Source organism: Eptesicus fuscus, chromosome 13 (genome assembly GCF_027574615.1).
Source record: "Eptesicus fuscus isolate TK198812 chromosome 13, DD_ASM_mEF_20220401, whole genome shotgun sequence".
Lineage (NCBI taxonomy): Eukaryota > Metazoa > Chordata > Mammalia > Chiroptera > Vespertilionidae > Eptesicus > Eptesicus fuscus.
The window spans coordinates 4053204-4196772 of NC_072485.1; the positions used below are offsets into that span (position 1 = coordinate 4053204).

At 51.2% G+C, this 143569-nt stretch overlaps 1 non-coding gene across 1 annotated transcript; it reads right to left on the reverse strand.

Moving 5' to 3' along the window:
- Positions 1 to 7171: 7171 nt before the first annotated feature.
- On the reverse strand, positions 7172 to 7301 carry LOC114234639 (small nucleolar RNA SNORA65). The gene has a single exon (XR_003620839.2). It is a non-coding gene; the product is annotated as a small nucleolar RNA SNORA65 (small nucleolar RNA).
- Between the last annotated feature and the right edge of the window lie 136268 nt (positions 7302 to 143569).

Here is a 143569-nt window from a genome sequence, read left to right on the forward strand (position 1 = left end):
TCACAAATTAGTTTTTAAAAAATATTTTTATAACTGCACTTCAGTGTAATTTATTTCCTGTGTAATCCTATGTATTTTATTTTACGCACTTGCAGACATTATTCTGGGAAGGAATCCAGGCTTCACCACAAGGGTGAAGGGTCCATGGCACGTGAGGAAGGCAGGGACCCCTGTCTCCAGGCCTTTCACGGGCAGTCCCTGCTCTGCCCTTGGTTTCATCTCTGGCCGCTCCAACCCCTGGCCCTGTTGCCCCGTGACTCCGTACTTCATCCATTCTGAACCAGGGGCAGTTTCTTCAAGCACCCCCTCTTCATTGCCCGCGGGCTTCTGTAGTGCTGCTCTTCTGCTTTGACGGCTCTTGCCTTTTGCCAAGTTCGTTTTATCCTTCAGGTCTTGGTGTTGCTGTCACCTTCTCCAGGAAGCCCTCCCTGATGCCCGTGCTGCCTGGTGGGAGTGTCAGTGCAATCAGCAGACTATGTGCTGGCTGTTCCCCACCAGCCCACCCACTCCATAAGGACAGGCACTCTGCATGGTCCCCACTCCATGAGGACAGGCACGCCGCATGGTCCCCACTCCATGAGGACAGGCACTCCGCATGGTCCCCACTCCATGAGGACAGGCACTCCGCAGTGCCTGGCGTAGAGCAGGCGCTCAACACACTCAGGGCATCTATGGACTCCAAGAATGAGTCATCTCATTGGATCCCGAGATGCTCTTGTGAGGTAGTTGGTGTTAGTTGCATTTCACAAATAAAGAGAGAGGAGGAGGGGTTAGCCAGTGAAGGAGAGGAGATGGAGAAAGGGTGTGGAGACTTGGGGGACAGTGAGAACTTTGAAGCAGGGCATTGTGGGAGCTGAGAAGATGAGGCTGGGAGAGAGGGTAAAGCAAGTGGGTGTGAAGACTCTGAAGGCCAGGCCACGGAGGAGGGGCAGTTAGGGAAGGTTGGGCCTGGACAGTTTCAACATCTCCTCCCCTCCCGTCCCCTGGGGAAGAGGGAAAAAGGGAGTATTTGGTCACTGGCTTTTGTAACAGTTTTTATCATCTCACCCTCAGCCCCTTTGCTGAACTTCCATGGCTAGTTCCTTTTGCCCTTTCCATCTGATTGCTATGTCGTTTCTACAGGGAGTGTAAGGGTTGAGTAAAATAGTCAAAGAGTTATATTTCAACTTCTCTCTCTCTCTCACACTCACTAGCTGTGTGACCTTGAGCACGATTCTTAGACCCCAGAAGGCTGGCAGGTGTAGGTTCCCGCAGACACGTGTTCTCTGGGAGCCCCAGTCCTGAGTGACTCCGATTTGTTTTCACGGCCCTGTCTTTGCTCATCTTATGTCCCCGCCCTTGTCATGGCCCTGATGGGAGGGCAGGCTCCTCTCACCAGCTCAGCTCTCTGTCCCTAGAGACCATACCCATCTTTCAAGGCTCAACTCAAAACGCCACCTTCTTTTTTGAAGTTTGTGTTGCTCTGTGGCTCTAGGCAAGTTATGCAGCCTCTCTGGCCTCAGTTTCTTCACCTGCTTACATATAGGGAATTGTTGTGAGTCAAATGAGCCAATGTATGCAAGAGGCCACCACGAGTTTGTTTCCGCCCGCTCCCGGGTGTTCCAGGCAGCTGGCTGGTCAGTGTGCACGTAGGACGGGTCAGTCACCACTGCTCTCAGATGCTCCGTCCCCAGGCATGCGCACTACTTGCTCTTCAGCTTGCCTTCCTCTTGCTCTGTCCCGCCTGGATCTCCTCTGTAAACCTCTCAGCACTGTCTTCATACGCAACGAGACTGCAGACCGGGGCCATGTCCACACCACGGGCTCCTCTGGGAGCTGGCAATGAAGCTGTCTTCAGAGGCAGCTTGGAGGCCTCCCTGCGTGTCTGTGCCTTTGGGGACAAGGCTTGGGGCACCTGTTTTACGTGAGTTGGCGCTCTGGGCAGTTCTCTAAACCCTGGTCTGGAGGAGTGGAGAGGAAAGAGGCCTGGCACTTATAGAGGGCCCTCTGGCGTAGGCATTTAGTCACCGTGTGTGGACCCTTGCACGTCTCTGTTCTGTGTGGTAGGGTTATTATTTGCCCCCATTTTACAGACGAGGACACTAAGGCCCGCAGAGATTAAGGGGTTTTTCTCCAGTTCCCACCTCTTGTGAGTGGCACAGCTAGGAATCAAATCTTTGCTGGTCTGCCTCCCAAGATGAAGTTCTTCCCATTATGCCCCTTTGTCTGTGTACCCTTGTTACAGGATTCCAGGGCAGGAGGAATAGGGAAACTGAGGCAGGAAAGTTAAAACAAGACCAAGCAGTGTGGGCGATTTGCAGTCAGCTCGTAACTAACAAACCATTATCTTGCCCAGCCAAGGACAAGGAGCAAATGGTTAGAGACCTCCCTAAGGAGAGGATGCAGAGAGGGCGGGGGAGGGGCAGGGGAAGGGGCAGTTTCACGCCCTAAGCAGAGAAGCCAGCAGTCAGTCTCAGGCTGGGCAAGATAACGTTGCAGGTGCTTCTCATGAATTCTGGGAAGGCCACACCAAAGTAAAATAAGGGGCCTTGAGAATCACTCCGCACCAAAACAGTCAGCAGGGGGATTCCGAAGCCTGCAGGCAGGAGGGTGCATAGCGCCTCAGACCCCACCCAACACGCTCTTCAGATCCGATAAGAGCCCGTCTGCGCCTCATAAGCCGGACGTATAGGTTTGCTCACTTTTTTGCTTTTTCAATAAAGCGGCGTGCTTTGATTGCTTTAGTAAATTGGCTTTTCATAATGCAGTAGAGGTCCCTGGTATAAATTCATTTATATGAGAAGACCAGGACTGAGGTTGGGGACACCCTCTCCACGGACTCAGGGGGCGGTCCTGTCCGGGGACACCTCTCTGGTGTCGATGAGAGGTGCCTGTACCACCCTCACCCCAGCCATGGAGAAGGCCAGGTTGCTTCCTCCTCTTGGGAGAAAGGCCCTGGCCCGCCCTAGGCAAGATGCCAGAGTAGCCACAGGGCTGCCCCTGCTCCCATCGGCAAGGCAGAGGCGAACCGGAGTCCATGGAGGCCCTTTGTCAGTGTCAGAGCGAGTGGCAGGGACACCTGTGGCTCAGGGTCGCTGAGGGCGGGTGCTGATAGGTCTGCCTGAGCTGCTCCTGTGGCCGGATGCCGCCAGAGTGCACTGGGCGGGGACTGGACCTGAAGGCCAGAGGAGTCCTCCAAAACATTTAGCTGGACCTCTGATTTCTAGTTCTTATCAATGGGCCCATTCACCTGCGTCTCAATTCCTTCAACCCCTCAGCTCCTCCTCCTTCATCGTCTCCTCCCAGAAAGTGGCCAGGTCTCTGGGGGACCGCAGTTCACTTCCTTCCCATAGCCACAGTCTGGGCTTGCCTGGCTAAGGGCATGGGCTTCGGAGCTGGACACCTGGCTGACTGCAATTCTGCTTCCTTAATGTGTGATTTCTATAACTGCCCCATGCCTCAGTTTCTCCATCTGTCAAGTGGGAAGAATAATTATGCCAGCTTCGTAGCCTCTCTCCTATGCCCTCCAGTGAGCACACTGTGGCCCAGCGACCCTGGACTCTGCTGCTGGTTTCTTTGCCGATATTTGGCTGCATACCCTCCCTCCACCAACATTTTCTCATTCTCTTCTTGCAAGCTCAGAGCAACTGCCTTTCCAGGAACTTCTGCCTCCACCTTGAACCTGATCTGTGAGCCCCATCACAGCCTATAGGACATTGCATTCATTTTTTGGACTCATTTTTGAATTTGAATATTTGTCTTCATTATACCAGGAACTCAATAATCATGTGTTAAATTAAACCAAGGTCCCTTACAACTTAATTTATTTCTTCTCAGCAAGTGCCCCTTAATGAAAATCCCTTTTAATGATCACATTATGTGGAGAAAGCTCGCTTTCACAGGCGGTATCTAACCTCCCCCTGAGGAGCACCTCTGAGCAGGCGGTCATGTTAGCCCATTTTCCAGATGGGAAAGTGAGTATTGGGGCTGTTTCACTTGTTGCTCAAGGTCACTAAGGCAATGGTGGTGGCCCAGGACTTCTGACCCTGACTCCCAGTTTCTTTCCACCTCCAACTTAATGCAGAGAAGATGTGCACCAACCCCCGTCCCCCCCCCCCCCCCCAGTTTGTTACAAAAGTTTTCAGGACCCTGAACTCTTCCCTAGATGCTGGTTGGGAAGCCTAGGCTCACGGGTCTCCCCTGCCCCACTCCTGAGGGCTCTCTCCGGAGCTACGGGGGGAACGGCAAGGGAAGATGCTGCCCCGGAGGCAGGCGGAGCACCTGGGATGCCAGCCCTCACGGGCAGCGCAGCTGACTGGTTCAGAGTCACGCCGACCTGGGATGAAATCCTACTCCGCCTGCGTAAACCGGGGATAACACCACACACGGTCCAGTTCCCAGTGCACCAGGGATGCCCCAAAATAGTAGCTAAAAACAAGAGCTAGCAACGATTGAGGATTTCCTTTGCACCAGACCCCATATTCTCTCCACGTATCCCATGTAGTCCTCCCCACAAGCCCTGGCAGTAAGATTACTATTTTTTTTCACAGACGAGGAAGCTGAGACTCAACATGTCACATCTTGGCCAAGCGTCACGTCGAGGGCGAGACAGTTTGCTCTGGTGCCTCTCCAGCCCTGTGTGCCTGACACAAGGCCCTCGACGGGCAGAGCCAGAATGGAAACTATTATTATTACTGTGCTGCCAACATCCAAGTCCAACAGGCTGTCTTGATATGCTTGGTGGCCAACGGGGGTCGGGAGTTGGAGCTTGGGGATCTGTTGCTAGGGGTGGGCTGTGGGCAGGTGAGGAGGCAGGAGCACAGGGCAGGGGAAGATGCCACCTTCCTCCCTTGGCACTGGGGCTGGAGGCAGGGCCCCGGGCCACTGGTGCCTGCAGTTTCCCTCCACGCCTGACGGATGGCATCTGACAGAGTGCCCTCGCTGCTCCCAGCACCGGGAAGCCACAGCCAGCCAGCTGGGCGTGGAGTCCAGGCAAGCTGCAGGCCTCAGGCCATGCCAATCACCGCGCAGGGGTGCCGCTCCCTGGGGCTTTCCTCTCCGGGTGCACTTCTGACAGAAGGAGAGTGGGGCAGAGAGCGAGCCAGACCGGCCCACAGAGGCTGTGTGCCCAGGCTGCCCTGCCTGCAACAGCCTGGTCCTCATGCCCAGATCGTCGGCCCCTCCCAAAGCCCTCCCCTGGCAAGCCTGGGAGGGGGCGGAACTCTTGGAGGTGAGGCTGCCTGGTGGGCAGCTAGCACACTAGGGGCCAGGAAGGCGTCGAGCCCCAGGCCCATTTCCTCACCACCCACTGCAGTCCCGTTACCGCTCCTACCCCTGGAGGGGCAGAGACGTCTGGTCTAACCTTCGCAGCAGGTGCCTGTGTGTGAACTAGGACTGGCGCTCTCTCCTGTGGGCATGGGTCTGTGGGCTTGGCCAGCAGGTACCGCTTTTGTGAAACTGGCAAAGACGCCTTCTCTTGGGGGCACGCCCTGTGCCAGGATGCGAGGCTGTGGCGTGGGGAGTGGCTGGGCGGGACCGCAGCCCCACCGCCCCCTCGGAAAGTCCATATTCTCAGCGTGGTTGCAAGCGATGTGACGGCCGCCAGCTCTCAGCAGCCAGCGGCCTCCCCGCAGCCCGCCTGCAGCCACACTGGGTCCTCCGGGCTCCCTCCTGCCCCAGCGCCTGTGCACTGGGCTCTCTCCCCGGGACCTGCCTCCTGCTCTTTCTGGGCACACTGCCACTCATGCTATTGGTCTCAGTCCTTCCCCGACATCCGCCATTGGAAAGGACCCCGCCACCCACTCCTCTGACAGAGGCAGGCTATGTGGTGTCCTGTGCGCCCGCCCTTACAAGGCCCGTGCTGCCTCCGAGCTCCACGAGGGCGGGGACTCCTGTTTGCCAGCGGATCGCCAGCATCCGGAGCAGCGTCTGGCAACGGGCGACACTCAGCAGGTAAGGATTTGCTGCCTGACCGAAGGCCTGCAGAGTTCCAGCCGCGGGAGGCCCGGGACAAGCTCAGGCAGCAGGACTGGCCATGGGGCACGTGCTCCTCTGGGCATCCGGCATCGGATGCCGCTCTTCGCCCCGTCCCCTGCCCCAAAGGGCCCACTGACTCCCTCTCCAAGCCCCGGCCTGCCATTCCCTCATCTTTCCCAGGGTTCTTTGCTACTGCTCACTCACGTGTCCTGGGGAAGAAGGTTCGGCTGCCCATGCACGGGGCTCAGGAAAACAGCGTTAGTACCACCTCCACTTCTATTTTAACCAACAACTGATCTTGCTTCCAGCAGAGTTCTCCCAGCGCAGGGCCGGGGGCCAGTGCCCATCGCACACCTGACTCCACCCTTGGACGCCGGCCGTCTTAGGTGCCTGTCCTGAGAGGCAGGGACCCTCCTGCCTCTTCATGCTTCCCTCTCCCAAGGCAGAGCCTGAGCGGAGGTGCGGACTGAGGAAAAGCAGGTCCTAGGAGGAGCCGACGAACCTCAACCAGCGGGTGGGGAAGGGATGGGTGGCCTGTCCAGCCTGGGCCTGTGCCTGCAGCTCCAGCGACCGTGCTTGCAGTCTGAACTTGGCCGAGGGGCTGTGTACAGCTCTAGCTCCTTCTTCTAAATACACCACAGACGCAGCTTGTGCTGAGTTTGTACTTTATTCTTCCAGTGAACCATCAGCGAGCACTTGTTCGGGTGAGTGTGTGGCGCCAGAGCTGGGATTGGGGGCATGACAAACGGGATTCTGAGACATTAGCCAGCCTTCGCCATGCCTCCAAGTCACAGTCTGGGGCATGTATAACTCACTAGAGGCCCAGGGCATGAACATTTGTGTACTGAGGCGGGGGGTCCCCCTCAGCCTGGCCTGCACCCTCTTGCAGTCCAGGAGCCCTCAGGGGATGTCTGACTCTGCAGGAGGCGACCAGGCGGGCCCCATCAGGGGACGGAGCCAGCAGGTGAGTGGCCAGCCCTGCCCCCTCCCCATCGCCTCTCAGCCGCCACTGGTCACTGTCGCCCCAGATCGCCATTCCCTCCCTCTGCCCCCGGGCACAAACCTTGGCTGGCCTGGCACCACCTGCTTGCTGGCTCCACCCCCTGCCTACTGGTCGTTCTACTGTTTGATCGATTTGCATATTACACTTTTTCTTTTTCTTTTTTTTTCCTTTTTTCCCTTTTTTTTCTTCTTTTTTTTTCTCCTTTTTTTTCCTCGTTGTTCCCATGCTTTTGGCACAGAGTCATCCACATGAAGAATAACCCTGTTTTCTAAGCTGGGGTTTAGTTTTAGCTCACCACTGGAATGCACCAGCCAACAGGGAAGTGGTCAGGTGCAGTGGCGGGTGGCTAACATATTACACTTTTTTTATAAAGGATGCGCTAAGTCCAAAGTAAGAGTGTTGCCCACAGTCCCACAGGGAGAGGAGCGTGTGGAAATCTGCCCGCGCTGGGCAGGAAGGCTTCAGGGAGGACCTGCCACCTGCATGATGTCTCTGGAGGCCGGGACCTGGTAGGGATGGAGGCGGTCCAGGGAGCGGGACAGCACATGCAGATATGGAGGCCAGATGTGGACGGTGAACTTGAGACAGGGCCTCTTTAACGAGGCTGGCATAGAGAACACCTAACAGCAAGTGGTGAAAGACGAAGGGGAAAGGAAGGCGGTGTTGCTTTGAGAGGTTCCTGGTCACCTCTGACCCTTTCCGTGCTGCCTACTTCTCCAAACAGACTGGGGGCCTGGAGGGCAGCCTCACAGCTCCTGGCCGGGTCCTGTGCCTGCCCAGCTGCCCAGGGAGGAGCCCAGGCTGGGCAGGGCCACCTGGGGCCAGAAAGGGTCCCCGCACAGGAAGCTGGGAAGGAGGTATGTGGAGTTCCCTCTGATCACAGGGTGAGCGAGGGGCCTCCCTAGCCGTTAACTTGATGCACGCCCTCTTCGCCAGCAGGAGACGGATCCCGGAGCGCAGTCCCTGCAGGCCTGCCATAGTGTCTTGTGACTTCATGGGCGCTTCATGGCCCCCGCTGGGAAGGGCTTTCATTTTTCTTCTTTTAGTTCTCCATTTTTTAGTTGTTAAATAACCAACTTTCTGGGAACAAGAGAAAGTCAAGTTCACGACTAGGTGAAGCAAACCAACAACCTAGGCCAGGAGCATTAGAACAGAGGCTGGGTCCAAGGCCGAGGACAGGGGGAGTGGCCCGAGGAGATCCACTCAAGGGCACATGGAGTGAATAATCCCCAGCAGTGATTAATATATACATCATCAAATTTAAAAATGAATAAATGTTTCTTTTCAGCAGATTTACTCTCTCAATGATGCTTGTCTTAGATTAATGATAATGCGAGTTCATGTTTCCAAAGTACACGCAGCCTGCTCTGCATGGAGGGCTGAGGGGAGGAGGTGGGTGGGTGGGGGAGGAAACTGTGGTGACTCCGAGGTGCTGTGGGGAGGGTTACCACAACGCATTGAATTAACATTTAGCTCTACCTGTGCAGGATGGGAGGCTGTCAGGCATTTGTTTACATAGAAGAGAATAGAAGGTATTGCATTTCAGTTGCTCTCTGAGGCTGTCTCACACTGGCTTGGGAAAACTAATTGTTAAACTTTCAGGAATTGTGTGAACTGTTTTACATCATGTTGATAGCTTAAAGCCAGCCGCAGTGGGATTATTTACACAGAGGTAATTGGCAAACCCTGCAATGCAAAGCCCCACTCCATCCTACGCCCTGCTGGTGTGAACCAGTTACCAGTACACTAAAATTATGTACCCAGAAGGCTGAGACTTAGAGATGATTAACCTGTGTGCCATCCCTTGTTTTACAGAGGCAGACACTGACAGCAAAGAGGGGGGATGGCTGGGCTAAGGTCAGCAGCCTGGTGATGGGGCTGCTGACTCCCAGCCGGTGTCTGTTCTCTTGTTCCTATTCTTCTGCCATGCCATGCGGTAGCCCTGCCCGAATCCAGGCAAGAACTGAACTCCAAGGCTAGGAGCTGACCAAGGAGGCACCCCCGCCGGAGTCCATGGCCCGAGCCCTGTGGCCTGTTCGTGCTGTTCCCGCTGCCTCGGCGGCTTGGTTGGGGTTTGACTGCTCCCTGGCGCCCGGCCCCATCCAGAGCTGCCTTCCTTCCACTCTGCCGTTGCTGAGGGTCCCGCTGGAAGCAATTCAGACTTCAATCTTTCAGCAACAACCATCTGGAATAACAAGACAAAATAAATAAAAATAAGAAGCCACACCGGAGCTCTGCCTGTTAGCTCAGAGTCCTTAGCTGAGGGGATCGGGGAAGGAGATAGATGGGCCGAGATTTTCAAATGACCAGCCTGGAGAATTCACTGTTAACTGCAGAGGGGCTCAAGGTAAGCGCGGTATGGGCTGGGTGGCCCTGCGGCTTGCTTCCGTGGCCGCTTTTGTAGAGAAAAAGGTGGTCTGAGTCCAGGAAAAGAGACTCAAGAGGAAAAGGCCCTCAATTCTTAAATATATAGGTCTATTCTAATGTGGACTGCATTCTAGTAGCAAACATTCCAATGTAGGCGATAGGATCAGGATGAACCAGAGCTGCAGGGACCTTCTAGAACGTGCTCCCTGCCTTCAAGCAGGGAAACCCCTGTCTCATGGGAAGAATGGGTATTGGAGCAGCACCTTCCCAGGCAGGGACCATGGAATGCTTTTCCACATCAGGGTGCTGCTGGCAGCAGGGTGCCATAGGCGAAAGATGGGTGCCCACCCCCCCTTGCACAAAGCAATGCACCTCTTTGAGGCTCAGTTTCCCCATCAGCATATCCTAAGCACAAGGGAACAGCATTTCAAAGATTAAACACGACACACACACAAATTGACAAACAGGGAAAGCTTTCAAAAATCTTATTCAAATTATTGCTGGATTTGTCTATTAGTAAGATTTGTTTCTTTGCATGTGCTAATTGGTCTTGGCATTAATTAATCTGATTTTATTATATTCTCTAATTTGTCAGTATATCATTTTGTTATTGGGTGACAAAGCGCTTTGGAGGATTGTTAGATTTGGAATGTATTCCTCCCCCCCTTTAAAGTTACTGAAGAAAAGTCATTATCAATTAAGTTAATTTGCATACACATTAGGTTAATTGGTTTAGTTTAGCCAAATTTGTGAAAATTTACATAGCAAATTGACCCTCTACATTTCACTTAAACATATGTAGCATAAAGAGTGGTGCATTTTGAGTTGCTAATGAAACTGAGGTTACTTTACACGCTTCTTTTAGTAAAAGAGGTCTAATTAGACCAAGTAATTTTTTATTTCATCCGTAATTGCAAAACAAATAAGCTTCTTGGCATTTTTTTTAGCGGAGGCATCATGGACAGGGACGCTAATGGGAGTCATGTTTTCCTAATTAGGCCCATCCGACTCCTTCTCACTGTTCCCGCGGAGGTCCTCCAGCCCTCTCCAGCCTCCTCCTAGGTGCTCTTCTGCCTGAGTCGCTAAGCCTCCTGCTATACCTATTAATAGAAGACTCCCCCACACGGAGCCAACGGAATTGAAAAATGTAACTGGGAAGGCAGGGTGGGAATTTTGACAGATTTGTTTTTTAATTTTTTTTTTTTATGCCAGAGGAGAGAAAGTTGAATTCAAAAAAGGGTCTTGGTTTTCTCCATCAAGGGAAAAAAAGAGAAAAATAGCTTTTGTTCTCCCCCAAAAAGAGGTTGGCACAACACATTGGTAGTGTTTCAAAAGGGACTCCAGGGGCCAGCTGGCTCCGTGCTGGAAAATTGGCTGCCGTCTCCCCTCCAGTGCTCTGGGGGAGAGCTCACAGAATGCAGGGTAGCTGCACTGAATGGGACTGGGAGCTGAGGCTTTGCTGAGAGTGGAGGGAGGGGGCTTTGGCTCTGTCCTGGAGGAGGGGGGTAGAAAGGAGGAACATGCTGGCAGGTATTGGTATAGCGAGACAGAAGCTGGGGGATTGGTATGGTGAGACAGAAGCTGGGGGATTGGTGTGGTGATAGAGGCTGGGGGGTTGATGTGGTGATAGAGGGGCTGGGAGGTTGGTGTGGTGATAGAGGGGCTGGGAGGTTGGTGTGGTGATAGAGAGGCTGGGGGGTTGGTGTGGTGATAGAGGGGCTGGGGGTTGTTGTGGTGATAGAGAGGCTGGGGGGTTGGTGTGGTGATAGAGAGGCTGGGGGGTTGGTGGTGATAGAGAGGCTGGGGGTTGGTGTGGTGATAGAGAGGCTTGGGGATTGGTGTGGTGATAGAGAGGCTGGGGGGTTGGTGTGGTGATAGAGGAGCTGGGGGGTTGGTGTGGTGATAGAGGAACTGGAGGGTTGGTGTGGTGATAGAGAGGCTGGGGGGTTGGTGTGGTGATAGAGGAACTGGGGGGTTGGTGAGGTGATAGAGAGGCTGGGCGTTGGTGTGGTGAGACAGAGGCTGTGTGCCACTGCTTCTCCTCATTCCACACCAAGGACACAGAAAGGCCTGACCCAGTGTCCTATTTGGAATCATTGAGGAGGAGACTGGGATGGACAGTCAGTGAGAGTGGGCAGGTTGGGTCAGAACGGGGAGCTGTGCCTTCAGCATGGAGACTGGTTCCAGTTGCAGCTCAAGGGTGCAGGAAGTGCCCCAATTCTTCACTCCTCCCAGAGTGTCGGTCCTCTGCAGCCTGACATTGCAGCTCTCCTCCTTGAGAAGTGGGGTCTGTTTCTTCCCTCCTGGAATCTGGTGTCCTATGACTTCTTAGGCCAACAGCATGTGGCAGGATGATGCCATGCCAGTTCCAAGCCTGGTCCTCAGAGGGCTCGCCTGGCTCTGTTCACGCTGTTGAGACTCTGCTGCCACACAGACCAGCCAGCTGGATGATCAGCTGAGGGGCCTGTGACCCGGTTGTCGCCATCGCCCCGTTGACAGTCCCCAGAAGCAGAGCTGTGTAGGGACCTGCACGTGATCCCAGATTGCATGAGGGGTCCCAGTTGAATCCAGCCTAAGTTTCCAGAACTGTGAGCTAAATAAATGGCTGCTGCTTTTAGGCACTAGTTTTTGGGGTGACTTGTTAAGCAGCAATAACTGGTCAATAATTAACCAGCTGTGTGTCCTTGGGAAAATCGCTCCTCCAGTCTGAGTCTGTAAAGCCAGTGGGACCCAAGGATCTCTCAAGTTCCTTTCAGCTTTATAAAGCCCCCAAACATCATTGCTGTATCTAAGACAGCCTAACATTTCACCAGAAAGGACTCAGTGACCGCATTCTAGGCTGTGATCTGGCACTAGCACATGAGCTCCTCTCTGGATGAGAAGAGAATCTATATATATAAAGAACCAGGGTCCGTAATATCCAAAACGACCGAACGGATGACCTAACACCGAAAGTCAGTCCTACAGTCAGTGATGGGTTGCCGTGGTGACCCAGCACTGACTGTCGAGGGGGCTGTGGATCAGGCCCGGAGAGAGGCCCGGAGAGAGAATCAGGGTCTGATCCACAGCCTCCATGGCAGCTGTTGATCAGCCCTTGCCTCTTTCTTTCTCTCTGGCCTTGCCAGCAGCCGTGGGGGCTGCTAATCAGCCCCGCCTCTCTGATCAGACCTGGAGACAGGCCCGGAGACACTGACTGGCATAGAAACTGACCAATCAGAACCAATGGGTGAAATGGGAAGGCATAACCTAAGGTGGGGGCTGAGGAGGGGTTTTAAGGGCAACAGCTGTTTGGTGTAAGATGTAAGAAAGCGGTTCAATTTTTTAATGACCGGTTTGGCAGTATAGTGCATATGGCTGGCTATCAGTCCAGATATAGGGATTATGTATTTTTGTCTGCCAAGAGCATCTCCTCCTGCTGAAAAAGGTTCCCCCCCACCACCATTTAAGCAATCCTATCCTATATAATCTATCTATACTAATAAAAGGGTTATATGCTAATTAGACTGGCTCGACCAGCCATCTTCCAGATGTCTGACTCTCTTCTGGACAAAGCCATGGTGGTGGGGTCCGAGGTAGAGGCAGTTAGGGGCAATCAGGCTGTCAGGGGAGAGAAGTTGGGGGTGAGATCAGGCTGGCAGGGGGTTAGAAGCAATCAGGCTGGCAAGGGAAGGAAGTTGGGGGCAACCAGGCCAGCAGGAGAGGGCAGTTAGGGGCAAGATCAGGCCTGCAGGGGAGGGCAGTTGGAGGCAAGATCAGGCTGGCAGGGGAGAGCAGTTAGGGGTGAGATCAGGCTGGCAGGCAGAGGGGTTAGGGGCAATCAGGCAGGCAGGCAGAGGCAGTTAGGGGCGATCAGGCAGGCAGGCAGGTGAGTGGTTAGGAGCCAGCAGTCCCAGATTGTGAGAGGGATGTCCTATTGGAGAGGGTGCAGGCTGGGCTGAGGGACCCCCTCCCATGCATGAATTTTCTGTACTGGGCCAGTAGTATACATATAAGTAGGAAAAACAGCATTGTTGGGGCTCTGGAATATGATATGGTGACAAGGGGGTGTATGTGTATGTGAAGTTTTTGAGGATGAAGCACTGAACCTCCAGAGGTCAGTATGCTTTGAATAACCATGAGTTTGTGGATACCAGTGATACAGCCAGTTCTGGGCGTGGCACTTCATTAAGGTAGGGCACCCAACCTGTGCCTATCAGTCTAACCATAGACCCCAGAGGACCACAGCGTAGGGGCAGTGTGGGCTGGTGAGGAGGGCCCAGCTGCCCTTTAGAATTGCGTTTCTCAACTTTTTTCACTGTCACAGATACCGGTGCAAGGTGTGCACAAGACACTTGAGTGGCTTGCCGAGTTACCCCCGATCCCTGGGTGGTCTGTATCTTTTCCTTTCTGTTCAAGAATACACTCATAGTGCAATAATGAAGGATGGAGGTTCAGTGCTTAGCTCAGCTAGTCAGAGCTTAGCATTTGTGAAATGAACAAATGGCCAACGAGTGAACAAATAAACAGTGTTCTATGGATAAACTTGACTCCACTCTGATTTAACCATATACTGTATCTACAGATTTTAATTTTTTATTATTTAGAATCTATCACTTCTGAAATATCTCTCAACTGACAGAGCTCTGTGGGCTGAGATGCTGGAACATCCCATCATAGGAGATCCCTCCTGCTGAGCTGGAGCCTGGGTAGTGTGCAGGCTCCAGGCAGGCCTGAGTGCTCTCTCTCTCTCTCTCTCTCTCTCTCTCTCATTACTGAGAACCAATCCAACCCCTGAGTTTCCATTGCCCTGGCCACACCCAGGAGCAGGCTCTTACTCTTTTCCTGCCAGCCCTTGTGGTCTACGTCCCAGCATTCATTGTGGTCAAGCAGGACTGACTGAGGGTGGGGCGAGGCCCGAGCCTGCGAGGGGCAGTGCTGAATCTCGCATCAGAAGCCCAGGCATATCCGAATGGGGAGTGGCAGGAGCAGGTCCTGGGCCAGTCAGAGTCCTGGGTGGCTGAGACCGGGATGCAGGGGAGGAAGTCAGGGGTGGTGAGTGCCTCTCACCGTCCCTTTCAGCCCGCCCACCTGCTGGATGGTCCTCCCACCTCTCCTCCTCACTCCCCTAGGCTGCGTGGTTGCATGGCATTTTTTGCACCTACTACTGCCATTGTGTCTGTTTCCTGTAAGTGACGCCATTGTGGGAGGGAAGGGCCACACTTCCTCATCTTTGTGTCCACCCAGCACCCAGCAGACACCTTGTACATGGAATTATGTGTTTAAAAAGGGAGCGAGCCGTTTCTGAGCTTAGGGGGCTGACTAAGGTCCCAGAGGTCACACTCCACGGGCGCCCCCTTCTCTGTAAATGCAGTCCTGTCTTAGGGCAGAAACTTCATGTGAAGGGCAAATCATAGAGCCAGGCGGGAAATGTGCACGCGTGACGGGTCAGTGGCACACAGCGGGGTCAGGGCGACGTGGACAGCTGGCCCCCACTCCCTAAGACCTCCAGGTCCACTTCTTTCGAACACTCTGGTGGACGCAGCATGCCTGAGGCCTGCCAGGTGAGACAGTTTCCCAGCAGCTGCAGGTCCAGGTGGAACCGCATGGATGTGGAGTCAGAAGACAAGAGGGTTAGTCTTGACTATCGTTATTGGCTGAAAGATATCCAGGCCAAAATAATGTAGGTGGATGCACTTTATAAAATGTAAAAATTATTACACAAAGGCAAGGTATTGCTGTGTGGCTTCTTCTCTGAGGAATTGCCTGGGCCCCGATTTTATCACCAGTCAAGGACCAGTCAGGGTTGGGTATGCCATGTCCCACCCTGTGGGCCCAGCCCCCTGTCCCCTTGATGATCCAGGAACAAAGTAGAAAATGGCATTTCTGAATGAGGCTGACAGTTCACCAGGCAGGAAAACCCACCCAGTGTGACTCAGAGTTTTGGAGGCGCAGATAGGATGAAGGAAATGTTAATGTATTCACATCGCTTTGCCTCCTGCCTACACAGGCATAAGCGGGAAGGAGGGAGGACATGGTGGGAGAGGGGACAGGGGAGGGGGCGATTTTGCTGATGGGCTCTGTGGGTGGGGGCGGGGGACTGCAGGGTCCCAAGGCTGCCTGGCTGTGCATCTGAGCCCGAGATCCCCAGGGACAGGGAGGGTGTGCTGGCATCTGGTCTCTGCCAAGTGAGTCTGCCTCCTAGAATGCAGGTCCAGCGTGGGCACAGGGATAGAGCAGAGGTCCCTGGGGGGCATGTGTGCCCGCGCAGGAGGTGGGGGTGTCGAGGGATGCACGCGGGATAACCCACACTGTCTGCTGTCTGCCTTGGTGCTGGGGCTTGTCAATGGCAAACAGCCGTTTAGAATCGATGTCTTCCAAACGAGGCCCCTGAATGCTGTACACTTAATAAGATCTATGTGTCTGCATTTATGCAGGGAGCTGGCTCCCCAGGGCACAGCCGGCACGCACTGCCGCGTGGAGCAATCCCCCGGGACATTGCCTCTTTTCCTCCCCTCCTGCGGGGGCTCCAGGGCCGAGCCCCGAGGGGCTGGGATGAGCAGCTGCCAAGTTGATGGGTGTATGTGGTGGTACCTGGTATCAGCAGTTCTGCTACTTCACTTCCCATTCCTGAGTGCAAGCATCTGCTGCAGCATTTGCCAAGCGCCCACTGGGTGCCACTTAGGGTGGCAGACAGGTAGAGGCCACCCAGCCCCCTCTCCCAGGCTCACAGGCTACAGCCATCTCGGCCCGCGACCCCCTCGCTGCCTAGCAGCTGGCTGTGGAGGTGCCCAACAGATGTGATTATGGGGAAAGATTCTCCCCTTAATGTCCAGCCAGACTCAGGCCTGCTCTCTGTTTAGTTCAATTATGGGGCCAGTAGGGGGGCCCCTAAGCGCCGCTAGGAGTCTGGTGCTGGTCCTTCGGGGTTCTAAGAAGGAAGGTGCTCTAGAATGAAGGTGCTCTGCAGGGTGGCCCTCGCAGAGGAGAGGCATCAGGAAATGACAGGGCACGCTTGTCCTTCCTGCTGACTGACAACTCAGCATCGTCCACGTGAAGCCCCACTGGGGGACCCAAGAAGAGGGAGGCCTGTGAGGAGCTCGGAAGTGCAGGGAAAGGAGGCCCCACCAGGAGCGTCAGTCACGAGGGCTCTGAGCAGCCCCAGGAGGCACCCCTTGCTGGTGGCTGGCCCACCTGCAGCCCTCACTCGGAAGGAAGCGCCGACTCCCCTTTTTCTGCCCTCTCCTTCTTCTCGGGCCTCGAATGTGTTAAATGCCGGTTTCCACGGTCTGATGGAGAATTTTCCACTAATGCAGAGTATTACCTAGTTAATATGACTAGAATAGACAGTGATTTTACACGGTGAGGCTGTTGCCTTCTGAGCTCACAGTTCCATTGCCGTGGGCCGGGCGCTGCGCCCCTGGAATCTGATGAGCCCAGGCCCTTGGAAAATGGGCTTCCCGGCTCCCTCTCGGAGGCGGAGACAGGAGGCCAGCGGGCTGGGCGTGGCCACTCAGCCCTGCACTCACTCTCTCCTTCCTTCCTTTACTCAGCGACGGACTCGTTCAGGCTTCTATTTACGTTAATTCATTTCATTCATCCTTCAGCAAGCTCTTAGTGTGGGCCTGTGAGAGCCTGACCCTGCGGGAGGCCCGGGGGCACAGAGGTGCCGAAGCCCAGTCCCTGTCCCTGAGTACCACAGGCATGCCAAGGAAATGTTGCAAGCTGCCAAGGACACCACGATGGGCCACGGGGTAATCTACAGTCCATCTTGTCCTCCCCTCTGCCGGGCCTGTGGGGGCCCCGGGCAGAGCCTGGCAGCTCGGGGCTATGGCACACTCTGCAGGGCCTGAGCCTCGCTGCCCCTCAAGGCCTTCCATCAGGCGAGTTATTAGGAGGTTGAAGTGGCAAAGGGATCAAGAGCTGGGTACACAGAAACCACATCCTAGAGACAGAGCCGACAGCAGGCTTCCGTAGGGCTTATCAAAAGACACACCTGACCCTCTCACACCCACCTCCCCACACCCAGTGTCCAGCGCCCCCGCCTGTGGAAGAAGAGGGCCCGCTGGCTTAGTGTACTGCTGTGCCACCTCTCCCTCCCACAGCCGCTCAGGGAGGTGCCCAGGTTGCCGCTCTGGAGACTGGCAGTGCTGGCAGGCAGAGAGGGTGCAGCCATCGCCTAAGGAGATGCTCGGGCTGGGGCGGTGGGTTCTGGTGTCCTCTGCGGTGTCTCTCCTGGAGGCTTCCGAGGGGGAAGGCAGGAAGGGAATAAGGAGCAGAGTGCGTGTTGGAGCAGCTGGGCCAAGGCCAGACACACTGGTGCAATGGGTCTGGGAAGAAGAGGGGAGCGTCTGCCTCCATCCTAATTCTCTCCACTCTCTCACGGATGTGACAGAGGAGGGTGTGGAGGAGAGCATGGCTGGCAGGCCATCTACTGTGGGGGACAGACCCTGGGAGGGCCCTGGGTAGCCAGGGCTGTCCCTTCCTGACATGAGTCTCTCCATGAGGGCAACAGTCTAGGGCAGCCACGTACACTGCTCATGGGCGGTGCTCCCGGTGGGAGATGGGACCAGGCTGAGCCATTAGAGGCGGGCACCTTCCATGGTGAGGCTGCCAGTCACCCAGAATGGCCCCAGCTGCCTCTCCTAAGCCCATGCCTGTTCCCAGCACCAGAGGGCCCAGACCCAGGAGGGTGACCGGATGTTAGGGGATCTGGTCCTGAGAAATTCCAGGGAACATGTGGAAGGTGGGGTAGGAGAAACATATGTCACAGACATACCCCACGAGTACAAATGGTTTAATAAGCCAGCTCAACAGAAATGGAGGAAGGCATTCTGAGCAGAAGGAAGTCAGGAGGGGTGCCAGTGCATGCCTGGCAGGCGGTGGGTAAGTGATGGGCACGGAGGGGGCCACCACGTGCTCTCGGAAAGCACCTGGAAGTGATCTGGGAGGGTCTCGCCCCTGGACAGTCTCATCCCTTTCAGCGCAGTTGCCACCACAGCCTTCCCTGGGCCAGGGGAGGACGCTACCTGCCCAGCACGTCGGAAGGCCCCACTTGCCCCCTTACAGCGCCCACACTAACAACGCAGTGAAGAACCCACGGAGCCCCGTTCCTGGGCTCCGGGCTCAGTGCTCCGTGGAGTGACTGGAATCAAACACTACCCTCCCAGGAGGAGCCCAGGCCCCAGGGCTCCGGCCGGGCTCCCGGGGCAGAGGCAGCTGAGGGAGAACATGCAGGTTTGTGGGCTGAGCTGCCACCCACGTCAAGGAGGCAGTGCTGGGGGGAGGGGGTGGGTCCTGGAGACGGGGTTGGGATTTAGGCAGTGGAAGTGCTTAGATATAAGACCAATTAATTAACTTGTCAAATCCTTCCTCTCAGCTCCGTGCAATAGATTGCTTCATAATGAAGTATCCACGGGGCTGAGCATCCATGTTCTTGTTTTCTTTGTGTTCAAAATCAAATTCGGGAGCTATTCACTAATTAGCGTGGCATTTGCAATAGTTGCACGTAAAAACTCAGCCACATTTTGCAACATTAAACTTGCAGCTCTCTTCAGTGCGTCCACACGCAGGTCTGACAGAACCTGCGCAAAGCGTGGCCCAGATCCCCCGCGTCCCTGTGCGGGTCTCGTGATGCTGTGAGAAGCGGTGATGAAAATGAACTTTTATAACTTTCAGAACAGTATTTGTCATATGTGCCCATATTATGTTTGAAAATAAGTAAAATTCAATGCTCATTTTCGAACACACAGAAGTGGGGCTTTCAGAATTTTATTGTCATTTCCAATATCTCCTGCCTTAGCAGAGAATTTTCTCCAAATTGAAATGAATTAGAACACTATCTAAGAACTAAAATGACTCAAGAAATGTCTCAGTTGGCATTGATCTCAATAGAACACAAAGTATGTAAACATCTCGACTAAAACAACATAATTAGGGATTCTGTTTAAATAAAAGCAAGAAAAATAATTTTGGAGTAAATATACAATGGCTTTTGAGTTATTTTATCTTGTTTTGTTGCTCATCCAAACATTGTCAGCCCCAAACATGTGCAATAATAACTAAACTCATCCATCTTTGATATTTGCCAACTTCCAGTCAGATGAGAAGGAATCATGGAAACACTAACTGGAAAAGCTATGTGCACCCCATGCTCACAGCAGCACGATCACCGCCGCCGAGAGAGGAAGCACCCAGTGTCTATCGGTGACGAAAGGCTAAAGAAAATGAGGTGTTTACATCTATACACACACAATGGAATGTTGTTTGACCATAAAAAAGAAGGAAATCTTGCCATTTACGACAACATGGATGGATCTTGAGGGGATTATGCTAAGTGAAATAATCAGACAGAGAAAGCAATACAACATTATCTCACTTATATGTGAGATTAAGAAAAAATCATCCAACACAAAGATACCGAGAACGTGTTGTCGATAGAGCTGGGTGGGGCGGGGCAGGGTGGGGTGGGCAAAATGGGCGAAGGAGGTCAAAGGGTGTGAACTTCCAGTTACAAAATGAATAAGTCATGGGTGTGGTATGCAGCACCGCATGGAGGCTGTAGGTAATAATTGTTTATCTGAAAGCTGCTAAGAGAGTAGATCTTAAAAGTTCTCAGCACAGGAAAAATGCATAACTATGTGTGGCAATGGATGTTAACTAGGCTTACTTTGGTGGTCATTTCACAATACAGACAAATACCAATCATTATGTTATACACCTGAAACTATGTTTTATATTTTATTTTATATGTTTTATATTTTATTTTATTTTATTTTTTGAGAGAGGGAGGAAAGGAGAGAGAAACATCAATGCGAGAGACACATCCATTGGTTACCTCCTGCTTACATCCTGACCAGAAATAATTGAACCCACAACCTTCCGGTGCCCAGGATGATGCTCCCACCCACCGAGCTGCCTGGCCAGGGCTGTTACCTTTTAGCTCTATTTTGGTTTTCAAAAGCCCATGGCCTCACTTAGAGTTTCCCTTTGTCATCATGACGATGCCGTCATCAAGGGAGGAGGGTGAGCATTTCTATCACACAGTCTGTTACCTTCATTTGTGCCTTTTAAATATTTAGCCCTCTGGTTTGCAGGCTCCTGTTGCCCTGGAGCACCCCTCCCCTCAATGTTAGAAGGAGGTCTGCTCATTCCTTGTGAGTATGTTATGGACTGGCATTGCAGCCTTTGTAGGCACAGAGAAGGTTGGGAAATGGTCTAACACAGTGGTCGGCAAACCGGGGCTCACGAGCCACATGCGGCTCTTTGGCCCCTTGAGTGTTCTAAGGCCACTTCTTCAAAATAGACTCGCCCAGGCCGAAAACCGACTTCTGCGCATGGGACACGAGTTTCAATCGCACTGAACGTGCGCACCCGCACGTGGTATTTTGTGGAAGAGCCACACTCAAGGGGCCAAAGAGCCGCATGTGGCTCGCGAGCCGCGGTTTGCCGACCACTGGTCTAACAGCTCAACAGGAAAGCTTAGGGGCTGGAAGGCTTTCCTGCCCTGCTCCTTCGTTTTGCAGGTGAGGAAATGGAGTTACAGGGAGGCCCCGTGCCCTGGCGAGGTCCTGCAGCTGATGAAGCACCGGGGGCCCTGGACCGGGGCTTTCTGCGGGGGAGTGGGCACGGTGGGGGGCGGGGAGAAGGTGGCCTTCCCCGGCCTGCCACCCACAGCACGTCTCCGTCTGGGTGATGACAGAGGGGAATCTGGAATGTGGTCCTGGCGCTTCCACTCACCTCCTCTTTCCCTCCCTTAGATGAGCCTGGACAGCAGGAGCCCTCAGATGGCATCCAACCCCCACTTCCGATGTCTGAGTGACTCCCCAAGGGCTGCAGGTTGTGGAACCCGATCCGTGTTTCTCCTTCATTTCTGAAACCACGCGCACTTGCTGGAACGCTGACTCCATCTGGTCTTGATTCGCTTCCACCTGATTCCACTCCCTGCTGGGACGCACGGCATCGCCCCAGACACCTTGGGGAGCTGCTCTCGCCAGCTCCCTGGCTGTCCTCCCCTGAGGCTGAGCAGCTCCAGTGCCGCCCAGAGCTCTCTTCGGGCCCGCAGGGAGGAGCAGCATCCTCTGCTGAGCAGGCCTCGCCCTCCTCCCCCGGGGCAGGCTGGGCTGGGGTCCCCAGGCTCCCTCCCGGGGCCTCCTGGCCTGGGCTCTCCCTCCAGGAAGGCCGGCCTTGGAAGCTTTGCTCTCCCTTTACAACTGCATCTCCTGCGTGTGTGCCCGCCTCCGTCTGTCCTCTTGCTCTTCTTCCACCCCTTTCTATCAGGGAGGGGGGCGCCGTGGTTAGAACATGGCTGAGTGTGAATCCAGCTCCCCTGTTGATGGGCTGTGAGACTTTCTCTGAGGTGATGCTCTTACGTGTGGACCGGGCGTAGCAATTCCTACCCCCTGGGCTGGTGCGGCGGCGCCTGGGGCGGAGCAGTAAGCACCCTTTTCACCTCCTGAGCACCGGGCAGCACTTTGTTAGTTGCCCTGGGTTTCCTCCCGATTTGATTAACAGCCTCCACCTTGTGCTTCATTTCCAAGTAAAATAATCCGAGCCTGCACCCCACACACCTTCCAGAGTCGCTCTCCCCCTCAGCCCTATGTCCTCTTGACGCAGTTCTGGAGTCCCCGCTGAGGCCTCGCTCTCTGCCACGCATTGCTGCCTGCCAGGCTTGTCCACAGAGAGTCCAGCCTGCTCCCGCCCTCAGATGCCACTCGTGCAAGGTGTGCCTTAATGGCAGTTTGTACGGGGCCTGTGAGAATGGAGGGCGTCGTGTGTGCAAGGAGAGAAAACACTGACGCTGAGTGGTACACGCCATGGGTCATAGGTCATGGAGTTTGCTGCAGGGACGAGGGGAAGTGGGCCAGATGAGGCATCAAGCAGGGGGGACACGTGGGCAAATATTCTCAGGCCCCTGGCAACAGGCTGCCGGCTCTCCTCCAGTCCATGGCCTCCTGGCCCTCCCCTCCCTGGGAGCCGGGCGTGGCATGTGGCCCAGGTCCCTGATGAGAACAGGAGTGCAAGTGATGTGGACTGGTGACGCCAAGCCGGCCATGGAAAGCTCCCAGTAACACCCCCCCTCCCCCACCCCTCTCCCCTGTGACTGTGGTGGTGCCCCCGGCCTCCGCGGAGGAAGTGGAGGTGGAGGGAGAGCTGTTCTCACCCGCCAGGAGCGCTCTGTGTCCTGCATGTGAGTGAGGAAGAAACTTCTAGAGTCTGAGCCATTTTACCTTTGGGGTCTATTTGTTTTAGCAGTGTGCAGTACCCTATGAATATACACCCCGAACTGTTCTTCTTTAGGCTTGCCCCACGTGCACTGCGTGAGTAATGTCAGCCTTCCTTGGCAGACTGAGCTACACAGGGCAGGGACCATGCTTTCCCATCATCCTGACCCCTGCCTGGGGGTGGCAGGTGCTTCAGGAGGAGGTGCCCATCGGGTGAGTGGAATGGAAGGTCGGAAACACTGTGGTGCCCCTGGAAGGCCGCGGAGCAGCACTGCCCCACCCCGTGAGCTCCGCCCGGCTCTGCCTGCGCCCTGGCCTGCGCTGCAGCCTCATTGTCGCTCTGACATTGCGCGCACCTGAGTCCCGCTGCTCTCAGGGCTGGAGCCCGGCACTCGTCTCAGCCACCAGTTCCTGCGATGCCGCGTGGTGCACGGACCTGCTTCCTCTGCTCTGCGGAGCCGCGGGCCCTGGGAACGGCTCACGGCGCCGTCACCGGAAACCCTGCACAGCTGGTCAGTTCACAGCTCCTGGGCTCCGGGGCTGGGTTAAGGCACGTGAAGAGAGGAGCCCAACAACATGTATGCACAGCCACATGGACACAGACGACAGCGCTGGAGCCAGGGCAGGGGCGGGGGCTGGGTGGAGGCGGGCAAAGGGGCAGGGGAACATCTGCACTAGTGTCAACAAATAAACAACAAAACCCCCAACAAACAAACAGGCGAACGCATGCCAGGGTTTGAATTCTGGCTGCACCCCTGACTAGCTGTGCTGCCTTTGGAACCGAATAATCTCTCTGTGCCTGTCTCCTCATCTGAGTGGTCAGGACACTGACAGGAAACTGGCCCTGAGTGCTGAGTGCCAGCCACGCACACCACTGAGAACAGTGCCGGGCGCCGCGGACCCTGGGAAAGGGTGCTGTTAGTACCTCCTGTGCTTTCCAGCTCACAAATGTCACTTAGCACTCCTCCTGCACCCTAGGAGAAATCGGGTGCAAGGAAAATGGACACTCAACACAGTCCGATTCAAATGCTACTGTTGATAAGTTCAAGACATCTCCACCAGATTTTCACAGGCGGAACCAGAAGCCCGGTCCAGAAAGGGTACAGAAATTGCTAGTGAGCGGTAGAATGGGGCTCAAACCCAGTCCCCGGCCCTGAATCTCTGTAAGGAGCGTACTTGCTATTCTGCTGCTCCTGAGGACAGAGCCCAGGCAGAGCAGGGAGGGCCTTTTATGCCCAGGCCCAGGCTCCTCGATGCCACCCGCCACGCACACAGCCCAGCAGCACCTCCGCATCCAGTGGACAGGTGGCCTCAGTGGTCCCTTCTGAACCGGACCAGTGTCCAGCTCGTGTCCTGTCAGGACTCTGCCAACCTGCAGGCTGTCTTCTCCTGCAAGTCCCCTGCCATGGCTGCAGGCTTTGGCCCTTACACCTAGCACCTCCCACTGCTCTCTGTTGTCTGCCTTCCCCAGTTCAAGCCCCAAGCCCTGAACTTTCCTGACTTCTCTTCCCCCAGAGAGGAGGCCCCAGTTCCCCCTCTCACAGACCCTGCTAGGTGACAGCTCAATGGACAACGGGCTCCTGCAATTTGCCAGGATGAGTGAAGGGGGCAGTAGTGAGTTATCCTACTAGTCTTACTGGTATTTTGCACAGGGGAGAGTCTCAGGCATAGTTCTGGGTAGCAGGCCAGGCGAGGTGACCTTAGCAGAAGGCTTTCAAAGAGCTTCCTCGGCCCACACACTTGCAGACCCGGCCTGGCCCTGCTGTCACTCAGCCCCTCACTCATGTCGCACCTCTCCCATGGGGGTGCCACGGAGCAGTCATCTCCCAGCTAAAGATTTAGCTCTTTCCACAGCCTCTCACCTGAGCTCCCAGACGCCTGCCAGCGCCCTGGGCTGGCCTGTGGGGCCGGCTTTTGCAAAGGCTTCTGGGAGGTGCAGCTCCAGCAGCAAACAGCTGCCAAGGCCCATCCGTTTTCTTCTGTGCATTTGCAAGGTGCACAATGAAGAGCTCTGCTGGGGGAATAAAGCACCATTAGCTTTGTTTAGCATATGATGCCTGGCCTAGCGCACGCCAGGGTCCCACGCCGCAGAAGACATTAAGGTAAGATTCTAGAAATGGCTTCACGGTTGCTTGATGGGATATGCTCTGTGTTAATTCCAAATGAATATTTGCCATTCAGGCTTTTACATGCTTCAGCACCAGCAGGGATTCTGAAAGGTGGGCTCCCCCACCAAACACGTTTTATTTAATTATCAGATCGCTTACACAGTCCTTAAGGCTCTCCCACTCACCCTTCTGTTTTCTTCCATCTCTTTCCTCTCCTGATCCTGCCTTCCTTCTCGTCCTTCTTCTCCTCTCTCCTGCCCTCATCTGTATCCTCGGCCTGCAGAGCCAAAGTTCTGTCTCTGGTGGGATGGAATGAACAGGATGCGGCACCAAGAATCCTGGAGTGAAAGTGAAGCAGAGCTTGACTAGCTCCTCTAGACACCACCCTGCTGACCCCACCTGAGGGGCCGGAAAGGAGAGAGGCTGGAAACCCCAAAGGAGGGATGGAAGAGCCTGGAACTGGGGAGGAGAGCGACGTGGGAGAAGACGGAGGTCCACTGTGAGAAAGGAGGTTCTCACGGCCTCCCAGAACCAGTGGGTGTGGAGCCTTACTCTCAGGGCAAATGGAGTGAACATAGGAACTCATGAAGACCGGAGGAGTGGTGGGCACCCCCACAGCACCCGGGGAAGGGCTGTTCGTGGCCCGCCCAAGAGACAGGCCAGAAGAGGTAGTCCCTTACCTTGGCCTCACTGGGGGAGTAGAGGATGCTGGAAGGAGGGAGGGAACGTTGGCAAAACTTAGCCAGCACCATCTTGAGAAGCTGTGGTGAGCCTCACACTTGGCTCAGAGGTTATGTAAGCCAACCCCTCCCACCAAGCCCCTCTATCCATCCCTAACACGGCTGTTCCTTCCCCAACAACATGGAATGACACAGAGCTCATTGCAGGCCATGCTGAGGGTTACACACGAGAAAGACTTCCTGTAACTTCTGGGCTGTCAGTGTCCAGGTGCCACGTGGGGGAATCCAGGGAGACTGTCGGCCCCTCCACCACGTCATGTCCTCACATAATTTGCCTTCACCTGCCAGAGTTCTTCTAAGTGTCTTTTATGGCTTTAACAATCCTCATCATAGCCCTTCTTGATATTTACCACAGTTCTCGCTATTGCTGTGGTGCAGCGGGTCCCAACGGGCCGTGCACCGCGGAGGGCAGGAGCGGGTTCCCCCACCGCTGTCACCCGGCGCCCAGCGGGGTGCTGGCAAATCGGAGGCATCGATGAAACTTGTGGGATGAAGTAAAATATGGTTTGGATTTCCTTTTTTCCCTTTTTTGTGTGTCTTCTTCTCCTGAGCACCTGCAATTTCTCCACTGACCTCTTAACGTGTGTGTGTCCTGTGGATTTGACCAGAGGAGACCAGGTAGGACCGGCACCACTGACATGCTTTGGGGTGGATCGGCAAGCTTTTTCTCTAAAGGTCCAAATAGCAAAGGTTTCAGGTTCAGCTGGCACTATTGAACTTCGTCGTTAGAGGATGAAACAGCCATAGGAAATGCTTAAACAAATGGGTGTAACTGTGTTATAATAACACCATATTTACAAAAGCAGGTGGGGCCAGATTTGGCCCAAAAGGCAGTGTCTTCTAGACACTGAGATTCTAAGAATTTAGACCGGAACTGAATTAGCTTTTCAAAATAATCCCATCGGAGAACTACTAGTGCCAGCCACCCACGCCAGGAACAGTGAGCATCAGAGTCCCGATCTTCGTGGCAGGGCAGCCTCTGGGAGTGGGAAGCAGAGAGGGAGAGGCCAACTGCAAGGCCCCGCTGGTCTGCGGTCAGGCTGAGCACAAAGTGGGACGCCTGCTGGGGAGACTCCTGCCGCTGGACCAGGTACTCTGTGCGCAGCTCCGGAGGGGAGATCGGGCTGAGCATCGGGCCCTGCAGCCCTGCAGCAGCCCCAGCACAGGCAGGAGCCTGCGGGGGCACTTGAAGCGACGTGCCTCATCAAAGCGGCTGATCACGGTTAAAGTTGTGGGGTTTAGGCACATAGTAGGACCTGTGGGAATGTGAATTAGGCTCCACATTCGTGCATCTGAGATGTGCATGAAGAATACTCCTATAATTCGGACCTAGTGAGAGCGTGTGCTTGCAGGTGCATATAGTTCTGTAATAGACTAACCACCCTTCGCCATAACTGTCTATGTTCTTGTCCATTTCTCTTCCTAGACAGGGAGCTTCCTGAGGGTAAGGGCTGCAGTTCTTTATCACCTGCATATTCCAGCACTGAGCACAGAGTCTGCTATGGGATCAATAGTTTAGTTTAATATATATATATATATATATTTCATGGAGGAAGGAGTGGGAGTAAGAGATAGAAACATCAATGATTAGAGAGAATCATCGGTCGGCTGCCTCCTGCAAGCCCCACACTGGGGATCGAGCCTGCAACTTGGGCATGTGCCCTGAACGGGAATCGAACTGTGACCTCCTGGTTCATAGGTTGATGCTTAACCACTAAGCCATACTGGCTGGGTTAGTTTTAATTGAATTGAATTGATGGTGGGCGTTTGGTACAACCATGGGGTGTTAGAGGGAATTGGAAATGTCTGCCTTTGCACGTGGTGATGGCAGGCTTGGGAACATGTCCATACACTAGGTTGTGTATAAACAGATGTGGGATTATTTCAGGACAGACATGAATGCCCATTTAGAAGAGGGCATCCGGAGGGATACTTTTAAAATATGCATGCATACAGGAACATATTGGAGTATAAGCATGGGCAAAATTGGGGTCTTATATGGGCACATATGCTATAGAATGTGTCACAGACAACAGACTATTGTGGAATGCTTACATGGAACATACATAAAAATAGAGTGAAGAGTGTGTGTGTATGTGTGTGCATGAAATATTAGCATGTATAATGGGGCTATATTATGTATTCTACATGAGGTGCCTACAAATATATCTGAAATATAATTAAATATCTACTTGCAGATAGTTTGTTGGTTCACATGAGTATTCAACTGACATGGGGAATTAGGATATAACCAGGGGGTGTGTACATGCAGAAACAAGCAATGTATAGTGTCCGAGTATGCAGGCATGTGCATTGTAAGCATAGGCTGTTGAGATGGAGTGTACCTGGGGTTTGGGTTTGTGCATGCAGTGAAGGCCTGCTAGAGGTGCATGTACATTGGAAGTGTGCAAGCAGGCTGCAGCTATTGGTAATGTATGTAAAAGATGGGTAGCATGCAGAAATGGGCAGTGGGAGGGTACCCACAGGACAGTGATGGCGAACATCGTTACTGAGGTGTATTTACCTGGAAATGTATGGGAATACAGTGGTCCCCATTTACTAGTATCCACAGGGGATATGTTCCAAGACACCCCAGTGGATGCCTTATACCGAGGATAATAGCAAACCCTACATATGTTATGTTTTTTCCTATGTACACTTACCTATGATAAAGTTTAGTTTATAGCCGGGACCGGTTTGGCTCAGTGGATAGAGCGTCGGCCTGCGGACTGAAAGGTCCCGGGTTCGATTCTGGTCAGGGGCATGTACCTTGGTTGCGGGCACATCCCCAGTGGGGGTTGTGCAGGAGGCAGCTGATCGATGTTTCTCTCTCATCGATGTTTCTAACTCTCTGTCCCTCTCTCTTCCCCTCTGTGAAAAATCAATAAAATATATTTAAAAACAAACAAACACACACACAAAAAAAGTTTAGTTTATAAATTAGGCACAGCAAGAGATTAACAACAATCCTATCTAATAAAAGAGTAATATGCAAATTGACTGTACCTCCGCTACACCCACAAGACATGCCCACCAGCCAATCAGGAGTGAATATGCAAATAAACCCAACCAAGATGGCTGCGGCCACGGAGAGCAGGAGGGAGGCTTGGGCTTCCCCGGCAATGGAGGAGGCCAAGCTTTCCACCTGCCCTTGCCGGCCTAGGCCTCCACTCAATGCTACAAAGTTTCAATGATAGAAGATAAATAAATCCCAACAAAAATGGTGGCAGCCACGTAGCTGGAGAGAGCAGGAGGCTAGGATTGCCCCCGGCAATGGAGGAAGCCAAGCTTCTGCAGCCTTGGCCAGCCTAGGCCTCCACTCCAGGCTACAAAGTTTAAATTATAGAAGATAAATAAATCCCAACAGAAATGGCTGCTGCCACAGAGCGAGCAGAAGGCTTGGCTCCACTCCAGGCTACAAAGTTTCAATTGTAGAAGATAAATAAATCCCAGACACCAGGGCCTCCACTTGGGTCACCGGGGGTCATGACCGGCCTGCAAACCACCACAGGCCCCTCGCCCAGGCCACCCCACACCCCAAGGGAACCCCCACCTTCATCCAGGACACCCTTCAGGGCAAACCAGCTGGCCCCCACCCATGCACCAGGCCTCTAGCCTATCTAATAAAAGAGTAATATGCAGATTGACCATCACTCCAACACACAATATGGCTGCCCCCATGTGGTCAAAGATCCTGCCCCCATGTGGACACAAGATGGCCACCACAAGATGGCCAGCAGGGGAGGGCAGTTGGGAGGGACCAGGCCTGCAAGGGAGAGCAGTTGGGGGGGAACCAGGCCTGCAGGGGAGGGCAGTTAGGGGTGACCAGGCCTTCAGGGAAGGGCAGTTAGGGGCAAACAGGCTGGCAGGGGAGCTGTTAGGCATCAATCAGGCTGGCAGGGGAGTGGTTAGGAGGTGATCAGGCTGGCAGACAGAAGCGGTTAGGGGCAATCAGGAAGGCAGGCAGGCGAGCAGTTTGGAGACAGCAGTCCTGGATTGTGAGAGGGATGTCCGACTGCTCGTTTAGGCCCGATCCCACTGGGGTCTCAGATTGGAGAGGGTGCAGGCTGGGCTGAAGGACACCCCCCTCGGGCACGAATTTCATGCACCAGGCCTCTAGTACTAACAATAAAATTGAGCAATTGTAACAATATGCTGTAACAAAAGTTATGTGAACGTGATTTCACTCCCTTCCCCCTCAAAATATCTGGTGGCTTATCTGATAAGCAGACGGCTACTAAGTGGCAAGTGGGTGGGGAGCATAGGGAGTGTGGTGCTGCTGGACAAGGGATGGTTCGCATCCCAGGCAGGACCGAGTGGGATGGGACGAGATTTCATCGAGCTACTCAGAATGGCGTGCACTTTAAAGCTTTATTTCTGCGATTTTCCATGTAACATTTCCAGACCATGGTGACCACAGGTAACAGAAACCCTGGAAAGTGAAGCCACGCGTGGATCAGGAGGGACCACGGGGACGGTCTTTCGATGGTGTGGTGTCTGCAGGGAGTGAATGCAGAGGGGAGGTTCAGGGCGAGGCGCAGACTGTGCCCTTGGGAGTGTGTATGAGGCGTGTGTGCAGGCTCGGGAACGCACCTTTTGGAGATTCATGGGGCGGGTGCTTAGCAGGGCGCATGTGCAGCCGTGGGCTCTTTCACGTGTAAGCGCTGGGAGCAGCCATTTAGATGCACAGTTCTGAGGGTCCGTGCATGCAGGTGTGGGCGCTGCGTGTGTGCACGCTGCATGGGGTTTGGGTGTGGACAGGGGGGTCTGAGCAATCCCAGGGAGCCAAGGTGGCACTGGCAGTGTGCCTGCCAACCAGGGAGGGAGCCCCGGTGCACAGCTGGAGGTGTGTCCACCGGGCATCGGTGTCGGCACCGGGCAAGTGCCTCCAGCTCCCCTGGCTGCAGCTCACCTGGGAACCCGCGGTCGGTGTCCTGGGCAGGGACTGAGGACAAGACATTAAGTGGGCGGAAGCAGCTGACACTTCCAGGTGAAGTCACCTTTGGAATCGGCTTCCCAAGAAATTGATTACAAATAAATAATAAAAAGGTTTCCAGGCCCCTTAGCTGTTCAGGGCAGGAGGGGCATGTAGGTTGGGGAGAGAGATTTTGAGAAAAACAACAAAAACAAAAACACACCCACATAAAAACAGGGGAGGGCGAGGGAGGCAGATAGCATCCCGTGAGCCATGGAGTTTAGCCTGAGGCAGGAGCTCCGTGGTGGTGGCAGCAGCTAACGACTAACGAGTTGTGTGTTTACATGCCCATTAACTCTTTGAAAATGCCTAGTTACCGCAACCAGACATGGCCACTGCTGGGGCCGACTGCCAGGCCTCCGTCTGTGTCACAAGGACAGCCTAGAGCCGCGGAGAGCAGTCCCACCAGTGAGCAGAGAGGAAGCAGGCATCCCCTCAGCGCTGACTCAGCCTCCTGGGTTCAAGGTCAGCTTCTCAGGGGCACTGGCCTGGCTGGGGAACGGGCTGTGTTCTTGCTGGGGCGGGGGAGAAAGAAAGGTGGGAGGGCTTGGCGGGGCGGCCCAGGGGTTGTGACCGGCTATCGGAGACTTGGCCTTCCAGAATCGGATGCTGAGCCGGCTCTTCTGCATAATCTTGTTTCCATTCACGCAGGCAAGATCCACAACAGGTTACCAGGCTAAGGCGGGTCCACGTTTCAGGGACGGCTGCTAATTCAGCACACTGGCAGCGGTTTGCTGCCAGGGATTGAGTGAGCGCCCACTGTGTGCCAGGCCTGCTAGGTGCTGCGCAGGGACAACCTGAGAAGTGGGGGGCTCGGCCTCTGGCCCCAGCCAAGTGCCCTCTGGAAGGAGACAGAAGATGAGCAGGATTTATTAGAAAATACTCGGTGCTGGGAGTCTGGGCTCTGGGGCTGCATGGCCTACCTTTTCAGTTTCTTCCCCTCATTTGTCTTTTTTTAATGTTACAGGTGAGAGATGCACCCAGCTTACAGGGCAGAACAAACGCGTTACTCATCTGCATTCGAGGTCACAATGCATCAGCTTCCCCAGAAGCAGAGATGTTGGAACTGAAGGCCCCGTGAAGTGCATGCAGGCCGTGGGTGGGCGTGTCTTCATGGGAGAATCGTGGCCTGGTGTCACAGGCAGCAGGCATCATCCTGGCAGATGGCTCACTCCCTCTGAGCCACGGTTTCACCTGGAAAATGGAGATGATGACAATTCCTGCCTCTCAGTCTTGTTGGGAGGTTCAGTGAGATAATAGGTGTCCTTTTAGCAGGGAGCGTCACATGCTGTAAGTGCTAAATACAAAGGATCTGCAGTCATGAGTTACTGGAGGAGCTCTAGGGTGTTGGTTTGTGTTTTCCCCCCGAGGAAGTTCAGATAGTCTGATAGTGTAACACCGAAGTGTTAGGGCTCTATGAGGCCAGGCAGCTGGTCTATTGGAGTGTTGGGACCCTGGGCTGCGGAGGGGGAGCAATGGCTGGGCTGGGCTCCGTACAAAAGCGTGAGGTGCTGGATGAATGACCCCCACAGAGCAAGGAGGAAAAGAGCAGCGGCTTGCCCCTTTAGCGCCCGCTCAGAGCCACACAGGCGATGAGTGCGCCCTTGAGGGCGGTAGCCATGCCCTTCCCTCTTCACTCTGCAGAGGCCTGGATTGGTGATGCTTGGCTTTCTGTCCTCCCAGAGTGACATCCTCTCTCTTGGGCACTGTCCTGCTCACTTGTTGCCCAACTGGGTGCTTAGACTTCCCCCAGGGAAGCCACAGCTGCTGGGGGTGGGGGTCATGGTGGGGGTAATGGACAGGACTGGTTCCTACTCCCCACTCTTACAGGGAAGACAGGGCAAATGATGATGACAACGATGATGATAATGTTATCAATGATACAGCCACCACATTTATTTCATGTGTACTGTACACTAGGCACTATTCTAAGCGCTTTGCATGTATAAGAGCATCTGATCCGTATGAGGCCAGTACTGTTATGGTCTCTTTCTGTCACCGAGGCATGGAGGCACAGTTAAAGAAGGAGCCCAGCACCCAGCAAATCATGACCTAAGCCCCTCCTCCCACACGCCAGGGCTCTGGGCCTGTGCAGGTCTGGTGAAGTCAGAGGGCAAACCCTAAAGGCTCGGAAGGCGGCATCTTTAAACATTAGCAGTGGCTGATAGAGGTTAGGGCTGCCCCTTCTATTCTTTGGTGAAGCAGTTCAGGTGTCTGTCTGCAGGTTCAGAGCCCTCTCGCTCAGAGCCGCAGGGGCTGTCACCAGCAGGGGCCCCGGCCTGCTGGGCGGCGCAGGCCGCAGTGGACATCCCGGGCCGGTTTGGGTTGTTTTCTGAAGTCAGAGGCTTCACTCCGGGCTCTGGCTCCCTGTCCTGGGAAGTCCAGGCCGAAGGTGCTGGGCAGCTTACACTGTAGCTTCCTGAATAGGCTGTCATAGGCGAGGAGCACCCGGGCCACTCCGTGCCGGGCCGGGCCTGCCCAGCCTCTGAGACTCAGAGGTGGATGTAGACGTAGGAGGACTCAGGCTCAGGCTCTATCCATCCACGTGTTTCCTACTCCAGGGCCCAGACCCCAGGCCCTGCACCGCCTGTCTGTCCTCTCCCTTCCCCAACCTGCCTTTATTCTCCTGTCTGTCCTCTCCCCTCCCACACCTGCCTTTATTCTCCGGACTCTCTCTGATCCCAGGCCCACCCCTGTCTGGGGCCTCTAGGGGCTTGGAGGGACCAGGACATGGTTAGGGGTAGGGAAAGAGGCGTATGGAGAAGAGGGGGAGGTGCAGGTCTGGCAAGCTGGGTCTGAGGTGCTAGGAGGGCCAGGCATTGAGGCCAAACCCCAGGCCCCGCTGCTCCTTCTTCTGGCTGTGAGGGCCCTCCACCCGGATCCTAGGCCCAGGGGCCCACCTGCACCCCCTCCCCGCCTGAGCCAGCTGAGTGCCTCTGGGGCTGCCCTCCTCCACTGCCCATCCAGAGGGCTGGCTGCAGGGCCGCCTTTGTTCCCCTGGACCATCCCAGGGGTAGCTGTGAGGGCGGGCTCTCTGCTTGGATGTGCGGTGTTTACTCTGCCTGGTTAAAGTTCATCAGAGCCTCTAGTGGGGCGCTGACTGCCAAGGAGACCGGATTAACACCGGACACCCTGTCACCGCTGGGGAAAGGGGATTGATTGTACAGGGAGTTTAGTCAGAGCTGCGTGGCAACCCCCTGGGGCTGCTTGGGAGCGGAGTCTCCTCCATTAGGAGGACCCGTGGGAATACTCAGCTGCAGCGTGTATTACAGCCAAGGCCGCATATCACACATGCAGTGTTAGCTGCTTTACTCAGCTTGCCTGCTGTCCACGGCCTGGCTCCTGGTGGCTCGGTCCTCTGCAGGCAGTTGCCTGGTCAAAGGATAGTCATGGCTGGAGCAGGACTGTGCACATGTATGTGCACGTGCATGTGTTCGTGCACATGTGTGCATGCATCTGTGCCCATATGCAGGCTGGGCGGCAGTGGGGCAGCTCCAGGGCGCCCTCCCTGAGGGGCGGGGCTAAGAACCTTCTTGGTGCTGTGGAACTGTCCAGCAGGGCTCATAGTGCTCCTCTCACCCAGCCGGGCTGCGGAGAACTGAGCCAAGAAGGTAGGTCTGTCCTCTTTCCACAAAACATAGATAGGAACTTAGAAAACTTGCATTCCCAAGAGAACGTTCGCCCAAGAATCAGTGGGAGCCCCTTTGAGAAGCCGGAGCGGAGAGTGGTTTAGACTGAGTGCCGTCAAGAGTCAGCTCTGTGCCATGGGCAGTTGCCCTTGGGCAGGTCAGCTCTGTGCCATGGGCAGTTGCCCTTGGGCAGGTCAGCCAGCTTCCCTGGGAGTGGTTTCTTCATTAGTTACGTGGCTATAAGGAGGCGCCCCACCTTACAGAGGTGCTCTAAGAATTAAATGGACATCACGAACAAGGTAACTAGCACATAGGAAGCACTTAATGCCAGATAATGCTGTGTGTATTAGCTGATTATTCTAATACTAGAGGCCTGGTGCACAAATTCGTGCACAGGTGGGGTCCCTCTGGGTGGCCTGCAGGGATCAGGCTGAAACCCGCAGTCCAATGCCACTTGCAGCTCCTACCTACCACTCCCGCTCATCCTGGCCCCACAGTGTCTGCCACGGGCTCGCACCCAATCAGTCCCGATAGGAAGAGGCTTGCACTACCACAACAGCGCTCACCAACCATGAGCCCTGCATCTAGTGCCCTCCCAAGCGGAGTGGCCTGTGGAATTGGGCTGAAACCAGCTCTCTGACATCCCCTGATGGGTCCCAATTATGAGAGGATGCAGGCCAGGCTGAGGGACCCCACTAGTGCACAATTGGGTTGGGGAGGGATCGCGAGAGGGCTCCAGGGTGTGTCCAGCCCATCTCGCTCAGTCCCGATCTGCCAGACCTCAGCAGCAAGCTAGCCTACCAGTCAGAGCATCTGCCCCATGGTGGTCAGTGCACATCATAGCGATTGGTCAACTGGTCTACTGTCTACCCCCTAGTGGCCTTAGCATATCATCAGCATATTACGCTTTGATTGGTTGTTCGGTTGTTCTGCCATTCGGTCTATTTGCATATTACCCTTTTATTATATAGGATAGTCTAAATGGGATTCACGCTACAAACATTTGGTTTAAACAAAGCTTTTCTGAAAAATCTTTATTGTAGGAAACATGGCCACCCTGTGGAAGCCGGAGGGCCGAGGAGGGATGCTCTCAGCCCTCCCCGGTTGGAGAGCTCATAAGGCTTGGAGAGAAGCCCACATTGAAGTGCCAGAGTCTGGGACCAGCCATCTCTGCACGGGCACTGTGCCTGCTGGGCCTGGCACCCTCTGAGCAGGGTGTGAGCCTGCAAGCCCCACTCAAGTGGACACAGGGCTGGAGGCCAGCCCAGCAGATGCTGGTCAGGCAGAGCGGATGCTGAGTCTGTTACAGATGACACGGCCCAGCCCCGAGGTCACACCAGGGTGGAGAGACGGCAGGAGGCTGACTAGGTGGGCAGCAAATAGGCAGCTGGGGCTCAGGCCAGCCGGGAGGCTGACAGCCGAAAGAGCTCCTGACTGACTCCCACGGAGCCCGAGTTCTCTCTGTACCTGTCCATCACCGTGCTCGGCAGGTGGCCTCACTTCCCCTGAGCCTGGTGTTTAGGACTGGTGCCTCTGGACAGATTGCCGAGGTTCAAATCCCTGCCTGCCCCTCAGTTACCTGACCTTGGGGAAGGTGTTCTCGGCCTCGTGCCCTCCTCTTTAAGCTGGATCTGGTACTAGGACCTGCTCCCCGGGGCTCTTGTGAGGGTTGGGCGAGATGTGCACCCACAGCGTTAGCACAGTGTCTGGCAGTGCAGTTACCACCACGGTAGCATTCCCTCGGCTGCCAGGAGGCCCGGAGGCCCCGGGAGGAGAGGCCTGGACTCCACGTTTCTGTGTCCACAGAACTAGCCAGGGGCCAAGCTCATGGCGCTGTGAACTGTGTCATCAAGTGGGGCAGAGCATTGTCACAGCTGGTGTTCAGGGGCGACTCAGAACTGCCGGGAGCAGCCAAGTTAGAGAGGAAAGACAGAACGAGGTCAGGTGCCAGGTTGGATGTTATCAGAATAAGAAGAGCTGACGTTGGGAGCAGAGCAGGTGGGATTTCTGTGGTCGGATCAGAATCCAAGGGACAAATCGGAGACAATGGTGACAGAGGAAGGTGAGGGGCAAAGATCAAAACGTGGAAGTGCCCTGCCGGCCCGGACGCAGTGACTGGTCCCCATCTTCCTGCCGGTGGCAAGGAGGCAGGCTTGGGGAGGGTGATGCGGGTGGACTCTGAGCGTGCCTGTGGGCGAGGAGCTACCCTGGCGAGGGGGACTGAAGTTCTCAGAGGCGGGGACAGCAGGGTGCAGGTTGTTAATCCAGCTGCAGATGTTGGCAGGCAGGACAGACACACAGCTCTCTGGGCACTGAAAAATAAAGCAGTAAACCAGCGCCTGGGAGCCTTTCCTAACAGCAAATATCACTAAATACTTTTGTGACATGCCTAAATAATACTAAAGATTCAAAGAAGACACGGAAACATCCCAAGTCCCACCTCCAAAAGATGGCCAGTATTGATATTTGGGTCAATACCTGTCAGCAGATGGAGATGCTCATAATCTTCATCTGTGTCCCTCCCTGCCGTCCCCAGGAGCAACAAAACACACACACACACACACACACACACACACACACACACACACACCACGAAGGTTGGTTAGCAAATGCTGCTTTGGAAGTGGATCCCCAATCCTCTTTCCACACCCCCTCGCCTTCCAACCAGAGTGCAGCCTTTAAGTCTCTCCGATCTGAACCAGCAATGCTCCCGGCATAGAGTTATCTAAATGCACATACAGATCCGTGCATATAACTTACACGAAGGGGCTCAGACTCTGCATGCTGCTCTGTTGTCTTTTTCACTCCACAAAATGTCAAAGACATCTTCCCAGTCAATAAGTACAGAGCGTCGTTGTCATTTTTAAGGACTGTGTACTATTTGCTGTTTTGTAAGTCTCGTACTTATCTTAACCATTCCCATATTGATTGACATTTAGGTAGTCGCTAAGTTTGCTGTTATAAATAATGCTTCAACAAACATCCTTGCACGTATAAAGAAGTAAGGTGACATTCTGTGAGCCACTGACGGAGAAGATGAAAGACACCCCATCCTCTCTGGGGTCCTGCCTCGGGGAAGCCAGGACGGTTTAAAGGCAGCAGGATAAGGGCGTTAGACTTTAGGTGGGGTCCTGGGATTGGTGCTAGGATGGGTCACAGAGCTTGGAGGCCTGAGACTTCAGAGACGAAGAGGTGAGGGTCCAGGCCAGGTTGAAGTCAGTCCTGAGACAAGAGGAATGACGAGTGATTTCCGAAGCCCAGGGATCTAAGGTGCAAAGTCCAGCCACCAAAGGCCCCCCGGCTCCAGGGTCAGGCTGCCACCCTTCCGCAGAAAGCCGGGCCGGGCCCGAGAACCAAGCCCTGGAGGATGAGCCCGAGCTGGGCCCCAGAAGCCACAGCTCAGCATGCTCTGCAGGGACTCCAGCCCCGCAGCCCCCTTCCCGCCCCTCCCTGGGAGACCTCAGAGTCAGGGTTTTGTTTTGCAATTTGTTTCAGCCCCCGCCCCTACTTTTCTCTCAGAAGCCAGTCTGGGCTCCTGCTGCCCATGGAGGCGGAGGAGGGAGGGGCCGGAGAGCAGAGCCGGAGTCTCACTTCCCGCCACATGGCATCAGCGGGTCATATTGCAGCTTTCCACATGGCTGCCCAGACACAGGCAGTCGTGTTTATGAAAATCCTCCTGATCCCGGCTCGGAGCCTCCCTGGCACTCAAGGTTCCTGCTCAGACTGCGGTGTGTTCTGCTTAGAGGAGCAGCTGACACGGGTGCTAGGAAGGCCAGGTGCTGGGTGCGGGCAGGGTGGGCACGGCCCCCCTCCATCCTGAGCAGCAGCATCCGTGCTCAGCTCCAAGAGGCTTCCATGCATATGATCAGGGATTTCCTAACGTGGGGTCCAGTTGGAGTCGGGGGTTGGGGGAGAGCAGCAATCACTTGGGGAGAGGCTGGGGCAGAGTCCCTGGCTTCAGTAGGTCTGTTGCTGATCTGTGCTGTGGCTTTGCATGAACCATTCACCAATCTGGTCTCAGCTCTTCCTATCACTTCCCTAAAACTGGAAGAATGATTTCCATTCCTCCTTACCAATGGGGGCATAGGGACAGTGACGGGCAATAAAGGGACACTTTTGGGAGAGAAGCTTGGTAGACTTAGGAAGTCATTTCAACTCTCCAAATTTCAGTTTTTCCTATTATCCTACCTAATAAAATGGTAATATGTAAATTACCATCACTCCGCTACGCCCACGATTGGGCCAGCGGGAGGTGCAGGGGGCGGGACTCAGGGTGGCTGGGGTAGCCGATTGGGCCAGGGTCTGCGCCATGGCTGTGCTGTGGAACAGAAGGGGCCTCTGGGGCAGCGAGCTTACGTCCCGCCTCGGACCATCAAAAGTGGGGGAGCTGGGTGCCTGGTGCACCAGCAGACAGGCACCCAGCTCCCCCGCGATCGAAAGTGAAAGCGTGTAGGGGACCCTCCACGTGCATGATTCAATCATGCACTGGGCCTCTAGTATATAATAAAAGCCTAATATGCTAAGTGCCCGGTAGTCTGGTCATCTGTTCAACCAAACAAAGCATAATATGTTAATGATGATATGCTAAGGATGCTCAACCACTTGCTATGATGTGCACTGACCACCAGGGGGCAGATAGTTGACCGGTCGCTATGACATGCACTTACCACCGGGGGGCAGATGCTCCAACGAGTAGGTTAGCTTGCTGCTGGGGTCCAGCCAATCGGGACTGAGTGAGCTGGGCTGGACACACCCTGGTGTCCTCCTTAGGTCCCTCCCCCACTGGCCAACCTCCTGCCTCTCTCCCCGGCCCGGATCCTGCACCGGTGGGGTACCTTGGCCTGGCCTGTGCCCTCTCGCAACCCCCCCCCCTCCAGTGCACGAATGTCATGCACCAGGCCTCTAGTATAAAATAATGGGGTAAACCTAATTGATTTCTAAAGTCCTTTGGTCAATACTCAGGAACCAAAGTCATCTCAGGAATCTTAACTATGAGTCAAAGCTTGGGACAGTTAATTTAGGGTAAATGCAGTGAACTGTGGTACTTTACTCCTTTGCATTAGCAACCCCTTGGACTTCAGGCCTGTCAGTGCTCCCCACAGTGCTGTGATGTTTGGGGTGTCAGGGCTCTCCCTCTGCTACTCCCTCTCAGAGGTCGCTGCCCGGGATCCAGCCTTTCAGTCCCGGCCCAAGAGGATATAAACTCTGTGGTACAAGGGCCATGCCTTGGGGGTCTTTGCATCATCCACACTCACATGCTCAATGGCAGCCATTCATTCCCTCACTCATTCATTCACTCACCATCCATCCATCCATCCATGCATCCATCCATCCATCCATCCATCCATCCATCCATCCATCCATCACCCCTAAGCCTTGGAAACATACAGAAGATAAGGTCAGGTGGAATGTGAACCTTCAGCAAACTTCCTGAGTCCCTTCGCTCCCACACGCCTGCCCCAGAAAACATTAACAAACAATGAGAGTAGCAGCTAACAGTTAGTAAGCTGCTACATGGACCAGGGGCTGGGCAGGGAGCATATGTGGATCATCCCCACAGGGGTCCCAAGAAGCATGCAGTCCCATTGGCCCATACTTTCTGTTAAGGAAGGAAACGATGGCACAGGGAGGCTAGATGACTGCCTAGGGCCACGGAAGAAGCGGCAGAACCTAGATAGACCTGGAGAGTCTAATGGCTGAGCTCCGGCCCTCAGCCACCGCGGGAGACTGCCCTTTGACCCAGATTCTAAGAGAAAAGAGAGGAGGGGGAACTGATTTTGACAGAGGAGGGCGTTCGGTAAAGAATGAGAGAGGCCCTGGAGTAGGACGGCATCCTGCACCTGCAAGATTGACGTGGGCTCTGGGCTCCAGCCACCAGCGGAACGGACCGAGCTGTGAGACAGCGCCCAGCAGGAACTGGCTCCTCCCTCTCCCCTCAGGGAGCCCCTCCGAGAAAAGGGTGCAGCATCCACGAGACCCTTACTCACTCTCATGAAGACTTGGCCCTGGTCACCATGGGGTTCCCACCCCCCACAATGCATTACCCTTTGGGCACCAGTTTCGTGAAGTCCTGCAAGTGGAGGAAAGAACTGCTGGACAAGACCGAGAAGGAGTGTCCAGGGCGCAGCAGCCACTCAAAGGTCCAGGAAGAATGCCCGAGGCCTGAGTGTGAAGGCAATCCAGGCCCGGCCCAGGGAGGCCAACTCCGCCCTCCCGCCACCCTCTCTGCCGCCAGCTGAGGGACAGCCTCCTCGTGTGATTTACAAGGGGCTGTGCTGAGCTGTCATCCCTTCCTAATGAGCCAGGGTCATAGTTCTCAGCAACCATCCTCTCCCCGCCTGCCACCCGCTCCCTGTGGCCACTGCTCTGAGGCAGTTGGGGCAGTTTTAAAATCAAAGTCAAACCAGATTCACCAAACAAGGTGTCAGGCCAGGAGGGAGGGCTGGGGTTTCAGAGTGACAGCCAGGAGGCCGGGCAGTTTCTTGGACTATGAAGTGAGTGTGTTTTATGGCCAGACACAACGCTGGGAAAACTGTCAATCACAGGAAGCTTGCCACCTGTCTGGGGGAATGCTCAGATGGCCGGGGTGAGGCATAACCCTACATTTGTACCATCAGGCCCTCCTGAGGGCCCTGCCTGCTGGAGGCACCCCGGCTGGCCCCATCCCGATGAGCCAGGTGGCCTTGGGGAGGATTCTTTCCCAGGAAGGCTCTGCAAGCCTGCTCTGCATTTAGAAGCAGAGAATTCTTGAGATGAACTGGGCCCTTCTCCCAGGGGAGAGACGGGAGGTCAGAGAGCAGAGGAGTCCTTGCCCACAGTCACAGAGCTCCTGGGAACAGAAAAGGGGTCCTGGACTCCTTCAGGCCACCAGGGGCTCTCCCCCCCCCCCATCCTGTGGGAAAGCAGGGAGCAGATTTCCTCCCAGGTCCGGCCGCCACACAGACTTGGAAGTACTTCTCAGGAACCTTGCAGACCTCAAAGCCAGTTAGGTCCCGGTGGGGGTCTCAGCCTTCCTCCCAGGCTCACATTTCCGGAGATAAGCCCTTCCCTGGAACCCCTCATGCCTCGCTGCAAGGCCTGGACCGTGGGTCGGAAGCCGGCCCATCCTCCCTGCTAGGTTGCTGCCTGTCTGAACTGTACTTCCTCGTCTTTGTATCACGTACCACGGTGCCCGGCAGGTGTGATGGGGGCCATGCACACAGGCTAAATAAACGAGGGCATCCAGACCACCTCCATCACCATCCTGTCCAGAGATGACGCTGACGTGGCAGAGGTGGGTACTGGCCAGGGTCACCCAGTGAGAGCGACGGTAGCTGGGCCCAGGCCAGGTCTCCGGCTCTCAGGCCCTGTGCTCCGCCTCCGCAACGCGTTGCTTCCCTCAGGTTCAGACTCTGGGGCGGAACTAACTGGTCTGGAATGGATCCCCACTCCCTCCCAGTGGGAAAATCCTGGGGTGCCGCCCATGCAGCTGGGGTCCCACTTTACAGTGGGTGGTGCTCAGAGGATGGGATTTCCTCTTTGAAGCCCTGGGGGTCCATGGCCCCTCCCTCCTTGGTATCCCCACTTTCTACAGACCTCCTGCTTTCTCCAGTGCCTCCACCCCCACCCTCCCCGCAGTCAGCTGAGCTCTGCTGGGCAGCTCTGAGGACCTGGAGAGGCGCAGGGGGAGCAACCCCTGGGGACCCCGCTGCTGGCCTGTCACCCAGCTGCCCTGAGCACGTACAGCCTGACAGTGGCATTGGCATGAACACCTCCACAGTGGCAGCGCCAGCTCTGTGCCAGGGCCCTGGTCCCAGCTCCATGCCACTCACTGTCACAGGAGCGGGCACCTGCCAGCCAGAGGGCAGGCTGTCTCTCCCGCCAGGCTGCCAGACCCTGGGCCTGTCCCGATCTCTGGGCTCCTGTGGACGCTCTCAGCCCCTGCAGCCGCCCATTGTGAGCCCTTTCCCGGGGTGTTCGTACCCAGCTTTTCCTTGTCCTGTGAGGGCTTCCCGGGTCCCCTCCACTTTCCTCAGCAGGAACCCTGCTCTTCCCCGGAGAGTCAGGCCTTGTCTCCCGGGGCCTGCCCCTCTCCTTTCTGCCTCTCCCTCTGCCCAGGGTGCCCTGTCCCCTCCCCCCCCCTCTCTGTCCAGATGAAGGGGAACTGTGAGGTGAGGCTGTGGGTGAGGACCGGGTCTCGCTCAGAGTGCGGGGACACACTTCCCTGGTTCCTGCCAATGCCCCCGGAAGGTGAATCTTGGCCATGTGGGCGGAGATACCTATAGCAACCAAGCACAGGACCTCGGAGGAGAAAGGCGGGGAGACCTGAGGCCAGGCTGTGCAGATGCGGGAGGTGGGGGCCAGATCCACTCCCCGGGGCCCCTCGCCCAAGTTCCACCACCCAGGTCTCACCCGCCTCCAGCCCTCGTACCTGGGACACACAGAGACTGGTCTGAAACCTTCCCTGGGTTTCTAAGGCCCAGACATTATGAAAACAGAGCAAGACAGGTGGAAGACAAAGGAGCAGCAATTGCAACACCCAAACCACTTCTGAGCCCTCTTTGTCCTGGTCCTGCTGGTCACTGGGGCTTTCTGCCTGGAGCGTGGACATGTGGAGGCCGCCATTCTCCTCCTCCTCCCCTCACTCTCCCTTCTCCTTCATCTCTCTCCTCCTCTTTCTCCTCCCCTCACTCTCCCTTCTCCCTCATCCCTCTCCTCCTCCTCCCCTCATTCTCCCTTCTCCCTCATCCCTCTCCTCCTCTTCCTCCTCCCCTCATTCTCCCTTCTCCCTCATCCTTCTCCTCCTCCTCCTCTCACTCCTCCCTTCTCCCTCATCCCTCTCCTCCTCTTACTCCCCTTCTTTTCCCCCTTTCTTCCTCACCCCTTTCCTTCTGCCTTTCATCCCTATCCTCCCTCTCCCCTCCCTTCTCTCTCCCCCTCCCCCTCTTTACAGGGACCTCTCAGTTCCTGCCTTGGGCCTTGGTGAGCTTCTTCCCTTTGCCCGGAACCCCACCTCCTTCTACTCAGAGAGGCCTTGCCCAGTACAGCCTGGTGGAGCCTCCCTCTCATTGCCTGGCCCCTCTTAAATGAGGAAATTATATACTGTTGTGCAAATATTTTTCATGTCTTAAAATACTTAATAAATATGCCTCTCTTGTCATTTCAAAATTACTTTTTAACTAAAGTAATCTATACACAGACTTTAAAAATCAAATAATGTGCAGAGATGATTCATGCGAGGCATCAGGCTGAAATCGCCTCTCTTCCTGCCCTCCAGAGATAACCACTCTCACCTCTTGGCTGTTTCTCCTCGTGTTTAGGTCCATTCACCTAAATAACATACTTCTGCATTGCCCCCAACATTTTATTACAAAATATGTCAAATATTAAAAAACTGAAAAAATGTATAGTGAATACCCATAAACCCACCATCTAAACTGTACCATCAACATGTTGTTATACTGCTGTCACACACTTTCTGATTTTCCATCCTTCTATCTACCCAGCATCCTATCTTACCCTTCGGGGCATTTCAAAGAAAGTCACAGCGGGGAGTGCACTCATCCCTGAGCACTTCAGCAAGCATGCATTAGAGCTCAGCATTTGCATGAGGGTCTTTTGTCCCACTTTGAGATAAATTTACACGCAGCAAAATGCACAGACCTGAAGTGTACCAGTCCATGCGTCCAGACCTTGCATACAACCATGTAACCAAACTACCACCAAAGTTCAGAGTTTCATCAGTCCCAGGGGGCTCCCTTACCCCCCCTCTCAGTACATACTGACTGCTACCCACATAAGGCGGGCAGCCCCTGTTCTTTCTCTCTCCTTTTTAAAAACTCATCTATTGACAAGGCAATTTTTGACCTCGTCTATTGACTCTATTATGTCACACGTCTTAGCTTATAGCTTTGCCTTCCCATAATGTACTTATACCAGACTTTAAAAAATTAAAACAATATTCTCTGCTTACACAACAATAAGTAAAAACTGCTCCTGAGACAGAACTGCACAATGATTATGCTGTCTTTCTTGTGCAACTTTATGCTTTTCCTCATTTTACTTATACATATATATAATTATATATATAATATATATATACACTAGAGGCCTGGTGCACTAAATTCATGCACGAGTAGGGTCCCTAGGCCTGGCCAGCAATCAGTGCTGATCTGCGGGGCGACCGGTGGGGCAATCAGTGGGGGGGGGTTCTTGCACCCACCTTGGCTGGCCTGGGGCCTGTGGGCTGGGAGCAGCTCCTGCGTTGAGCATCTGCCCCTGGTGGTCATTGTACAGCATAGCGACTGGTCGTTCCGCCTATCATTCCGCCATTCGACCGATTTGCATATTAGGCTTTTATTATATAGGATATAAAGATTCAACAGAATCAGAAAACCTCTATTGGAATTACTTGTCCCATGAGCAAGTGTATTAACTAATCTGTAACCTACTTCTTTTTTTCAGGGAAACTGCCCTCCTATTCTTTGGGTTGGCTCACCTGCTGCTCCTTTTCTGAAAGCTTCTAGGAGCCTCTCATCTCTGGTGTCTGAAATGTCACAATCATAGGCCTTGTAACTTTAATGGCCCTCAATCTGGAAGCCAACATCTCTCAGTTCTGGGAAATTTTCTTCTATTATGTCTTTGATAATTATGTCCTCCATTTTCTCTGAACTTTTCTAGAAGTCTAAATGTTCAAATGCTGAACCTCCTGAGCTGATTATTTAGTGTTATCTTCTTTCCCATCTTTCTGTTATTTCACTCTCTTTTTGTTACACTTTTGGGGAAATTTCCTCAATTTTATCTTTCAGAACTTTTATTGAATTTTGAATTTTTGCTATCATTTTTAATGGCCAAGAGCTCTTTCTTGTGCTTTGGTTTTATATATAGCATTCTATATTTATATCTCTATCTATGTCTATAGCTAGCTAGCATCTATCTATCTTTCTACTACTCTTGTTTCAGGTGAAATATCTGCTTTTATCTCTCTGAGGATATTGATACTATATATTTTGAAGTTTTTTTTTCTTCTATTCTGACCTTTCCTCTGTTCCTTCCAAGTTCCTTTCCGCTTCCTATTTGCTAGTCTAGTCGTAATGGTGGAGGTTTTTCTAGATCCCAGTGACCTTAGCTATCTGTATCTCAGGGTGGTGGCTCTAGGAGCATGGGTGGGTCCTGATCACTGTAGTGTGAATGGACAGGGAGTGGCTTTCTTCTTGGAGGATACCCAAAGTTCAGTATTGCCCCTGCCCCCCAAGTCATTGAGTTTCTGAGAGAAGAATTCTCTTGCCTCTAGTCCATGGATGGGAAGGATGAGAGTGGAGTGACATCCGGGCTGTTACCACTATGAAAGCTCAATTGGGGAAGGAGGTTAATGATCTCCCTCTTTGGTATGTTGAGTTTAACCCAATCTTCTTTGTTTTATGCTAATACTTTATCCCCATCTGTTGAAGCACATGGTGTCCCTGAGACCAGCACTTTCTGGTTGAGTTTCTCAAGGGAAAGCTCCTCATTACCTGCCCTCTCCCTTTGCCAGTGTGGGAGAAGGGCACTGGCTGACTGCACCGCTGGGCAAGGGAGCCTGGTGGTGTAACCAGTACCCCTGCTTGGCCCCATGCTCATCCTACCTTCTTCCATGCCTAATGCCCTGATCCTCAGGTCTTCCGGGGACCCAAAGGGGCCATGTCTCCCTTTTCAGTGATACAGCTCTCTGCAGGCTGGGCCACTGAAGCTGTCTCCATCTGTTAAGTCATCTGTCACTCTTCCATTTGCTTTAAGTTTTCCCACAATTAATGACATTTGTCCTGTGCTGTTATCCTCTATTTCACTTTCTTTTTTCTGGTGGGATATTTAGTGACTTGAATCTCACTTTAGTGTGATGCCAGGAGGAATCAGTGATTAATGATGATGATCAATCAGTGATTAATGATGATGATCAATCCATGTTTAGCCTGAAATGTGTTTATCTGCCCCACCTCAGTTGTAAGAGCCCCATGTCAGGATTCACCTGTTTTAATCAGCACTGTTTCCCCAGCACCTAGCAGAGCTCCTAACTCATACTAGGTTCTCAGGAAACAGATCCTGGCTCAGTTAAAAGTATGGAGGCTGTGACATGTTTCTCATATCTAGCAATGTCTTCTAAACTAGGTGGGGCAGCGGGGGGGGGGGGGAGGGCGGGGAGGAATGGTCCTCACTCTTCTATGGAAAATAAGCAGCTGGATGGGATGAGGGGGTTACCAGGTGTGGCTGGGAGAGGGGCAGGGCTGTGATGGCAGAGAATACAATCATAGGTGGGCGATCTCTTGGTTCCACAACTCGAACGTTTGAGCATTACAAAGACGGGCTGGACGTCCTCTGAGGGGGCGTGGGCTGGGGTCCCCAGTGCCCGGCAGCAAGGAAAAGGGCCTGGCCCAGCCCCAGTGGCGGTCCCACTTGCCCCCACCACACCCCTCCCAGAGCAGGCTTTCTGTCCTAGGTGGAGGGCGGGGACATCCATGGGGACTGGAAACATCTTTTCTGCCCTAGAAGCCAGGAAGGGCCGAGACTTCAGCCTGAGCTCAGATGCTGGCTGACGTGCTAAAGATACAGCCATGGGGATCCCCCCTCCCTCCCTGGACTTAATGTGGTTTTAAATGAGGCAGCCTCTTTCTAGTTCTCCCTTTCCACTGTCATTTATTTCAGTTTTTATCTCCACAACAAAAATTCCTTCCAACTTTTCCCCTCTCTCTCTCTAATGCTCTTCACTTTCAAATGCTAATAATCTCTGGCTGTAAAAGGCTTAGAAGTGGCTCTAGATTGTTTGATCTTTGGCCTGTGATCTGCTTTCATCTCTCTGCTTTCAAATGTTACTTTAGATTTACTTTAACCTATTAACATGCTTGGCATTCATAGACTCACACTCTCCAAATCAGCTTTCTAGCCTGCTCCCGTACAGCTAGACAAGGAAGGTGGAACTCAGCACAAGGACGGCAACTTTGGCCGGTGGAGAAGGGGCCTGGGAAGAGAGGGGCCTGGGAAGAGAGCGGACAGAGGAGGGGGAGTCTCCATTGCTGCCTGCTGGGTGGTGAGACTCCTGGATCTGCTCGGGGAGCCGGAGCCGGGATGGGGTGTGGAGAGACTGGATTAGTGCTCAGGTTCTTGCTCCCACCGCCACTAGGAAGTCGGGTGTTCCCTCCACAGGAAACACGAGGCATGAATATGGATGCAGTTCCTCACTGAGACCACAAGGGTACGGCTCAGTTATTTGCCATATAAAGTAGTACAGGGGGTTTCTTTGCGCTTGATCATTTCCTCTCTCTGTGTGTGTGTGTCTCTCTCTCCCACCCCCTCTCTCTTTCTCTCCCTCTCTCTCGTGAGTGCATGAGCATTGGGGTGCATGTGTGAGCAGCTTAGGGAAGGATCTCTAAGCCCCATCAGGGGTCCCTTTGAAAGGCACCTTTCAGACCCTTGCTGAAGCTGTAGTTGACTTGAGGTGGTTTGGGAAGAGGATCCCTCCACTTCCCACCTCCCTCACCCCAACACTCACACTCAACACACACTCACACTCAAACGCACTCTCACGCACATTCTCACACACTCACACTCACACTCACACACTCTCACACACACAACACACACTCACACACACAACACACTCACACACACTCACACAAAGTCACACACACACTCACACTCAAACACATTCACATACTCACACTCACACACTCACACTCATACACTCTCTCACTCACAACATACACACAACACACACTCACACACACACAACATTCACACACACACTTACACTCACATACATTCTCACACTCAGTCACACACACACTCACACTCACACACACACACAGAACACACTCACACACTCACATACACTCACACACTCACAGTCACACACAACACACACACTAACACTCACACACAACACACTCACACTCACACACAACACACACACAACCACACACACACAACCCACTCACATAGACTCTCACACACACAACACACTCACATAGACTCTCACACACACAACACACTCACACTCACATACAACACACACTCATACACACAACACACACACTCACACACACTACTCACACTCTCACACACACACAACACACACACACATTCACACTCTAATACACACAACACACACACACACACACACCAACACACACACACACACACACATGTGTGCGGAGTAACCGCTGTGACTCCACAGCCTCTGAATCAGGCAATGGACAGCAATCAGAGGACTGCGATGCCAGAAGTTCTGTAACCTGAAAGTTCAAATCTGGCCCAGGGACTTCGCCCCTCTGACCTCAGTTTCCCATCCATGAAGTAGGCTAATGCTCCTTCCTTCAAAGGGGAGTTGTGACGCATGATTGTCCTAGTCAGGGTCACAGTTGTACCTCCCTGAGCACTTACGGTGTGGCAGGGGCTGTTTGATATGCTGGGACATTAACTCATGGAGTCTCTAAGGTGGACACATTGTTAGCCCCATTAGCAGACAAGGAAACGGAGGGTTGAAGTAATTGCACCAGGTCACACAGTGAGGGCTAGTTAGGCTTCTGGGCCTGTGAACGTATCCGTTACCTCACTTCACCCCACAGCACGCCTCTGGGCTGGGTGTCAATGCACCTGCTTTACCCAGAAACGCGCGGCTGGCCAGGTCCCTGCCGCCCGCCCACGCTCCTGGCATCTCGCCGTGCTGTAGAGATGCTTTGCAATGGCCCAGGGCTTGAAACTGTCAGTTGTCATTACCCACAAACGTTGGGGATTTCCGGCAAAGGGAAAACTCATGTTTGGTGCATTAGAGGCCCAGGTGCTCAGGAACAGGAGGGCTTTCTAGGCTGTTCTCGCCCTAATATCTTCTCTAGGGCAACCAGAAGCTGCTGTCGCCAGTCAATTGCTTTTGGTCCTGAACAAAGAGGCAAGAGAGAGCAGATGGTGCCCTGCTCTGGGCCCAAGAGAATCAGCTCTGGGAGGGACAGGGAAGCAAGAACCTGCCATTGATTGAGGGCCACCTGGAATGAGCGGGCTGCCACACCCAGCTTCCAGGGATACAGGCTACAAGGGCTGAGCAGCAAGGTGACCATAGTCTGGGCACATGGGGGAGCCCTTCAAGGTCCCGGGGTCCATGGAAGCCAAAGAGAAACGGACCCGACCTGAACACTGCCACGCACCGGGCACGTGAAAGTATTTCCATGCTTACCAGCATCGTCAACATCGCACCAGCCCTGGGAGTTAGGCATCTTCTGTACAATCGTTCTGCAGATGCTGAGAGTCCACGTGACTTGAACACGGCCCCCCAGAACCTCCTCTCTACACCCATGCCTCCCTAGCTCTCAGCAGGTGTCGATGGGTGACGACGGCCCAGTGCTGAGCTGGAGAGCAGCTCCCAGTCCCACGGCAGGTCCCGTGCCACCAGGCCCTGGTTTGCCCCGAGGCTGGGCCCGGGTCGCCTTGTGATCTTACAGGACTTTTCCTTCTCCCTCTCCTTGGGATCTGTCTCCTCCCCACTTGCTGGTCCAGCAGGAGCCCTGCCTGTCACTTCCTGTGTGATGAGGCAGAACTTGCTCTCCTGCCCCTGGCTCTGGGCCCCTGGATAAGTAACAGTCTCTGAGCCAAAGTCTCCAAATCTGCCTACGTCGTGAAACAGTGGGGCGTCCTAATGAGCCATGGTCCCCGGGTGACAGGGCCTTGAGGGAGCCTCTGCACCGGCCCATGGGCGCTTCCTGGGAGGCCCTGGGTCCAACCTGCGGGGCTTGCTCAAGGTTCGTGCCGACGATCAGGAGGAAGGGCACCGCAGCCTCCACTTTTCTGGCTCCAGCAGAGCTCAGACGTGGCCCGCTGCCCCAGAGAGCGCGGTCCTGAACAGCGGCTCGTGCCCAGGTGTGCCGGCCCGGGCCATGGGTGCTGGAACACCTGCTCCTGCTGCGGGGTCTCCCCCTGAAACCCAGCGGTGCTCCTCGAGCCAGGAAGAATCCTCGGGTGCCATGGGGATGGGGAAGTGCTTGTTCTTGTTCTTGCTACTGTGTCACTTCCTTTGATGCCAGTCTAGGAGCCCAGGAAGCTGGGAGGGGCAGCGGGCACCAAGAGAGTCCTCACTCTCTCTCGGTCGCCACCAGTCCTTGGTTACTGGATAGAGCATGCGCAATGGATCCCATGCAGTACCCCGAACGCAGGCCACTGCTCGTGGGGTGCACTCGGAGTTGCAGCTAGCCCCTCCTGGGGGCTGACATTTCCCTGGTTCAAACAGCAGCTGCGCCTTGAGCTTGGCAGAGGGGAAGGAGCCAGTCTCTGCCACCCTAGACTCAAACAGAGAAAACCCAGCTTCACAAATCCCCCACCACGGGCTGGGCCACACAGGCACTGACACCTACACCCACGCACGCACACTTCCACATGGATACCTTTCACAGACCCTCAGATACACACACACACACTCCCACATGGATACCTTTCACAGACCCTCAGATACACACACACACACACACACACACACACACACACACACACACTTCCACATGGATACCCTTTCATGGACCCTGGGAACCCCCCCCACCCACACACACACTTCCACATGTGCACCCTTTCACATACCCTCAGGCCCACTTACACACACACACACACACACACACACACACATTTCCACATGTGCACCCTTTCACATACCCTCAGGCCCACTTACACACACACACACACACACACACACACACACTTGCACATATGCACCATTTCACGTACCCTTAGGCCCTCTCCCACACACCCTTTCATGGACCCTCGGACACACACACACACACACACACACACACACACACACTTCCACATGTGTACCCTTTCACATACCCTCAGGCCCACTTACACACACACACACACACACACACACACACACATATGCACATACGCACCCTTTCACGTACCCTCAGGCCCTCTCCCACACACCCTTTCATGGGCCCTCAGATCCACACACATGCACATAAACACACACACACTTCCACATGTGTACCCTTTCATGGGCCTTCAGATACACACACACATACATGCTCCCACATGTGTACCTTTTCACAGACCCTCAGATCAACTCATACATGCACACACACACACACACACTTCCACATGCATACCCCTTCAGATACCCTCAGATACACACACACACACACACACACACACTTCTACATGCGTACCCCTTACATACCCCTCAGATTCACACACACACACACACACACACACACACACACACTTTCACACATGTACCCTTTCACGGGCCCTCAGATACACACACATGCACATAAACACACACACACACTTCCACATGTGTACCCTTTCACGGGCCCTCAGATATATATACACACACACACACACCAACACACACACACTTCTATATGTGCACCCTTTCATGTACCCTCAGATTCACTCACACACATATGCTTCCACATGTCTACTTTATCACAGACCCTCAGATCCACTCACACAAGCACATACACACACACACACACACTTCCACATGCGTACCCCATTCACATACCCTCAGATTCACTCACACATACACACACATGCTTCCACATGCATGCCCTTTCACGGGCCCTCAGATCCACACACACATTTCTACATGTGTACTTTTTCATGGAGCCTCAGATCCATTCACACACACACACACACACACACACATACACATACACACACACACACACACTTCCACATGTGTGCCCTTTCACGAACCCTCTGGCCCACTCATACACACACATGCACACACATATCTGCCTGTGAATGCAGATGCCTGTGACCGGAAGGAGAGGGTCTTGCCATGCCCCCCTGCCCAGAGGGTAGAGCCGAGGAATTGAAATAAATGCATTTCTAGGGAAAGAACTGTCTTCCCCTCCAGGCTCCCAGCCAAATCTCCAAATGCTATGAGGCCGGGAGAAATGACAACCGAGATGCACAAAACAATGTGCAGAGGACACGGGAGGAACGGGTGGTAATATAAAAAGGTGAGAGTTATTTTTCAGCTCACTGGCTTTCTGAAAAGTAATATAAAGTTGGACAGCGTCTTCTTGGAACCAACCTTTCTGAGCCGAGACCCGGGCCACACGCACATCTCTTTCCTCTCTTTCCATTATGTGGAATTTGTATGGTTTCATCTCCTCTGATTTTCTTTCATTTGTGCGCCTGTGCAAACCCCTGTGTCAGGACTGCTCCTCGCCCGCAGCCCCGCCGTTGGGAACGCTTCTTCCCGGCTCTCCCGGGCTGGGCCTTGCCACCTCCATCTCCTCACCAGAGGAACGCAGACCTCCTCCTGCTCCCACTCTCCACCGGCCTGGCCTCCTGGCTGCCTTTGTTCCCAGGAGAATTCTCTTACATGCTGTTCCCTCAACCGGACTAGAAAGGGGAGACTGGCCCAGCTGGGGAACCCCAGGTCCTGGAGCCCAGAGCACCCTGGCCCTGCGCAGGGAGGAACAGACAGATAGTTAGGGAGGGCATGAAAGGGCAGATGTGAATCAACAGATGACTCTGTCTTTTCAGGGTGTGGAGGGGAAAAGTTTCCATTCTAACATGTCTAGGAAAATGGTCTAGGAGGGGAGGCCCAGAATCTTCTAGTCAATTCTCCGCTTGACCTGAGGCTGGGAGGGCTAGTGATGGACCTTTGCCTCTCCTCTGCCATCTCTCATCCCTCAATACACATGTATGTGCCCACACAGACATGTGTGTAAACACACATGCACGAGCACCTCAAACACATTCAAATTGCTGCACATGCAAAAGCCCTGAAACAAACACACATATGCATCCCTCACACACACATGTACATGCACTTAAAACACACCCATGGAGACTCACACCCATGTAGTCTTCAAACACACACATGGATACCCCGAAAACACACAAACAGGTGTGCACAGCCCTCACACAGACTCACACACACAACACACACACACACACACACACACACACACACACACACGTGGCTCAGGTGCACATGCTCTTCCTTCTGCGTGACTATCTCTCAGAGAAGTGCCGGCGCCTTTTCTGAAAGGTGAGCCGTGTCTGCTGTCATCCCCCGCTTCCTGCCCTGAGTGGGTGGGGGTTTGAGGCTCTGAATCCCTACTGACTTCTGCACTGAACACATCAGAGGCGGCGACGGCACCTGTGGCTCCTTTGCTGCAAAGATGGATGAAGAATGCCTGGTTTCCTTGTGTCTGGAAGGGCAATGGTGAGAGTGGGACAGACCGGCACCTGCCCTGATCTGCCCCCGAGAGATGAGAGCTCCCTGTATGGGTGTGTTTGGGAGAGGAAATGGGGGCATGGAGATGAAGGTGAAGTATTGAATCTTCCCTCTGGAAGAGACTAGGAGATCTAGTCTAGAGATCGGTAATTCTGAGGCCCATCGTCCGGGGCACCCCTTTGTCCCCACTCAGTGGTCACAGCACAGAATGAACCATGTGAGGGACTCATCACATGATATATCATATGACATGACATGACATGAGGGGTGATTCACTCACACACACACACATACATGCTTCTCCATGCGCAGCCTTTCACAGACCCTCAGATCCATTCACACACACACACACACACACACACACACACACACACACACACTTCCAGATGCATACCCACATGCATAGTGCCAACAATACCAATAACTTATGTTAGTGAATCATTGGCTGTTTGCAAAAGTGCTTCCTTCTTCATTATGTCATTTCTATCATCACATTCACCTTGTGATATAAGTGGGACAAGTAATAGTGGGCCTATCTTATAAAAGAGGAACCTGGGGCTCAGGTAAGGTAGGCAACTTGCCAGGCTAAGCTAATTGCTATAACAAACAGCCCCAAATCTCAGTGGCTAGCTCACTAAGTTTCTCACACCCTCTTCCAGGAGAGTTGGCGGAGGCGCTGGTTGATGCAGTATCTCAGGGACTCAGGCTCCTTCAGTCCGAGGCTGTCCTTGAGGTAGTTGGAGCACCTTGATTTGTCAGGTTGATGGGAAAAGCAAGTGAGGATTGCCTGTGAAATGCTTTCATGGGCCAGGCCTGGAGGTGGCCTGCATCGCTCTGCTCCATTCCAGAGGCTGGACCACAGTCACGTGGCTACAGCTAATGACAGGGAGGAAAGAATGCAGACTCGGTGAGCCCCGAAGACTCCACCCCGAAGACTCGCACAGCTAATGTGGTGGAATCAGTTTTTAGAACGAAGTCTACCAATTCCAATCCTGTGCCTTCCCCTTCCAACATTTCACCTGGAAGTAGTGAGCTTCACAACAGAGCCCTATTCCAGCTCTGTGAGTTGTGGCATTTATAAGAACACAATGATAAAGGCAATACTATTTCCCTATCTGTTCACTTATGTACACCATCTCATTTAAGCCTCGCTACTACTCCATAAGATATACCCTAGAACCCTGCCCGCTGACGGAGGACAGTGCAGCTCAGGGAGAGCAGGTACTTCTCGGAGGTTGTGAGAGAGTGAGCATGTGAGCCTGGCTCTCTGGCTCCCCCTCCCATCTTCCTCCCACGCTGCTCTAGTTCCCACCGGACATGGGTTGGAGGTCCCGTGGGTGAAGAGTCAGCTTTCTTTAACCTGCGGCAGACTTCCCTGACGAAGCGAAGCCTGCATAGGATGCAGTGCTGTCGGGAGTGGGCAGAGTCTTTGCTGCCTCTCTGGAAGCATCTGGAGAAATGTGAGGGCCTAGCCCTGGGTAGCTTAGACTGTACCTGGGGACATTGGCAGCTGTGGGAACGGAGTTCTTCTGGTTCTATCATTTGGAGCAAAGCATCTTGGGTTAGGAGTCAAGAGACATGTACATGAAAACCCAACCACAGTTAACTGTAAATTTGGGCATCTTACTTAAAGCCTCTGGGGTTTAGTGCCACACCCTCCCTCCCCTGCAAACTGGAGAATCTTCCAGGCTGCCTAGCCTCCTAATTGGCTTCCCCAACACCACATAGTTTCTCTTTAAATTTTTATTTATTTATTTATTTGTTTATTTATTTATTTGTTTGTTTATTTGTTTGTTTCAGAGAGGAAGGGAGAGAGAGATAGAAGCATCAATGATGAGAGAGAATCATGGATGTGCTGCCTCCTGCACAACACCCCCCTGGGGGTCAAGACTGAAACCCAGGCATGTGCCCTGACCTCCTGGTTCATAGGTCAATGCTCAACCACTGAGCCACACCTGCCAGGCCCACACAGTGTCTCTTTAAATCCTTCCTGCACATCTCTGACAAAGTCACCTTCTTAAACACACACACACACACACACACACACACACACACACACACACACTTCATCATGTCTTTCTTCTGCTCAACACTTCACGACCACCATAAAGTACAAACTCCTTAGCCAGCTCTCATAGTTCTTTGTACTGTGCCCCTGGCTTACCTGTCCCGGTGGCTCACCCTTGACTCCCTTAAATATAGCGAATGCTCCTGTCGCAACACCGCCTTTTCCCTCCCTGGGGCCCCTTTGCCGGGCCGCCCTCATGACCAGCCTGCCTGTTGCCACTTCGTCACCCACGTAAGCCTCACTCCTGACATCACTGCCTTTGCACTCATGCTGGCTTCCCGCGGAGGTGCCCTCAGTGCCGTGGTCTTCTGAGACTCGGAGAACATTTCTTACTTTCTTCACCCGCTTCTTCCTCAGGCTGAGAGCTAAGCCTCATACAATTTACACCCTTGAAAATAAAAGCCCTCAGACAATGGTTTACACATGAAAAAATAATCAAAAGATAGCAAGAATTTCCAGTGATATGCAAATGGAAGACTTGGCTTAGGAGTCCTCATTAAAATGGTTTTAATTGTTTTCTGCCAGTCAGGGCTCCTGAAGCAGCCCCACAGCCCGGAGGGTGGTGACTCCCTTGGGTTTATCTGTGAGGCTGTATGGATGGGACCTCAAATCAGAGACTAGCGGCCCTTTGGGTTGTGTTTTCTTTGCTCCCTGAGAGACCCAAGCCCCAGCCTCCAGCAGGCTCGCCTGTGAGGTGGAAGCAAGCTGGGCACCTGCATTTGGGGAGCATCTGAGACTGAGCTCTCTTGGCTTTTTGCCCACACTCAGCCCCTCCACACCAGGCCAGACTGCAGGCTGAAGCCAGCGAAGGAGGTAATAGATTGGAGCCAGGATGCTCAGGTTAAGTGGGCCGCCCTGTGGAACTCATCCATAACCCTGCTGGAGCCAGAGAACAATACATTAATTAGAGCGCACGGCCGCTTCCACCCGCCATCCATCCTGCCTGTGTCTGCAGGCCCTTCCCCACGGACATGCCAGCCCACTTTCTTCTCTGAAAGAGATTTATTTCTTATCAATGTTTGTCTGTGAGGGACTCCGTAGGGAGGGAATGCGATTCTGAAAGGGATGGGCTAAGAGGCAGAGCCCAACCTGCTGGCAGCTGACGAATGGGCGTATTTGGGGATGTTTCCAATAAGAGGATGAGGCAAGCCCACTTGGTTGGACAGGGGGAGAGGTGACCAGAATTTCAGGAAAGGTGTCCCAACAAGTGGTCCTTTGGGGGGGGGGGCAGCGTTGTTAGCCTTGGATCCAGCTCGCTTTGAGCCACAGGTGAAGGGGAAAGGAGATCATAAGCAGGTGAGCAGGCGCCCGTGTGCTTGCTGGGCGAGTGGACGGCTCTGTGGCAGCCAGAGGGTGTGGGCACCGTCATCAGACACTCGCTGCCAATGAGCAGCGAGAGCGAGGAGGCCAAGAGGCCAGGAAGGGTCCGGTTCTCACCCAGGGCTTCCTGGGAAGAGGGGGATACATACTCCATTTTTTCTGAATCCCGCTCTCTGTGTCTCATGTGGAAAGTTGGAGAAACTGGGAGAAGGCCAACTGACCTCAGCACAGTGTGGAGCCCAGGGAGGTGAGAAGTCGCAGGTCCGGGATGGCAGCCCCTGGGCAAAGCTCCCAAGAGAGCGAGAGGGGTGCAGCGGCCGCAGTCAGCCCCTCACAGGTTCCTCACACTAAAGGGACAGGAAGCTCCTCTGGGGCTCCTGCTCCCAGGTGAGGACGAGGCGGGGCGGGGAGTGAGCCCCGAAAGGTCACGCTAGTGTGTTCCCTGGTGTTTGAAGCTGCCCCAGGCCACAGCACCCACCACACGGGCCTTGTCAGAAACGCGGAGCCTTGGGCCGCACCCCAGAGCTGCTGAATCCAAATGGACATTTTAACGGTTTTCCGAGTGACTTCGTGCTCAGCAAAGTCTGAGGAGGAGGTCCGCACACACGTGCCTCATTCTCGGGACAGCGTGGGTTTCAGGGCAGGGACCCTCCCTGACCAGCTGGGACCTGGCACATCCCATAGGCCCTCTCACCTTAGTTTACTCATCCTATATAATAAAATCGTAATATGCAAATCGACAGAATAGCCGAACAGCAGAACGACCATCCAGGACCATGCTATGACACCCACTGGCGCCAGGCCAGCCAAGGCAGGTGCAATGCGATTGGTTGGGGGCCAGGCTATCGCCCCATGATGGCCCACAGAGGGAGGTCCAGGCCACTGGCCGTTGGAGCAATCAATCAGAGGGGGCTCCATGATTTCCCCAAAGAGGTGAAATCATTCCTCCATGATTTCACCAGCGGGCTGCGGTGGGTGGGCGGGGCCTCCCTCTGTGAGAAAAGCCCAGGTCCTGGGAGCTGGTGGTTGGGGGAAGAAGGCCTACTCTTGCAGGAATTTCTTGCATCAGGCCTCTAGTTTTTAATATGAAAGATTGAACCAGATCAGTAATTTTTTAAAACTTGAGCCACCATCAGAGTCACCTGAAATAAAAGGCAGGTTCCTGGTTGCTGCTCCCACGGTTTCTGTGCGGGGCCTACAGTTGGCATGCTAATGGGCCCGATGCTGCGGCTGCTGCTGCTGCTGGCCTGGGGCACAGCCAGGTGACTTCTCAGGTCCCTCTGACGCTGACAGTCCGGGCCTTTCCCTCCCGGTGGACTGCGCTTCCTCCACCAAGTGGCCTGGGCCTGTCCTCCGGCTCCAGGCTGCCCTGCTCCAGGCAGTGAGCACCGCTGCCCGGAACCCCCAGGACGGATGAGCCTCATCTTGTAAAATGCATGAGAGGCAATAGAAGCAAAGTGTTACTCACAAGATTTAAGAAGAGTCCTAGGAAGCGCGGCAATAAAACCTGGGAATAACTATCCATTTCCTACAACAGAATGCCTCATTTCCGAGTCCATAAGCGCTCCCCCTCTAGGTCCCCGGGCCCATTTGTTTTGTAAGCATGTGCAATTATTAGCGCCATAAAGTCACTCTCTATACCTAATGTAATTATCGGAGCCAAAATGATATCAGGTGGAGGTGGAGCAGGGAGGAGGCAGCTTGCTCACTGCCCATGCAGACTATTTCTTTAAGGAAAGAAGTAGTCACGTGAGGAGACAGGATTCTTTATGGTGATATTATACTTGCCATGGAGGTGTTGGGGACAGCTTTGCAAATGAGACCGAACTGGCTCATGGCAAACAGCAGTTTCCTGCTCTGTCCGTGGACATAGGCCCTGCGGGGAACTGGGAATTGGGGTCAGGCTCTCCGGAGGCCCGAGGCCTGGCCTCCACCCAGAGGCACTCCCAAAGCCAGTAGTGTCTTTCCTTCCTTTTGTTCTTCCTCCCGAGGAAAAAAAGCATTTGCAAAGCTACTCTGAGATATTCGCCAGCTGGGGATCTGATCCGTGGTTCCGAGTGTCCCCCTGCAGTGCCTGGAGGAGCCACTTAGTTACCTGCTAAATGAACGCGTCAATGGACGAAAGGCTGGATGGATGGACAAGGTGCAGGCAGTGACAGTTACTGTTATCAGAGGGGAGGAGTGCACGCTCCGTCTCCCCTGGGTACTGTTTGTGAGGGGTGCGGGGCAGAATGAGGACCAAGGAGGCCTTGCAGGCAGGCTGATTAGGATTTACCTTATAGGAAGCAAAACAGCACTGTGACCCTGAGAGCTGTCCACACGGAAGGGCCCTCTGCGGGGTGGTGAGTTCCCCATCGCCAAGGATTTTCAAACACAGCCTGGGCAACCTTTCTGCACGAATCTGCGTTAGGTAGGCAGGAGGGATTGGGGCGGGTAATGAGGAGAGTGTTTACTGAGCATGTACTATGTGCCCGAATCTTTACTCATATGATCTCATTCAATCCGCTCACCAACTCCAGGAGATAAATGCTCTTACCCCTCATTTAGAGAGAAAGCAAGCTCAGAGACTCCTGCACGAGCCCATGCCACCCAGCTAATAAGAGGAGGCGCTGGGATCCAAACTAGGGCTGTCTGCTCCGAAGCTCATCTGCCTTCCACAGTGACGTGGGAGGCCACGCCAAGCCTCACATTCTCCGAGCGTGTTGGAGCTGACTTGACGTGCTTCACTCGCGGGAGCTCGGCTGCTGCCACGCTGGCTGAGAGCTGCTCTATCTTGTGGATCATCGTTGAGAACTCAAAGCTCTCTTAAGAGGGCCTGTCTGGGAAGCCACTGTTTGGTCCAAATTTGTTTGTTAAGCTGCCCTGACATCTACTCATCTGCAGATCTGCTTGCCTGCCAGGATTCAAAAGCGATGTGACGGTTCAGGGATTTCATTCTGTGATCTGGCAATCCGGGATGCTGTGACTCTTCACGCCTCTCCCATCCTGGGGGCAGCTCTGCAGCCATCACGGCGACCATGCTCAGGGCTGGTGGAGGAGCGGTCCAGCGACGGCTCCTGGGGCTGCACTGAGGAACCCCAAAGGTGCTGGGGGTGCAGCCTGGAGAGAACTGAGGGGCCTTCTCTGTGCTGTGTCTCCCCTCCGCCCCGCCCCGCCGCAGGCCCCAGTTCGCATGGCACGTGTCTGTGGATGCCACCCGGCCCATCCCCGCCTGTGTGCCTCCAGGCCCTGCCTCATCCTGTTTTGCAACTGCACAGCAGGGACTCCTTCCTGGGTGCCGGGGCAGCCTGCCACGAAGGGGGCAGGAGACAACTTGTCTGATGGTGCCAGGCCACCACCTTCCCTCTCTGAAGTCCAACCCCTTCCTTTTGCCTCCGCTTGCCTTTGAGTCCAGTTCCTTCCAATCTAGTTTACTCTATGCCAAATGGGCCCCAGCTAGACACGGCACCAACCAACCCACTGGAGGGCACCTGCTTCTGCTGATGAATACCTGGTCTTTGTCCTACCCTCCAGCGGGCAGAGGTGCCCTCCCCTGGGAGCCACGGGGTTCAAGCAGGGAACTGGGCACTGGCAGGGAGCCTTCTCCCGGGCACCAGTCCTACTCTGTCCCCATGCATTTCTCTCACAGAGTCACCGTTGCCTGATTAAAAAAGACTCTTTCTTGCAAAGCGAAACAGGGTCTCTTGGAGTCCACCCCTAAATGTGGTGGGAGTTTGGAACTCCAGGGGCCCAGAGCTCCATCTACAGGAAGGAAGGATTTGGGGGTCTGAGAATGGATTCCCCCTCCAGGCTGGGGGCGGTTTCAGCCAGGGGGCTGCATGGAGGGCAAACCTGCCTCAGGCCTGGTGCAGTGCATTCGTCCCCTAGGGACCAGGTGGCTTAAACAGCAGACTGTCTCACAGCCCTGTGGCTGGAAGTCTGAGATCCAGATGTCGGCAGGGATGGCCCTTGTGGGGCCTGCACAGGAAGGACCTGGTCCAGGCCTCTCTCACGGCTCGTAGATGGCTGTCTTCTCCCCGTGCCTCTGCACATGGCCATCCTCTGTGTGCGTCTGTGTCCAGATTCCCTGTTTATAAGGACACTGTTGTCAATCAGCTCAGGCTGCCCCGACGAAACTCCGCTGTCTTGTCTCACAGCCCTGGAGCCTGAAGGGCAAGGCCTGGCGGGGTTTGGTCTCTGGCGAGCACTCTCTTCCTGGCTTGTGGATGGTGTTCTCACCCCGTGGAGAGAGCTCTGGTGTAAAAAGTCACCAACCTGTCACATGAGGGTCTCACCCCGATGACCTCATGTTACCTTTATTATCCCCTCTCAGGCCCTATCTCCACTCTAGTCAAATTAGAGGTTAGAGCTTCAACCTATGAATTTGGGGGCAGAAGGGGGGGCCACAATTCATTCCATAGCACCAGTCATGTTGGGCGAGGGCCCACCCTAATGAACTCACTTCAACCGAATCACCTCTATAAAGACCTTATCACCAAGCACATTCTGAAGTGGTGGAGGTTAGGACCTGACCGTCTGAACTTCCAGGGAGAAAATTCCACCCGGCTGCCCAGACTCCCCCGCTCACTCCGCTCTGACCGAAGCCACTGCAAGAGAGGCGACGGCTCCGTAAGAACGGTCCCTTCCGGCACCATCGCCTTGTTTTCTGGGATCCAGAGATGGGAATAGTCTCCTCAGCAGCTCCCTTTTCTGAGGCCGACACCCCAGGCTCTGCTCGGCACCCCCACCTTGTGAGGTTCCAGCTCTACTCACAGCTGCCAGGTCCCTTGCCCTCAGCATGCCCACGAGGGCCACTGCCCCAAGGATGACTTGCCTCTTAGTTGCCAGGAGTCAGGGACCACAGGTGGCCATTCCAGGTCTCCTGGAGACCCCTGGGCAGAGCCAGGAGGAGAGCGAGAGGGAGCACTTCGAAGAGGACTTGGGGAGGGGGAGTGTGGGCGGTCAGAGAAGTGGGGGGATAGAGAAAAAGAGCGAGAGTAGAGAAGGAATTAGAGTCTCTTTCCTTCCAGACTTGTTGTCACAGACCTGCAGAAACCCTTTTGCCCACACATTTCTCACATAATAGGGTTATTTCAAAAACATTTCAAGCGAGAGAAATGCTAGTTTCTTTTAAATCTTTATTTAAAGTGCACAAAGGTCAGGATTTTATTTTCTAGGTTAGTTAGTCCTTTATCGTCTTCCCATGATTTCCTTCTGGAGGCGAGAAGGCAGGGGTGGGGGTCGTCTCCTCTCCCCTCGGGCTGTGGCTGTCCACAAACTCCTGCCTCAGCTGGCGGTGCAGAGGACCCAGGTCTCCCCAGGGCTTCTTCCTGCCGCCCCACCTGCACATCCCTCAGGGTCCTGGTGCGAGGAGAGCGTGGGCCTGGGAGTCAGAGGAACCCGCTTGCTGGCCACATGATCTATGTGAGTAGGCGGCAGTGGGGGCCTGAGGAGGAGGTTATGGGGAGTGGGTTTCACATGGCTCCTTTCACTCTGAAGGCCGGGCCTGCCCACATCCGGGAGGACGCCACAGGCAGGCCGCCCCCACGTCTGTCTTAGAACCATAGACTGAGAGTCTCTGGAAAGCTTAGAACTCATCACCTCCTGGGCGTGTGGGTGCCCGCTCGCACCCGGCTTGCGTATGTGCAGGCAGGGGGGGGGGTAAGGGGGGGGGAAGGGGGGTGGCGGTGGAGATGCTCTGCTCTCCCTCCCATCCTGCAGCTGGGCAGCTCTGGGTGTTAGAACATCTTTTCCAATGTTGAGTGTTAGTCAGAGTTCAGAGAAACAGAACCAATCGGATGTTTATATGTATATGCATATATATATATATATATATATATATATATATATATACACACACACACACCCACACTCAGATATAAATATATATCTTTCATTACATGTTCACTCTCTCTGTGTGTACATATATTCATAGATATATGGAAAGAGCTTTAGTAAGAGGAATTGGCTTCTGAGATTATGGAGGCTGACAAGTCCTAGAGCCGCAGGAGGGGTGGGCAAGTTGGAAAGTGAATGGCTTGGTCCCAGCCTGAGTCTGAAGAGAACCAGGGGCGCCAATGTGTAGTTCCCGCCTGAAGGCGGTGGGCTCCAGATCCAAGAAACGTTGCTGTTTTGGTCTGAGTCTGAAGGCAGGTGAAAGCCCACCTCCCAGTGCCAAGGAAGTCTCGCTTACTCCGGGGAGGGTCGTGAGCCTTATTGTTTCATTCAGGCCTTCACCTGATTGGCTGAGGCCCACCCACACTGGGGAGCGCAGTCGGTCTCACACAGTCTCACCATTCAAATGCCAATCTCATCCAGAACACTTACAGACACACTCAGAAGAATGTTTGACCCACTGTGCTGGCCGCCCATGGGCCAGTCAAGTTGACTCATGCAATTAATTGTCCCACTTTCTTCCTCATTTCCCAGTTAGCCTGGCCCTCCTTGTCTGCTCCAACAGAGGAAGCGGCCCCAGTCTGAGCTCAGAGGTGCAGCCCATGCAGCTGCTCCTGGAAGACGCCTGGGCACCCCACCTGGTTGCCAGCAGGTGGCATCTCCACAGTGCAGCGGCCAGCTCCCTGCCTCAGCTGGGCCAGAGGGAGCCTCTGCCACGCGTGTGCCCGGCAGGGCATCCCGCTGGGGACCTGGCCAGAAAGGTCAGGCGGCTCTGGCCAGAGAGGGCAGTGCTGCTGGCCTGCATTGGGATCTATCTCGGAGAAAATGGCTGGCTCTCAGGCTAAGCAAGCCCACCTCCCGGTCCCTCCCCTCTGGATCCCTTTCTGCTTTGCGGTGAATTATGGGAAGCGATGGTGGGGCGAATAGGAACCATATCCTGGGACCAATCTATTGTATTTTAATTTATTTTTTGAGAAAGAAAATAAGAAAGTTCACTCCATCTTTGTTTCCCAGCCGTACCAGTGGCCTCAGAGGGAGGAAAGGGGGCCGGCTACTTAAATACCAAAGGCTCTCCGTGTGCCATATCCTCGAAGCTGCGTGAAACTCACCATGGGCTGATCTCATCTCTATTTTAACTACATGGAAATGGATGCATGGAGTTTGCCTCACCAGCTCAGAGCGCAGAGCTGCTGACGGCAGGGGCCAGGATCTGGTCCCACCCTGGTGCGCTTCAGAGCCTCCTCGTTCCCCTGCTTGGTGGGATGCCGGGCCTGTGCAGGCTCGGAAGCGCATTGCCTCGGGGTTGAGGACAATGGTCAGGTGCAACAGAGTTGCAACCACAGCAGTAGCTCTCCCAGGTGCGCAGGAGGCTCGGCGGTCAGCAGCACGGAGTTCCGCGGGTCGGCGCTGCTCGCTGAGTCCTCTTCATGGACAGTGAACGAGGTTGGGGGCATGACTTCTAGGGGCCTCCTTCTCTAGCGGTGGGGTCCTAGGGAAGAAAGCCTCTCGGGTGACGGGGAGAACCCCAGAGCAGAGGCTTGAGGCCCCTTCGTTTTGGTGGCACCTCGCCTCCACGCTGAAGCAGCCTCCAGCCTGCTGCTCTGGGGAACACGAGGCCAGCGCCCAGCGTGCCCAGGGCTGCAGTCACCCCGTCCCCTTCTGTGAGAGACGGGGTGCCTGCTGGGAAGGCGGTGTTGGGAGCCTGTGGAGGGCCCAGAAGCGCAGCCTGCCCCTGGGTCTGGGATGGCCGGCCTGTGCTCACCAGAGGCTCAGAGGGGAAAGCAAATAAGGGGGTTTTCAGATGGTCTTCGCGCGCCTTCTCCTTTGTTCTCCCTTGTAGGGAGAGGCAGCTGCAGTGGGCCCTAACTCCTGGCCGGAGGAGCCAGGCAGCAGCAGAGGAGGGGGAAGCCTGAGCCAGGTTAGCTGAGCGGGCAGGGTCGGCGCCTGCCTGGGAAGCCCGCCCCTCCAGAGAGAATGTGAGCTGACCTGTCGGGACCCCCTTGTTTCTCAGCAATGGGCTCTTTAACAGAGACAGACATGAACTTGGAGAATCTTGGGGCTGAGGGGCCTGCTCATTCACCCCGATACTCCTTGAACGGTCCCCCCGGGGCAGCCCATTTTCTCTCTGCACAGCTCCTGCCCGTGGAGTCTGTCTCCCAGCGCCTCCGTTCATCCTTCCAGCGCTCCTGAGCCTTGGGGCTGTCCCCTCTTGCTGTGCGTGTGCTTGTCCTCTGACCTCTGACCTCTGACCTCTGGGTGCATGTCTCTTGGAGAACCATCGCACCCCAGTGGGAATCAGGCAGGCTCTGGAATTGCTCCCCGGACAGTGGTCCACCTGCCTTCAGCAGGGACTAGACAGGCTCAACCTTTTATGTCCCACAGTCACTGCCAGAGGGCTGAGCATAGTGGCGGGGGAGGGAGGGGCGGGGCAGAAGGAAGGGAGGGGGAGGGTGGTACAGGATTTTCTTTTTTAAGACTGAATACAACCCCATTCTGTGTCTATTTGTAGATAAATTATAAATACATATAAATGTGTAATGCACAAGAGTTGCCCCGTCTTCTCTGTCCCCGCCCTGGATAAGGTCTTGGATGACAAGAGCGGCTCCTGGCTAGAGGGACCCTGCTATGGGAGCAGCTGCAGGCTCTGGCCTCAGCTCCTGGTTCCAGGCTTGGGAGTTTCGAGCCAAGCAGTCTTGGCCACGTCACTCATGACAGCCCAGTTTCCTCTCCGCAAAGGGGAATCTGGATCACTTCCTCCTGTAGGCTTGTTGTGAAGATGAAATCAGATTAGGGAACCTAACCGCCTCTGTGCACAGGTTTCCTTAGGCACCAGGGGCGCTCCCCTGGGTTGGCACACAGGGGACCATGATGCCAGCACCAACTGTGCTGTTATTATTATTTGACTAATTTCTACTGTGTGCTTCCCACTGAGCACGTTTTCCTATACGGGGCCTCAGCATATAGCTTATGAGGTGGGCGGATCATCAGAGGAAAGCTAAGTGACTTGAAAACTAGGATTTGAATCCAGATCCCTAATGGCCTTTGAGCCCAAATACACTCTACTGCATCAAGCTGCTTCTCGTTAAAGGGAAATTACAGCCAACAGAAGGGGGTGGTTAATGAGTTGCTGTTGGGGGGTGTTGGACTCAAAGACTAGAGAGAGACTCTGAATCTTGTGATTCTATCACTTTCCCATTTAACAGGGCAAAGCAAATACTCAAGGCTCATTTTTCTCCTGGTTTTTAAAATCTTTTCTCCCCCTAAGTGTCTCATTTGCAGTCAGATTGGGGCCTGCTAGCCAGGTGCTGTTCTCTGCCAAGGAACCGGCATGGCTGCCTGAAAGATGTCTGTTTCTGGGTCTGGGTGGGGGTGGGGAGGGGCGAGGGGCATCTCTACAGCAGGCAGAGCAGGGCCAGGAAGATGTGGCTCTGAGCAGTCGCCCATCCATCATTCCATCATTCGGCAAACTTGACTGAGCATTTGCAGGTGCCAGGAACTGTGCTGGGCCCTCGGGGCTGGAAAAACCAAGGCTCTTCTCTCCAGGAGCTTGTGGATTGGTCAGGAAGACGGGGTTCCAGGCAGATGGGCGCCCCTGCTGCTCATGGATGGGCAGGGAGGGGAAAGGAGGATGGGGGCGGGGGGAGGTTCTGCCCAGGAGATGCAGGGGAGGAGTGGCACACCTGAGTCCCTCTCTGGAATTCTCTACCCCAGCCTTCCCCTCGGCCTGCTTCTCAGTTTAAGTCAAATAACTTTGGTCCCCAGTTGCCTCCTGCCTGCCACGTTCCAACTCAATCATTCTTTGAAATTCGGAGCTGTAGCTAAAACGCCTTTGCCCTGTAACAGGATTTCCACAGTCTCCACGGCAGCGGCTAGCGTGGCTCATCACCTGCTGTTGTAATCTGCACCGCTAAGCCCCGGGCTCCAGGCGGCAAGCGCACTCGTCTTGCTGATTCCAGCTCACGCTTCCTGGCATCGGAGCCCAGCGCATTTCAGGAGGGGAGCTAATCCTCCCCCGCCAGCGGGCACACAGACATTTCAAAGGCAACACACCAGTAGCAGGGCTGCGGCTCCTCCTGGGAGGGGCTGTGAGAACCCAGGCCCCCTAGACCCGAAGGGCTCCAGGAATGGGGCCTGGGCGCTGTAAAACCCTTCCTGCACCCAATTCCTGAGAGCGGTGGGCAGGGGAGCCGAAGTGGCCGATTTTTCTAAAGGTCTTGTTTCAAGGACTGGCCTGCTTTGGGATAGTTGGCTCTGCTAAAAGGATGGGGATTTGTGAGCAAGAGTGAGTGTGTGTGCATTCACCCATCATGCCTGATTAAACATCCAGAACCTTTTTCTAAAATCACAATAATCACTGGTAATATTTTCCCCTCTACCGCCATCTTAACATGCTATCCTGTGAGGACCAGAGCCCAGACACCTAGGAGGAGCATCAGACACGTAGGAGGCCACTAAGTGCTGGGTAAGTGAGTGAGACCAGCACGTCGGCTCGGCTGTGTTCCAGGCACAGTACTATGTGCTTAAATGCATGGGGGGTGAGGTCATTTGTGGAAAGCAAACTAGATGCAGGAAACACTGTACACTCCTTGGAGGCAGGGGCCGTGCACGCGCAGAGGCATTCGTCCATTCAGCAATGCTCCCTGAACCAGGTGTGCACGCGGAGTGTTTGCTCTGGATGCTGAGCATATCACAGCGATACATGTAGACAAACATTCCTGACCCTGTTCTAGTGGAAGGGACTGGACAATGACTGGACAATGAAGAGGTGTGAGCTGCATCTAAGAAACGCCTTTCTGACAACTAGAACTGTCCGCGATGTAAGGCGTTGTCATGTTAGGTGGCACCCGCCCAGGCGCTGGGAACGTGTGAGCAGGCGCTCCATGGCAGGCACTGCAGATACAGACGAGGCTGCCGCAGCTCCTGGGCCATATCCCCGTCCCCATCTCTTTGGTGTATGCTGGCCAACTTCCAGCCGCTGGGACTGCATTTCTTTGCCTGACAGTTTTCTCTGCTCCGCACCCCCCACCCCCAGTGCATTTGCTGCCCACTAATCCAGCTGAATGTGCCAAGGAATGAATAGCCCCTGGGAGCAGTCTTTCCTGTCACCTGGCCAGAGAGAGACCGGAGCCTAGGCCTGAGCAGGCAGCTGGGGGTGGGGTCATCGCCTACTCCCCACTAGGCCTGGGCAGCACAGGGCCCAGGTGCTGCAGCAGCCTAACCCTTATTTCTGGTGGGAAGGGAAGAGCCCAGGTAGTTCGGCAGAGAGACCTGTAACGAGCTGCCCGGATCCTCTTTGGTGAAGAACTTGGTGACTTAGCTCCTGGGAAGGAGTCAGCAGAGGAACGTTGCAATCGGTCCCTTTGGAGAGGGCAGAGAGGGCGTGGGCTGCAGAAAGCTTCCTGCCCAGGGCTGTCCCTGCCCCAGGGGAGCCCACACCCAATGACAGACAGCTGCCAGAATGGGAGGGGCTGGCCATGGATTGGATTTGGGACAGTCCTAAGGGCCAGGCCAGCTCCAGCACTCCTCGATCCTCCTCAGGGAGTTGCCCGAGGCGGTTGTTTTCTGTGTGAGAGCTGGACTCCTCCCTCTGCCCACACCTACTTCCTAGCCCTCTCTCCACTGGTGTGGCTCTCCTGGGTACTCCTTAATAAGCACCTGCTGGTTAACCCCATCTCCGAGGCTGCTCCCCAAGGAACCCGCCTACAACAATGAGCCAGCATCCCTGGTGCTCGCCTGAGCTTCTGGAGTTGGTCTGCTAAACTCTGTTCCTTCCCAGCGTGGCATTTCTCTAGCAAGTCTACCTGCCTCACGGAGTGAACTTCAAGCCAGGCCCAACTCCTTCCCCCCTGCCCTTCCTCTCAGCTTCTCCAGGAAGAGACGGATGTGGACAGGCTGGTGGGAGTGGGGCACCTGCTTCCCCAGCAGACCACGACTGTGCTGCATGTTGATGCCTCAGGCACTCTGCACCCACACAAACCTGGTCAGGGCGCCCCCAAGAAGATGGGACCGTCCTGGGCCCCAAAGCAGCACCTGTGGATGTGAGGTACATGCCCGCAGCGGGACTGTGACGGGAGCTCGCTTTATTAGGCCCCATTATAAATGGATGATTTGCCATCTCTGAAGACAAATGGGAAACTTAATGCAGAGGTATCCTGTCTGGGGAAACTGGAGAGTTATGGATGTTAGCTTTGTAGCTTTATGAAAGCACTTTCTTATAGAAACTGAAATGACCAAGATTAGATTGAATTAGTATGTACTGTTATGAGCTTTTTCTCCCCCTATCCATCTTGATTTTTTTTTAAAAAAGGAAAAGATTTATCTCCTGCATGAGCATTTCATAAAAATGCAAATCTCAAGTTTGGGTTTGGTAATTAGCAGGGTTGCCTCCTGGCGCTAACGAGGCAGCTGCCCAGCGGGAACTGTCTGTGGTGGTGGAAGGAGGCGCCCTCTGCTGGCTTCCCTCCCGTGGCGTCTACTCCCTCCTACATCTGCCTTCCCCTGGCAGCCAGGTGCCCCCTCACCTGCCTCTGTGGAGTACAGATGGATTAGTGAGACCTTCACCACAGCAGCTAGGTTCCTACCGTCCCCCAACCCCCACCATGGAATGGGGTGACACAGACCCCACTCTCCATCAGTGTTCCTCAGCCCGGTCTTTAGACCCAGGTCCCAGCTGGGCAGCAAGGCTTTCTGCCAGCAAACCAATCTATGCCATAAACAACCTCTGAGCCCTGATGTTACCAAGCACAGCTCCAGGCACGCGGAGGCCCTGTATGGAGGGGCTCGGTCTAATCAAGGGGAGGAATGGGGGCATAGATACCTTGCATCTGGTGGAACTGTCTGTGATGATGGGAATGTTCTCTGTCTGTGCTGTCCAGTGTGGTAGCCTTTAGCCTGGTGTGGTCCCAAGGAAATAATTAAGAACAGGGTTCCGGCCCAGCCCGTGTGGCTCAGTGGTTGAGCATCGACCTATGAACCAGGAGGTCATGGTTTGATTCCTGGTCAGAGCACATGCTGATCCCCAGTAGGGGCAATGCAGGAGGCAGCCGATCAATGATTCTCTCTGGAATCAATAAATTCCAGAGATGTTTTTCTCTCTCCCTCACTTTCTCTCTGGAATGAATAAAAATAATTTTAAAAAAAGAACAGCATTCCTTAGGGGAATTCCAGGCTTAGTTCTTCAGCCAGCCAATCCCTGGAATCTCAGGCCGATGGTTCCGTGATTTAAGCCCCAGTTTCTTCTCCTGTAGAATGGACTTAACACAACCTGCTCTGCCTCTCCAATATGAGAGCCAGGAGACCTCGTGTTCATCTGGTCCCAGCTGCTTGTTCGATGGCAGTGGGGAGCCAGGCCGTATCTGCCGGGCCTCGTGGCAGGGAGGGGCAGAATTAGGCCCCACCTCCCATTCCCTGGGTTTGAGCCCAGCAGGTGGCTGCTAGGGGTGTTGTGTGATTGAAAATGAAAAAAGAAAGGAAGGTCTTTGGAAACTCAAAACTGTGTAAGATTGTGAGCTTTCTGGAGCCACAGCGGCTGCTCAGGATGGGTGTTGAGGGCCGGCCGCATCCGAAGCTCGGAAGACTCAGGTGGAAGAGCCCTCGCCCGCAGACACGCTGCTCTGGGCCGGGCACACACCCCAGTCAGCGGCTCTCCCAAACATCAGCCTGAAAAAGAAACTCCACAGGTCAGGCTGGGCAGGGGGAAATGCACGGCGTGTGTGCCAGGAGGTAAATGGAGCCCCTGCTGAGTGCCCTGGATCCCCATCAGTGAGTGGGTGTCCCAGCAGGGCTTCTGACGCTGCCTTTGAACCAAGGAACTTGGCAGAGATGAAGAGAGGGAGCCTCAGAATGAAATAAACGTTGAGGAACCCTCTCAACGGCCTCCAGGGGGTGTGGGCACAGAAGCAGACTTTGAATGAGGCCTCCAGTGCTGGATTGGGAGGTGAGAGGGGCCAGGAGCAGTCAGCCTCAGGTGGAGTCATTTAAAATGTAAAACAGAAAAAAAATAAAATAAAGGAGATTAAACAGATCCCAGGGTGCTCTCTCCCTGAGGCGCTGGGCTCTGTCCAATGAAAGGACGCGGGCCACCTCTGTTCACCAGACAGCCCTGGACTCAGGCCTGGGGGCTCCACCTCAGTGCCCACCATGACCCTCGGGGCCTCAGGGGCTCTGCCCAAGGCCCACAGCAATGAGCCATCTCACTGCAGGCTCTGCCCACGTCCAGGCAGGCGGCCCGTGCTGGTGGGAGCGTCTGCTTCCATGGGGCAAGCACTTTTAAAACTTGCCTCTGGCTCGCTACATGGGAAGGGGAGGTGGTGCCTCTGATGCAGTGCTGGCTTCCCAGTCTCCTGGCGGAGGCAGGAGCAGAGCAGGAAGAACCCCGGGGACACTGCCAGCCGTCTCCCTCTCCACGCAACCGAGAAAACTGAGGTCCCACGGCAGTGACTGGCCCAAGGTCATCCCAGTGGTCAGCCGCAAGGTCGGAATTGAAAGTCAGGATGGCCAACTCATCTAATCATTCAATCAATAGATTTAAACACCCAGGGTATGCTGCCACGTCAAGGAGTTTGCCTTTGAGTGCGGGAGAATGAATATGTAACCCTAGATTTTACAAGTGTTATGAAGGAAAATAACAGGGTGACACGAGAAAGAGAGAAGTAGGGTGGGGCTGCTCCCTGGACGGGGTGGGCTTATCTGAGCAAGTGATACATAATCTCCTCTCTGCAGGATGGGCGGGGGAGCAAGATGGGGAGCCTGTTTCAGGCGGCGGCAACAGGTGAGGAGAATGGGGTAGCGCACTTCCTTCAGGTGCCATGAAACAGGCCGGTCCTTCCTTCCCAGGGGCGGTCTTCTCTGGCCCCGGCTGCAGGGGCCAGGCCGCAGGTCAGCATGCTTCCTCCTCCCAGCGGATGTGATGGGCCAGCTCTGGAGATGGACCTCCCAGGCGTTCATCTCAGGTGGTGTGACAAGTTGGTTAACATCATGCGCCCTCACAGGCCATCAGGTACCACCTCAGGCTGGGATAAGGCACAAGCGGCACTCAGCACCCTCCTGGGAGGCCACAGATACTCAGTCTAGCTGGTTATCCTCGTTATTTATAGGGTCAGGTCTCCTCCATTAATGCTAGTTAACTTTCTTGCCCTGAAATAAACTCCTTGACATTCTCCCATGAACTGCTGACCTGCTGTCCTCCCATCTTTTAAGAGCAGACAATATATGGACATTAGCTTCCCACTTGGTTCTGGCCCAAGTGTGGACCGCAGCCAAGTCACTTTTGCTCCCCAAATCTGTTTCCTCATCTGTCAGTCAATTGGCTTGTTCTGAACCTGAGCTTCCCAGCAGGTGTGCTGCAGCCCCGAGAGCCTCAGGCAGGTGCCCTGTGTGTGGAGACAGAGTCTCTCTGGCCCGGAGATGCCTCGGTGAGTGGGGCATCCTGGACAGGGCATCCCCAAGAGAGAGGGTCGGTGTTGCCGGCTCCAGTGTGCAGAACACATGTTACCACGTCTGTGGGTGCCATGCTGTAAAGAAAGTTAAGACGTTCCGGAAGCCATTCCTGAGGTCTCTGCTGAGGCAACATTGCGAATATTCGTTGAGTCATCTCCTAGCTTCAGACTGTACTCTTCCAAGCTGTGTCCTCGACCCGTCCACGGCGTGCACTGACATTTCTCCGTCATGGGCTTCTTGGCACTTAGGAGCTTCCTTAGCCTGAAATTAATTAATTTGTACTTCTTAATACGTGGCCCGTGGGTTGTTTCCTATAACAGCTCCTGCTAATGCTGCTGCCGCCACCGAGGGCGCACAGTGCCAGCCCCCCTCGAGGCTTCGCTGCTCCCTCTCACGACAGTGCCCGGGGCTGTGCCGGCACCTCTGTGCGTGCAGATGGGAACCAGGGCTGACAAGGCCTGAAACAGTGCCCACACCGTAGGAAGCTGAGTGCGGATTTGGACAGGAGTCTGATGGGTCTGTCGTCAGCCTGTTGGTAGCATGTTTTTGTGTGTCCTCTCTCCTCGCCGGGCTGTGCCTGGCCTGGGGAAGGGGCACCGTGTTCACCGCTTTCTCTTCATCTCCCAGGGGTCAGGACCAGGCTCAATAGTAAGAGCGCAATGATTGTTGCCCGCCCGCCAGATCCTACAGGGTAAATAGAAGGTGAAGGCGCGGTGACTCTGGGTTTCCCTGGCGTGGGAGTGAGCATGTGAAACCTCCCTGGCCCCATGGCCCAGCAGAGCAAGCCCAGGTTCTGACCTCTGTGTGGTAGGGTGAGAAGACCCTTCCAGGGAAGTCGGGATCTGGAGAGTTCTAGGAGCCCACCCCTGAACCAGCTCCCAGGCCATGAGAACGGGCCCAGGCGTCCCACAGCTCCGCCGAGTTTCCAGGCCTCTCCAGAGAGGGGAAACAGAGTCAGGGATTGACATCTGGGATTATTGGTCCTGGTTACCTGGAGTGCAGTTCACTTAGCCACGCAGTGCTCACCGGTGGCCCTGGCCTCCAGCCTCCAGCTTAGCACCTCATGTAACAGCCCTGGCACTGCACCCGCAACCCTCCCCTCCCCTCCTCCAGGGGCTCGCTGTCCTCCCAGGTCCTGGCCTGGCCTCCCTGTGTGGGCTGCCACTCCAGCCCTGTGAAGGGTTTACATTTGGACCCTTAGTGAGTTCTCCATGCGTGGCCTTGGCCAGCCCCCATCACACTCATCTTTCACCTGAACACCCAAACCACACACATAGATGCTTTGTGGTTAAGGTCAGGCAATCCTGGAGCATGTATCCTTGGACAAGTTTGCCAACATTCACCTACTATGTGCCAAGTGTTATTGTAGGCATGAGGTGGAATAGTGAACATATGCTGCTAAAAGACACATGGTGCTACAGTGTGTGGAATGGGACAGGCAGCTGCAGGCTTGGAAGGTGCTCAGGTAAGCCCTCTTCAAGTTGAAACCTGAATAATGAATGTTCTGGAGGAAGAACATTCTACTGAGGCCCGGGAACAGCTAGTGCAAAGCCCTGGGGCACAAAGAAGGCTGACCCGCCTCTCGGGTTTACAGCTTGCTGCTCTCTGTGGATACATCGCAGGGGTTGAGCGTGCAGTAGGGAGATGTCAGAAGGCCATTGCCAAGGTCCAAGCCAGCAGTGAAGGTGCTGGGTTACATTAGCAACCTGCACCTCAGGCTCCTCACTTGCAAACGAAGATGACAACAGTAACCCCCTTGCAGGGTTGCTGTGAAGACTAAATGAGAAAATACTGGCATGCAATCCATGGCAGCTATGAGCATTAATAAAGGATAATAATCACAAGCACAGGCAGGGGCCGAGGCTCACATAGCTGGGCCCTCGAGGGAGGACTGAGCCTTTAATTAACGGACTTTTCCACTCAGCAGGCCCAGGGGTGCTCCCAGTGAGTCCAGAGCAGATGCCTGGAGGCCTCCTGGCTCAGCATCCTGGGCTTCTGAGTGCGGGGAGGGAGGACCTCGACTTCTCTGTGTTGTCAGAGCAAGTGGGCCAGGCATGAGAAGGCCCCAGCACCCATGCTCCAGAAAGTCTTTCCTCATCCAGGGATCCCCCTAGGCTGAGCTGGCGTCTCAGGGAGCCCCCTAGGCTGAGCTGGCGTCTCAGGGAGCCCCCTAGGCTGAGCTGGGGGCTCGAGGAAGGCCCACTGATGAGCTAGCCAGGAAGAAAGGGATAGGAAGGCCAGGAGGCTGGCTCCTCTGTTGCTGCCTCTCCACAACTCAGGGCAGGGATCTGGGCAGCAGAGGAAGAGGAGGGTGGGCAGGATGGGTCCTGAGTTTACTTCCTCTTCCAGGTGAGAGAATGAGACGGGAGAGGCAGAAGCTCCTACGAGAGATTAGTTTAGGTGCTCAGCGGAGCACGGACAGCAGCTGGCCCCGTGGCTTTCTGCTGGAACACGCGAGGCTTTCTACCTGCAGCCACCGCCTCTTCCAAGGGGTGTGGGCACGCCCACCGAGAGGCTGGGAGGGCTCCCCGGACCTCCAGGGCCTCTCCCGGCTCTCCTGTCCGCAGTGGGGGCACAGGGGTGTTTTATGAGCCCTACAGTCCTCTGGTCCCGAGAGACCAGCTCTGATACACACATAGATCTTAAAAAGGAAAAGAAAGGGAGAAAAGCTATTTTATTTCATTGCCAAACTGTCCACTTTAAATACCCTTTTTATTACAGTATCTGCATAGTAATACTAATAATAGATCTTGTTGGCAGCTCTAATGAGGCTGGAGAATATAAGGTTTCCAATAAAGTTAATTGTTGCCTTTAATATTCTCATACATTTATACATGGTAAATCTTTAAAGGAGAGAAAACACCCCTGTCCTCCCTGTTAGCGGCCAGTTCCAGCCTGGATGGGCAGACGATGGGCGCTTGATTCTCTGAGAACTGGCTTTGATCTGCACACTCTTTTCTACTAGTGAGAGCTTTGAGCCTGAAGGCCTGGCTTTGCAGCTGGCTGTGTAGCTGGCTGGGCACCATAGCTGTGTAGCTAGGGAAAACCCCTTACCCCCACTCAGCCTCAGTTTCTCCATCTGTAAGATGGGGCTCATGATAAGTGCACACAAATCTCAACATGGTGTCTGGCGTGTTGTCAGTGCACCACACGTGTGAGCTACTACCATTGTGTTAAACTACTAAATGCAATTATTTTACCCACTTACTTCGTGTGTCATTAATTGTGAAGTAAATCAGAGTGGGACAATCATTGTATCTGAACTTCCCAGCTGGCTGAGATTTCTGGGAGTCTGTTTCTCGCCGTGAGTGACAGGTAGGGAAAGAGCCCTGCAGCTCCCCAGAAAGGAATCGCCAGGCAGCCCCTCTCTCCATGGCCCGCTCCACCTCAAGCCTCACGCGTGTGCGACCAACGTCACTGTCTGCGCACCTCCTATCCGACCTGTGTCTGCGGCCTGGGCCCGGCCAACCGCCGTGGCAAGGCTGGCCTGACGGAGGGAGGACCACTCTGCCCCGTCCTGGGACACACTGACTGCCCTGGAACCTCCCCCGGAGGCCATCACTTTCCTTTGTGTTTACTTTCTCTTGAAGAAATGTCCTGATTTTTACAGTCACAGAACAAAAAAGTACCTGTGTTTCGCCTTTTATTCTATAGCCGATTTCATGTACTTTTGACAGTTTCATCACATTTCTGACGTTTACAATGTTTTTCTCCGGGGGGTGAGTGGAAGGAGACTTTACCACCCCCACCCCTGTGGTCCAGGAAAGGGAGAGGAACTCCAGGTGCCCTCGGGTAGCCAGGGCCCATGTGACTTGTGTTTCAACAAATGGATCACCAACAAGGCCCCTCCACCTCCCTGACCTTCCTGCCTAGCCCGGGGTCTCCTCTCCTCAGCAGCTGCCTTCCCCCACTCCCCCCTCTCCCCCCTCAGCCTCCTCTCCCCTGTCTCCTGCCTCTCCCGCTGGTAAGTGGTAGGAAATCCTGTGACAGTATGGTTTCCATGGCAACCCTCATTTCCAGTTAAACAACCTGGCCCTGATGAAAGGAGTCTTCTCTGCGTTGGTTAAAGGGTATGTTGGGAAGGGTGGGGGCCTGTTTCTTTCTTCCTCCCTGGTCCCCTCTCCTACTCCCCACCCTCCTATCTCTTTCCCAGGGATGACCTAGAGGCACCGAGGGACCAGCTTCGCCCAGGCCCTGGAGAAGGGGGAGCCTGGTTCCAGCTGGGCCACAGCAAGCAGAACCGGTGTCCTCCCAGCCCCGCCCCCCTCGGCTCCCCGCAAGCCCCGCCCTCCCAGAGCCAGGACCTGTTCGGGGAGGAAATGGCTGGTGGAGGACCCGTGTCCCAACAGGTGGTTGGGTAATTAAGTGAGCTTTAGGCACACAACACTGTTTTGCCCGATGTAATTGCAGTTTCCATATAAATAATTCACGGGGAATTATTAGAGTGAGGACATCGCCCGCCTCCTCATAATTTGCTTAACCGAAATAGGCTCTTTCATCATCCGCGCTGATTTGCCTTAAGACCATGCACTCAGCATCCTTCACAGGCCCGCTCCTTTGCCCAGGAAAATGCAGAATTTAATTAAGTTATGCAAATCGGGCGTCCCCTGCCTGGGGAGAGGCAGGGTGTTTGCCCACGTGGCTGTGGGTGGTGCGGGAAGGCGGGAGGCCATGCTGCGCCCAGGTGGAGGGCAGCTGGTGGGGAGGTGCAAGGAGAGCGAGCAGCACCCCTGGTGGCAAGTTCTGCAGCAGGACTCCTCAGAGGGCAGCGGAGTCCACTGCAGCCCTCGGCCTGCCTCCCCACTTAGCTGCGCAATTTTAACCTCCTCAGACCCAAGCTTCCTTTTCCGGAAAAGAGGATTATAAAGGCACCCATCTCCTAGGACTGAGGTGAAAATAAATGAGAGGACTGTGTAAAACCCTGAATGCGGTCCTGGCCACCATGCTTAATAAGCAGCTGCTCAGACTGTGATGATTACTATTACTGTTGTTGTTGTTGTTAGATATACCGGTATTAGGCTCTTGGCTTGTGGCTTCCCCTGCTCTGGCTGGAAGCTGCCTGCATCTGTCCTGTCCTGCCACAGGAGGTTAAATGTATGGCTCCCTCCATGCGCTAGTGTATGCTTTTTGTAAGAAACTGTTGAGTTAAAAAGAAAACCTGACATTTTGGAGGCAGACAGATCAAGGTTCGAACCCCAGTTCTGCCCCTTCCACACTGTTGTCTCCGCAGCCACTTGACCTTCCCGGGGCCTGAGAGCCTCTGGGTGCAACGGGCGCTGAGTGCTTGCCTCTGCTGGGCTCCTGAGGACGAGGGCTGTTTGCAAAGCATCAGGCACAGGCCCGCCACGTGGCTTATGCCCGACCATGGGAAGTGCATCCCGCAGCTGGAGCCAGCTCCCCTTGCTGAGTAGGCAGGCCCGACTTTTCCTTGGTGCTGGCCTGTCTCCCCCTCCTGCCAGGCACCCTTTCTCTCATGCTTTCTGTTAAAGGATCAAAGGACCACCATCCACCCTGAGGCATGTGATGATGGGCTTAAAAGCTTTTCTACTCCTGAAGGTATTGTCATTTTTCTCAAGAGCATCACATGCTTACTTTTTCTTAAGCCAACATTTTGGTGATGAATTAGGGCAGTCCATAAACCCTCACAAAAGCAGAGAGGAGCTCCAGAAATCCCGACGGGACGCACTGGCTGTGGGATCTGCTCTGATGGCTGGTGCCTCGCAGCAGCTCTGGCTCTGGCTCAGCTTCAGGCTCTGTCCCAGAGCCAGTTCCCTCATTCATTTTGCAAATATTTATTGAGCCCTTACTACATGCCAGGCACTGCAGGAAGCACTGGGCTTACAGAGGTGAGCAAAACAGACACAGGTCCTGCTCTGATGGACCCTAAAAGCTAGTGGGAGAAAGTTCCTAAACAAATGGTAGTACTTTTCAATCTATAGTTACATACCCAATCTATAATAAGCTATAATAATAAAAGCATAATATGCTAATTAGACTCGATGTCCTTTTGGACGACCTTCTGGACAAAGCCGGGGCTGCGAGGGAAGCCTGGGTCCCGGGTGCCAGAGGGAAGCCAGTGCCGGCAGCCAGCTGGGGGAAGAAAGGTCTACTCTTGCATGAATTTTGTGCTTCGGGCCTCTAGTAAGAAATATAAGGGAAAAGGACGGGGCAATGAGACAGTGTAGAGTGATCTGAGTCAAATGGTGGGTGGGTCTTGGCAAGAGCAGAAGGAAGCCTAGGAGTGAGCTAGGTGAAGAGAGAGTGGAAGAGCATTGCTGTCAGAGGGAAGTGCATGACACAGCCAGTGCAGGACCTGCCTGTGAGAAACTGAAAGAAGATCATCGGCTAGAATGACTAAGAGAGACACCAGGTGAGCAGGCAGGAGTCAGGAGTGGGGTGTTTGCCCTGGCCAGTTTGGCTCAGTGTATAGAGTGTTGGCCTGCAGACCAAAAGGTCCCGGTTCGATTCTGGTCAAGGGCACATACCCTGGTTGCAGGCTCCTCCCCAGCCTGGGCCCTGGTCGGGGCTTGTGCAGGAGGCAACCAATCCATGTGTTTCTCTCTGTCTTTCCCTCTCTCTTCCACTCTCCCTAAAAGTCAAAGGAAAAATATCCTCCCATGAGGATTAACAAAACAAAACAAAAAAGAGTGGGGGATTGTAGGACAATAGCAGGCGTCCTCAAACTACGGCCCTCGGGCCACATTCGGGTGTTTTTGCCGTTTTGTTTTTTTACTTCAAAATAAGATATGTGCAGTGTGCATAGGAATTTGTTAATAGTTTTTTTTTTAAACTATAGTCCGGCCCTCCAACAGTCTGAGGGACAGTGACATGGCCCCCTGTTTAAAAAGTTTGAGGACCCCTGGACAATAGGGAGCCATCCTGAGCAGGAGATGCAAAGCCTGGGATCCTGGTTGAATTCACAGATCAGAGCAAGGCCCTCAATCCCTAGCCTGGCTTTGTGACCCAAAGAAGCCCATGCCCCGCCTCAGAGGAAGAAGGAACAAGCCCACCAGCAAGGACTGGGCAGAATCAGGGCTTCCTGGTTCTGGCTTTGCTAACTGGTCCTTTGGGATGAGCTGCTGAGCCTGGGTGTCCTCACCTGTACCTGTGATGGGTGCGCTGTGGATTTCCTGCGGGGCCCCCAGAGCTGCTCCGCCTTTCTCTGCCCTGCTCCAGGCGGGGGCTGGTCTGTGGGGACTGCACCAATGGCCTCACTCCCCTCTGGCGTGGCCGATGGGAGGGACAGTACAGAGGCTGGAGGGCAGGAGAGTGAGGTTTGGGGAGTTATTTCTCTGCACCCGCCCTGCTGGGCTATGGGTCGTCTGCATCCCTCTGTCACAGGCCACCCTCCTGCCCCATTTCCTCTCCCACAGCTACTGCACCCAGGTTCCGGGGGCTCCCACCAGGGGCCTTCCCCAGGGAGTGGCAGAGGTCCTTGCTATGCGAGCCCTGAGGGGCTTTACTGTTCCAGGTCAGTGTCCCTTGACCCTGCCCACATCTTTGCAAAAAGTCCCCTCAGAGGGTGTGATAGTGAATTTTACAACTTGGCTGGGCCATGAAGGACCCAGATATTTGGTCAAACACTATTCTGGGGTGTCAGGGAGGGTATTTTTGGATGAGATTAACATGTGAATCAGAGAGTGAATCACGTGGGTGGCCCCGTCCAACCAGAGGAAGCCCCGACCAGGGCAAAATGCGAACCTCCCCAGGAGAGGGCAATTCTGCCCGAGGCCTTGGAGCTGGGACTTGGTGTTTTCCTGCCAGCGGACTGGGACTGGACACCAGCTCTTCCCGCTTTGAGCCTGCCTGCTGCTTCCTGCACTGCCACCTCAGCTCTCCAGCCTGAGACTGCAGATCCGCTGCCTGCCATCCCCAGGGGCCCTGCCACCCCAAGGGCCCTGCCACCCCAGGGCCGTGCGAGGCTCTGTGAGGGGCCCTGGGAGAGAGCCTTGTGTAGGAGTGCTTTCCGTGCTCTGCTGTTGGAGACATGGTGATGGTTGCATTTTTGTTCAGGCCTGTGTGTGCTGTTTGTTCATCGAGGTGGGGGTCAGGGACAGGACACTCAGGGCCCAGCACGTAGTTACTGAAGACTCCTGGGAACTGTCCTCCAATAAAGTCCGTGCGGGTGAGCTTGAGCCACGGCCCCACGACAGCTCCTCTCTGCGGTGCACGTGCACTCATTAGTGGATCAGGAAGCAGAGAAGCAGAAGCATAGCCTGGAGGCCAGAGGGTCTGGGCCCCGATCCCAGCTCCTCCTCCTGTGCCTCTGCCATCCTTAGCAGCTCTCTCATCCGCTCAAGCCTCCCGCTCTCACCTGTAAATCAGGTGGGTTAGCAGGTTACCTTCACTGCCACGTCTTACACTCCACTCACTGTCACCTCCATACCTCAGGCCTGGCAGGTGCTGGGCACAGTGTGAGCCGCAGGCAATGCCGGTTAGCACCACTCATTCTGGGCAACTCTCTTCCCTTTCCTGTGCCTCATTCATCTTTTCTCTAAAATATGCCCGAGGCACATGGATATATTAGTTTTCTATTGCTGAAAAGCAGATGTCCACAAGTTTAGTGCTTTAAAAAGGCACACAGGTATTATCCTGAAGCTCCTGCGAGTCAGAGCCCAGCCTGGCCTCCCTGGGTCTCCTCCTGGACCTCATGAGGCTGCAGGCAGGGTGTCGGCCAGGCTGCATCCTCACCTGGGATGCAGGTCCTCGCCCGGCTCCTCTTCCCGGCTCTCACAGGTTGTCGGTGGAATTCAGTTCCTGTGTCAGGAAGACAGGTCCCCAGCCCCCAGAGGCTGCCCCTAGTTTCTCTTTTAAGGGTTTTACCAGATTGAGTCAGGCCTAACCAGGATAACCCCTCTTTTGATTAATTCAAAATCAACTGAATTGGAACCTTAATTACAGCTGGGAAAAAACGCTTCATGTTGCCATATAAAATAATGTGATCATCTCAACACCTTTGCTATATTATTGGTTGGAAGCAAGTCATCGATTCTGTCCACACTCAAGGGGTATACAGGACATAGCCCCAGGGGCAGAGGTAATGGGGGCCATTCTAGAACTGTGGATCACAGGGCGTTCCACACCAATGTTCTTAATGTCTGCCTCCCTGTCGACTCGAAGCTCCAGGAAAACTTGTCGTGGTTTATGCCGGGGAGGGGCGGGGGGGGGGGGCGAGGTCTGGCCTGCAGGCCTACAAGGCCTGTGAAATCCTTTGGTCTGGCCCTGCCAAGGTGTCAGGGCTGAGTTAATTAACTGTTTGACCAAATACAGCAGGCTAATTTTTAAGTGGATCATTTTGTGTGGCTCACGAATGATGTGATAACTATCCAAACGGCCTTTGGCAGAAGAAAGGTTCCCCACCCTGGTTTATGCTTTGGCCCTAGAATGTAAAACACAGATCATGTGGTTGTTAATTTTATGTGTCAACTTGACTGGGCCAACGGTGCCCAGACATTTGGTCAAGCCTTATTCGGGATGTGTCTGTGAGGATGCTTCTGACTGAGATTCACATTGGAATTGTAGACTGCATCAAGCAGATTGCTCTCCCTACTGTGGGTGGCCTCATCCGACCAGCTGATGACTGAATAGAATGAGAAGGCTGAGTAAGACAGAAGCTGCCTGACCGTTCAGTTCAGCTGGGACCCTGGTTTTCCTCTGTTCTCGGACTTGATCTTACACCACTGACTCTCTTGGGTCTTCAGCTTGTTGACTACAGATTTTGGGACTTCTCAACCTCTGTAATCACACGAGCCAATTCCTTAAAAATCCCTCTCTCTGGGATTTTTTTTTTTTTCTTTCTGTAAACTTTTGTAGACTTCACCAAGGAATCTATCTGGACCTGCAGTTTTATTTTTCACAAGATTTTTAACTTCAAATTCAATTTCTTTAATAAATATAAACCTATGCATGTTATGTGTTTCTACTTTAATGAGGGTTGGTAATTTGTATTTTCAGTCTAAGTTGCATTTATTGGCATATGGTTGTTTATAATATGCGATTATTATTCATTGATATGTGTAGAATTCGTAAAGTTGCCATATGTCTCGTTATTTATTTTGGTAGTTTATATATTCTGTTTTTACTGATCAGCCTGGTTAATGGTTCATCAACGTTATTCATATTCTCAAAGAACCAACTTTTGGTTTCACTGATTTTTCTCTATTGTTTTTCTGTTTTCTATTTCATTGATTTCTGTTCTAATCTTTATTAGCATCAGACCACTTGGATTACTTTGGGTTCAAAATACTTCTTAATTTATTATTATTTTTGTGTGACTCAGAAGTAATTTTAAATTGTGTTATGTCATTTCCAAATATTTGGGGATTTCTCAGGGATATCTGTTACTAATCTCTCATTTAATTCAATCAAATTGAGAAAACATGTTTTGTATGACTTGGGCTCTTTACATTTGTTGAGAATTGTTTGTGGTACAGAATATGTTCTATATTGTGAAATATTCTTTATGCACTTAAAGAAATTTGCATTCTACTGTTGTTGAGTGGAGTATTCTACAGTGTGAATTAGGTCTATTTATTTGATAGTGCTGTTCAAGTCTTCTTTATCTTTTTTTAAAAACATATTTTTATTGATTTCAGAGAGGAAGAGAGAGATAGAAACATCATTGATGAGAAGGAATCATTGATTGGCTACCTCCTGCACGTTGGACTGAGCCCACAACCCAGGCATGTGCCCTTGACCGGAATCGAACCTGGGACCCTTCGGTCCGCAGGCCAATGCTCTATCCACTAAGTCAAACTGATTAGGGCAAGTCTTCTTTATCTTTAGTAATTTTCTTTTACTTGTTCTATCAATTACTGAGAAAGAAGTATTTTTAGTCTCTGACTATAATTGTGGATTTGCCCATTTCCTTGTTGTTCTACCAGGTCCCAGGCTCGATTCCGGTCAAGGGCATATACCTTGGTTGCGGGCACATCCCCAGTAGGGGGTGTGCAGGAGGCAGCTGGTCAATGTTTCTCTCTCATCTAGCTCTCTATCCCTCTCCCTTCCTCCCTGTAAAAATCAATAAAATATATTTTAAAAAAATATACCGGGTAATATTATTTAAACTGCAATAACTTTGTCTGACAGTAATATAACCACTCATGCTTTCTTTTTTCTTTTTTACAGTTTGATTGTGATATAAGTTAAACAGCATAAATTCACCCATGTCAAGTGTATAATTCAATGTTTTTAGTATATTTACAGAGCTGTGCAACCAACACCATGATCTAATTTCAGAACATGTTCATTACTCCAAAGAAGCCTCAGACCCATTAGCAGTTATCCACATTCCTTCTCCTCCATTAGCCTTCAGCAACCATTTCCACTTTTTATAGATTTGCTTGTTCTGGGTATTTCATATAAGTGGAACGAAATCAAACTATTTTTAATTATAATTTTTATTTTGAGATAATTTCAGATTCACATGAAGTTGTAAGAAATAGTACAGAGAAAGCACATGTACAGTTTAACTAGTTTCCCCCAATGGTATAATTTTTCAAAATTATAGCACACTATTACAACCAAGATGTACACATTGACGCAGTGAATATACAGAGCATTTATATCACCACAAGGTTCTTGAGGTTGCCCTTTTATAGCCATCCTCACTTCCTCCCAACCCCTGTTTCCTCAACTTTTGCCAACCACCAATTTATTCTCCATGTCTATAACTTTGTCATTTCAAGAATTTATATGAGTGGAACCATGCAGTATGTGACTTTTGTATTTTTCACTCACCATAATTCTTTGGTGATGCATGGAATTTGTTACATGTAGGAATAAATTTGATCCTTTTTATTGCTGAGTAGTATTCTATGCTATGGCTGCATCACAATTGTTTAAGCATTCAACTTGGACATCTTGGTTCTTTCCACTGTTTGGCTATTATGAATAAGGTTTCTGTAAACATTCATGTGGAAGTTTTTATGTTAATGTAAGTCCTTATTTCTCTGGGATAAGTACCCCAGAGTGGAATTACTGGGTTATATGGTAGGTCACAAGTTTAGTTTTTCAAAAAACTGCCAAAGAGTTTTCTAGTGTCTAGAAATGTAAAAGTGATCCAGTTTCTCCACATCCTCACCAGCATTTGTTGTTGTCATTTAAAAGAAGAGCTATTTTGAAGTGTGTATAGTGATATTTCGTTGTAGTTTTAATTTGCATTTTCCTAAAGACTAATGATGTTGGACTTTTTTTTATGTCCATCTATATATTCTCATTGGTGAAATGTTTCTTCATATCTTTTGCCCACTTTCTAATTGAAATTTTTTACTTTTGAGTTTTGAGGGGTCTTTATATATTCTAGATATACTCCTTTGTTGGACATGTGGTTTGCAAATATATTTTTCCCTATGTAGTCTATCTTTTCAACCTTTTAACCTGGTCTTTTGCAGAGCAAAGGCTTTTAATTTTTTTGAAGTCTAATTTATCAAATTTTCCTTTTTCAATTTTGCTTTTGTGTCAAGTCTAAGAACTCTTTATCTAGCTCTAGATTTTCTCCTATTTTTAAAAAATATTTTGTAGTTTTATATTTCAATTTGTGATTTAGGTTGAGGTCCCCCATGCCCCACCATGGGTGTCCAGTTGCTCCACTACCATATGTTGAAAAGGCTATTTTGCATCCACTGAATTGCTTTTGCAACTTGTCATAAATCAATTTGGCATATATGTGTAAGTCTATTTCTGGAGTTTCTATTCTGTTCCATCTATCTTTGTGTCTATTCCTCTGCCAATACCACACAGTCTTCATCACTGTAGCTACGTAAGTCTTGAAATCAAGTAGACTCATTCCACCCACTTTATTTGTGTTTTTCAAAATTGTTTTAGTTGCTTTAGTTCCTTTGTCTTTCCTTATACATTTTACAATAACCTTATCCATTTACACAAAAGCTTGGCTGGGATTTTGATAGAAATTCCATTAAGCTATGTTAATTTGGGGGAAATTAGCATCTTCACTCATCTTTGTTGAGTCTTAAAATTCACAAACACCAATGTCTCTCCATTTATTTAGATCTTACTGAACTCTCATTGAAATTGTAGTTTCCAACATACAAGCCTATATATGTTTTGTTAGATTTATACCTAAGTCTTTCTTTTTTAAAAGAGTGATTATAAATGGTATTATATATATTTTTTCAATTACAGTTCACATTCAGTATATAATAAAAGGCCAGGACCATAAGCATAATGACCGGAACGACCGCTCAACCAGTCGCCATGAGGTGCATTGACCACCTCTCGGTCCTTCCTCCCCACCCCCACGCCCCCCAGCCCCACAGGCTCCGATCGCAGCATGGCGAACAGGGAACAGGGCGGCGGTGAGCATCGCAGAGCGTCACAGGGCTGCAGACATGGCCCTGATCGCAGGCTAGGCCTAAGGACCCTACTCATGCACAATTTTGTGCTCTGGGCCTCCAGTTATCCTATAATAGTTTCAGGTGTATGCATAGTGGTTAGACTATTATATACTTCACAAAATGGCCCCCCTCGATATTTCCAGTACCCACTTATGCCAATACATAGTTATTATACATTATTGACTACATTCCCTATTCTGTAATTTACATCTCTGTTACTATTCTGTAACTACCAATTTGTACTTCTTAGTCCCTTCACCTTTTTAACCCAGTCCCCAACCTCCTCCCCTCTAGCAGCCATCAGTCTATTCTCTGTATCTATGAGTCTGTTTCTATTTTGTTTTATGTTGTTCTTTAGATTCCCCCAAATAAGTGAAATCATATGGCATTTGTCTTTCTCTGTCTGGCTTATTTCACTTAGCATAATGTCCTCTAGGTCCATCCATGCTTTTGCAAAATATAAGAGTTCATTCTTTTTTATGGCTGAGTAGTATTCTATTGTGTATGTATACCAACATTTTTTAAATCTACTTATCTGTTGATGGGCACTTGAGTTGCTTCCATATTTTGCCTATCTATAATAATAAAAGCGTAATATGCTAATGAGAATGAACAACCTTCCGGACGAAGCCTTGGCTGTGAGGGAAGCCCAGGTCCCGTGTGTCTGCTGGCAGCCAGAGGATAGCCTGGATCCTGGGTGCCAGAGGGAAGCTCGGGTCCCGGGTGCCAGAAGGAAGCTGGTGCTAGAAGCCGGGGGAAGGAAGGCCTACTCTTGCACGAATTTCAGACATCAGGCCTCTAGTTATAAATAATACTATAATGAACATGTGGATGCATATTCAGTATTTTTTCAAATTAATGTTTTGGGTTTCTTTGAATATATACCCAGAAGTGGAATTGCTGGGTCATAAGGAAATTTTATTTTTAATTTTTAAAGAAACTCCACACTGTTTTCCATAGTGGTTGTACCAATCAGCATTCCCACCAACAGTGCATGAGAGTTCCCCTTTCTCTACATACTCACCAACACTTGTTATTTGTTGATTTATTGATAGCTATTCTGACAGGTGTGAGGTGGTATCTCATTGTGGTTTTGATTTGCATTTCTCAGATAATATGTTAAGCAACTTTTCATATGTCTACTGGCCATCTGTATATCCTCTTTGGAGTAGTGTCTATTCAGGTCTTCTGCCCACTTTTTATTTATTTATTTAAAAATGTTTTTTATTGATTTTAGAGAGAGAGGAAGAGAGAGAGAGAGAGAAAGAGAGAGAGAGAGAGAGAGAGATTTCTTGCCTTTTATATACACCCTGACAGGGGATCAAACCTGCAACTTGAGCTTCTCACTTTTTAAATGGGTTGTTGTTTTTCTGGTTTTGAGTTGTTTGAGTTCTTTATAAATTTTTAATAATAACCCCTTATGGATGAATCACTGGCAAAAATCTTCTTTCATTCAGTAGGTTGTCTTTTCATTTTTTTTTATGCTTTCCCTTGCTGTGCAAAAACTTTTAGTTTGATATAGTCTATTTGTTTATTTTTCTTTTGTTTCCCTTGCCCAAGGAGATATGTCAGAAAAAATATTGCTAAAAGAAATGCCTGAAATTTCACTGCTTATTTTTTCTTCTAGGAGTTTTATGGTTTCAGGTCTTATATTTGAGTCTTTAATCCATTTTGAGTTTATTCTTGTATAAGTGTAAGAAGGTGATTTAGTTTCATTTTGTTTGCATGTATCTGTCCTAAATGGTATTATATTTCAAATTTTGGTTTCCATGTGTTCATTGTTACTATATAGAAATATAATACATTTTTGTATGTTTTTCTTATAGTCTACAATCTTGTTGGAGTCACTTATTAGTTTCAGAAGGTTTTTGTAGGTCCTTGGGAATTTTTACATATGAGTTATGTCACCTACAAATATTGACAGTTTTATTTCTTCCTTTCCTACATTTTCTTTTCTTTTGTTACTTTATTTCACTGGTAGAACTTCCAGCACTATGTTAAATTAGAGTGGTTAGAAAAATATATTTTTCCCTATATTCCACCTTAGAGGGAAAGCATCCAATAATATACCATTTAGTACTTAACTGTAGGTATTTTTGTAGTTACTCTTTATCTAATTGAGGAAGTTTCCTTTTCTTATTTCTCCAAGTTATTTTTTTTAATCATTAATGAGCATTGAGTTTTGTGATATGCTCTTTCTGCATTGATTCATATAATCATATGATTTTTTTTCTATTTTAGCCTGTTAATTTGGTGGATTACACTGATTAAATTCTAAATATTGAATTGATCTTGCATCCATAGAATAAACCCCACTTTGTCACAGTATAACATTCTTTTATTGTGTGCCTGAGTTCTACTTGCTAATATTTTGTTAAGAATTTTTGCATCTATATTCTTGAGGAATGCTGGTCTGTAGTTTTCTTTCTGTGTACTGTCTTTGTCAGAGTAATGCTAGCTTCATAAAATGGATTGGAAAATGTTTTCTCCTCTTCTGGTTTCTGGAAGTGGTTGGATAAAATTTATGTTAATTTTTATTTGTATATTTGGTAGAATTCTCTAGTTAAATTACCTGAGCCTGAAATTTAAAATTTTGGAAAATTTTTATTGCACATTCAATTTCTTTACTAGTTCTGGGCTACTCAAATGATCTATTGTGTATTGGGTGAGTTGTGGCAGCCTGTGTTTTCTAAGGAATCGGTTCCTTTCATCTAAATTGTCAAGTGTATGTGTGTAGGGTTGTTTTCCATAAACTCTTACTATACCTTCAATGTCTGCAGGGTTTACAATCATATCCCTGGTTTCATTCCTGATATTGGTAATGTGTGTTTTCTCTCTCTCTCTCTTTTTTTTTCTTTCTCAGTCTTGCTAGGGATTTGTCAATTATATTAATCTTTTCAAAGAAGCAGGCCTTGGTTTTATGATTCTGTTTTCAATTTTACTTATTTCTTTTTTTCTTTCTTTGAGTTTAATCGACTCTCCTTTGTCTAGATACTTAAGGTGGAAACTTATATTACTAAGTTGAGACTTTTCCTCTTTTCTAATGTGTACATTTAGTGCTATAAATTTTCCTATTACTACCGCTTTAGTGGTGTGCCACAAATCTTAATGTTTTATTTTTATTTTCACTCCATTATCTATGCTTTTTAAAGATTTCCCTTGAGGCTCTGTCTTTAATCAATGGCCTATTTAGAAATGTGTTGTTTGGTTTCCAAGTGTGTGGAGATTTTTGTTATATTTCTGTTATTGATGTTTAGTTTGATTCCATTGTGGTCAGAGGACAAATCCATATGATTTCAATTATTTTAAATTTGTTGAGGTTTTTCTTATACCCCAGGGCATCATCTATTTGGTGTAGGTTCCATGGCACTTGAATGAATGTGTATTCTACTGTTACTGAGTAGAGTATTCTGTAAATGTCAATTAGATTCTGTTGTTTGATGGTGGTGTTGAGTTCTTCTATATCCTTGCTGGTTTTCTATCTAGTAGTTCTATCAGTTGCTGAGAGCAGAGTGTTGAAGCCCTCAGCTGTAATTGTGTTTTCTCTATTTCTTCTTTCAGCACCACCAGATTGGCTCCCTGTACTTTTCAGTCTTGGTCTTTGGGTCATAGCCTTTCAGGATTGCTATGTCTTCTTAGTAGATTGACTCTTCTATCATTATATAATGTCCCTCTCTATCTGTGGTGATTTTCTTTGCTTTAAAGTCTACTTTATTTGATATTGATATAACCACTCCTGCTTTCCAGAGATTGAAGTTTGCATTATATATAATTTTTCATCCTTTTACTTTCAACTTGACTGTATCATTAATTTAATGTGACTTTCTTGTAAACAGTGTATTGTTGAGTCAGTTTTTCAATCCACTCTTTAAATTGATGCCTTTATACCACCTAAATTCATGTGATTATTGGTATGTCATTAATTATGTCTTTAATTTTTTTGTTTTTGGCTTGTCTCTTTATTGTTTTTTTTTTTATTTTTAGTTTTCTGCTTTCATTGGGTTACTTGAACATTTTTTTTTAGAATTCCATTTTGATTTATTAATATTGTTTGTAAATGTTTCTGTTTGTATAGCTTTTCAGTGCTGGTTCTGCATATTATTTCATATATACATAATTATCGCACACTAAGATCATCCTTTTGCCAGTTTGAGTGAAACATAGAAACCTCACCTCCCTTCACATTTCTTTACTTTCCTCCATTTATCAAATAATTCTCTTAAATAGTTTCTATGCATGTGTTTAGAACCACATCAGATAATGTCATAATTTTTGTCAAATATAATTTAAAACATTCAAGAGAAGGAAAATATTGAATTTCCTCGCATTTTTGCTTACCACATTCTTTTTTCCTTCTTAATGTTGTAAGATTCCTTTTTAAAATGTTTTACTTTCTGTTTAGTGAAGTTCATTTAGCCATTCTTTGGGGTTAGGTCTTCTGGCCCTGACTTCTTCATGGTCTTCTCTGATACCACATCGTTAGGGATGTTGGGGAACATTGTGATAGCTTCCTGAGGGTGGAATCTAGACTCCCCACTCAGCCTTCAGTGGCATGGGTAGAAATGAAGCCACAGTTATTTTCTGTGGTATTTGGCTGGAGTAGAGAGGTTATTGTCTAAAACTGTTCTGTCTTGCTAAGATGCTTCTTTCTTGGTCACTGACTACTAAGAATAGGATTGCTTTTTCCCTTTTCTTTTCCTGTCTGTTCATGTTAGCATTTCTAAGTTTCTGGCTTCTTTATGTATTCTTGTAGGATCATGACTCAAAAAGGAATCCCTAGATAATATTCCTTCTCTCTACCTTTCAGTGTTGTTGTATGTTTTATATACAAAATATTTAGTTGTACTTAGCAGAGAGAAAAGGAAAAGTATATTTACTCCATCTTCCCAAAAGTGGAAATTTGCTTTCTGCTTTCTTTTGATTAGTGTTAACATATGTTCTATCTTTTTCCATCCTTTTATTTTTAAACCCATTTGTGTCTCCATTTTGACATACTTCCCTTGTTGGAATTATATCATTAGATCACATCTATTTTTTTTTTTATCCAGTTTGATAATTAAGATGTTTAAAGTCAATTTGAATTTAAAGTGATTGATTTGGTTATGTTTAAGTCTATCATATTGCCTTTTGTTTCTTATTTGTCCCATTTATATTTACCTTTTTTCTATATTTTTTGATAAATTAAATATATTTTAAAATTGCATATTATCGCCGAAACCGGTTTGGCTCAGTGGATAGAGCGTCGGTCTGCGGACTGAAAGGTCCCAGGTTCGATTCCGGTCAAGGGCATGTACATTGATTGCGGGCACATCCCCAGTAGGGGGTGTGCAGGAGGCAGCCGGTCGATGTTTCTCTCTCATCAATGTTTCTAGCTCTCTATCCCTCTCTCTTCCTCTCTGTAAAAAAATCAATAAAATATATTTTTTTTTAAAAAAAAATTGCATATTATCTCCCTTGTGTCATGAGCTATAACTTTATTTTTATTGGTTACTTTAAGGTTTACAATGTTGTTTCCTCATTGATAGTGATAGTATAATATTTAGAATATAGGAACCTACCAATAGTATACTTCTATTTCTCCCATCCCACATTTTGTGCTATTATTGTCACACATTTTACCTGTTATAATTATCATACTACATTGCTATTATTTTTGCATAGTCAATTGTTTTCTAAAGATATTTAAACAATTAGAAAAAAATACATATTTACTCTTATAGTTATTTCTGGTATACTATATTTCCTTGTACAGGTATCCAAATTTCCAACTGGGATCATTTTTCTTCAGCCTAATGTTTATTCTTTAACATTTTTTTTGTAGTGTGGGTTTTGCTAATGATGAAGTATTTTGACATCCAAAAAGTCTTTATATTGCCTTTATATTTTGAAAGATATTTTTGCTGGGTATAGAATCTAAGGTTGACATTTTGTTCTTTTAGTACTTTACTGATGTACTCCACAGTCTTCTCACCTACCTAGTTTCCAATGAGAAATCTATTGCCATTTTTGTTCCTTAGCATATAACATGCCTTTTTCTTAGTGGCTGTTAATACATTTCTCTTAGTGATTTTTAGTAGTTTATGATGTAGCTTGTAATTATAGTTTTATTCATGTTTCTTGTCCTTGGGGTTCATTTAGCTTTTAGATATGTTAATTTATAGCTTTTAGAAAAAATTTAGCCCATATTCAATATTTTTCTGCTTTCTGTGCCTTGGAGACTCCAATTACATATATATTAGGGGCCTTAAAGTTGTTCCATGGTTTACCAATGCTCTGTTCATTTCTAAAATTCTCTTTCCTCTCTGTGATTCATTTTGGTTTGTTTATATTGCTATTTCTTCAAGTTTACTAATTTTTTCTTTTGCAATGTCTAATCTGTCATCAATCATACCTCATGTATTTTTCATTTTACATATTGGAGTTTTCATTTCTTGAAGTTTAGTTAGGAACTTTTTTATATATTCTACATCTCTGTTTAGTTTTTCAACATAAGAAATACAATCATAATAATAACTGGTTTAACCTTTTGCACTCAGATGTCAAGTGTGACTCGACACGGTTAGCATCGGTAGCAGCTCGAGAAAAAAGCAAGCGAGTGCAAAGGGTTAATATCTTTGCATGATAATTCTAACATTTTTGCTTGTTCTGAGCTGATTTTAATTGATGGATTTTGCTCCTCATTATGGGTTGTATTTTCTTGCTTCTTTGCATGCCTGGTAACCTTTTATTGGATGGCAACTGTCATGAGATTTCCTTTTTGGATTTTGGATATTTGTGTGTCTATTTTCCATTACTTTATCTTGGCTGGAAGATGAAGTCACTCTTTGTCCTTTGAGATGCCACCAGTGGTGAGGTATCAGAGGGAGCATATCTGGACATTGGCACATCTTACCAGATGGCAGCAAGTGAAATGGTTTGGGCTGGTCTTCCAAGGTGCCCAGAGTTCATACCCCAGTGCTGGAGAGTGGCTTGCTCCCTCCCAGAACATTCTCCCTCTGTCAGACTCCATTGTCAATATTGTATTTTTTATATCCTTCTTTTTTTGCATAAAAAAAGAAAGAAATCTAAACTACTGGTGTCCATCTGAGTTGAGAGCAGGGGCAAGAGCCACTCTTCTCCACCAAAAGTGTTTTGCTCCCTTTCTTCTTCATTCTTCTGTTCATTTATGGTACAAAGTGCCCAGTTTTGTTTTTATGCACTTAGAATTCTGTAATAAACAAGACAGGCAACATTTATAATATGCTGCAGTTTATATTATGGTGAGGGAACCTATAATAATCTGAATAATGGCTTTCAAAGATGTCTGAATTCCCAAACCTGTGCATATGATACCTTACATGGCAAAAACAACTTTGCAGATGGAATTCAGTTCTGGATTTTGAGGTGGGGACATTATCTTTGGTTGTCTAGGTGAGCCCCTGGTAATCACAAGGGTTTTTACAAGAGAGAGGTGGGAGGGTCAGAATTAGAGGAGACGACAACAGAAGCAGGGGTCATAGTCAGAGAGAGTTGTTTTAAGCATCTAAATTTGTGGTAATTTGTTACAGCATCAGTAGGAAGTGAGTATGGGGCAGAATAAGAAATGAACAAGTAAGTAATTAACAAATTCCAGAGACCAGTAGCTGCTACAGATGACGTGAACAGAGCAGGAATGATGCAGTGGTAGGGAACAGTGGGTGTAGATGATGGTGGGGGAGAACCCGGTTTGGACTGGGTGGTCAGGACTTGGGTGGTCTGTCTGGGGAGCTGACATTAGTCCGAGTCCTGAAGGATGAAAGAAAACAGCCATATTATACTTCCTTCTCTTCTCTTTCTGGTCCAGCATGAGCTCCTCTCTTGCTAAGAACCCTGGAATAAGAACAAAACCCAATTTGCAGGAGAAAGTACTAGGGCAGATGTGGGGAAGACCTTTGCCTGGAAGCTGGTGAGAAAGGCCTTGTTAACCCTGAAACACCAGCATCACTCACCTGTGAACTTGGAAGACAGCTCAGAGGGCGGTCGGCACATCCCTGCGCTGCTGAGGAAGAGGGGCCCTTGTTCCCGTACTTAGCTGGCTATCAGTGAAACAGCACCTGGGCCCAGCTGTTGTCGGTCCCTGTTTTGTTCTGTTCCCCCGACCTCCCCCTCCTCAATACCACCAGGATTAATTCCAGATTAGGGGGTTGAGCCCCTCAAACCAATGACCTGCCGAGGCTCCCAAGTGGCCTTGGGCACAACCGACTTCTTGGATGGTCTGAGCAGGACACTTGTCCCGATGCCAGGAGAAAGCCTGGGGCTGGGAGTGGGGCCATCTGAAGGGGAGATATTTGGTGGAGCCTGAGTGCCAGCACCCCCTCTCTCCCACTGAAGGGCCAGGACATCCTTGTGGGCTCCAGCTGGGCTGGTCTGTGGCTGCCTGGCCACAGCCCCTGCCTGTGCTGTGGTTGCAAGTCGGTCGGGAATGGGAATACCCACAGGGATGGAGAATGGGCCAGGGTTGCCAGTGCCTGCCCAGCCATGGCTGACGCTGACATGCACCGAAGGCCCTGGGAGCTGTCCTGAGAACCCAGCTCACTCACATGAAGTTGGCAGGTGTTGACTAATGCTCACTCCGCACCCAACAGGGTGCTGGGTCCAGTGGGTGGAGAGGTGAAGAAGGTGGCGAAGGGACAGGAGGAGGCGAGGTGTGGATGTTGTGATCACGAGGCTCTGTCTGCCTGTGGATTCAGAAAGAATGCTCGCCAGGGGAATTCCCTAAGTCAGAGTCAGTGGACCCTTAATAAGTGCCTCTTGACATGGGGACTGTGCTACATCACCTCACTTCATGCCTGTGAAGTCCCCTGCCAGATTGGTCCTTGTTGCCTCCATCCCACACAGGACATAACTTCAGTCCTGAGTGGACCAATGACTTGATCAAGATGGAGAGGCCTGGGCAGGTCTGGATGCTGGAGTCATTACTTCCCCCACTGAACGAGCGAGTGAAGGTGATTGGGGAAGCAATCCTGTGCCCACAGCTTCAGGGTCCAAGGAGCGGTGCGGGCTCTGAGAAGGAAAGGGTGTGAGCAGGGATTGTCAGGAAAGGCTTGCCGAGGAAGAGAGCAGACTGGCCCTGCTCATGCCAGGCAGATAACCCTTTGGTGAGAGAAGACATACCTACAAAATGTAGGAGTAAGTTAAACCAATAAATGTGTCAGGAAATGTGCAGCACATCCTGGGAGGGAACATGGCATTCAGAGCTGGGACCTGGCCTGGGTGCCTATGTCTGGGTGCCATGCTCAGCACTGTGTGTCTGAAAGGAGGGCTTGGGTGGCCGGTGGAGGGGGCACCACTGGCCAAGGCTGAGCCTGAAGGCATCTGGGAGGAAAGTGAATTGGTGGAGACAGCCCCAGGGAGGCCCCAGGCCTGGTCGGGTCACTTGGACCTGAGGGGATGGGTCCCCTCCTTGCTAGGCCCTATCTCTCCAGCATCTTTTATGGTTCCCAGCTCCCAATGCCCTGGTCCACACTCCTTAACTGGCACTTGCTGCTGTCCAGGCTCTGGCCTCAGCACACCTCCAGTGCCTGACTCTGCCCTGACCCCCATGTCCTCTGCCTCAGGGGCACTGTCTTCGCCTGCTCCTAGGATAACAGAGGCCTCTGGCTGTGGAATCACTGCTCGTCCACCTCTCGCCTCCTACCCTTGGTCCTCTCCCTTCTGTATTTCCAAATCAAACTCATCCATTGAGACCTAGCTCAAGGGCCACCCCCTCCGGGCAGCCTACCCTGAATTTCCTAGCCAGAGGGGCCTCTACCTCCCTTGAACAGCTGTAGAATTTTCTGTCCCAGCATCTCCCTTTACGGTTAGCACATCATCCTTGAACACATCATTCTGCTATGAGAAAACTGGACTCGTAAAATGTGGTTTCAAAGCACGCATGACTTTTAATGTGATAGTAAATCTTATTGTGCTATTGTTTTCTTTTTTTGTGAAAAAATTGTGTTGTAATTTTATTATGAGGATTAAAACACCCTAGGATATGGGATATGGCTAAAATACAGTTGCTGTCCAATACACAGTTACGGAATGCATTGTTTCCCCATTAATGTCTCCCCAGCATGGGGTTCTGATACTCAAGGGGTCAGCCACTGTTTGCCCAAGCTGTGATTGCTCAGCCTGGGCCCAGATGAGGTGTGGAGGGAGGTCACTGGCTGAGCCCCAAGGGCTCAGGGGCTCTGCAGTCCACTATTCCTGCTTTTCCTGCCTCCACAGCCAGTGGTGGTTGCTAAGCTCCTTCGTGGTCTTGGTCCCCAGGAATCTGTCTGCTGTCTTTCTGAGATTCTTAAACAGGTTCTCAAATCCCACCCCAGGGATTCAGTCCCCATTTCTGTTGGTTACAAAGAGCCCTACTTTCCTAATGAGTTAGTTGCTAAGGAGCTGTCAATTATGGATGCAAATGAGGAGGCCAGAAACTAATACTGGCCCAAAAATGATTGCAGGAGCAGCTTCCCCTAGCCTCCTGGCTGGCCCCTGCCAGGCTCTGGGACAGCTGGGGCAGGGCAGGGCAGGGAGGGGCCACCCCGGGCCCACTGCCGACAGCACGTCAGGCTTCGTTCCCGTACAACCCTCTGCCCTGGGTTGCTTCTCAGAATCAGGCCACAACTTCAGGGTGTGTGCACGTGTATTGCTTATAGGCTATGAGATAGCTCATACACACACATAATAAAAAATAAATTAGCAGCTATTGAACATATGTGGAAGACACATTTTCTTGCTCTTTAAAATACTTTTAGTAAACTTTCTTTTTTTTTAACATGACCACACATGTGTCTCTGACAAAAAAAAATCCTGGGGCAGTAGTTGCTCAATAAAATTCCACTTTATTTCATTTAAAAGGGGGAACACAGAACCGAATGGTCTGGTTGAGTGAGAATGGGAGATAGGCCTGAGGCTGCTCATCTTCCTGGCCCCACATCTTCTCTGCCAGCCAAGCCCCCTCTCTAGTTCCCAGGGACCACCTGTTTTTCATATTCTAAGGAACAAAAACATATTTCAGTGATATATTTGACAGGACACCATATGAGGTAAAGTTTAGAAGTGTGGGTTTGGTATCAGCCTGCCTGAATACTCACATACCATCTCCTCTCAGGCAGAGGTCTCCTTATTTGTCTCTGCAGGCCATTCTAATGCCTTTGGGGTTTGTAAGGCTGAAATGGCATAATGCCCGAGAGGGGCTAGCACACAGTAGGCTCTCAGTCAATGTCACAATGACTCATCCCCTCACAGTGAGCAAAGGGGCTGCCTGACTCCGCCCTCACAAAGATCTCGGTGGGGAGGCCTATGGCCACCCTTGTGCCAGTGAAGAAACTGAGGCTCGGAGAAATTAGCCAAGGCAGCTAAACAGAAGTGGGAGTCAGCCTTTTGTTGTGGAACTCTAGGATTTCTGTTATTTCCATTTGTGGAGCTGACTGCTATACCTCATTGTATTGTCTCTCCCAAGGGATTTATATTTCATGGTGGCCAGAGGTCCTATGTGAGTGCATAGAGCTATGAATATCTAATTGCTGAGTCTTAAAGTACCACCTATGGGCCTGGGTAGAAGTGGGCACAGCGGTAGTGATTTGGGAAAGGAGAGGGGGTGATTGGAAAGAATAGCAGGAAAGGAAACAAAAAAATTGCTGCTTCTGAAATCATGGCGCAGGCACAACTCTTCTTGCTCTAAGCTGATTCGGGAGGATGGGATCTCCCCCAGGAAAGGGGGAGCTGAGGAGGACGTTGAGGGCTGCAGCTTTTGGGTGAGAACAGTTGCACATGTGGCTTGGAATTTGGAGACGCTTCAGATGGTTGCAGGTTTAGGGAGGAGCTCAAGAGGTGATTTGAAGCTACAACAGCATCTACCAAGCAAAACTGACAGATCTGCTGAAGGCTGAAAAACGATTCAGTCAGAATCTTTAGCTGTAGACACCCCTGGCCAAATGCAAGAGGAAATGGGTTTAAATCATTGCAAAGGGAACTCTCATTACACTGCGCACTGAGAAGCACTGGGCTGGCACCAGACAAGCTGGACTCGGGGGTCAAATGATGTCATCACGTCTCATTTCATCTCCATCTCTTACATCTGCCCTTCAGGGCTCATTCTCAGGTTTCCAGGATGCTTCCCGCAGAGCCAGGATAAATCCATCCCTGGTGCTGCTGGCCCAGTGATGGCAGAGGGCACCCTGAAGTGTCAGTCCAGGTTTGGTCAGGAAACAGAAGCCATTCCAGGTGTATGTGATGCAAGCATTCTGGGACCCGAGGACCTGAGGGTTCGTGACCCAGCGTGAGTTCTTGGCTTCATGCAGGAAAGAATTCAAAGACGAGCCAGCATAGTGTTTAAAGTGAAAGTGAGTTTGTTAGTGAGGCAGTGAGACAGAGCGTGGGCTACTCCCCAGACAGAGCAGCCGCCTTTAGTGGAATTAGTTTCCTTTATTGAGGTTCATTTAATCAGGGTGGGGGGGTATAGGGTATTAAATGAAAGAGAGGGCGATTCAGGGTATTCCTGGGAAAGAGTTCCATTGGTCATTTTGTGTCCTTATGTGGGTTTTCCATTTCTAATTATGGGGGCAGAGTTGTGTCGTTTAGCATGCTGATGTATTACAATGAGCATGTAATGAGGCTGGGGTTACCCTTAGGTGAAGGTAGTTGCCGTGTTGGATTGAGCTGGTCACTGCTGGTTTTAAGCCATAAACCTGCTGGGGGTGGTCTTCCTTCTTCCTGACAGTTTCAGTGGCTTTTATTGATGGCAGCTGTCTGCACACCCTCTCTCATGGAGGAACAATGAACTTTACAATCACTAGAAGGACTGGAAAGACTGGGGAGCAAGGGCTAGGGAGGTGACTGCTCCCCACCAGGAAATCTGGAATGCAGGAACCTGGGGAAGCTGCCACAAGTGGTCTCGGGTGACAGAGCACCCAAATAAGGGACTCACCCAAATAAGGGATGTACGGAAGCTTGCTGAGTGTCATGCTGCTGGAGGACAGAGATTTCCCCCCCTCCCCCCCGCCAGCACTGTGTACTAGTGCCTCTCGTTGGTGACTCTCACAGAGACCAGGCTGCAAAGGGGGTCTGAGGAAGGCAATTTCCTGGTTTTCAGTCCTGTACCAGAAAAGGACTAAGAAAGGTGGGGACAATACTGAGAATCAACAATAATTCTCTTGCAAAAGGTTGATTGGGTTCTGTTGGCAAAGCACTGGGCCTGGATCTGCCATGCTGTAAGGGGGCACCTGAGCTATAAGAACCCCTGAGGTTGGGAGTTGAGTCAATCGCACCCAGAGCACATCAACTGAGAGTGAGGAAAGGCATCTCTGGAAAGAAAATTTGGGGTGCTGTTCCTAAAAGATGTAACAACTCCACCCTGAGGGATTAAACCCCCAAGGAAAAGATGCCAGGAGCCCTGGCTGGCCCACCTCTTCACTAACAGTGGCAAAGACCCTCTCCACAGTCGCCTTCGGTCTGATTGCACACTCGGCATCATTCAGTGGACTCACAGTTCTTTGGGGAAATGACAGGAGACTGAAAGTTCAGCCCTGGGCTCTGTGGTTTTCTGCCTCAGCTGCCACCCAGGCTCCTGCAGTAGGAGTCAGCAAATGGCCCGATCGTGGCAGTTCCCGGAGTCAGAGCTGTGGCACGAAGGGAAGAGGGATGGAAAGAGGGAAGACGCCCTGAGGATGTGGTTTAGCTGCCTCAGAGGTGGTCAGAGAAGGGCTGTGATCAGACTGTGTCCAGGTGCTGGGGCGCCCTTGCGGAGGAGTTGACTGCGGGCAGGTGGAGAACCTGGGGCATAAGAGGAAGCAAAATGGAGAGAAGGATGGGAAGTGCCTGGCTGCCTTCTGGGTATGAGTCTGAAAGTAGCTAGGCAGGCATGGTGTGTCCTTATCACACGGTCCTGGGAGACAGGCTGTGCTGAGCCATCCAGGGAGCAAAGCCAGTCCCTATGCGTGGTATGTGCCCAATGTGGTGTGTGCCCAGTGTGGTGTGTGCCCAGTGTGGTGTGTGTGCAGTGTGGTGTGTGCGCAGTGTGGTGTGTGCCCAGTGTGGTGTGTGCCCAGTGTGGTGTGTGCCCAGTGTGGTGTGTGCCCAGTGTGGTGTGTGCCCCAGTGTGGTGTGTGCGCAGTGTGGTGTGTGCCCAGTGTGGTGTGTGCGCAGTGTGGTGTGAGCGCAGTGTGGTGTGTGTGCAGTGTGGTGTGTGCGCAGTGTGGTGTGTGCCCCAGTGTGGTGTGTGCCCAGTGTGGTGTGTGCCCAGTGTGGTGTGTGCCCAGTGTGGTGTGTGCCCAGTGTGGTGTGTGCCCAGTGTAGGGCCAGCCCGGCCACTGTCAGGTCCTCTGCCCCACTTTCTGAGACACTGAGTTCGTGGGCACACTGGTCCCCTGCCCATGTTGCATCTCACTGTTGTCGCGGTAACCTTTGTAAAACATGAGGAACCATGTCACCTTCCCCGGATCCTTAGCACGTCTCACAGGCCTACAAAGAAGCTCACTCTCTTTGGAACTGGGCTCAACCTACCTCTCCACTCTCCACTCAGGTAACCCTCTGCACACCTTGAGCCCCACCCTCCTCAAGTCTCAACTTTCTGGGTGCTCAGGGCACCATTATGGCCACACGCCTGGGCTCCTGTGTCTTCTCTGAGTCTAGTTGCTTTCTCTTCTCCGCCCACTGACATTTTACCTGTGTTCCACGTGCCAGGTCAAGCCATCCCTGACCTCAGATGACAATCTCAGATGAGAGTCACTGGGCACGCACCTCTCCTGATGTTAACCAACCGGAGACACCCCACCCCTCGGAGGTTGTCAGCTGTTTGAGGTCAAGAACCGTACGTCATCTGGTGCCCCCACTGTGTCTCCTCAGTGCCAGGCTATCGCCAGGGCCAGTGGGTGGGATTAAACGAATGAGAGGGAAGCCCTCGTTCGCGGTGAGTGGGAATGAACTTCAGATGCGGGACCAAGGCAGTAAGAAGCAGTGAGGAGCGTCTGGCTTTACCGTCTTTATTTGTTCGCAGGCTAAGCTGGCAGCCCTGCCGCAGAGGGTGCAGAGGGTGAGGCCCGGAGGCCTGTTCCCAATGGGTCCAGCTATTCTTGGGAGCTTTCTGTGTAACAAAGAGAATCCCGGGGCTGGCCGCGACCTTCCCCAAGGCTCCCTGAAGGCTTCGCTGGGGCCTGGTTCACAGCACAAGGGCTGCTGCCCCGGAGGAGACAGGCATACAGGAGGGGCGATGATACCACCAGCGTCCGCTGCCTCCTCTGCCGAGCACTGGGGGTGCACCGCTCACCCCACACACCAGGGGCTTTGGAATGTGAGACTGCCAGACTCAGAATGCTTGTCACCTGACCATGACCACACAGCTGGAGACTGATGGAGCTGAATCTGGACCAAGTGTGTCCGACTCCGGATTCTACCTGCTCAATGGCTGCATTTTATAACCTCGGGTGGGGCAGCGCTCCTGCTCCTCAGGGGACCCCTGTCACCCAGAGACTGGTCCCAGAGCTATGGAGGGGCAATTGGTTTGTGATGGCTGCTCCCACCCTTGGGGTATCTGAGGGGTGTGTGTGTGTGTGTGTGTGTGTGTGTGTGAGAGAGAGAGAGAGAGAGAGAGAGAGAGAGAGAGAGAGAGAGAGAAGAGAGAGAGAGAGAGAGAGAGAGAGAGAGAGAGAGAGAGGTATGAAGAGAGAGAGGGAGAATGTACTCTGACTGCTGTGCATCCTGGTGGGGCAGCGTGTGACACATGCCAGGCCCGCACTGAGTGTCCCGTGGCCCTGCTGCCTGTGGCTGGGGTGTCTCTAGCTGGAGAGGAAGTCAGGAGAGGTGGATGAGACCCTGGTGGCATCTCGGCAGCAGCGAAAGGGGCGGGCCCTGGGCTGGACGGGCAGGGCAGGGGCTCCCGGGATGGTGGGGTCCCTGTCCCGTGGGAGGGGCTGCTCCTCAGGCTGTTTGCCTCTTTCTAAGAAAACACTAATGTGATTCAAAGCACATTCTAATCACTACATCTAATTACAAAAAAAGAGTAAATCACCAAACAAAATTAGTTTTCAGAGCCTTAATTATCACCAGAAAGAGTAATTAATAAGCAGAACAGAAAATGACCAGCCAGCGTCTGCGCCCTCCGGAATGTGGCTCCCTCCTCAGCGGCCAGAGGCCTGAGAAGTTTCTAGGTCATTGCTTCCCAGCCCTCTCTTTTCTAGGCCGCGAGTCCAGTTAGGCAGCAGAATTGGAATCCACAGTCAGGGGTCCCCCCTCCTCTCTCCCCCAGGTAACAGGCTCTGGGCCAGAGCTCGAGAACCAATTGCTGATCGCAAGCTCAAGCTCAGTGCCCCTGGCTGTCTGCTGAGGCCTTCCTGCCTTTTCTCATCTCTGCTCCTCAGCTTGTATTTCTTTCTCTATTTATTCATTTTAACAGCAGCATCATATAAATAAAACGCCATCACAAAAATGTCGCTGAAAGTTCAAAACTATTCATTATCCATTTCACACGGATTAAAATTGCCATCCAGGCTGCTTGGGTTTGACTTGTGTTCCTTTCCTTCTAATGAGCCGGATAGAGGAGGCAAAAGATGCTAATTCATCCTTCCATCTCTATCATAGCTCAGCCTTTACTATATAAAGCATCAAGGTCGCATTCTGGGGAAATGTCTTTTTACCAAAGGTGCTATAATAATAATGAAGAAGCAATTTGTTTCAGCAAACTGCCTGCAGTAATGAGGCTTAATTATAACCATGTTATTAATACCGCTGCTTAAGGTAATTCACTTCTGAGTGGGGTGCAGAACAGTAAACTATAATTTAAACAAGAATTGAGACCTAATTTAAATCATCGGATCTACTGCGGAAAAAGGCAAACAGAACGGCTGTAACCTGCCCGTGATGTGGAGCTTCCCTGGAGCCGGTTCCGAGCCCTTCGGCGCCTGTCAGAGGGCAGGGTGCCTGGGCGCTGGTGTCTTCCTCCTGCCTCTTCCAGGAGGCTTTGTAGGTAGCACAGCTGCACCCCCTTCCCTATGTAAACAGGGGAGGCTGAGAGGCCAGAGGAGGCTCCTCATCACCCCGAGAACATCGCTGATGCGCTCTGGACCCATCTTCGTTCTCTCCCGGCTCATTTGCTATGAAAATGGGGAGTTTCGTGCTGAAAGGCACCTTGCTGTTCCACTCTCACTTTCTGCAGAAGACCCTACCCAGGCCCAGGACGGGGCAGAACAGTGTGTGAGTGTCCTTGCCTGAGAACACACGTTGGCTGCCAAGTATGAGCAGGAATGGCCCGCCTGCCATGGCAATGTTCCCGCAGCAACGGCAGAGTCCGCTGTGGTCCGATGCCCAGATGCTTCCTCACACGGCACCTCGGACCTCTAGCCCAGGGAGTCCCAGACCCGGCTATTCATGGGCATCTCCTGTGATGCTCATTAGGAGACACACGCTTGTGAGTCCTGCCCCTCCCTAGATTCTGATTTCGTTAGTCCGGCTTTGGGCCAGGGGGTCCATGTATTTGTCAAGATCCTTGATTGTTCTGATGCAGATGGCCTAAGGGGTAAGGATGTAGTTCATTCCTGTATTCGGCAGCACCAGGCATTTCAATACACAAGGTGTGGCGTGTGTGTGTGTGTGTGTGTGTGTGTGTGTGTGTGTGTGTGTGTTCTTTATGGCCTCTCCCACTCATTCATCTATTCAACATTTATAGGGCACGAGTTGTGTGCCAGCTACAGCTGATGCACATCAGTTCTTCCTCGTCAACTATGCTTTAGTCCCTGCTGCAGTCATTTCAACAAATTTTCCTCCTTTTAATACAGGACTCTATTCCATGTTATTTTAAATGAAAATAAACAGGGAATTGAGGACAGAGTTGAGTGTGTGGCAAAACTGGTAAAACGCCAGGTCTAATGGCATGTTCAATGCCACTGTCCTGTGGATGCCAGCTGTTCCCAGGGCAGTCCTTGCCGAGAGCCCCAGCGCTGCCAGCGAGTGAGACAGGACTCCGGGCAGTCGAGGCTGAGCTGACGAGGCAGCTGAGGGTGCTCCGTCCGCCCGGCATTTGCAGAGGCAGGAGAGGGGTCCGAGTCAGAGAAATGAAGAGGCGAGGATAAAGCACATGATGCAGCACAGGCCTCCGCACCCAGGGCTGGGGTGAGACCGGCCCAAGTCTTGCCTGTCCATCCTCCATCCAACCATCGGATCAGCCACTGTTCTAACTGGGTGCGAGGGAGGGGGGCAGAAGGCAGGAATCCAGGGGCCTGAATCCCAGAGCTCACCGGGGCCCACACATGCCTTTCCAGACCGAAGTGGCCTGCAGAGCATGGCGGCCCTGCCCTCTCCTCCTCTAGGCCTCATGCACAACACAAAACTAAGTGTGGAAGCCATGGGACTCAAGTCTGGAAATGCTCCGAGGGAATTCACCCAGAAACCTCTCTCCCGTGTGCTGAGGCTCCACTTCTCCAAAAGCTGATGTTCCAGAAGGTCGGCTAATGTGAATGTCAAGTGCAAAGACGGGCCTTCCCGTGGCTCACAGACAATAGAAATTCTCCTTCATTGAAGAGAGAGAAAGGCTTTACTTCCTCCTAAGGTCAGCCAACTCGCTTGGGCCTGCCTCAGTTTACCTATGGGATCACCCACATGTGTTCTTGGCCTCCGCCGCTTCTCAGGAAGCCTGTGCTTCCTCCCCTGCCTCCTCTGCTTTTTCTCTTTTACCTTCGTTCTTTTCCAAAACCTTCGTTCTTTTCCAAAACAGCTCTCCCTCCTGGGTTTCTCACAGCACAGGAGCGCTGCAAAGCCAAATGACACCGAACGGTGTCTCCAGCTGGTGGCGGTGACTGGGCTGGGCTGACTGCGGCAGCAAGGCTGAGGGCCGCAGACAGACCCAGGCTGCGCTGGGAGGGATGAGCCCTTTCCTCTCTGTCTCCATTGCTGTCTCTGTCTCTCTTTTTCTTTCACACACACACACACACACACACATGCACACACACTGCATCCCATAACTTTACATGCATACATATGTACACACATAATTTATTGCACATATACACACATATGCACATATAATTTGTATGCATGCATATTTATTGCACACATGCAAATTTACATACACAGTATAAACAGACACTGCTGCCAATTTGTATGTGCAAAGACGTATACCTGTGTAGATCTGGAGGCAGGCATGGCTTCATGAAGCAACACCCTCCCTCTCCCCTGAATTAACTGCCTTCCTTCCCAAAGTGCTGGGTTCTCCCTACCAGCCATGAGGGCAGCTGCCTGGGGAAGTAGTCCATTTCGTCCTGGAGACTCCATGAATCCAGCCAGATAGAAATGTCTGGGCGCCAGCTGCCAGCAATAGAGGTGGGAAGAGAAGAACTCGGTGGGGTCTGGGGCAATGGCCTCGGGGAAAGAAGCCTTCCAGCAGGTTCCGTTTCTCCGCCACTGCCTGCGGCTGTTTCATCTCAGATTGGGAGCTCCGAGGCTGTCCAATTTGAGGAACAATAACTATAACGTCATTTGCAGTGCCCTGCTGTGGCTCAGCATCTGGCCGATCCGGCTACATACCGCACTGGCTCTGAGGGCCCACCTCACTGTGTCAGCTCCCCTGCTGTGGCTCAGCATCTGGCCGATCCGGCTACATACCGCACTGGCTCTGAGGGCCCTCCCTCACTGTGGGTCAGCTCCCCTGCTGTGGCTCAGTGTCTGGCCGATCCGGCTACATACCGCACTGGCTCTGAGGGCCCACCTCACTGTCAGCTCCCTCCCCATGGGCCCAGCTCCCAGCCCCTGTCCCTGAGCAGAACCTTCAGTGGTGACTGGGATTTTGAGGAAGACCAGGATGGGCTCATCTTCTAAAGGAACTGGGAGGTCTAGGTAGCAGGCCAGGACCCCAGCGAATATTTGGGAGTGGAGGGGCCACCTCAGGTGGCCGTGGGCGGTACCTAAGGAGCCCTGGCCCTCCCTTAGTGTGACATGTGTCTTGAGTTTGGAGGCTCCACTTCTCTAAAAACCGTGACCTACTGCCAGGAGCCTCAGGGCTGCATTAAAAACCCTGGAAATCGGAACCCCTTTTAGGAAGTAATGATAGGTGTCACCTCCCCTGGCAAAGAGCGAATCGCCCCGTCAGGCAACTGTGCCCAGGCCCCTGCTCCTTGAAAGTACCACCCTCTTCCTCCGTCTCTATTCTGATAAAAACCTCTTTCATCTTCGCCTTTCAAAGCACTTCCACAGCCATTAGCCCACTAACTGGTTCACTCATTGTACACATTTATTGGACAACGAGGCACTTCAGATCTTTTTCAGAACAAGGCAGGATCTAGATAAGCGTGGGCACACGTATTGAGCAAGTTGCTCAATACATAAAGAGCATGTTGCTCTGCTGTGCACCGGGGCTTTACAGAGGCAGAGGGGCAGCCTTCAAAGAGAAGGCCCAGCACTCCGAGAGTCAGAGGGCAAGTCCATTGTGCCCATTCTGCAGATGTGTAAACCGAGGGTCAGGAAGGTAAAGTGCTTTGCTTATGGCCCTGAAATGAGTTGAGTCTGATCCAGAATACACTTCCTGATTCAACTCGATGTGTCCTCCCATTCTGTTTTCTGAAATGTTGCTTTCCAGAAAATTCTTCCTGTGGTCAGATCTCCTTTTCCTTCTTCTTTTCCTGGTCTTTCTGGAATAAGCTGTTTCAAAGGAGAAACAGTCACATTGCAATTCTTTTTTACAGCGAACTCTGTTTGTTATTTATTTTTTAAATTTTAAAATTGTCAGAGAAAGCAAGAGAGAGAGAGAGAGAGAGAGAGAGAGAGAGAGAGAGAGACCATTGCTTGCCTCCCACATGCACCCTGAACAGGAATTGAACCCAAAACCTGTTCATGGGACAATGATCCAACCAACCGAGCCTCTCCGATAGGGCCACACGGCAGTTCTTTCTGGGCCCACAGGCCATGGCTCCAGGAACAGTAAGCAAACCCGTCCTCTCTATTTCCACAGCAAGGTCAGCAAGGCCCACAGATCTCCTAGGCAGCCCCTGAGCACGTTCCTCTGCTCCAGCAGAGCCCTGGGTGGGCAGGCGGGCCTCCCTGCATTCCTTCAGGGCAGTGGCCTCCTCCACCCCCACCTTTCATAGCAATGAAGGACGCCCTTCTCAGCCAGGCTTCCTGCGGGAGCCTGAAGTGGGGAGGTTAAAGGACTCGCCAGCACCATGTCCGATGGTGGCAGAGAGTGGGCGCCGTTGTCCTCCCAGAGGCTCTCACCTGAGGAAGACCAGGGAGGGCTCTTGCCTGCTTTTTATTCTTTCTTTTTTTGGTGGGGGGGGCATTATACTAATGTCTATTTTTTTTTCTTTTTATTATTTTTTTATTGTTTAAAGTATTCCATATAGTAGTACATATATCTGCTTTTTTCCCCATTGACCTTCCCCCAGCCTCCCCTACCCCCTGTCACATGCCCTCATCCCACCGCCCCCGCCCCCCCCCAGTGTCTTGTGTCCATTGGTGTGCTTATATGCGAGCATACAAGTCCCTTGGTTGATCTCTTTCCCCCCTCCCCAACACTCCCCAGCCTTCCCGCTGTAATTTGACAGTCTGTTCGGTGCTTTACTGCCTCTGTATCTATCTTTTTGTTCATCAGGTTATAATGTTCTTTATTTTCCATAAATGAATGAGATCATGTGGTACTTTTCTTTCATTGACTGGCTTATTTCACTTAACATAATGCTCTCCAGGTCCATCCATGCTGCTGCAAATGGTAAGAATTCCTTCTTTTTTTTATAACAGTGTAGCATTCCATTGTATAATTGTACCATAGTTTTCTAATCCACTCATCTGCTGATGGGCATTTAGGCTGTTTCCAAATCTTAGCTATGGTGAATTGTGCTGCTATGAACATAGGGGTGCATATATCCTTTCTGATTGGTGTTTCTAGTTTTTTGGGGATATATTCCTAGAAGTGGGATTACTGGGTCAAATGGGAGTTCCATTTTCAGTTTTTTGAGGAAACTCCATACTGTTCTCCACAGTGGCTGCACCAGTCTGCATTCCCACCAGCAGTGCACGATGGTTCCTTTTTCTCTGCATCCTCGCCAACACTTGTCGTTTGTTGATTTGTTGATGATAGCCATTCTGACAGGTGTGAGATGGTATCGCATTGTCGTTTTGATTTGCATCTCTCAGATAATTAGTGACTTTGAGCATGTTTTCATATGTCTCTTGGCCTTCCTTCTGTCTTCTTTTGAAAAGATTCTATTTAGGTCCATTGCCCATTTTTTTTACTGGATCATTTATCTTCCTTTTATTAAGTTGTACAAGTTCCCTGTAGATATTGGAGATTAAACCTTTATCAGTGATAACATTTGCAAATATGTTCTCTCATACAGTGGACTTTCTTGTTGTTTTGTTGATGGTTTCTTTTGCTGTGCAAAAGCTTATATTTTATTATTTTTTCTTTTTTTTTCCTTCTATTATTAAGGTATTATATGTGTACATATCTTACTATTGCCCCCCCACCCCACTCCCATACATTCCCTCACCGCCCAATGTCATGCATCCGTTGGTTATTCTTATATGCATGCATTCAAGTCCTTCAGTTGATCTCTTATCTCCCCCACCTCTCCCTAACCTTCCTGCTGTAATTTGACAGTCTGTTTGATGCTTTACTGCCTCTGTATCTATCTTTTTGTTCATTAGAGTATAATGTTCTTTATTATCCACAAATGAGTCAGATCATGTGGTATTTTTCTTTCATTGACTGGCTTATTTCACTTAGCATAATGTTCTCCAATTCCATCCAGGTTGCTGCAAATGCTAAGAATTCCTTCTTTTTATGGCAGCGTAGTATTCCATTGTATAGATGTACCATAGTTTTCTAATCCAGTCATCTGCTGATGGGCACCTAGGCTGTTTCCAAATCTTAGCTATTGTAAATTGTGCTGCTGTGAACATAAGGGTGCATATATTCTTTCTGATTGGTGTTTCTAGTTTCTTAAGATATATTCCTAGAAGTGGGATTACTGGATCAAATGGGAGTTCCATATTCAGTTTTTTGAGGAAACTCCATACTGTTCTCCACAGTGGCTGCACCAGTCTGCATTCCCACCAGCAGTGCACGAGGGTTCCTTTTTCTCTGCATCCTCGCCAACACTTGTCGTTTGTTGATTTGTTGATGATAGCCATTCTGACAGGTGTGAGATGGTACCGCATTGTCGTTTTGATTTGCATCTCTCAGATAATTAGTGACTTGAGCATGTTTTCATATGTCTCTTGGCCTTCCTTCTGTCTTCTTTCGAAAAGATTCTATTTAGTTCCATTGCCCAATTTTTATTGGATCATTTATCTTCCTTTTATTAAGTTGTACAAGTTCCCTGTAGATATTGGAGATTAAACCTTTATCAGTGATAACACTTGCAAATATGTTCTCCCATACAGTGGACTTTCTTGTTGTTTTGTTGATGGTTTCTTTTGCTGTGAGAAAGCTTTTTATTTTGATGTAGTCCCATTTGTTAATTTTCTCTTTAGCTTCCATTGCCCTAGGAGCAGTATCAGTGAAGAAGTTCTTTTGGCATATGTCTGAGATTTTGCTGCCTGTGGATTCCTCTAGTATTTTTATGGTTTCCTGTCTTATGTTTAAGTCCTGTATCTATTTTGAGTTTATTTTTGTGTATGGTGTAAGTTGGTGATCTAGTTTCATTTTTTTTTGCATGTATCTGTCCAATTTTCCCAACACCATTTATTGAAGAGACTGTCTTGACTCCATTGTATGTTCATGCCTCCTTTGTCAAATATTGAGCATAGTGGTTTGGGTCAATATCTGGATTCTCTATTCTATTCCATTGGTCTATATGTCTGTTCTTGTGCCAGTACCAGGCTGTTTTGAGAACAGTGGCTTTGTAATACAGCTTGAAATCTGGTATTGAGATCCCTTCTACTTTATTCTTCTTTTTCAGGATAGCTGTGGCTATTCAGGGTCTTTTATTATTCCAGATGAATTTTTGGAGAGTTCTTTCTAGGTCTGTGAAATATGCCATTGGTATTTTAATGGGGAGAGTATTGAATCTATAGATTGCTTTGGGTAGTATGGACATTTTAATGATGTTGATTCTACCAATCTATGAACATGGTATATTCTTCCATCTGTTTACGTCTTCCTCTATCTCTTTTTTCAGTATCCTGTAGTTTTCCATGTATAGGTCTTTTACCTCTTTAGTTAAGTTTATTCCTAGATATCTTAATTTTTTGGTGTGGTGGTAAATGGGATTGCTTTTTCAGTCTGTCTTTCTGTAAGTTCACTATTGGTGCATAGAAATGCCATAGATTTCTTGGCATTAATTTTTTGTCCTGCTACATTGCTGAATTCATTTCTTTATTAAGTCTATTAGTTTTTTGATGGAGCCTTTCTGGTTTTTTATGTACAATATCATGACATCTGCAAATAAGGACAGCTTTACTTCTTTTCCAATTTGGATGCCTTTTATTTCTTCTTCTTATCTAATTGCAATGGCTTACTTCCAGTATTATGTCAAACAGGAGTGGTGAGAGTGGGAATCCCTTGGTTTTAGTTTTTGCCCATTGAGTATGATGTTAGCTGTGGGTTTATCATATATTGCTTTTATTATGTTGAGGTATGATCCTTCTATTCCCACCTTGTTGACAGTTTTTATCAATAAAGGGTGTTGGATTTTGTCAAATGCTTTCTGCATCAATTGATATGACTATGTGATTTTTTATCTCTCAATTTGTTTATGTGATGTATCACATTTATTGATTTGCGGATATTGTACCATCCTTGCATTCCTGGGATAAATCCTACTTGGTCATGGTGTATGATCTTTCTGATGTACTGCTGGATCCGATTGCTAGAATTTTGTTGAGGATTTTGGCATCTATGTTCATGAGGGATATTGGCCTGTAATTCTCTTTCATTGTGTTGTCTTTATCTGGGTTTGGTATTAGGGTGATGCTGGCTTCATAGAAGGAGCTTGGAAGTGTTCCTTCCTCTTGAATTTTTTGGAATAGTCTGAGGAGGATAGGTTTTAGTTCTTCTTTGAATGTTTGGTAAAACTTCCCTGTGAAGCCATCTGGCCCCAGGCTTTTGTTTGCCGGAAGCTTTTTGATGACTGCTTCAATTTCTTCCATAGTTACTGGCCTATTGAGCTGTTTAGATTCTTCCTGATTGAGTTTTGGAAGGTTATATTTTTCTTGGAATATGTCCATTTCCTCCAGGTTGTCCAGTTTGTTGGAATAGAGTTGTTCGTAGTATTTTTTAACAATCCTTTGTATTTCGGGTCTGTTGTTATTTCACCTCTTTCATTTCTGATTTTGTTTATTTGGGTCCTCTCTCTTTGCTTCTTGGTGAGTCTGGCTAAAGGTTTATCAATCTTGTTTATCCTTTCAAAGAACCAGCTCTTGGTTTTGTTGATCTTTTGTATTATTTCTTTGGTCTCTATGTGTTTTATCTCTGCTCTGATCTTTATTATTTCCTTCCTTCTGCTTACACTGGGCTTTTCTTGTTGCTCTCTTTCTAACTCTTTGAGTCTTAGGGTTAGGTAATTTATTACCATTGTTTCTTGTTTTTTGAGGTAGCCTTGTAGAGCTATGAACTTTCCTCTCAAGACTGCTTTCACTGTGTCCCATAGATTTTGGATTGTCGTGTTTTCATTGTCATTTGTTGCCATGATGTTTTTTATTTCTTCTTTGATCTCTCTGGTAACCCAGTCATTGTTTAATAGCATGCTATTTAGTCTCCATGTGTTTGATTATTTGGGATTGTTTTTATTGTAGTTGATTTCCAGTTTTATGCCATTGTGATCTGAGAAGATGCTTGATATGATTTCTATCTTCTCGAATTTGAAGAGATTTTGCCTGTGACCCAATATATGGTCTATCTTTGAAAATGACCCATGTGCACTTGAGAAGAATGTATATTCTGTGGCTTTGGGGTGAAATTTTCTGAGAGATGTCAATTAATTCCATCTGGTCTAGTGAGTCATTTGGGATTGATGTTTCTTTGCTGATTTTTTGTCCAATGGTGATAGTGGGGTATTAAAGTCCCCTACTATAATTGTATTGCTGTCAATCTCTCCCTTGATATCCTCCAGGAGTTTTTTCATGTATTTGGGTGCTCCTGTATTGGATGCATATATGTTTACCAGAGTTATTTCTTTTTGTTGGATTGCTCCCTTTAGTATTATGAAGTGGCCTTCCTTATCTCTTTTTATGTCCTTCACTTTGAGATCTAATTTGTCAGATATAAGTATTGCTACCCCAGCTTTTTTTTAATTTTATTTCTATTCACCTGAAAAACCTTTTTCCATCCCTTCACCCTCAGTCTGTGTGTGTCTTTTTTTCTGAGGTGGGTTTCTTGTAGACAGCAGATATATGGGTCATGTTTTCTTATCTAATCTGTTACCCTATGTCTTTTGATTGGGGCATTTAATTCATTTACATTTAAAGTTATTATTGATAGGTACTTATTTGTCGCCATTTTTATTCTTTACCCCTGTGTTCCTTCTTCTCTTCCTATTTCATTTTTTTTTTATAGCAGACCCTTTAGCATTTCTTGCATTGCTGGTTTGGTGGTAATAAACTCCCTTAGTCCTTTTTTTGTCTGTGAAGCTCCTGATTTCGCCCTCAATTTTGATTGATAGCCTTGCTGAGTACAGTATTCTTGGATTCAGACCCTTCCTTTGCATGACTTTGTATATTTCATTCCATTCCCTTCTGGCCTGATGTGTTTCTGTTGAGAAATCAGTCACTAGTCTGATGGGGGATACTTTGTAGGTAACTTTCTGTCTCTCTCTAGTCACTTTTAAGATTCTTACTTTGTCATTGGTGTTTGCCAATTTAATTATAATGTGCCTTGGCGTCGGTCTTTTGGGTTTCATTTTGCTTGGGACTCTGTGAGCTTCTTGGATTTGTGTGGATTTTTTCTTCCCTATATCAGGAAAGTTTTCTGTCATTATTTCTTCAAACAGGTTTTCTATCCCTTGCTCAGTTTCCTCTCCTTCTGGAACCCTTATTATGCAGATGTTGTTTTGTTTCGTGTTGTCCCAAAGTTCCGTTAGGCTCTCCTCCTGCTTTTTTATTTATTTTTTTAGAAGCTGCTCTACTTGGGTATTTTTTCCTACCTTGTCTTCTAGCTCACTGATGTGGTCCTCTGCTTCTTCTAGTCTACTTTTGATGCTTTCTACTGAGTTCTTTACAGCAGCGATGTCATTTTTCATTTCTTCTTGGTTCCTCTTCATTTCCTCTTGATTCTTACACATATTGTTGAATTTGTCTTCCATTCTTTTCATCCACCTTATGACCATTTCTCTAAATTCTTACTCTGACAGGTTGCTTGCCTCCATTTCATTTACTTCCTTTTTTGGTGATGTCTGCTTTTCTTTCATATGCGGGCTGTTTCTTTGTCTCCCCATGATCTCTCTTCTCCAGGTGTCTGGTTATGTAGTTCTCTCTCTCCTTTCCATGAGGGAGTGTAGAGCTCCTCTGAATGTGCGTGCTTGCGCCACTTGGGGACCGGTGTTCTCGGGTTTGCAGCTGTTCGGTGGGTGCGGTAGTTGTAGATTCCCTGGGCTTTTCAGGCTTCCTATAACATCCACTTTCCCTTTCAAGATGGTGCGGTCTCCGCATCCGAGCCGGTCACTGCAGAAGGGAACCCAGCAGCAGTGGGGGCTGCCCGTTCACGGAGCCCCGTCCGGCAGTCTCGCACAGTCTCCTGGAGTATAGTTGTCCCTCAACTCACCAACAAACACTCCCTGTGCGACCACACACTCTCCCGTTGTTTTCTCACTCACACGCTATCTTGCAGTCTGCCTTCCTGTTGGCAGCCATCTTCTCACCTGCTTTTTATTCTGAGGAAATATGTCTGAGTGTGTGTGTGTGTGTGTGTGTGAGTGAGTTTGTGTGTGTGAATGTGTGTGATTGTGTGTGAGTATATGTGAGTGTGAGAGTGTGTGTGTGTGTGTTGGAGAGTGTGTGAGTGTGAGAGTGTAAGAGTGTGTGAGTGTGCATATGTTAGAGTGTCAGTGAAAGTGTGTGAGTATGTGAGAGTGTGTGTGAGTTTGAGTGTGTGTGTGTTTGAAGTGAGTGTGTGTGGAGACAGTGTGTGTGAGTATGTGTGAGTGTGAGAGAGTGTGAGTGTTAGAGAGTGTGTGACTGTGAGTGTATGTGTGAGTGTGTGTTAGAGTGTGTGAGCATGTGTGAGAGTATGTGTATGAGTGTGTGCGAGTGTGTGTGTGAGAGAAAGTGAGTGTGTGCAAGTGTGTGTGAGTGAGTGTGTGACCGTCTGTGTCTATGAAAGTGTGTGTGTGAGTGTGTGTGTGTGAGAGTGTCTGTGTGTGTGTGTGAGTTTTTGTGAGTGTGTGAGTGTGAGGAGGGGAGAGTGGGGTAGTCAGAGTTTAGGGGATGTATGAGACACGGTCAGGGTTGAAGGGTGGAGCAATGCAACTCTCTTCTCTCTGCACATATCATCTTGTCAAAAATTCTGAGACTCTTCAAGCCCCAGACCCCTCTGGAGGAAGGTCACAGTGTCGCCCATGAGCAGTGGGAACAGACACAGGATGATAACGCACCTGCCCAGGTCACTCAGGGAGCGCTGGCTGCCAGTGCCCAGCCTGCTCGCCTGTGCCAGGGTGGGGCCAGCGCTCAGGAGAGCTGCTTCGGGGCAGGTGGAGGACTTCTGGAGTGCTCTGTCACCTGCCTGCTCTGGCCTTGCAAACAGGCTGGCCCAGCCTCCGTCCCTGTGGACTAAGGGGCCAGGAGATAGAGTGGCTGTGGGAGAGTAAACAGGAGGGGAGAGTTTGGGTAGAACAGCAGTTACTCGCTAAGTCTTTAGGCAGGAAGGCTGCCTGGCTGGGCTGAGGAATGGCCAGGCTCTGGGGTGAGAGGCAGAGAGCCCAACAGTTGCCTCTCACCCCAGAGGAGATCCCTGGGCAGGACATCACCCTGCTTTGCCTGGGGCAGCTATGGCCATGGCCATGGGCCACCTCTTCCCTGCAGCCCCTTCTCCAGGGCTCAGGGTCCCAGAGCCCCGGTCTTCCCCTCACTCAACTTAGAACCAGGGTGCAGGCGAGAGCAGGTGCCGGCTGGGCTCCAGCTACACCCCTGGGAGCGTGGGCTCTGTCCCTGTGCAGTGAGGACAGCACGGCAGAAAGAAAGCGCTTGTCTGTCAGCCATGCTGAAGTCCCTGCACTCATTTTGCAGGAAAATTAAGTGGAGTAATGAGCCTGGAAGAGGCGTACTAACTCTTTTTTAATAACTGTTTTTTCAGAGGCTGATGGACAGATGGCCATGGAGAGTGAATGGGCTTCAATCACAGCAGGAGAGTGGAGGTTGGGTGTGAGAGAGGCGCTTCCTGGCAGAGGGCTCCTGGGACCTGGGGCAGAGGCCTGAGTGAGGTCCCACCCAAGGGAGCTCCCTCAGGCCCCAGGCTGACTCTGCCCCAGCCTCTCCGCCTATGGAGGAGTGCCTGTGGTCTCCAGGGTCTGGGGCGGCATCCTTTCCTGGAGGTACATGTAGTATATGATGGAGGGTGGGAGGGTGGTGGGAGGATGGGGTGCTTTATTTCCAGGAGAATAGACAAGACACTACTGGAACTCTCCCCTGGCCTCCAAGAGAATGAGAGTGGGAGGAGCCCCAGTCTGCAAGGCAGGTTCCCTAAGTCAGACACGGAAGTGCGGCCCAGCCTGGGGTCTTGTGGGGACTCCAGAGTGCCTTTGGCCACCTAGAAAAGAGGCATGCCGGGACCCATCCTGGCCCAGGATATGCGCGGTGTCCTGTCCCTTTAAAGCACTCCCTGCCTGACGTGAGGACGCGTGGAAATGGGGCCAGCCAGCAGCTCTCCAAGGAGCCAGAGCAATAAATGATGAGCATCTCTCCTGAACTCATCTCCCCGTGCCCGGTGTTTAAAGTGAATTGAAACGAATATCTGATAAATGAATAAAACTGTAAATGGAATAAAAAACCTTATGAACCTGAAGGAGAAATAGGAGTCCCAGGTCTGTTCAGTCTAAATTGAATAAATCTGATGAACTCCCTGACAGTTTCTGCCAACGCTCCTGAAGAGGAAGGAGAAGAGGGGTGAGCAGAGATGGCAGAGGAGGAGAAGGCATGAGGGGCGAGGCGGGAAGCGGTTCAGTAATTAAGCTATCACCATGAGCCAGCGGAGAAGGCCCAGGTGACCCACCTCACGCGGTTGGACTGAATACAGAGATGATATTGGGAGCTCTTGCAAGACTGGCTGCTCCTGTGTGCCTGCCCAGAGAACACCTCTGGAGCACACTTAGAAATGTGTACAAAAGGTCCATCCGGGCCTTTCTGGGGAAGGCACCGAGAAGGAATGGCAACCTGTGACTCAGTTCCAGGCCCAGGTGAGCATGGTGCGGGGCGGGCGTCCCTGAGTGGGAGCTGGCTGGGTAGCAGGAGGGAAGTCACATCTAAAATGCCCTCAGAGAGTGGTGGGGCCAGAGAGCACCTCCCTCGCTCTCCTTGACCTCTGCCACATTCTGCCCTTTATGTTGGTCAGGTAACCTCCTGTAGTGGCACTCTTGCCTGGCCACAGGATACCTTAGCGCCCACTCCAGAGAGAGGTGGTGATGCTGGTGGTGGTTGGAGGGCTGTGGGCGATCTATGTTTTCTCTCCTTGGATCTCGGAGGATTATGACTGCTCAGACCAATACTGAATGGTGGCATTGGTGCTGTGTGACTTTCAAGGCTGGGTCATAAAGCTTATGCCTGATGCCCTTAGGAGGGAAACCAGTGCTGTGTAGGAAATCAGTTACCCCGAGACTGCCAGGCTGGAGAGGTGTCAGGGCCGGGGCCCAGCTCCCAGCCAGTGTCAGTTGTCTGCCCTGGGAATGAGCCCCAAGGGCCATCCGCCCTAGTGGCGCCTTCAGATGCCTGCAAGCCCAGCCCACATCTGCCTGCAATGGCCACAGAAGAGCTGGCTGCCAGGCCCCTCCCAGACTCATGAACTGCACACTTATGAGCACCAGAAAATGGTTCCTAAGCTGCTACGTTCTGGAGTAATTTGTTAATAGTAATCAAAGCACTCCCGCTCTTAGATCTTGGTTTTCTGCCTTAAAATGAAGGGTTAGATCAGATCATTTAAAAATCTATATTTGGAAAATTATAAGTAGTAAGTGAACATGGTATTTTCTATTTTCACCAGAGGATATGTCCTTTTTTTAAAAAAAAAATTGATTTGAGAGAGAGAGAGAGAGAGAGAGAGAGAGAGAGAGAGAGAGAAATGTTGATGTGAGAGAGAAACATCGATCGGTTGCCTCCCTTATGCACCAACCAGGAATGGAGCCCACAACCTTTTGGTACACGAGATGACACTCCAACCAACTGAGCCACCAGGCCAGGGAGTGAACTGGTATTTTTTAAGAGTTCAAGAGCACAAAAGGATAAAAACAGAAACTAAGCAATTTCCTTCCTACTCTTGAATTCTCCCCACAACTGAAATTTATAATTTTCAATAAATTATAAATCCTTCCAGAAATGTTTTATGTAATTACAACATTATAATTATATTTTTGAAAATTATACATAGAATATCATACATAATTTTTTTTTAAAAAATTGCTTTCATCATTTACTAATGCAGAATGGAGATATTTCCATATCAATATACATAAACCTACCTCATTCTTTTGATGGCTGTGTAGTATCCCTTGGCATGGCTGTGCCATATTGACTTCCTCAGTCTCTATGTGATGAAGGTTAAGTATATTCTAGGTTGCTTATCTTTTGCTATTGTAATACTGCAATGGACATTCTTACATACTTATTTATGCCCTTTGATCCAAGTGTACGTATAGGTTAAAGTCCTAGGAGTAGAATGTCTGGGTCCAAGGATATATGAATTAAACACTTTGATAGTTATTGCTAAAACTGACTTCTAAAGAGAGGGGTAGTTTATATTCTCACCAATGAGAGGGGTATTTTCTCGTACCCTCATGATCTGCTAAGTTTTGTCAAACTGCTGGAAGAAAAATGATGTCCTAGTTTTAAGTTTTCACACCTTCAATTGTGAGGTTGAACATTTTATACATGTGTATTGATGGATTTTGATTCTTCTTTTCCTTGAACAGCTCCTTTATACCTTTGCCAATTCTGTAGGTTTATTCATCTTTTTTCAAACTGACTGGTAAGAGCTTTTCTTATATAAACTTTTTGCTATTATATGTTATAAATATTTTCCTATTAAAATTGTTAATTGCCTTTTTACCTTATTAAAGCTGATTTGTGTTTAGACAATTTTATGTGTTATGAAATCAAATCTATATATATAAAAAGCCAGCGACCTTAATCCTGTCATGATTGGAACGACCAGAGACCAGAACACCCTGGCACCTTGCCCAGGCCAGCCTCGCCCCCCAGTGAGGACCCCCACCCCGATGGGGGCATGGCCAGCCTGAAAAACCACCAGCACCCCTCCCCAAGGCCGTCCTTTCCCCCAAGCGGGGACCCCCCCACCTGGATCTGGGGGCCCCATCAGGGCAGGTCAGCTGGTCCACACCTGTGCACCAGGCCTCTATCCTAATATATAAAAAGACAGGGGCTGTTATGACCTAAACGACTGGATGGACGACCGAACAGCAGGCTGCACGCACAGCAGGCTCGGGTGGGCGGGACTTGTGGCAGTGGGGACGGGGACTGGGGGAGGCAGGCCTGTCAGAGGGCAGCCTGTACTCCCCACATGGCAGCAGAAGCAGCTTTGAGTGCTCCCGATGGCCACCACCGCTTTTCCAGGGCCAGCCCTGGGCAAGTGGCAGTAGGGACGGGGGCAGGGAAGGGTGGTCTGTACTTCCCACATGGGGGTGGCAGTGGTTGTGAGCCCTCCCGATAGCCGCTGTCGCTTGCCCAGGGCCAGCAGCAGTGGGGAGAGGGATGGGGGAGGCAGGCCTGGCAGAGGGAGGCCTGTACTCCCCACATGGTGGCGGCAGCAGCTGTGAGCACTCCTGATGGCCCTCAGGTGCTGCTTCAGCTCAGCCCGCAGGCTCTGCTTGGTGCCGCTCACAGCTGCCTCCACATGCTGTGGTATAAAACACATTGTGTAAGTTAACAGAAGTGCAGGCACCACCTCCATGCTACATCCCCACTTCTGTCAGTCTCACTGGCCCTGAGGCACCCTCCCTGAGCTGTTTCTGGCGAGGCCTATGGGAAGATTCCACCCTTGGAGTGTGCCTGGCTCCAGAGGAGGCGGGCGGCACCACAGGCATCATGGCAGGCAGCCCGGCTCCCTATGCACTTAGGGCTTGGGAGGACCCCTGCAACAGAGGTAACACAGGGCCCAGTGACGAGACAGCTGTGGGGGTGGTGGCCCCTGCGACTGACAGCCTGCTGGTCATCTGTGGAGCCCTCTCAGCCGGCTGCCCTCACTCTCACCCTGGCCCTAGCTACTGGCTGATCCCGGTGCAGCCTCCTGGCCCAGAAGGTACACAATTGCAGGGAGAGCCACTGTGGTGGGCCAGATTGACGTCCTCCTGGCTGCACCGCGTGGGTTTGTGGATCTGCACAGGCACAGGCCTCTGGTGCATGCATCCTCTCCCCCCACTCCTCGCTTGTGAATGTCCCCCAGCATGCTGTCATCCATGTGTGCCCACAACAGTCCTGGACCACAGCACGTGCACACTCCTCCTGCCCCTCCACCACACTTCCATCAACCCCAGTGTGCCTACATCCCCCACATGTGTGCATGTTCCCTCCAGCATGCTAACATCCTTTGGAGCATGCCTGGGTGCTTGGGGTGGGTGCCTGTGATATGACAGTGAGAGGGCAGAGTGGTGACGCCCAGTTCCCGTGGAGGCCAGTGCGGTGATGAGATCACCTCTGTGGGGCTAATGCAGGTGCTAAGGCAGGAGCAGGTGTGGAAAGACACACCTGGTGGGTGTGGGGCGGCCCTCGCTGAGGTGCCTTTGGTCAGCGTTCAAGATTGGCAATGCAGAGGAAGTGAGGAGGTCCATCCTCTCAGTGAAACGGCGGGAGAGTTGGGGCAACTGCAGAGGAGGAATGTGCACTGGGGGTGCCAGTGCCCATGAGCGAAGGCCGCCCTGACTGAGCCTCACTCACTCAGGGCCTAGCACACTCCTGCCAGCAACGGGTGACAGGACGTGCTTTTCCAAGTTAATGAGAGAAAACATTGATTCTCCTGCTGCCCACAAAGGTGGAAAGTGGAGTGGGGAGACATGTGGGGAGTGAGCAAGGTTCCCTGTCTGAGGGTTCCAAATCCGCCATTGATTCCTTTCACCGCTGACTAGAGATATACAGGGTGTTCCCCCCAAATGTATACACACTTTGAATACCTACTAATTCCAATGGGTTTAAGTATGAAAAGAAAGAAACAACAATGGAGCTGCCATCTGTTAAAAGTGTGGGCCTAAACCGGCAGTCGGACATTCCCCGAGGCGTCCTGGATTGGAGAGGGTGCAGGCCGGGCTGAGGGACCCCCACCCCCATGCACGAATTTCATGCACTGGGCCTCTAGTTCCTATATAATAAAAGGGTAATATGCAAATTGACCCTAAAGGCAGAACGACCAGAATGACCACTTGACCAGTCACTATGAGGTGCACTGACCACCTCTCGGTCCCTTTCCCCGGCTGGCAGGCTCCAAAGAGTTGCTGTGGAAAAGAACATGCAAAAGAACTCCTTCCTAATTTTTATGTCAATTATACATTGAAATCAAATTTTGGATATGGTGGGTTAAATAATATATGTTATTACAACTACTCTCACCTGTTTCTTTTTCCCTTTTCTAATGTGGCTAATAGAACATTTTAAATTACATATGTGGCCTACATTATATTTCTATTGGACATCACGAGTCTAATCATTTGTAAACAATATAACTGAATCCCTATTTCATTCCTTATACCAAAAACAAAATCCAAATAGACCAATCATTTTTCAAAATATATTTTAGAGAGGAAGGGAGAGAGAGAGGGAGAGAGAGGATTAGAAACATCAATGATGAGAGAGAATCACTGATCGGCTGCCTCCTGAATGCCCCACACTAGGGATTGATCCCACAACCCGGGCAATGTGCTCTGACCAGGAATTGAACTGTGACCTTTCATCTAAGACTTTCCATTGCACGGCAGCGTGCATGCCTGGCACTGCCATACCGACAACTCAAAGTTAAATGACAACCCAGGAACATTGGTTAAGTCCATCTCTCCCCGCAGTGATTGGATGATGTCACACTTATGCAGGCTAAGTTACTTTTTGTTATTAGGCCTATTTCTGGTCTCTATTCTTTTCCATTGAACTTTCTCTCCATTCCCACACCAAAATGAGCTATTTTCATTATAGTAGCCTTAAAATATTGTTAATACCTTGTAGAGCAGGGTTTTTTTTCTCTTATTTTTTGTTTGTTTAGAGTTTTTGTGTTTCCATTTTGTTCTTTCTCTTGACAGATATTAATAGGTAATATTAAGTTATTATCTAATTCTATATAATAAAGAGGTAATATGCAAATTGACCATCACTCCAACACACAAGATGGCCACCCCCATGTGGTCAAAGATGGCCAACCCCATGTGTACACAAGATGGCTGCCACAAGATGGCCTGCAGGGGAGGCCAGTTGGGAGGGACCAGGCCTGCAAGGGAGGGCAGTTGGGGGTGACCAGGCCAGCAGGGGAGGGCAGTTTGGGGCAACCAGGCCAGCAGAGGAGGGCAGTTGGGGGTGACCAGGCTGGCAGAGGAGGGCAGTTGGGGGTGACCAGGCTGCCAGAGGAGGGCAGTTGGGGGCAACCAGGCCTGCAGAGGCGGGCAGTTAGGGGTGACCAGGTAGGCAGGGGAGGGCAGTTAGGGGCAATTGGGCCAGCAGGGGAGCAGTTAGGCATCGATCAGGCTGGCAGGGGAGTGGTTAGGGGGTGATCAGGCTGGAAGACAGAAGCAGTTAGGGCAATCAAGCAGGTAGGCAGGCCAACAGTTGGGAGCCAGCAGTCCTGGATTGTGAGAGGGATGTCACACTGGTGGGATCGGGCCTAAATGGGCAGTCGGATATCCCTCGAGGGGTCCCAGATTGGAGAGGGTGCAGGCTGGGCTGAGGGATAGCCCCCCGTACATGAATTTTGTGTACCAGGCCTCTAGTTCTATAATATAACTACTATACTATAGTATAGGTACTATACAATAGCATATGGAAATACAATATTGACACAATCTAATATTATATAGACATTAATATCTAATAATATATTATTTTGAATAACAAACTATATTGAATAACATGCTATATTGTTGGTGTTGACTGGGGTTGCAATGGGTTCTGAGGCCAGAAAATGTATTTCTAAGGTTTCTTCTGCTGTAAATTTTAAGGACCCCTGTTTGCCACCTACAGAGGAAGGCAGGGCCCAGTGATAGCCCTGTCCTGTGTGACTCCTGTGGTGGCCCTTGTCCTTGTGTGTGACCTCCTGTGCGTGCTGCAAGGTGCACGCTCGGGAAGCACTCAGTGGCCATCGGCCAAAAGCCCTCCAGGCGGGAATAGCTGGGGCAAGGGGGGCGCTGGGCGGAGGAACTGTGCCTGTTCCCTGGAGACAGTTCTCTGGAAAATAGGTGAACTGCAGCAGGAGGAAGGAGGAGCAAAGGGCTAAGGTGGGAGGAGAAGGAGTGAGTGGGGAGAGAAAGCAGGGAGAGGAGGAGAAGGGAGGATAAAGAGGGAGGAGGGGACGGGGAAGGAGAGGGAGTGGATGCAGAAGAAGATTTTAATAGGACACAGGGGCTGAAATAGACCAAGTGCCGGGAGCCTAAGGAGGAGGGTGAGTGAGCTGAGGGGGAGGGGGGACGGTCAGGTGTGAGAAGGCCCGGAGAACTCTGCCAGGGCAGGCTGGGGTCCAGGGGACAGGACCAGGGTGTTTGGGCCTGATGGCCAGAACCCACTGTGCCTGGGAGATGGGCCAGGAGCCCAGAGTAAAGGCTGACAAGTCCCAATTTTCACAAACGGCTGCCATTGGGGTGTCCTGTTACCCACGTTGTGGGAGAGGAATGGGTGAGGGACAGGCGAAGCCGCACAGACACTGAGTGAGAGAGTGAGGGCTCATCAGAGGCACGCGGTCCCTGATTCCGCTCGCTCATGTGGCTGTCTTGCTGCTTAAGGTCTTCGGGATGCTTCCAGGAGAAGGGGAAGGGCGTCACCCTCCAATAGTCCTGTCCACTCAGGTCAGTCCCCGGCTGCGCTCGCACCCCAACGTGGAACGGGTGGGGGATGGGTTCTCTGTGGATCCCGCTCAGGAAACCCAGGCTTGCAGTCCAATCCCACTGCCCACGCCACCCCACGGGCAGCTGTAGGGCCGGGACCAGAGCCTGGCCTCCCCCTCCTGGCTGCATGCCCGGAGCAGCAGGAAAAGCAAAGCCAGGCATTACTTCTGAGCCACTGGGTTTTCAAGGAGCCACAGGGTCACACTGAGACGGAAACAAAAGGGGAAGAAAACATCTTCACAGACTCCAGGAGGTGTGCAGCCTGTCTCCACAGCCGGCTCGCTCCCCGTCCCAGCCGTGACGAAATGCTGTTTCCTTTCCGTGGCACGCACAGGTTCCCATCCAAATGAGTGTTCTGCACACCCTGTCCATGCGCCGCGACACCTCACAGGCTGATTAAACCTGACACTGTTGTTTGATTTCTTCTGCACTCCAGCCAGGGAAAGGCTCCCTCTGCTACGTCCGCCCCTACTCTGTGCCCTTCTCCAGGCACCCCCTTCCCACGGGGGCACAGCATCCCAGGAGAGGATCGCTCTGGTCTCCTTGGAAGGGATGCAGGAAGCCTGGCTCACCTTGATTTCTGAGGACTCAGGGAGGAGGGTGCAGTGTGGGCACCTTGTGTGCAATGAGGGCTCCTGGCAGAGGCGCCTAAGGGCAGGGAAAGTGAGGGATTTGACTTTGCCCAGCAAATCCATTTCCTGCTGGGCATGACTGGCTGCTGCCTGTTGGAAATACAGCCCCCTGCTCGGCTCTCACCATGTCATTCGTCCCCATTGGAGCGATGTCTCAGTGGAGAGCACACCTGGGAAAGTGAGGTGTGAGTGCAACTCTGCAGACCTGCCCCCTGCAGCCTGACTGTGCAACTAGAGGGACCCAGTACTGCCCAGGGCTCCCTTGTTAACCCGAGAGCCATTCTTCGGGTTTCCTTCATCTGACCTGTCACTAGAGGTGGGCGCATCCAGATCTTCGCCTCTCTGTGCCACTGGCAGTGCTTCACACAGGGCCCGGAGCCCAGGAATGCTGCGGGAGGAGGTCGGTGCAGGACAGTGACAGCGCGAACACTGCAGGGGACCTTGGCAGGCCGCAGTCTCCCCAGTTCTGTTTTGTTGCCCAGCATCCTCTTCCCTCTCCTTGGTTGCAGCATCTACGTTTCCTTCAAAGAGACACACCTTTCCCACCACAGTCTACTGGTTTGAGTGGGTTCCTCTCCACACCCTCCACCCCACCTTCAGGAATGGGCACATGACCAAACGCTGGCCAATCATCGTTTAACAGAGTGACTGACTCAAGGATGAGTGTGGAAACCCAAATGCAATGCTGGGAATACTGATGGGAAGTGTCTGTTTCGTTTTACCTGGTGCTGCTAAGTTGATTACAGGTAAGACTGGGAACACAGTCAACTCTCTCTCTCTTTCTTATTTTTGATCCTCACCATAAGATATGTTTTCATTGGTTTTAGAGAGGGAGGAAGAGAGAGAGAGAAAGAGATTAATGTGAGAGAGAAACATAGATAGGCTGCTTCCTTACCTTACGTGCCCCGATAGGGGAGCTAACCCACAACCTAGGTATGTGTCCTGAGTGGGAATCCAATCAGCAACCTTTCAGTGTACAGGGATGATGCTCAACCAACTGAGCCACCCAGCCAGGGCCACACTTGACTACCTTGATAGCACATGGAGGGACCACATCTGTGGCTGATAAAGAGTATATAACAGTGGAGACACATATACAATGACCTGAGTTACAACAACAAATGTTCCACTACAATTCAGTGGGGGAAAGGACTCTCTTTTGAATGCAGGGTGCTGGGTTCACTGGGTATTTATGTGGAAGAAAATGAAGCTTGACCTCTAGTTCACACCATTCACAATAAAGCAATGCAGGAAAGATCACGGGTCTAAATATGAAAGCTAAAACAATCACATTTCTAGAAGAGAACAAAGGAGAATATACACACCCACCCACTCACCTCCACACACAAACTAAACAGAAAATAAATATGAAATTAGACTTTATCAAAATTAAGAACTTCTATTCATAAAAAGACAGTATTAAGCCCTGGTCAGGAGGCTCAGCTGGTTGAAGCATTATCCCATACACCAAAAGGTTTTGGGTTTGATTCCCAGTCTGGGCATGGACAGGAGGCAATTGAACGATGTTTCTCCCTCACATCGATGCCTCTCTCTCTCTCTCTCTCTCTCTCTCTCTCTCTCTCTCTCTCTCTCTCCGCCTCCCTCTCTAAAAATCAATAAAAACATATCTTTGGGTGAGGATTTTTTAAAAAGACACTATTAAGAGAGAGAAAAATCAAGCTAAAAATTTGGACAAGATATTTATAACTCATATATCAAAAATGGACTATAATACTCATATAAAGAACTCCTACAAACCAGTAAGCAAATGGCAAACAATTGAATTAAAAATGCTAGCAGGGGTGTAAATTGGGATGCTGCTCCAGGAAAATGATTTTGAAGTATTTATTAAGACCACACATACACACGCTCGATTTTCTGGCAACTCTACCCCTGAGTATACATACCCAGCAGACATTAGCGTTTCTGTTTACCAAAGACATGCACAAAAATATTCATAGTGGCTTTATTCATAGTAGCTCAAATTGGAAACATTCTATGTGTTTATCAACAATAATTAGTGATAAACAGTGTGTCCTCAAAAGTGTATACATGCTTTATCAGCTGATAACTCACTTTTGAAAATGAAATGTACTTTAATAAACACTGCCTTTATAATTATTCAAAGTGTGCATATACATTTTTGGGAACACCCTATCTATAATAATAGAAGAGCAATATGCTAATTAGACCAGATGTCCTTCTGGACAACCTTCTGGATGAAGCTGGGGCTGCAAGGGAAGCCCAGGTCCCAGGTGCCAGAGGGAAGCTGGTGCTGGCAGCCAGGGGAAGGAAGGCCTACTCTTGCATAAATTTCATGCATTGGGCCTCTAGTCCTACCTAATAATAGACAAATATGCAAATTGACCGTACCTTCGCTATGCCCGTGATTGGCCAGAGGCGCGGGGGGGCAGGACTCGGGGGGGCCAGGGGGGCCGATTGGGCCGGTGGGACACTGAGCTCGCGTCGCCAGCGGTGGCTCAAGCTCAGTGTCTGTGCCATGGCTGTGCTGCGGCACAGAAGGGGCCTCTGGGGCAGCGAGCTCACGTCCCACCACGGACCATCAAAAGCAGGGGAGCTGGGTGCCTGTCCCTCAGGCACTAGGACTTTCAGAAGCCTCCGGCGGGGCAGAGGCTTCTGAAAGGCCTGGTGCACCAGCGGACAGGCACCCAGCTCCCCCGCGATCAAAAGCAAAAGCATGGGAGCTGGGTGCCTGTCCACTCAGGCACCAGGCCTTTCAGAAGCCTCCGCCGGGCTGGAGGCTTCTGAAAGGCCTGGTACACCAGCGATCAAAAGCAAAAGCATGGGAGCTGGGTGCCTGTCCGCTCAGGCACCAGGCCTTTCAGAAGCCTCCGCCGTGCCGGAGGCTTCTGAAAGTCCTGGTGCACCAGTGGACAGGCACCCAGCTCCCCCGTGATCAAAAGCGAAAGCGTGTAGGGGACCCTACACGTGCATGATTCAATCATGCACTGGGCCTCTAGTCCTACCTAATAATAGACAAATATGCAAATTGACCACACCTTCGCTATGACCAAGCCACGCCCACCAGCCAATCAGGGCGAGTATGCAAATTACATGACCAAGATGGCGGTTAATTTGCATACACTGAGGGAGGGAGGAGTGAAGACTGAAGACAACTTAGAAGGAAGAGGGAGGAAAAGCGGAAAGCAAGGTGGCTGCCAGAGGGAAAGCCCGGGCGGGGCGGGGTGGGGCGGGGTGGAGCTCAGAGGGCGGCAGCGGCGCGTGAGTGCAGGCACTGCGGCCGAAATGGTGGCAGCAGCGGCAGCGCACGTGGCCACAGCGGCCGCTTGCAGGATTCTTCCTGCAAATGGGCTACTAGTTCCATAATCATAATCTTGACTGAGCGAATAGCCACTGTGTGACCTGGTATTTGCATGAAATCAAGGCAGGAAAGACCAATCTGTGGCGACAGAGTCAGCACAGGGGCTGCTCTCATGAGGCTGCGGACTCTATGGGGTGAAAGCAAGCCCTGTGGGATCTAGACTTTCTATGTCTTGGAGCTGTGATGTTGCATGTAGAACGTTACTGAGCGTGCACTAAGATCTGTACACTTTACTCTGTGTAAGCTATACTGTCGTTACAAAAGGGTAGTGAAGAGAAAGGAGAGATTGACTCTCATCTGAGCACCCCGCTCCAGGCTGAAGGGAAATGCCCCTGGACCTCTTAAGAGCCAATCAGTTTCTCTCCATCCCCCTCCCCCCTTTGAGTCCGTTTGTGCAGGGCTTTCTCGCACTTGCTACTAAAATTATCTTCACTGTTGATGTCCCCTGCTTCCAAGCCCAAGTATTCCTGCCTCAGCCTGAGCAGATGGGGGAAGTTCCACACTTAACGGGTTTCCAGGTGAGCAGGTTACATAGTCTGTTTCTGCTTCTAGTAGGAGAAGCCATGGGCGGGACTCCGACGTCTGTGTCTCAGTTTTCTCATCTGTAAAATGGAGCTGATCAGAGTGCCTCACATCACACAGTAGGTCAGGTCCCTGTGTGGACTCTCAAACACACATGCTCGATTTTCTGGCATGCTCTATTTTATTCTTCCTTCTAGTCCTCTTTTGACTAATGCTTGTGACCATACCTGCCATGGGGCGAGAATTGTCCATTTTTCCCATGACTATATCTGGGTCAGGGCCACCTGAGGGTGTATTGAATCCTGGGCATGTTTTGTGGGGCGGGGCCTCTGTGTGTATATTCCAGTCGCACAAAGTGAGTGTATCAGCACAGTTCACAATAAAGCCAATCTCATGGGACTCCGTGGCAGTAACCCTGCCATGGCCAAAGAATGACCTGCTCACCAGTCCACACCCGAGAGCCGATGCTACAGGTGGGGGGCATCTCAGCGCAGTGGGCAGCCTGTGTGTGGAGGTGGGTGGGAGAGTCAGAGGTTGCCCTGAAGGGGAGAAACAGGGATGGGGCTCACATGGGGTTCAGGGACTCCTACCTGGTCTGTGTGGCCAGGTCTAGCCAGTACGAGGCACCTGAGCAAGACAGAAAATTCACAGAAAGGTGCTCCGAGGGCAGGGCCTTGAGGAGCAGTCCTGGCACCCGGGGCCTGAGGCCAGGCCTGCCCAGCACAGCGCCTGCCCACGCAGAGGCCTCGATTGCAGTTGTTACATCGCCCCCCGGAGCGGTCAGTGTGGGGAGCTGGATTCTTATTCCTGGGAGGCAGGAGCCCGCCTCGCTCCCATGCCCCACAAAGCAAGGGAGCCGGGGAATGGGGTATTGTGACCATGATTGAGCGAGTCAGTTTCCCACAGGGTCAGGCCTGGGAGCAGTCCCAGCGCCCTGCCACAGAGCAGAGTCCCAAGGAGGAACAAAGGGCCCAAAGCGGGGCCAGGGAGAAAATGCCCCTTCGATATTTTAGCTTGTTAATTGGTCACCTCGTTAGCCGCCCATCTGCAGCCTGATTCCAGCAAGCAAGGGGCGGAAGGGCCCTGGCCCGGGCGAGGAGGCCTCGCAGACTCTAATAAGGACAGCAATTACCCGGCTCCCAGCCGGGCCTGGAGCCCTGGCGGCTTTGTCCTGGGAGCCAGGGAAAGGTCAGCGTGCCCCGTGGGAGGAGGAACAGGCCCTTCTTGGCCAAGGCACCGCCGGGAGGGAGACAAAGGAGAGGAGGCCTGTGTGGAGGTGGAACACTAGAGAGAATGACATTTGGAAGTTCCTCGAACAGGGGAGAATGTGAAATAAAAACCACAGGGAGAAGGAGCCAGTGAGCACCGGAACGGCCAGGGGCTGGCGGTGCGGGAAGCAGCTGACGAGGCGGCGTGGCAGGGGCTCCTTGTGCCCCCCGCCACCCCAGCCCTCTCCCGGCCTCAGTTTCCCCATCTGCACGTCTTGTGCAGGCATGGGAGGGAAGGGGTGCCGGGCTGGAAGGCTGTACTAGGAATGCTGTTTTCTGTCTTCCCTCTGACATGCCTGAGGGCAAACGGCTCCTCCCCAAACTCCCCAGGTCCCAGCCTCTAGCTCGGGCAGAGCCCTGTGGCCGATCTGGTCCCCTCCCTGCCACTGAGGGAGCAGCGGCTCCCCAGGCCCGTGTGCAGTAGGTGCGCTGAGAGAACAAACCGCTGTTGTGTGGAGGACTCTGATGAGCTTGTTTGCCACATCAGCCTGACCGGTCTGTGCTGCCCATGTTAGAGCCTCAGGCAGGTGCAGCCTCCCCGGGCAGTGCTGTGCCGGATCCCGCGCTGCCTGCCCACCCACTGCCCTGCATGCCTCCTGACTGCTGGTCTCGTGTCTGTCCTTCTTCTCACTCACTCGGGTTCTCCAGGGCCCACCCCCAGGTGAAAGGCGAACGCCTTCCAGTGTTGCCAAAAGACCCTTCATGTTTAGGACCTACATCGGGAGTCCTTCAGTTGGGAGTGGAAAGAAAGAGAAGCAGAGACGGGGGGTGAGGTGTAGACTTGACAAGCAGGGGTCCGGGGCTGGGCTGTGTGTCTGAAACAAGCATGGGCTCTATGGACCCTGATGTCTGGGTCGTTGCTAAGAGTCCCTCTGCCTCCTTGACCCTAGGTATGCTTGTCCCACAAGCCCCATCCATGGTTGGAACCCATGACCTGAGAGAAACAGAGCGAGCAATTGCTGTGCGACCTGCTGTGGTGAGCCCTCTGGGCCGGAGCCCATGGGCTGGAGGAGAATAGACATCTTTCACAGTGTGTGGACTAGGCCTGCAGGGATTGCAAACCAGCATGCGCCTTCCTACATGCCTTAGGGTGTCATGGGCTTGGGGTGGGTGATTTCCTCCGATACCTTGGCCTACCAGGAAGTACATGGAGATCAGGCTTCCATGAACTCACCTCCCCGTCGTTGGGAAGGAACAGGATGTCAACAATCACACACACAGGCCCTATCCCCGCAGGCATGGCCTCAGAGTCCATGTGGGAGGGGGCGGGGGGGAGCGGTACTGTCCCCGACCCTTCTCCCTCTGTCTTTGTTTTACAAACCAGTCATCATTGTTGCCCAGAACCCTTTCCAAGGGACCAGGAATCCACGTGAATGGGTGTGGGTTATGGGGGGAGTCCCTGCATGAAAAGGGAGCAGGAGGTCCCACTGGGTGAGGTGAGGGTGCCCAGCACACCTTCTCCTCCTTCCTGGCCCCCCGCCCTCCTCCCGGGATGCCTGCCCTGCTTCCCCCAGACCAGCCTGACCTGGTCCTGAGCTGAGCACTGCTCCAGGAGCCTCTGCTTCTCTCCTGTCCCGCTCCCCGCCACCCGATCACCCACAGCAGTGGACACTCATTATTTAAACAACCCAGGCCTCTGAAGTCTATTTACCCAACATCTCTCCACAGCACATGTCAAAATTTACAGTAAGTGCATTCATCCCACAATAAACACTTGGCTCTGCTGGTCTACCGGCGCGGGGCTAATTAGGGAGAGCGATTCTCTTGTTATGTGAAGGGAGGTCAGATGCAGCAATTAGCATCCTTGCATGGCTTTCATAATTGTGACTCTGAGGCGAGGCCCTTTGGTGCCAGGTGGGAAGAGAGGTTGGCAGGGAGGGGAAGGGAGCCTTCCCCAGCAAGTTCTGGAAAACAAAGCTGACCTTTCAAAAGCAGCCTGACTGGCCGGTTTCCTGGGCTCCCAAGGCTCTGCCTGTAGCCTGAGCTCCCCATTTGCCTCCCCCGCCCAAGTAGGGCCCAGTCCTGAGAGCATTCTCTCACTGGCTGCCCAGCCCTCTCTGTGGGCACTTGTGAGGACATTTCCACTTGAAAACCCTGTCATTGCTTCCAACTGACAGCATCCAAACCAAGTGGACACCTCTATCAACCAACGCCTCAGGGCTTGAGAGAAGTGTAAGGCCATCTGTGCGTCTCTTGCCCTCCCCTTCATGGTCTCTATGGAGCCTCTACCAAGTAGTTGTTCTGCTCCGTGGGGCACTCTCTTCCCTCTCTCCTCCGGGGGCAGCTATGCACTCAGCTGGGCTGTGGTCCTCTAGGAGCAAGAACAAATCATGGGCGCGGCTGGGATGCGTCCAGATGTGGCATTTGCCATCCCTGGACAAGGCCGACTTGGAGACAAAGGTGCAAAGCGTAGGGACAAGGGAACGTGTTGAGAGCCAGGCCCAGATCTGAAACAAGAGGTGAGGAGAGGAGCAGGTGGGAGCAATGGGTCAGAGAAGTACTGTCCAGGAGTCCCCAGACCACGATCAGGTCAATCCTTTACTAGAAAGACAGAAAACTGTTCTACTCACTGTTGTAGTTTATTACAGAAAAAGGGCCCGATTACAATCCGCATAGGAAGGCGCGTAGGCGGGTCCAGGAGGATGCCAGGCTGCGCTTCCAGTTGTCCACTCCCAGGGAAGTCTCCAGAAACAATCCCTTCTCTCAGCAGCCGTGGGTGGCACAGGCACCAACACTGCCACTTGGAAACGGGAGCTGGTGCCCAGCTGGTGTCTGGGACAGCCGGGCAGGCCTGGGCGCCTCCTGTGGACCTCAGTCTCCAGCCCCTGCAGGGGCCAGGCTGATACTGAGTGGCCCCAGGCCTCGGTGGACTTTCCAAGGGCTTAGAGGTTGCCTCCCAGGAGATGGGCAGGGGCCAATCGTTTCTTAGGGCACAGTGAATCCTTGCCCACCTGTGTAACCAAAGAGGAGGCCGAGGAAGTGTTAGGAGAGCAGGCCCCGAGGGCACGGAGGCCCAGGCCTGCCCAGGAAGCAGCCACCCATCCCTCAGCCTTCGTCTCCTCAGGGGCAGGTCTGAGTTCTAGAAAAAAAGCCTTGGCGTGACCTCTCCATCTGGGGATGGGCTGGCCTCCAAAGAGGAGGTCTGAGGGAGGAGGCTGCTTATGGTACAGGAGCCAAACATGCCGGGGTGAGGAGTGACAGGCAAGGGCGCTGAGCTCCACAGCTAAACAGATTCGGGGGGGGGGGGGGTGAGGGGGGGTGTATGTTTGCTGTCAAGGGGCAGTAAGTGCATTGAGGTTGCAGAATCAGGTGAGCCTGGTTTCAACTCCTGCCTCTTCCCAGCCCTGTTGCTCAGGTGAGCGATGTAACTTCTCTAAGACCGTTTCCTCCTGCCCAGGAGGATGCTAGCTGCTCCTGGTCACCAGGCTGTGGTGCGGTCGCACAGGATGGACCTGGGACAACGGGAACTGTCTTAGCTCACTCCCCTCACCTCCCCAGGAAGCAGAGCTGAGAAGCGCATAGCTTCTATAAAGTTCTTATTTTGAGATGAAACCTATTGTTATTTTAAAACAACTTCCTTGTTGCATTGGCCTAGCTTTTTAAAAATACTGCATTTATTGGGATAACATTGGTTCTCAAAACCATACAGGTTTCAAGTGTACAGCTCAATAAAACATCATCTGCAAAGTCTCTGTCCGTCCCCATACCCCACTTTGCCCACCTCCACCTACCCCCATTCCCTTCCCTCCGGCTGTCACCACACCGTTGTCTGTCTCTATGTGGCGCACGTGCGCGCGCGCGCACACACACACACACACACACACACACACACGTGTGTGTTTTTTGTTTTTCACACACATGATTTTTGGCTAATCCCTCCTCTCTGATAGCTGTCAATCTGTTCCATGTATCTATGTGGCCTAGCTTTTTATCTTCTATTTCTGTCACTGGTATCACCATTTTTTCAGGACCATGAGTTATTCATTCATTTATTCCTTCACTCGTTTATTTAATATATCTTTATTGATACTTGTCTGTTGGTATTGATATTGTGCTAAATGCTGTAGGTAGAAAGAAAAATAAGACCCTCCTCACCCTCAAAGGACTATAGTTAAGTGAGATAGTAAACAATGCGTAATGCAGGCAGTTGAAGTGTTTTGTTTGGCAAATGTACTGAGTACTTGGGGCATCACAGAAGCAGTGGTCTGTTTTATCTACTTTTTCTCCCAAATGCCCCTTCTCATTTGCTGTTATTCCACTCTTGAGATAACTTCCAAATTCTCTCTTTATTTTCTGTTCTTGTTGCTGTGGGCTCAAGGATTATAAATAAATTCAACCTCTAGTTGGAATTCACCGTAACCGCTGGTGATATCCTGGAGGGCTGTGCGAGAGGGGTCCTGGGGCTGCCCGTCAGCCCTGAGATAGATCCGACCACCTGGCTGAAGAGGCCTGAAGCTGTGATCATTACATACAGCTAAGCTTCTACCACTGTGCATATGCAAGGCCAGCTGCAGGGAGTATCTATGCACCTTGTCTTACTTCTTCTTGCTAGACTTTGGGCAGGATGCACGAGATACCCTTGGAGCAAGAGTAATGAATAAGGACCTGGTTACCCAGCTCACATAGGCAGGTGCTCACTACCTGAGATGCCAGGAGTTCCCAAGAAGAGAGAGAACGTCTTAGAACAAACTCTCTGAATCAGAGCTAAAGTAGAACAGCAGGCTGTCTCATCTCTGCTAGTTACACAGCAGGGAAGGGGTTGACCTTGGGTCTTGGTTTGAACAATGTTGAAGATGTCCAGAGTCTTGTTCCCATGAGTGAGAAGACATGATGTCACCACTGAACTCTCCTAAGAGTCTGTAGGCCAGATGGGCTGGGGTCTTCCCTACCTTATCTCAAGCCTTTTAACTGCTAGAGCTACCCATAAAGGGGGGGTTTGGGGAGGTACCCAAGAATCTGCCAAGATTGGGTCCCACCCAAGATATAAGGAGTAGGTTCCCTGCACCTGTACATCACCCAAACAACAAACGCTGCTCAGTGGTTTTGTGGGCCATTTCCCTGAGAGGTGCCCCACCTGCACCTTCTATCCCAGGCCTCAGGTTGCCTGATGCTCTTCCAGGGGAGGCTTTGGGATAACCAGTTCAGCAGAGATGAGAACAAAAGGACAAGCCTTCTTAGTCACCTTTGAGATTAAAAGAACAAAATAAGAGAGAATGGGAAAGAGAGAGAAGAAGAAAACCAAAGACTGATCCAAAAAATTCTCCTTTAATCTTAAAGCTGCCAGGCCTAGTTTCCCTTTCATCTAGGACTTCGAAGTTACTTATTTTATGGGTAGAGAAACCACAGGCGAAGAGAGGATAGGGGAGATTAAATTAATGAGCAGGTAAGCAGGTTTATTATTTTGTCTGATCCTTCCTTCCTTCCTGCTCATTTCTCGGAGCCAATTTGGGAGGCAGAGCCTATCATGTTAACTCAGAGACAGTGTATTGTGTCCAGGTTCTTTCTGAAGCCATTTATCTGAAGGATATTAAAGATCCAATTTACACGGACGTTATGACATTGTGAGGAGGATGTGTACATGTGCACACAGGAGAGAAAGAGGGAAGAGGAGCTGGGGTACCATCCAAGCAGGCTTGTGTTTGTGCACATGCTCAATTTGCATTGAAAATCATCTCCCGTGAGGCTCTCACAGAAGTTCGCCCTCACTCAACAAGTTAATGCAAGAAGTCATTGGGCCTTGATAGAAATCAGGCTGCAGGCAATGGCGGAAATGTTTATTAAATTTGTGATTTAACTCTCTGCTTCTGCATTTCCTTATCATTGCTACAAGATCACAACGGAGGAGATGGGATCCTCTTGAATCTGCTATCTGCCTAATTGGATGCCTGGTTGTGTTACCCTCGCCCATGTGTGTGCTGTGTGATGAGGAGCAGAGTTCGATGTCAGACTCCCAGGATAACCCTCGGCTTCTGGTTAACCCAATCCAATGCATAGAGGCCTTGGTTCCACACCAGGGCACTGAGTGACCGGGGACAACTCACATCACTTTGGGGGTTGGGAGCATGCCATTTTATTCACGTGTGAAACACAGATAAAAACATCGATTTTGCTTATGACCCTGGTTTGTTTTGAGAATAAAATGGAGAAATATGCATAAAAGCACTTGAACCAAGTTGGCAGAAAGGAAAGTATAACATCCAATTATAGTAGTTTGTTATGGAGATTCTATCATCAACAGCTAATTTCCTTTTGCCAATGGTGGGTTCACCAAGGAGCCTCCTGATAAATAATTTGGCCTCCTGCACAGACTTGTCCATGAAGCCGGGCCAATGTCGGTGCCAGTGACCCTACAGGAGGTGCTGCCATTGTGAATGAGAGCTGGCATTTCACCTCCAGTTCTCCTGCTCATTCATTGGTTCTTTCATTCATTCCGCTCACATTCACAGATGACCTGGTGCAAGGGTTCATAGCCTGGACTACACGTTAGATCATCTGGGAACTTATGAAAATTCCCAGCCCCCCAACCCTGACCAATCAATTCAGAGGCTCTGGCAGAGGCCCCAGGCACCAGTATTTTTATAGAGTGTCCTCAATTGTTCTAATAATGAGCAGCTGGGCGGGGATCACTGCGTGCATTGTGCTCACCTCCAGAAGATACAAGGATGAAGATGCTCTGAGCTCAAGCATCTAGCACCAGATCACCCAGGGGAGAGGTAGCAAGGTTATACTCCTGATTTTGCAAAAAGTTAGGGATCAGGAGGAGAGCCAAACTTCCTAATGATACAACCAAATGACCTTGCCATCTACCCCTCGCCCACGTGCCCAGCACACCGGCCTTACTCCTTCAGAATAACAGGCACTTTCCAAAATCAGGCCCCACTAAGCTCACCTTGCCTCCCACTCTGACTCTCTCCTGGCCCAGGCATCTTTCAGGTCCCACTGCCTGCAGCACAGATGGTGCAGTTGGTTTGGTGAAGCTCAGCCAGTTTTCTACCCAGGCTCTGGGCCAAGTCCTGCCAGAACCCACGAGGAGACCATAATCTCAGGGGCCATCTGCCTCATGTTTCCTTCCTCCAGGAGCTCCCAGAAGACAAACTCTTTCCATCCTTCCTAAAACCCAGACTCCCTTCGCACCTGCAGCTAAGTTTATGGCTTGTTTTGAAATAACAGCTCATTTGAAAAGGAGAAAAGATGCCTACACTCTTACCTATGAATGAATGTAGGTTAGGCGGTGAGCTCTGTCCACTTTGGGTTTTCTGATTTGGCCAGATGACACCTCCTCCAGGCAGGAATCTTTTAAGGGGCATTTCCCCACACCCTGTTTCTGTCCTTCACAACTCAGTTACGTGTGCTTTACTGCCCACTGTGCTCACCCGTCCATGCCCTGCCTCCTTAGCCCCTGCCTGCCACCAGTCAACAGTCAAGGAGGTGGTACCAACCTAGGTCAGGCATCTGGCTCCTGGCTGGCTTAGAACTCAGGCTTCCCAATCAACGGCTCCTTCCTTCACTCTCTCTGTAGCGTGGGCTGCTACGATTGGGTGGGATTGTGCTGTTTCCTCATTCAAGTCTGTTAAGAATCTGTTTCTGTGTCAAAACTTTGTTCCCATCTTCTTGGGGACTTAAAATAATGTCCTTGAACTGAGATGAGACCCTCAAGCATTAAACACACTTGCAACTTCAAATCTGTCTGTGTGTTGCCACAGAGGGTCCCAGGGGAGTGACAGTAAGAAATGTGTGTTTGCTGTAGTACAAAGGGAAGTCTGGCTTCTTGATGGAGTTGCTCTGAGGGGCAGGGGTGACCGAGGGGGTGCTGTTTGTCTACAAAGGAGGAGAGGATGAGGGAGGAGAGGCTTAAACGCCAGGAGGAGTTGCTGGCGTCAGCAGCCTTCTCCTGAGGAGGATCGTGGTCTCCTACTCAAGCAGAAGCAAGGCAGGTGCCACAAGCCCTGAGACTCTGCAGCACCCACTGCTCTGCCCATCGGTAATCATAAACCCCACCCCCTGTGCAGCACGTTTCCACGCTCCACCTCATTGGCTGCTCACGTTCCCTGTGGGCAGGTAACACTATTGTTACAACTGTCACATGAAGAAGTGGAGGAACCAATTGCATGCCTGGGATTGTCCAGCTCATATTGGGTCTATACTGTTTCTTTGATCAAAGGTGGTGAGTAGACTTCCGTGCCTGACAGTTGTTGCTTAGAAAGCAGGTGAGCTGAGAATTTTGGGATTGCATACGGGCTCAGAGGGAAAGTAGGCTACAGTTAACATGTAAGGTAAACATTTTATCATCTAAACTGGGACCCTTTTCAGAGTGATGGGGCCTGCATTAGTAATTACGTGTGAACAACAGCTCTAAACGGGGGCTGTGTGAAGCAGGATGTGTGGTCACCTACTTTAGTAACCATGTGTGACCTGGGGGTTGGGGTGAGGGAATGGGTGGGGGTTGCCAATCTGCAATGAACACGTCAGCTGTGATTTATCTCTATTTCTAGAAGGACTTCTCATTCCTACTCCCAAGGGGCCAGCTCAGCCTTTCACGCCCTGCAAAAAGTTGAGAGGGAGGAGCAGTCATAGCTCAGAGGTTATCTACTTACGACCACAACACAGACCATAATATGCTTTGCCATTTGCGCTCCCGGGTCCCCATTGCCAAATAATACATACAAGGAAGGGAAATGGTCACAGAGTGAACACGACTTCCTCTTTTATTTTTTACTGTGGCATCGATGTCACTATCACCCTCACCATCTTGAGGATAGCCACAGAATCTCTCACAACCCACTCTGCTTATTTCACAACTGTTTCTTTACTTCTGCAATGCACTGCCAAACCCTCACCAAGTTTTGTTTTGGCCACTTCAATAGCCTCCTGACTCGTCTCTCTGCTTCCATTCTTGACTGTCCCTTTCATTTTCCCCTCTGCTAATAGACTGGGATTTCTAAAAATTCAATCTAACTATACCACTCCCGGAAACTCTTCCTAAAATATGTTCACTCCAAGCGCATGTTTGAGAAATTAATAAGTGCAAAAAGGATGAGCAAGTGAATGACACCAGGTCCCTTGACAGAGCTTCTGTGCTGTAATGTCCAGGCCGCCAGGGGAATGCACTCTTGGCTTATAGGGAGTTCCCTCACTGCAAGGACCAGGGAGCAGGAAGACAGTGGAATTAACCATGGAGGCTGAAGGGATGTGCAGCTTTGCCTGCCGTCCTCTGGGCACCCACTTGGAGTAGAGGCCAGAGGGCAACAGCAAGGAGCAATGGGGCTGGGGATGAAAGGGTGCCTGCCCCCTTGCATGGCCCACCCAACTTGCTAAAAAAAAACTGCTGAGAAGTGGAAAGTGGAGAAACAGCAAGTAGGAAATGAGCTGGGAAAGCAAGCCTCTCTTTACCTCCACTTACTCCATTTCCTACCCAAGCTTTCTCTTCTGCCCCAAAGCTGTGAGTGACCTTCTTTGACAGCATCTACTGACATTCACCCCTCTCCCTTCCCTTCTTCATGACCTTGGCCTTGCTCTCTGGACATCCTCCAGGAGCTTGCTCTTCCTGATCTTCCTCCTCAGCCTCCTTCCTCAGAATGTCATGCTCAGTAATCCTCCCTCCTCCCACACCAGCAGTTCCCCCACAGTGATGTTGCAGATGGGTAGGGTAGGGTGCAGGTAGGATGGAGGAGGGGCAGGGGGAGTGGCCTGGACATGAGCCTGAAATAGGGAGTTCCATAGACATCAGCCCCCGGGAGCTGCCCCAGCCTCATACTGAAATCTCACCTAATCCTCAGGCCCTTTCCTTGCTTTGTCGGGGGTCTTGGCTGCACCTTGCTCCTGCCCCCTTCACAGGCCCCTTGCTGCAAAACTGTTTATTCCCGTGTCCTCTCTGGCCCAGCACATTTTGGGAGCCAGCCCAATTAGAGCCTTGCAGATAGTTTCTCGGGTCTGAGCAATCCTCCTACCCAACCTTTCACCTCCCGACGCTGCTTTCCTGCCCGTGTAGGGAGATGTTTGACAAGCTCTCTTCCATTTCATTGTCAAGCAGCTGACATGCTCAGAAACTCTGCTGCTGCTGCTTCCAAGTGAAAAGCAGGTTAATTAAGGCATATTTCCCAGCTTGTTTTTAAAAAGGAAAACAAAAGAGAGAAAATAAGTATCTTAGTTAATGGTTCCTAATTTATTTCTTTCCCAAAAAATCTTTGGCGTAAAACAGCCTAATTGAGTACTTCCCAATCTGGCATTGAAGAACTGAGCAGGGCTGTCCCTGGCCCGAAACTTAACTCCCACTCTCTCACAAGATCCAGCTCTGTGTCTTCTCATCATGGAAGGCCCCCTCTCCTAGACTGGCTCAGCTGAGGGTAGTAGACTCCACGCTGAGCAGTCCAGAATGTCGGGAAGAACTTCGCTGCTAACTGTGGGAGGGTGGTCAGCAGACAGCCCTCACCTGTTCGCCTCCTTAGAAATCGCCCTCACTGAAGAGAGTCATCTTGTCCAAAGTCCTGCCCCTTTCCCAGGGTATGCCAATGATTGGCCCATGCAAAGGTGCCAAGTCCTGGGCCTTTATTTCAGCTTGGCGCAACTCGGAAAAGCCATTCTAGCTTCAGTTCCCTGTGCTGTTGGCTGCAGCCTTTGAGGAGACTGCATTGCTGCCCGGCTCCTCCCTCTGCCCCGTCTTGCTGCCTTCCCTTTCCTACAGGTGTTGATTCCATGAGCATTTCCTCATTAGCTTCCTGCAGGCTCATGCCCATCTCATGCTCTGATTGCTGGGCAGCTCAGCCTGTAACAGCGAACCTCCTCCATGTCCCTTAGCATCCTTTCTGGCCGTGATTGTCAGTGTGTAGTAGTGTGTGGCCCAAAGAGGCATTTTTAGGAGAGACGTAATGCAATGAGGCCATGCATGTCTTTTCATCTAGCAGGGACGTGTTGATTTGATTCTTTACAGACTTCTCATGCTCTTATTAACTGCTACAAACACTACCTAACTACCTACCTATGATCTGTCTATCAGCCATCTGCTTATCTACATCTATCTATCTATTATCTATCTATCTATCTATCTATCTATCTATCTATCTATCTATCTCTATCTATCCATCCATCATCCACTACCTATCATTTATGCTTTCGGTGCCCCACCCAGGTCCCCTTTACTGGCAGGTGCACAATCTCCCACTTGTTGTAACTGTTGGCTCATAACAATTCACAGCTACACCCTTTTCTGGAAACTTTCCTTTGGCCAAACAAGAGCTGCTTCATGCTGGAGGCTGTACACCCACTTCCCCTTCCCCAGTGGCAGACCTCAGCCAGTGAGACTGGCACAGGGATAGAAGAGCAGCCCTCTTGCCTCAAGGTAGGACAGACTCTGTAGGAGAACTTGCAGGACCCCTGAGAAAATACTGAACCTGCTTTTTAGCCAAGGGCACATTCCCTCCTCACCCTGTTTTGCTTCCCTCCTTCCGCCTCTCCTGAGTATATTTCTCCAGTAAGTAACTTGAATGAAAGTCCTCCTCTTAGGCTCTGTTTTTGGAAAGCCTGACCTAAGACTTTTGGTATCAAGAGTGGTCTTAAAAAAACAAACAAATAAATAAATAAATAAATAAATAAATAAACAAAAGGCATGCAATAAGTAGGAATTCTAGAACTGGATTGCAATAAAGATCTAATTGCTGGTGGTAGGTAGCAGTATGTGTAGCAGTAAGATCTTTACCCAGGTGAGCTGGAAAGAGATGCACCAGCTGGTTCAATGTCTTGTACGTTTGGGAGGTGTATTGGTCTGCTCAGGCTGCCACAAAAATATTATAGACTGGGTGGCTTAAACATCAGAAATTTATTTTCTCTCAGTTCTTCAGGCTGAAAGTCCAAGATCAAGGTGACCACAGATTTGGTTTCTTCTGGGACATTCTTTTTGGCTTGCAGGTTGCTACCGTTAGCTGTGTCTTCACATGACCTTTCCTCTGCACACATGCATTCCTGATCTCTCTCTCTCTCTTAAAGATGTAAGGCATATTGGCCTAGGCCCCAGTGGTCGGCAAACTCATTAGTCAACAGAGCCAAATATCAACACTACACCGATTGAAATTTCTTTTGAGAGCCAAATTTTTTAAACTTAAACTTCTTCTAATGCCACTTCTTCCAAATAGACCCAGGCCGTGGTATTTTGTGGAAGAGCCACACTCAAGGGGCCAAAGAACCATGTGTGGCTCGAGAGCCGCAGTTTGCCGACCACGGGCCTAAGGCACCACCCTAATTCTGCCATGCCAGCACAGCCAAGGGTGAACCTGAGTGGGGGCGGTGAAGGATTGAGAAAAGACAGACAAGAGAATAAAAGCTGGGTCTCCGTGGGACGCTGTCCTCTCTGATGGAGAGCCTCTCTGATGGAGAGCTAGCGACAGCGCCACGGACTACAAGCCATGTATTTTATAGTCAGACTAGAGGCCTGTTGCAGGAAGAGATTTGTGCAATAGGCCTTCCTTCCCTTGGCTTCCAGCACCAGTTTTCCTCCAGCACCCGGGTCCCAGGCCTTCGCTCCGGCCAGAGTCTGCCATCTTCATCTTCGCTGCAGACTCTGCCCAGAGTCTGCAGTGTTTGTCTTCGCTTTCCCCGCCTCCGATAGTCCTCACTCTCATAGCAGGCGTCCTGCCCCGCCCGGCCACTCCATGCCTGGAGCAGCTGGGCAGCTGCCATCTTTGGCTTTCTAATTTGCATATTCCCTCCTGATTGGCTGGTGGGTGTAGGGGAGTGATGGTCAATTTGCATGTTTCTCTTTTATTAGTGTAGATTCCACGAAGCAAAGTAAGGGTGTGGTCAAGATGTTTACAACATTCTTGTGGGTTTCGATCCTACTCAATTACATGCACCTGAACTCTATCAAGCCCACATCACTCAGACACATGGGGCCACGTGTTCAGACCATAGGTTCAAGCTTACAACTATAGCTGTTGGCTATAATTGTGCTGGGAGGGCTCTGCCCTCCAAGCTGGGACTTGCACATGGCCATGAGAGGACTGTGCCCTCTCATTAGTCTGAGTCTTGACTCTGTCCAAACATTGTAGCTGCTCTCCACACCTAATGACTTCATTTAATCTTAATTTCCCCTTTCAAGGTCCTGTCTCCAAGCACAGTCACATTGGGGGTAGGGCTTCAACATATAAATTTTGGGGAGGCATACATCAATCAACGATACAAGGTATGGGGAAATAACTATAAAGGGCTGTAGAATTGGTTGGCTTTTGCTAGGCACCATTGATTTGTTAGAGAGAGAAAATGACAGGCTCAATTGTATTAATTAACAATTTAAAACCAAATCACAGCATTTAAAGAGAACTTCCATTCCTACAGCCAGAGGCAGACAGAACTAAAAAGCAGGCACAGGGCCTAATTGTAGGAGTGACAGAACTTCCAAGAAGACTGACTTCTCAGTCAAGGTGGGTCACCTAGGCTGGAAGCAGGGCCCTGCTACTGGGATGGGGATATCAGGATAGATGTACTTGACAACTGATTCCCCAGAATTCCCTGGTCCATTGTGTCCGCACACATGGACTACCCACCTTGTTAATAGACAGAGTTATTTAAAGATGATGCAGAGACCTCAAGTGAGGTCCTACAGGCAATGCCTGCCTTCCTCAGATCTGCCCTCCCCCCCCTTCTGGCCACCGGAACCACAGATTAGGGTCCAATCTCAGCATAGACTGACTGGGGAAGTGCTGGGCCTGGGAGGTAGGGGCAGATTATATCCAGATTTCTAGGACTTGGCTATAATAGTGTGTCAGGATAAGGAATGGATTCAGAAGGGCCTAGATAGGGAGCAGCCAGAGTGTAAAGCTGGTTGGGAAGAGTTTTCCAGGACAGGGCCCTCCCTCATGACACGGGGCACAATGCACAGGCACGGGCCCTGGGGCTCAACTCTCAGACACTGCTAAGGTGGCTCTTGGAAGCTTGGCTGAAGCAGTGGCCCACAGGAAACAGAAGAGTTGCCTGAATGGATAGAAAGAGATCAAAGGCTTAGAAAAGAGTGAGTCTATTATATAATCTGCAAAATCCACCAACTAACAGTGCTCCTCAATAGGGCCCGGGTGACCTCTGGTCCCTAAGGTGGCAAGAGGCACGGACAGCACCAGAGTCCAGTGGTAGGAATGATGGAGATCCTGCTTCAGAACTGAGCTCCCTGTTAGAAATGGGATCTCCCAGCATAGCAGAGGCCAGGAGGCAGCAGCTGATGATCAGAGGCCAGGTGAGTATACTTACCATAATAGTCAACTGACTGGGATGGCTGTCAGGAGGACCTGGCCTGCAAGGGAATTCTGGAAATTGTACATAGATCCCGGTGTTCCTAGAGGGAAGCCAGCAAGGCCAAGTTCAGCTTCCCCAGTAGAAAGTCATGATCCTTTGCTTAGTTTCTGAGACTGAGCCAGTTCTGAAACCCAGAATGCATTAACTAAAGGGGAGGCCAAGTTCTCATGAAGACAGTCTTTGCAACACTGTGATAAGTGTACACTGTAGTATACTGTATACAGTAATGATTCCCCCAGTTCTTCCCCGAAGGACCTGTAGTTATTTACTTACATAACTGGGCCCTGGGGAAAAGGAAAACCCAGAGCCTTGTGCTAGAGGTCTATTGGAGACAAGGTCTGAGTGCCACTGGTACCCAGGGACACAAGCACGATTATGATACCCCTATTAGGTTTGAGGGGCCAGGAAATAAGTGGAGTTCCAGCCCAGGAGTGTCTCAAAAGAGTCACCTTATGATAACTTCCCTGATTGATGAAATATAAGTAGAATTGACATAGTTTGCAGAATATATAACCTTTACTTGTTTTTTTCACCAATAGAGCGAGAACTATTGAGTCGGAAAGGCCATTAGAACACTCTGAAAGTTCTCTTCCTCCACCAGCATAGTAAATAAAACACAATGTCACATCCCAGGGAGGACGGCAAAGATTAGGGCCACCCTAACTGAATGAAAGAACAGAGGTGGTGGTTCCTTTTCATAGTCCCATTGAATCCACCAGTCTGCACCTGTAAAACTCAGGTGGATCATGGCAGACTGCAGTGGACAGAATTCTGCAAGTCGGAGCAAGCAGTAGTCTCCATTGTAGCTGCTGTATCAGTCATCCTATTTTTACTAGAGGGATTAACATGGCCTTGGTAAACGGTATGCAGCTATTGATCTGGGTACGCATTCTTTTCTTCATTCCCATAAGCAAGAAGGATCAAAAGCAGTTAGCATTCATATGGAACAGACAACAGGATATATTCGCCATCTTTCTCCGGGAGAATGTTAATTCTCTGTCTGTAATACAGTCCAAAGTATCCTACACCATCTGGACATCCTACAATTCATCAGACTGGCCCAGTGCCTGCTGCATCATGTTAACTGGCTCCTGTGAGAAGAAGTGACACACACTCTGGATGCTATGGAAAGATACATGCTCTATAGAGGGTTGGTGATAAATCCTAGAGA